The sequence below is a fragment of the Onychostruthus taczanowskii genome, unplaced genomic scaffold (genome assembly GCF_017590055.1).
Source record: "Onychostruthus taczanowskii isolate IOZ18803 unplaced genomic scaffold, ASM1759005v1 scaffold12, whole genome shotgun sequence".
NCBI lineage: Eukaryota > Metazoa > Chordata > Aves > Passeriformes > Passeridae > Onychostruthus > Onychostruthus taczanowskii.
Window position 1 is genome coordinate 3,993,987 of NW_024498351.1, and position 106,294 is coordinate 4,100,280.

Consider the following 106,294-nt stretch of genomic DNA (forward strand, 5'->3'; position numbering starts at 1 on the left):
TATCATAGTCCTCTGTTTCTGCCATCAACTATATATTTGAATAATTCCTTACTTTTCTTCTAATTACACTACTTTTTTTGTTGGCTACAATAAAAAGTTGTGTTTGGGTATTTGCTCTTTGTGTAATAAATATTCTTGCACATTTATGATTAAACCCACATGGTCCACAAGAACCCAGACCCTGATCACAAGAAACTCTGTGTAGGTTTCACCAGAGCCTCTGGTGTCGTGTTTTCTCCATTTCTCATATTACTCCTGGGAGCAAGTTCAGTGATGAACAGGCACAGTGACAACAGAGATGTATCAGCACAATTCTTCCACGTGAGTGAGCCTCACTGAAATACCTTAGAGCTTTGCAATAGTATTGAATTAGTTCTTCTGCACTTTAAATGTCTTCAACTGTGCTCTGCTCACTTTTTGCTCATGAAGATAGCTGGAGTGTTCTGCAATGGGAGAAGTCCTTTTTGGTGGTGGTATAAGGAATATAAAGGCTGTTTGTCCAAAGGCCTCTTGCAGAACATAGCAAACAAGTGCTGTTAGAGCCAGAATCTCAGCACCAGTCAGAAGTCAGTTCAGACTGCTGAGCAACCCAGAATCTGAGGAGTTCAAAGATAGTATAAAGGCAGTCTTGCTTATCCTTCCCTAAGGCTGTGAATTCAGTTCTTCTTCTTCTACATAGGCAGTGTAAAATTTCTCCTGTAGCCCTGTTGCATTGTTTACTTAATTTATCAGCTCCTTTCTACATCAGAATTGGGTTTCCTCTCTTAAAAAAACAGTACAAATAGGAATGCTTCTCCTGTATTGTAAACAGGCACAGAAGCCTGGCACAGGTATTTCTTTACATCTATTTTAATCTCTGTCAGCAGAAGAGGACACATATTCCAAAGAGTTACAATCAGTCTTTCTACAAACTTCAGCTGGTTTTGGGTCAGGCATGTAAATCCTCACATTATCCACAAAACATATACAATGTTGAAGTAACTCAATGGAAAACTACATATTTTCCAAACCTGCAGATTGATTTGATGTGATCACAGTTGTGGGGAAATAGGGCCATTCCATTTGAGTCCTTTGCCTCTCTTCTAGCAAACAACAGGGCTGCCAATTTCTGCCAGCTGTGGGAAATTCTGAGATATGAATATTTATCCAATGGGATAGGAAATGAGAATAATAAAGGATGATGTTTCAAAAAGCTGTATTTTGAAGGGAAAGAAAAGAACACCCGCATAATTTTGCAGCAATTTGTTACATATAAGACTGAAGAAAACTCAAGCCAGCTTCTTGAAGCTGGCACTGTGAAAGTGGCTAGCTTTTTGAGCCTTATATTTAATATACTGCTCACAGAATTTATCACATCCAATTCTTTTATGACAGTCAGTATAACTTCATGTTTGTGTGTGATTGAGAGCTATATCAAAATGTGTTCCTGAAGCGTTGCATTGTACTGAGCCATTTTTCTCTTTACACTTCAATAAATTTACTACTGTGTGTACAGTGTCCCCAAAATATCTTTTATAAGTAACAGTACTGGAGATTCACCACTGCCTGAAGGTTGTGCTAGATTCCATTCATATTCAGGATAAGACATTTTGCAGTCAAGCCAACAGGAAAAGAAATGGTAGCCTTATAGACAGAACATGAAAAGAAATAGTATAAACAGTACACATAATTAAACAAAGCAGGAGAATCAGGACAGAAGATTATTTCAATGAAAAACTTGATCTGAGGTGAGAGAGAGCAGAGCACTGGGCAGCTCAAGGGGATAGTACCTTCAGTATCTCTTAGGGTTGTGTTCTTGATTGGATTGGACCACGACTTCCACTGTTTTGCAAGGGTGGCAGCAGGTGTCCAGCACACTCATTTTAATCTGCTCATTCCCACAAAAACAGAGTATTAGTGAGGAGGAAGTGCTGTGAGGAGCTATGTCTAGTGAAATAAAGTGAGCTAGAGTAGTGTGATTTATTAGTGTGATTATACTGACACAAAGAGCTTCCAGTTCATATTGGACAGTTTAAATGCACTGTTCCTACACTGAATAGCTTATTATCCAAAAAAATAAGTAAAAAAGACCAACAAAAACCTAAGCAACAGCACCAAAAAGCAAAAAAGCAAACAAGTGACAAAAAAGACAAGAGGAAGGAAATATAATGGATGAGGAAACTGAAATACAGAAAAGTGAAACAGCATTTCAGGAGGAATGGGAGAAGCAGGTAATTAACTCAGCCTCTCTACCCCTTGCTAGTTCAATGATGCTACCCAACATCTTTACTGGCAAAGGTCAGGAAGACTGGGAAATGTAATTTTGAGTCCTCTAGGCATTTTCTGTGTTGCCACAACAGGACCTGGACACTATGATAAGATAAATACACTGAATGTGTTTAACTGACTAATTTCTAGCAAACAGAACAAGAGAAAAGAAATGTAAGATAAAAGCTGTTATTTATATTTTCATGTCTTGACAGTAACATTCATTTGATTATATAGGCCTTTTCTCCTTTTGATTAATTTAGATGCATGGAGAAGAAAAGGTCTCTTTCTAAGACATTTTTACATTTCCAAAATATTGAAGGCATATTATTTTGTTTTAAAAAAACATATCAGTTTGGGCCATCTACAGTCTCAGAAGCAGAGCCAAACCAGACAGGTGAAAAGTATGCAATTAAATACAAGTTTGTTATGTGATGCCATTGTAAAACCAAAGAAACAGTGGCATTCTGAGAACAGCCATGGCTCATATTTGGAATTCAGCAGAATAAATAATCTCCTATAGAGTCCTGTTGCAGCCCTATTGCAGCCATATCTGGAATACAGTGCACTGGCATTTCCAATCATTTAGGAATAATGCCGGAGAAAAATTATGGTAGATGGTGACAAAGTTTTCCAAAAGTTTCAGGGAAAAAAATACAACACTTTGTACAAAATGGACATTTTAGGAGCTCCATATACAGGAAATAGTTCAGTTTATTATAGCAGCTCAAAACCAGTGTTAACTGTTACAGTACCAGGTTTGGTTTGCAGTTCAATTCACCTTCATGAACCAACAGTTAAATTAGTTATTGCAAATGACAACTAACCTGGCTTTTGCTAGCTCTGTATCTCTGCACATGTATTTTTATGTGCATCTGCCTGACACAGTGCCACCCAACAGAGAACGTGTTGATATTTTTTCATTGTCTACCGCTCTAATTCTCACTCTTTAGCCTGGCTGGTAGATTTGAGCATTTCAGCTGCATGTGTTAGGTGTCAAAGACTGCAGCACTGCAGCACTTTGCAGATTTTTATGTGGCACCGATGGTAGCTGGGGACCTTGGTGCTTCTGCTGCAACAAATAAACTACAGAGAGAGATCTTGCGCTGCCTGCATCGTGCTTCAGGCAAACTCACTCTCTTCTGCATTCCAGCCTCAGGCTATTTGGTCAGCATCCCTGTTCTTTGAAAATGCTTTAATTATCTTTCAATATTGCCACTTGGAACTTCAGTATGGTTTTAAGTCACACCACTTATGTTGCTCTTGCGTGCACTGACTGCTGTAGAAATACTTTAGAAAATGAGGTAATCTTATATCTCCTTTTATACTGGTTTATTTCCTATACCCAAGATGTTTCTTGTCCAACTTCTTTCTGAGAACCTAATTTATATTTTTTTATCATTTCCACTTCTTTCTTAACCTCCTGTTCATAGTAAAATTTTCTTGTAATATTCCTAAATGGGGGGATATAACTGTAGCATTGAGAACCTCTTAATATATATATAACAGTTTGGATTATTAGGACATAGGCACTATTACCTTCTTGGCAGAACTAATTAGCACTTTTAACAGCTGGCTCTGTTTAGAAACCAAAGTTGCATTATGGCTGAAGATCCTGGAAAATACCATTCTAAGAAGATTTGTCCCTTCTTATAATATTAACCTACATTAACAAAATATATTAAAATGCTGAAGAGAGTGTCTGGAACAATGTTACTAACATGGCCAAAGGTCAGCACCTGTTTCAGTTTATTGAAACAGAATCAATGAAAACTGTACAATGGATTTTTATTTTACTAAGAGCAAGCTGTTTAATTTTTAATAATCCTTCTTTCTCTCTGCCTTCCAGCAAATCCAGGAGTGCATACAGGAGAACATTCAAAGCAAAACACCTATTAAAACTTCTGAGCTTCTTTTCCATCTGCTGGGCTTCTCCGGCCAATAAGACTTCTTTTATTCACTCGAATGAATGAATTTGCTTTGGACTCAGGTTTTCAGATCACTTTCATATGGTAGACATTATTTATACAGAAAATAGTATAATTTTGTAGCCCTTACAATATTTTAGGTAGTAACTGATGGTCAAGTCATAACCAGGGACTGTGTTCTTTAGAAGTTAACATCTCCAAGAAATTAGATCTCCATCAACCTTGGAGTTTTCCTCTTAACTTGGGTGTGCTAAAAATGAAGACAGGAACACATCTCAAGTTTGCTTTTGTTACACTTTCTGAATGGAAACATGCAAAATTGTCCAAGGGTGAGGAATAATAATACACACATATGGAGTGCCACTCCCACACTTTTGAACATGACTTTTGGCTATGAAAGGTCTTGACACTGGTAGAACTCAAGTAAAAGTGCTTACAGGCAGACAAATCTACAACTTCCTCACAGTACTCTACTCACAGGCAGATCTGCTAAATTTCAATCCTCTCCATTTTCAGATGCAGCTATGAAAACAGTGACATATAACAACTATGCAGCATATTCTAACCTTGTATAAGTGAAATTGTTGTTAAGAAAAGTTTAATACCCCTTTAACCCATTTATAAGCCACTGGTTTTTGGCTACATATAAACATCTACTCTTAAAACACTTGGTTCACTTCTATGACTTAATTATTGCACAGATTCAAAATCATTAAAACGTCATACTTATGAAGGATACCAGGCATGGTTCAGTCTAAGTGTTTAGTTGTTTTCCTGGCCAGAGTATTTTGAAGAGCATTATCCTTTTGCTTTCCTTTGAAAATCTAACACAAACTAGCATTATTTTAAACAGCCAGGACAAGCAGGGTCTATGTTAGGGCATGACAGGATGGACATTATTAATGATCAAAAATTCTCTGTAACGTATTTAAGATATCACTCTGGTAGATGCCTACACACCATATGATAGATTTTTTCCTTTGTCCTCTTTTAAAGTATTCATACTTGCGTTGTAGGACATGAAGCCCAGATGTTCTCTCATTCCCAGAAACTCCTCCAGTAAAACTTACTGCAGTGGAACTAAAGCTGTAGTTTATGTGCACGGCCATAGAGTGGCAGCCTAGTAACAAAAGAAAAAAAAAAACCACTTGCTGTTACAAGCAGTGGGTATTTCCTAAGGGTTTAACATTTCAGAGGAGTTTCTAAACACTAGAGGGAAAATTCAGGAGGCATGACTATTCCCTGGAGGGGGGAGTAGCGGGGAAGGGGAGGGGGAAATCTGGCCTTGATAAAAGCTCAATACTAAGGGGAGGGAGGGCAAAGAGGTTGAAAATTGGATGGCAAGGGGGTCAGATTATGTGCCCATATAAGCAAAGCTGATCAAAGAGTAAGAAACTAAGTACTCGATTTATGTCTTAAAAATCAAATGCTTCTTCTTCCCTTTGATACAGGCAGTTAAACACTTCCATCATCTGTGGAAACTAGTGGACAAGCTAACATTAAAGCAAGCTAATTTTTAGTTAAGCAGTTTCACAGACTTTTCATTGATAAAAATACAGCTCAAAAAGCCTCTGAATGTTCACCGAGCATTGCAAATCTAAAATGTCAAAGAACAGAATTTCATTGTTCTGTTGTTTGCCACAGAGTTTTGTGTGTGACATAAGAACAATTAGATTTCTCTGCATTAAGCTTTGTTTTTATGTGGAATTAAGTGGGTTTAGCAATTTCAAGCACCCTTGAAACATAATGTAAAAAAATCACTGAGGCTGAGCTTTCTTTGCATTTATGTAAATGAAAATTAGGATTAACTCCATTAATGCTGGTGGAGTTTCAACAGCATGAAATTAGTGTGAGAAAAGCATTAGCCACAGCAACTTTTAAAGAACTTAGTTCCAAGTGCTACTAAATTATACAGCTCATTATCCTTGAAACCAAAATTATTTTTATGAACCATTTATAATTTTACTTCAAATAGCTGCAATTATCAAATTTAGTTATTACACAATAAATATCTTCATGCTACAATTCTTGATATTTGTATTTGTGATGTCCACACATATTCCTATTACTGGAAACCAGAAGTAATAAAAAATTGAGAAAAGTGGAGAGATAAATGCCAACCAATTAGTAATCAAATATTGGCTGCACTATACTTTAAAGTTAACAACTTTGACTTAATCAAGACTGAAGATTATCTAGCAGACTGAAATACAAATTGGAAACTAAAGAGTACCCTCACACGAAGCTGAGGAAGCCTTTGCTGGCAAACTCATGTTCCTTCAAATTACTTCATATCCCTTTTACCCACACACATCCATCTGACTTACTTGGCTGAACATTCAATGATTAAATTTCAGAGAACTGGTAAATACAATACTTCCCAGAACTGTAACAGTTATTTGCAATAAATTGAGGTTTTCAAAGAATTAAAAAGATAGTGGGAACCTCCAACCTTCTCAATATTCTCCTGAATATCAAAACAAAGCCAACGTCTTCTTTTCTTCAACTTCTATATCACTACCTCTTAGCCTGTTGAAACCTACTTTCACATTTTTAATGTGAAAAGAGATGAAAGTCAAGTAAGCAATAATGGCTCACAAAGTGAATCCCAGATGGGTTTGTCCAGCCCAACATCCCATCTTCTGCAATAGCAAATAATCCATACTTCCAGGAAAAGTATGAAAATAGCTTGAGTAACGTCTCTCTTCAGCAGCAAGGAGTTCAGAAACTTTCTGAGCCAAGGAAGTGACAGAAGTACTTTTTTTCAATTATGATCAGTGAGCCTTGTCCTCCATCTTATTTACTCCCCTTTGATCCTGAGGCCTCCTCCTAGGCTTCAGTTACCATCCCTCACACTACCGCTACCTGCTGCTTACTCATGTGCTTTAAACCTGCAACTGGATCTCTTCTCTTGGCAGCACTCTGGTGCTTATGTTATGGTAATAATGGTGCCACAGACTCTACTGACTGAAATTAAGGGAAAAAACATCAAAAGGCCTCAGGAAACTATCTAGGATCAATGGTACAAAATCCAGCTAACTGTCACTTACTAGCAGAGCCTTCAGGTACAGTTGGATACTAGGGTCAATACTGCATAACCTCTTTAATAAAGACCCAGATGATGGGATGGATTGTATGTATAGCATGTTTCTAAGTGATACCAAACTGGAGGGCACGGCTAGAGAGCAGGGCTGCTGTTCAGAAGGACCTCTGTATCCTGAATGAATGGGCTGATGGTCACCTCATAAAGTTTAACTAAGGCAAATGCAAAGTCCTGTGTCAGGGATGGAATAACTTAATGCAATAGGACAGGCTAGAAGCCAGATGGGTAAAGAGCAGCTCCACATAAAAGGATTTGGAGATACTGGTGGAGTGTGTTTGAAATTGAGTTGAATGTGAGCTAGTAACATGTCCTTATCTTTTATTGAAGGGGCAGAGCAATAGGACAAGAGGCAATTGGTGTAAGTTAGAAAACAGGAATTCCCACGAGGTATCAGAAATAACTCTATTACTATGAGGGCAGTCCAATACTGGAAAAATGGCCCAGAGAGGCTGTGGAATCTCCATTCTTAGAAACTTTTGAAGCATGTGAATCTGGGCTGGAAAAAGTCCTGAGCAACCAGGATTAATTTGTCCTGCTCTGAGCAAGGTTTTAACCAAGGTAGCTTCCAGAGATCTCTTCCAAGAAGAATGAATCTGTTTCTATGAGTCCCTGGTTGTTACAATTGAAACAGAAAAAGGTGAGGAATGAGGTGGGGAACACAAGAAGGCTGTGGGTAGACCTGTTAGAGTGAGTCCAGAGGAGTGCTATGGAATGATCAGATGGCTGGAGTACTAGTCCTAGGAAGAAGGGCTGAGACAGTTTGGATTCTTTGACCTGGAGAAGAGAAGGCTCCATGGAGAGTTTATAGCAGCTTTCCCGTACCTAAGGAAGGCCTGCAAGAAAGCTGGAGAGGAACGTTTTATATGGGCATTTATAGGATAAGAGGAAAAGGTTTTAAACTGAGAGAAGGTAGATTGAGATTAGATTAGATTAGATTAGATATTAGGAAGAAATTCCTTACTGTGAGGGTGGTGAGGCACTGGAACAGGCTGCCGAGAGCAGCTGTGGCTGCCCCCTCCCTGGAAGGGTTCAAGACCATTGGATTGCACTTTGAGCAACCTGGTCTAGTGGAAGGTGATGCTGCCCATGGCAGAGAGGAACTGGATGACTTTTAACGTCCCTTTGAACACCAACCTTTCTATGTTCCATGATTCCCAGAAGAGAGGAATTTCTGTCAAAAGAAGCCAACTTGTGAGTTCCTGCTAGGAACAGATTAACTACAAGAAATTATTTCTGAAGTGCTTGAGATTCAGTACAGAACTAGTTTCAAAGAAATCCGGTTTTGCCATTTGAAATAACCATGCACTGTACAGCTATAGCCCTTCCGTAGCACAATCATCTTCAGAAGTCTACAAACTTAAATGCTGTTTTCATTTCTATTTATTATTTATTATTATCATGTATTCCTGGATACAGTTGCAAACCCAGCAAGCAACTTCAATTTGACTTTGCAGATTACAATCAAAAAGTGAAACATTCTAGTTCATTCTGCCATTTTTTTTCCTACAGCTGTATACAACTTTCCCATGTTAATGTCATGAAATTAGCAAGTTACATGTGTCCAGCTGATGAACAATTTATTTTGCATCTTTTTGAAAATTGTACCAGAGCTTTGATTAATTTATCATGTAGGAATACCAGCAAAGGAACACTTGCAGAGGGATACCCATTTTGTCTGCTCTCTCAGGTTTATTGAGATATTCATGGAACTGGAATTCTGAAGCATTATTAGGTTGCCTTTTCTTGCTTTCTGTGCATGATAACTATCCAGTGCACTCACACACAAAAAAAATTACGTGTATAGTCATATATATATATATATATATATATACATACACACACATACACACACATTTATACTCTTCTTACACATATATGGAGTAAGGTATCCTGGATCCAATAATAATGAATGAAAAGAAAAACCTTACAGGCTTAAGTTCTCAACTAAGCCACAGATTTACCTTTTAATGAGATACAGACTGAGACTCTGCTAGCACTTGGAGTATAATGGGATTTCTACTTGTATGAATAATGCAGAATAGATGCTAGAGGACTTCAAACTTTAACACTAGTTAGCATCATCATTTGGCAGGTGAGATATTTCCCCACAGGTCACACAATTCTACATATTTATTCCTACTGATTTCACTAATCTCTGCTCTGGAAAGCCAAGCTCCTCTACTAGAGCATCTCCTCCCATCTGATGCAGATAACTCCAGCAATAAGCCTCTAGTGACTGGAACAGATGTTTCTGTTTATTTAATTTATTTATTTTACTAATACACAGCTGTCAGGGCCAACAAATAAAAAACACTGAATTCCATCAGGATTGCCATTTCCAGTGACTACATCTTAAAGGACAGAGTCTAAAACTGTTATTTTATAAAAACAAGGGTGTCAAGCTTGAACTTAAATAATTATTTTGATAAAGAATCTCAAGACACTAGTATCTGGCAGCTTACATTCCAAATATATAAGTTCTTGGTTGTGCAAACTGATTTCTCAGAGACAAGTGTATATAACTCATGCTCTACATTTAGGGCACATTTCTTGAACTGTAATGACCCAAATTCAAAATTAATAACATCTTAATATGTCATCCAAATTATTTCAGATAGTAACCTATGTATTGTTAGCATTTGTATTGGTAAATGGCAACAATATGCAAGTTTCCCTTAATGCAAGTAAAGTACTACAGAATCTCATTTTGGGGAGAGAAATATAAGGAAGAACAGCAAAAGGAAAAAAAAGCCAACAGAAATACCCAAAAAGGCAGCTGAAAGACAAATTCCCTTGAATTCTGAGTATTTCTGGTTCTCTATTTTGCCTTTAGCAAAAGAGTTAATGGCCAGATTTCCACCAGCAGTGGCAGTGCCTAACTTTCAGGTGCTGGAGTGAGATTCACCCTGAGCTATGTGTCCCTCATGGAGTGTAGCCCCTACACAGGCCATCCAACAAGTGCAGTGAGCAGGGAGCTGCTCTGGGCCAGCTAAAGGGCTGTGTCATACAGAGCAGTGTAACTGCAGTTCTGTACTCTCTGGAGATTAAGGGTACAAATTAGGGCTGCAAATGAAGATTTTTTTATTTAGAAAGCACCCACAATCTAGAAACTGCTCTCAGAAAGAACAAAAGAGAGCTTCCTTCAGAACACATCTCTGAGGCTGCTGTTGGCTCTAGATAAAGTACATTAATAGATAATTTGCCTGCAATATAAAAGATCAGGACTTAATTTTAACTCAGCCAAAAAAATTAAAACTCACCTTCCCTTCCTTGCATCAATATTTCTTACCCATCAATTTATGCAAAGTGAGAAATTAGGGAGTCTTTTGGAGCTGGAGTACTGCAAAGAGCACAATCCTGGAAGAGCAAGCAAAAGGAGGATGATTGTATCAGCTGGCAGCTAGGAACTAACTCTCAAAGGGTGAGAAAGAGACTTGGAACTTGGTCTTTGTATTTTATCCAATGATTTTAAAATGCAAAGGGTTATGAGTGCTTCTCACCTGCTAGATGCTTTTGAAAAATATCCCAACAGGATTTTATTTCAAATAACTTAGGCACCTACCTACCAGTGCAGATATTTGACCCTCAAATCTCCAACAGCTAATGACCTCTAATTCAGCAAATTTAAGAGAATTTCAGTAATATTCCTACTGAATATCTTGCAGAACAAGGAGGAACCTTAAAACACGGGGTTTTACACATGTGATTTGGCTGCTAGTCATTCTGGAGGCTTTGTCTCTCTCCAGCTGTCTACTCTGAGAGTTTGAAGTGTTTAATTGTACACAAAGATGGGTGCTCAGCTTTTCTCTTGAACTAAGTATTTATTTGGCATAAATCAAATTATTGGCAAAAAAGTTAAAAACAATTTTTAAAATATTTTGCAAAAACTTTATACTTAAGATTCTTAACTCTTGTCACCCACAAACTCTGAAGAGAAAATAAGCTACGATGCAAGACATTAAAACCAACTCAGTTTCCAGGAAATAAACTTTTATTTTCTGTACCTCCTTGCATTTGCAAGAAATGCAAAGCAAAGCTTTCTTCCTTGGCAAGCCTTACTTCTGTCTCTTATTTTCTCTGTAGAAAGTAACAGCTACTGGCCATGCAAAGTATCTGAAAATGGAGAAGAATCACTTTACTCCAGACCAAAGCAAGGAACAAAAAAGTCCTTGCAGAGAAACAAAACATTACTAACAACTACTCTCTGATTTTTAGATTTTTTTGCCTTGCAGCTGAATGGTTCATCTCCTGTCTAGCATTAGCCTATTCACAGAGAAAATCAGCATTCATATACTCACACAAGAATGCTTCTTAATATTATTTCATTGTATTTCAAGTAACATAAGAGAGACATGCCAGCTTATATGAACTTCCATTGCCTCTTTGTCTCTGCATCTTCCCAGGCATGCAGCTGCACAGATGTTGTATTCAGAGATCAGGGGGCTTGTACAGTATGACAATTTATTTTTCCTTCCCTCAGTTTCCAGCAGATGAAAATTTATATTAGCTCAGGAAAAAAATTAAAAATTAAATACAATTTTTTAAAAATTACAAAATTCCAGTATGACTGATTTCCCATTTGGTAGATAGGCGTTGTGTAACTCAGACTGTGGAATTTGGGATTTTCCCATATCATGGTTAACCTATTCCCCATTGTCAGTAGCTCAGTGATTAGAGTCTACCGAAAGGTCTATCAGGAGGACAAAGCAGAAGGTTTTATGAAAGCAGAGAGAGGTGTGACTTTGGAAGGGCAATATAATGGTGAATACTAAGGGAGATGTTATGGAAACAGAGAACACTGTGTAGGTATTAATAAGCAAGGGCTTCTCTAGGGAATCTCCATAGATTGCATCATAATTAGCTAGGAAGAGGCCTTGTATTTGACCCAGTGTGCAGCACTGCTGTTGTGGCCTACTAAAATTTTCCCTGCTGGTGAACTGTCAACATTCTTTTTTTTTTTTTACAAATCTGAAACAAATTATTAAATTCAGGTTTTCAGACATGAATTTTGAGGGGGTAGTGCTAGAAAACATGGATGTTTTTCACTATTGATTATGATGTGACACAGACAGTTACAGAAAAATAGCTTTGGCTCTATTTGCTCAAATACCATGTTTGCTGTAATCACAGTTTTTATAACCAGAACAGCAGAGTAATGCTGACAAACTAATTTTCACTAAAAAATGTGTTATGTAAGTTCTTGGACAAATCTCCCCCTGGACCTGGGAGTACAACTTGTAATTAGAAAAGGAGGACTGAGCCTTTATATGTCTACTGCTACTCAGCCTCCAGGGATATATTTTTCTTAAATATCCTCCAGCTGTATTCTTAAGGTAAGGGATTTGCTATGGTCCAGACATAAATCTTCTCTGGCAAAGATGGTTTAGCAAATCTGAAAGAAATCTATAAGAGACAGACAAAATTTCTATCTTGCAAAACTAGCAGCCTGTGGAGAAGGAAGGAGGTCTTGTCTTGTTTCTGTCAGAAGGAAAGATTTTTTCCTAAATTGTCAGTTGCTTTCCTCCTCCTCAAAGACACAGATTGAAGGATTTACAGCACAAGTCCAGGGTTCAGCTCTGTGTCTTTAAAGCACAAAGAGAAAACGTAAGCACCTTAAGAGGACATAGGCAAGTTCTCAGACAATGTATCGTGTGTTTTGGGCACATAATCTCAAAAAAACCCCAAAAAGTCACCCTCACAAGCAACAGAATGGAGTACAATTGTTTCTATTCAATTTCTGTTAAAAGCCATTTTTTTGATCACACTTTCTGCTTTATATATTCTCTGTGCTAATTTATGGTGCCCCAGTTCATTCTTGCCCTCATGCTGCTCCCTCTCCCATGCCAGAGTAAGGATTTATGTGGTGGCAGGTGAAGCAGATCAAAAAACTGATCCATGTTAAATGTAAGCACAAAAAAGGGGGGGTTAATTTTAAGCTGGATCGTGGAACTGATCTCATTTATTAAACAGCTGTATAGATCAGGGAAGATGGAAATGTAGGGAGGAACAGAATGGGTGGAGGAAGACAAGATTACTTCTTTTGCTAGCAGTGCTGACCTGTGACATTTTACAGTGCATGAGAAATTACAGACTATGAGTGGACTGACTTTTGGAGCACAGTGAATTAACGTATTCTCAAAATTACTGTCAGGCCCTTACAATGGATCATAGATAACCAAATCTGCTTTTAAAGAGGAAAAATAATTTTATTAAAGGGGCAGTGAACTTATTTTGGTTTGTCTCATAAATCACTAACTTACAATAGTCATAGGTAAATCTCTTCAAATAAATCCTGTTATATAACTTTTAAAACAAATTTTCCTTTATTTAAAGCATTGTCTTGAAACACGTAAATCAAAACATACCAATTAAGATTGATTAAAAAAAGTTAAAGATTTAATAATCTAAGTACAAACACTTAAATGTAATGTAGTAATTTCCAATCTATTTGCATACTTGCATTAGTTACCAGTCCAGCCAAGTGTCTGGATTCTATCCATGTAAATGCAACATTTATCTATCCTGTGATGATTTCAGAATGGTACTACATTGAAAATTGTATGTTGTAGCAAAATATCTGCAAAACTGTATCTCAAAAACAGCTTGGGGACATCTTTTAACATTAAGGGATGAATGTGGCTTATTCCATTCAGATGACATATGACTTAGGTAGAAGTAACCACAGGTTTTTCATAGGCATTGAGCGTGCTTTCCTTTCTTAGTATGAAGGTTTTAAGGTATGTGTAGAGAAAATTCTGAAGTACCTTTCTGAAGATTTAAAGCAAACTTTCTTTTTTCCTGTTGCTCAGAGAAGATAAGGAATGATGGCTGCAGTAAGGCATATAACATGACTTGCAAATGCCTGTATTTATCTTCATTCTTAAATGGGAAATGTTTATCTTCTAACACCTTTCCTGGAAATCAGATCTCTTGCTAAGAAGCAAATGTGGTATAGGTTTGTTTTACTTAGTTGGTATCTAGATCAAATAGAAGAAAAATCTGTGTTAAATGGGGCAGTTCAGAGGTCACTTAATTTACATTGAGCATTCTGGTTTGTTAACATTAACTTGGGTTTCTTCAAATGAAACCATTTCTATCTTAGAGATTTTCTCTTTGTAGTACACCTGTGACTACTAATAATTGGAGAGTGTAATTCAATTCTTTGCATAAAGTACACTCCTTTATGGACAAATGGATAAAATACATAACATGAAAAATGGCATAGAAATCTACTGTAAGAGAGCTCTTCTAAAAGCTGTCTGGTTTACCTTTGTAGATACAGTTGGTAATTTTTTGTCTGCACCAGAAAATCTTTCTGATGCTGCAGGCATGGCCAGGGTCACAGAAAGCAGAAACTTTCTGGAACTTCATTAGAAAGCCCGATTTTTCTGTGGAGTAAAACTTGTGACCAAAAGTGTAAACATAAATGTTGTTGTGTTACCTAACTACTGGAAATACAAAGTTGTAATTATTAGTAACTTCACTAGAGGTGCTGCACAACTGTATCAATGACACAACATTCAAGACCAGCAAGTGCTGGCAGTGAAATCTCATGCTACCTTAACTACTTGCAATTATGCTGTCAGTCAGTTGTGTTTGGGTCCTTATGCTATGCCTCTTAACTCTTACACTTGGGTGAAGTATTTCTCAGTAGCTAAGAATGCCTCCAGAACAAAGAGGGTGAGTAGCAGGATTAGTGTGAGCTTGTGATAAGCCATCTTTACACTTCCATCTCTTCTAACTCTGTGTGATAGAACAGCTTATCAAATGATTAAGAGATAGGGATGTAAAAGGACAGCTATCTTGGATTCAACCTAATTATCACAGCAAAAATAATTATGGAGTACTTTTAAAATGCTTAGAGCAGCAACAGAAAGAAGCAAAATAGATTCTATCGGCATCTGCAAGAGGCAGCGCTTCAGAGGCTCACTCCTTAATGATCTGCTTATGAGGAGAGGTTTCACACAAAGGGCATTTTGCTCTGTGTGCTGGCTGATGCTTCCCATGCTTCTGAAACCAAACCATTTAAACAGAAGTATCCTCTCAATACTGAGAAATATTTCTCAATTTCTGAAGTCGTCTAGACAATTCTACCAAATTCCTAAGCTGGCTTCTGCTCTGCTGTCCTAGACAGCAGCCAAATGCCATCCATCTCCGCACCGAGGCTCAATGGCAGCACTTGGAAGCTGCTTCCTGACTTTATGCAAAGAAGTACCAGATCTAACATTGGAAAACAGCTCTCCAAAGAGAGACATGCATGCTCAGACATCTAGGCAGTAGATTCTGGATTCAGACTGTGAGGGGATAGTGTTACTAGCTCTGCTGAGCACCAAGCACCTCTGCCATAGCATTTTCAATAAAGAATTATATGGCCTCACTATTTCATCTTGCAGTTCCAAAAGCAATAAACAACAGCATGTGAGGGAGGAATTATAGTCCCTAGAAATGGCAGCACTCCCTGCTCCTTAAAGCTTAGATTTAGTTTCAATGTGTGCCAAGAACCAATGATTCTTCCAGTCTTCCTAAGTGGAGGAGTGGAGGAACCTCAGTTGTGTTACATCAGTTTTATTTCTTAGTGGATTTTTGGATGACAGTTTTATCCTGGGTTGGGAAACCTTAACTCTGGCATACCTAGGTGTGAGTTAGTTTGTGTGAGTCTAGTTAGTTAGAAATCTCAGTAAATTATCCTTTAATTACATAGAGCTTTGGAAAGAATGCTTCCTGAGCTCAGAGACAACACCGTTACACTTGGTAGATTATACTATACAGTTATTTAAACGAGCTGTTACTCTAATAGGCCAGCATCTATTCCTATTTCGAGTCTTTAGTGAAACCATAATAAGAACACTTACAGTCTAATTAATTTATCTGAAGCTTTAACAAAAAAAAAAAAAAAAAAAAAAAAATAGTGGCATATTGAACTATGCTTAACTATTCACCACAGCAGTCTATCCCAGTTACAGTGAGGTATTTAAAAACAAGAACTATATAGTATTACAGAATCACAGAAAGGTTTGGGTTGGAAGAGACCTTAAAGATTATCCAGTTCCAACCTCTTGCCATGGGTAGGGATGCCACCTACTAGACCAGGTTGATCAAAGCCACATACAACTCAGCCTTGAACACTTCCATGGAAGGAACATCCAGAGCTGAGAGGAACCTTTTGCAATGCCTTAACCACCCTCTGAATATGGGATTTTCCCTAACATCTCATCTAAAGCTCTCTTCTTTTAGTTTTAAAGCCTTACTACTTGTCCTATCATTATGCACCCATACAAAAGGTCCCTCTCGCTGTTTTTTATGAGCCTACTTCAAGTATCACAGAATTGACAGTGTTGGAAAGGGCCTCTGGAGATCATCTAGTCCAACTGTCCTGCCAAGGTAGGTTCACCTCCAGCAGACGACACAGGAACTCCTCCAGACGGGTTTTGACGATCTCCAGAGACAGACTCCATGACCTCTGTTCCAGTGCTCTGCTACTTTCAACCTGGAGAAGTTCTTCCTCATGCTGAGGTGAAACTTCTTGTGTTTTAGTTTATGCCCATTGCTCCTCGTCCTGTAGCTGTGCACCACTGAAAAGTCTGGTGCCATCTCCCCTTGGCACCTGCCTCTAACATATCAGTATGTATTAATGAGATTTTCTCCCAGTCTTTTCTTCTCTGGACTAAAAAGACCCAGCTCCGCAGTCTCTGCTCATGAGAGATGCTCCCTAGTACTGGAAGGCCACAGCAAGGTCTCCCCAGAGCCTTCTCCAGGCTGAACAACCTCAGCTCTCTCAGCTTCTCTTAAGAGAAGTGCTCCAGGCCACTGATCACCTTGCAGCTTGTATCATTAGGGAACTACCTCTAATTTTCATTTGTAAGATCGGGATAGATTTAAAATGGTACTTCTGCTTTGCGGGTTTTCCATGTAGGCAGGCAGAGATGGCAGGAAGCTTTCTTAATTGCAGGGTTATCGTTTCTTAAGTCGGGCTCCATCCCCCGAACTGTGTCTCGGCGGGCGCCCGCCCGGCAAGGGCCGCCTTGGGCCGGGCTTCCCCCGGCAGGTCGCGGCTCCTCCCCGCCGCTCTGAGTCACGGCCCGGCCCCACTTACACAAACTCGGCGGCGGGTGCCGAGCGGGGGCCGCCCGCTGTGAGGGAGCGGGAGCTGGGGGCGCGGGGTAAGATGCCCGCCTGAGAGATCGGAGCCTTCGGAGCGGGCGGGCGTGAGGGCGCTCCCGTCCGAGGCATTAACGACGGCCCCGCTGTCCCGTCGCGGACGGCGATTTACCTGGGTGGCCACCTCCCTCCTTCCCTCCCTCCCTCTTTCCTTTCTTCCTTCCTTCCTTCCCGGAGCCGGTGGTTTCGGCGAAGAGGGAGTGCAGCCCGCCTGGCCCCTCCCCGGAGAAACTTTCCGCCGCCACCCGCGCCAGGTAGGGGCCGGTCCCGCTGGGACGGGAGCCGTGAGGGGGAGGCGGCGGCTGGGACGGGCCCCGCACCGAGTTTCGGGGCTGTCGCGCCGCCTCTCGGCCTGTCGGCAGGCGGGGCGGGCTGTCAGGCCGGTGTCACCCCCGGCCGAGCAGCTGCCGTCTGCCGCAGGGCCGCCGCGGGCTGAGGGCAGTATATAGGTCAGTGGAAGTAATGCCCGCCTAATCCCCTTTATCTTTTTGGCTTGGCTTTTCCGCTGTTGGTTTGTAGGGCGACCCTTGGGCAGCGTTGGTCGCAAACTTCTGGGAGAGAGAGGACCCAGGCTTCGCGCAGGGCTGTGTGAGCGGACGAGTGCCGAGGTGAGAGCATGGGATACGCGCTTTTATTTTCCGGAAGGCTTTTCCTCCCGAGTGTGACGCCTGAGTGCCAGGTATTCCTGCGTGGGGCTGTCACCCGCGTGACCCTGTGTCTGTGTGCCGAGTTTGCGTTCGGACTTCTGTTTTAACAGGTTAATTAACATTGATTATTTCATTCTCCTTGCGTCACTCACCGAATCACCGAAGGCTGTGTTGGCGTTTGCTTTGGATGGCGAAGGAAGGTAGAGGTCTCGGCAACTTCGGGGCCCGGGTAAGGGGAGAAGGCAGTGTGCCCTGACAAAGTGATTACTGTGTTGCTTTCTCTGATCTTTGAGGAACTATTAGCAAGGTCATGTGAACCTTTCTGTTGCACAAGGGTGTTGGTAGCAACTCGACATGACTGAATCGCTCCATGTGGGCAAATACATAGGTGCTGGCAGGTGCCCACTGTCTGCTGGGGCGTCACATGTATGCCAGCCTGCCAGTATAGGAGTTTGCCAGGTTGGGATACGTGGTTTCTTGTAACTGAGAAAGGCTGAGGCATGCTTGATGGTATTTGGAGATTTTTATTTCAGTCTGACTTTTCTCTTCCCTGGACTGTTTGATTGGTTTTGTGATTAGCATTAACATGTCTCATACGATGACAGTAAGAAGAAAAAAATGCATAAAACTGGTTGTGTAATTTTGTATGCCACCCTATTACCTGTGGTTGAACTGAATGTGACTTCAGAATCTGCCAGTGCCCTCTCTGCCTAGGTATTTTCTGTTGATCAGTGTGAAACTGATGCTGTGCAAGAGTTTATAATTACATTTTCCTTTAGTACAGCAGTGTTTTTATTCTCCCGTATAGCAAGCAGTAAGAAAGATCTAGGGCCTCATCTTAGTGGGGAAGCATGAGGTCTTAGTTTGTTTTCATTTTCAGAGAGAAGAGGCAGTGGTAATAATTGTCCATTCCAGGAGATCTCTCATACACCAAGGTAGTACTGTTAGGTCATGCAGCGTAGACCCATGTCTCTGTCCTGTGCTGGTTTTATATCATAATTTCTAGAAGTAAACATTTTAGAAAAAGTGTTGATTGGAAGGATTTGTAATACCTGAAGGAGTGAAGTCAAATGGTGGTTTTCACATTATCTGTGGTACTTTACTTCTGCTGGAGTATGTGTGTACAAGAGTCCACCTGGTCTGAAACTAATCTAAGAATTAGGACCTAATGCTGTTATTTGTTTCTTTCTCTCTGGCTCTGCTTTAATGAACATGGAAGGTCAAAGGGAGAAAGGAAAGACATAAAAACTTACAATCCATAAGGTGAAGTAGAAATAACTGTAGAGGGCAAGATTATACCAGTGAGATATTGATGTGAGGATGGCACTGGTGAAACTCGTGGAACATCAGATGCTTTTTCCTCTTATCTGTCTCAATCAAAACAGTGTTTTAAATTGGCTTCCACTAACAGCTGTTTTAGTCTGTTTATTGACCCATGGTGATTGACGATATGTGCTTTGAAAAAGAAGAGAAGAATCTAACAATCCTAATAGATTGATGGAAAATGTGTGGACAAAGCCTGTGGAAGAAACTTAGCTTTATGTACATGGTTTCCTTTTTTTCTTCTTTAAACTTTGCTGTGTCTAAACTATATGGTGGTGCTGGTAAAAACTGGATTGTACGCTGTAAGGGTTTTGGCTTTGAGTTGTTTTTCTGGTTTTATTTTTGGGGTTTTATTCCCCTAAATGGGATACAAACCTTCACAGAAATTGAAGCCAAGAGAAGCAAAATTGGAGAAACTGCTGCTAATGTGGTTTTATTTGATCCTGGCATGAAACTGAGTTTTGGAAATCTATAGCTATGTTTTCTCTTCAAAAAGATTATAATGATGCATTGATGCCTGTCAAGTTTAAGTCTTCAGATTTGCAGGCTCTCAGTACCATCTAAGGCATCAGTTTCTCTGTTAAACTGTACATTGAAGGATTATTAAGATTGCTTTGATATACATAATTTTAAGGCTTCCTTTTAACAAAGAATTCATTCACAAGTGCTGCTGTTCCTCCCTTGCATATCTTTATTTATTAGATATAGATGCTGCTTTTTGATGCCTGCAGAGGGTTTCATAGCAAAAGATCTCCCGATTTTAATTAGCCTGATGGGAATCTTGTTTAGCTCTATAATGTTTGAGTAGCATACTTGACTTTTTAAAGATGCAGTTCTCCACATCCTGATCTGATATTACTTACTGTGAGCAGTAGTTTCCCTCAGACATGGGAGAGATGTGTTCTCTCTCTCTCTCCCTCCCTTTCTCCCATGGCATATTTGGTGTAGTTGATATGTTTGCAGTGTTTGTTATGTGCTGCTGAGAAAAAGTGTTTTTTGACCTCTTGTTCCAGTATCCTTTTTGGTAACAATTTTATAACTACATCTTTTTCAGTCCTTTTGGCAACACAATATAGTAGCCAAATAAAGACTTGTAAGTAGATGCTGGTATGAGTGCTCTGTAAGAATGTCTGCATCTTTAAAACCTCATGCAAACAGATTACAAGAAACAGTACCTTTTTCTGATCGTATTAATTTATTTGGAAAGTAGAGCTAGGACTTCATTGTGTTATGGATAGCAGGCCAGTTAGACCTGGATCAAGTTGCTGAGGTTGCACCTCAAGTCCTCGGTCCAGTTCTGGACCCCTCACAAGAAGGACATTGAGGTTCTGGAGCAAGAGAAGGACAGTGAAGCTGGTGAAGAGTTTAGAGACTGAGTCCTGTGAGGGGTGGCTGAGGGACCTGGGGGTGTGTAGCCTGGAGAGAAGGAGGCTCACCTTATCACTCTCTACAACTGCCTGAAAGGTGCTTGAAACCCAGTGGGTGTTGATCTCTTCTTCCAGGCAAGCAACAACAAAAGAGGCCTCAGGCTGTGCCAGGGGAGATTCAGGCTGGACATCAGGAAGAATTTCTTCACTGAAGAGGTGGTTAAGCATTGGCATGGGCTGCCCAGGGAAGGGGTGGAGTCACCATCCCTGGGAGTGTTCTGGCAATGACTGGATGTGGCACTTGGTGCTATGGTTTAGTTGACATGGTGGTGTTTAGTCACGGGTTGGATTTACTGATCTTGAAGGTCTTTTCCAGCCTTAATACTTCTGTGATTCTAGTGAATTAAAAGAACAGTGTTGAATGCACTTGTGAATGTGTATAATAAGTGCTTCTGTCTTAATATCACTCCATTGTAATACATGTGTACACACACCAGTACATTTTAAGAAGTCACCTTTAACTGTGGAAGTGCTGTGTTGGTAACGAAGCATTCACCAGCTGAAGTTAGCATTATGAACACTGAGGAGCTTTGGGAACCCATCTTCCCTTACTTTCTGTTGTAGGCATTGATCATAAGACTTCCTATTAGTATAAGGTAGGTGTCTCTCAGTCAAGGACTCAGTGATGGTATGATAACAATGCTTTGCATGTTAAACCATGTGGCCAGAAAATTCTTGTCTAAGGTGATTCTGAAGGGCATGTCCAGGTGAGGCAATTCCATGTGGAATTGAAACAGAGCAGGTAAGATAAGAGCTTGTGAGAGTGGTGATACAGGCTCAAGGCATGTGAAGACATAATCTAAGAAAGTGTTACCTATGATATCAAGTGAGACTACATTTAATTAGCAGAGGAAAGTTTGGAAGCAAGACACAATCATAGCTATCTGCATGCAGGAGGCCCAGCATGTAGTTGGGACTTTGACTCAGATTATCTCTGAACAAAATGTAGCACCTTTTCCTAGCAGTTGGAAAATTTGCCCTGAAATTTATTCTGTTTGAAACTCTGGTGGCTTGCCATAGGTGGTGAGTTTTTGGGAAATCAATGACTTCTTTATCTGTTGCCTTTCCTTAAAAAATGTCAAATTTTGATGCAATACTGAATTGCCTGTGCATACAGTAATGTTAGACCATGACAGTTAATTCTGATCTAAACATAATGAGCATGGTGTTATCTACTTTTTGTGTGAGAACATGCACAGCATCGCTAAATTAGTGTTGAAAGTATGAGGCAAATTCTTACGGAGTTTTTGCCATTTAGCTTTAGAATCACAGTCAAATGTTTTCTCCCCTTGTGCCTCTACTGTAGTCTCCAAGCATATGACAGACACGGTTTTGCTTATTTAAACATTTGCGTGCCTTAGAAGAGCTTGTCTTTTTTTTTTTTTTTTTAAATTTATTTTTTAAGACAGGAAAGCTGTGTGGTAATAAAAATGCGCTAGATTCTTTGTGTCAGTAACTATTACTGAAAGACAATTGTGCCCATTATCCTTCTGCTTCTAGCTCATTTTTGCAAGTTGCCTAGATTGTATATTGGTGAAGTGTAGGATTTCTTTCTGTGGAAGTTTTTATATGGAAAGACTATTCTGGCAATACATGTGGAGTTTGCCTGTGGAACTGAACAAATGATGCCCTTGAACAAGCTCAGAATTGGAAGGCTTTCCTAGAGCATATGAAACAAATAAAAGTTTTAAAGTATTGACAGTCTTTATATTCCAGCAAACCTTTAGATTGTAACTTAAGTTTAGCTGTTGGCTAACAGTTGAAGAGTTAAACTGCTGAAGACTCAATCTCACTTGCATTCACAAAATCTTTTGTAAAACCTCAGATACCCCTGAGCAGGAGAGAAGAGAATATTATATTTTTGAGTTAGTTTTATTAACAATTAACAGTTAATATAATTGTAATAACTGAATTATTTCCAGATGTTTAGGTTTTTTACACGCTAGTCAGAGAGCTGTGGTTAAAATGTTGCTGTGTCTTGTCAAGTCCAAGAAGTAGCATGGGTTGTTATTGAATTGTGTTAACTCATTTTGCTGTGGCAGGCTCCTGCCCTAACACAGCAAACCTGAGAGGGAGAGATAACTTGGCTTTCTCTTCATCACTGTACTGGCATGATCCTGAGTAGTGCTTCTGTAAGCATGTATACCTTGAACATACAAGGCAAGAAGGAAGCCTGAGCAGGGAGGTGTGCCTTTCATAATTACAAGTTGAAGGTGGAACATCTGTAAGTTTCTGCACTGGACCCACGGCTCTTAGTAAACAGAACTGTGCTACTTCCTCTTGGCACATTTGTGCATTTTTACACTTCACTCATGGCATAAATGTGTTTTAGTCCAGTGTTATAAATTCCATATTCCTGTAAGAAAACCTATGGAGGTCAAAAGTTTATCTCCCCTTTTGAGGAACTCAATGATTTCCAGTGCTGGACTTTGCAGGAGTGCATGCCCCCAACCACAGCATGATGTGGATCTGTTTTGGAAGTGAGGGCTCTGTTCCTCTGTGTGAGTGGACTTAGAATTGTGCTGGTTTCTCTGCCTTGTCTGCCTGACCAAGGTAAAGTGACAACAGGTGCTAAGCAGCGAAAAATTTTGCTGCAAACCATAAAGATCTTCAGAAAAGTGTGCATTGCTCCTTTTTATTTTTGGCTCCAATGTTGTTCTCAAATCACCCAATGTTCTTGGAATGCCTTTGGTATGGATTGTGATTTTTTTTTTCTTTTTTCCTTTTAATTGGCCATTTTGCCATTCAGTACACGGAAGCAGAGAACACATAGGAACACACAGTCAGCAATAGGTGTAACAGGATAATTTCCTTTCTGAATTGCTGACTTGCATTAAGATTAATTATGCTTGCCTGCTTGGAGTGGTTTCAGGTAAACAATTAGAAAGTTCTTTATCAGCTTCTTGAAACATATTCATAGGATGAGAAACCTGTGAAGTGAGAGTACATCTGAGTGGAGGAAAAGCAGAGAGAACAGAAACTGATTTGCCTTTGCAATGATTCTGTTCTTAATATTTTGGTCCCAGTAGTGTGGACAACACTAAAAGATTGAACTTTCTGCCAGGTAACACAGAGATTTTTATGGCTGTCAGTGGTTGCATCTGCTTTCAGCATATTTTGCTGGCATGATTTTTACAGAGGTGATGTTTGCCAGCAGCAGCCCAGTGCTTATGCGTTCCTGACTTGCTGGTGTTGATAAAGCAGAACACACAGTAGTAGTGAGATTCTTTTGAAAAATTTCCTTCAGCTAGTTAAGGCTAGGTTTGTTTTGCTTTGATGCCAGTGGAATCCTTGAACTTGGAAAACTTTTATTTTCTTCTCACAAGAACCTTTATTGTTAGAAAAAAATAAAATGTTCAGAAGCAACGACTAAGGCAGTTTAGCAAAGGCTGCATTTATAATGCATGGTTATTTGCAAATATTTGCACTACTTTTGATAGTAGTGTTTTTAGCAACCTATATTCAACAGCTGAAACATTACTGTTTGATTTTAAAGTAGCAGCAACTAAGGGGGATAAAATTTTATTGTATTGGCAGCAAGGTATATTCTCTTACTAGTGTGCATTTGTTTTGCAAACATTTAAAGTAACAACAGTTCAAATTTAAGAGAGGCATCAAGTCAACAGCAACATTGCAGGAGCACTTGGCATTGGGCCTGGTGAGGAGGAGACAGGAGACAATGTGGTCTAATCAGTTATAATTCAAAGTGCATTTAAATATTCTGAGATAAAAATATTATTTACTCAGAAGCAGGAATATTGGAGTCTGTGGCATATGCTAATGCAGAAATTGAAACTATTCTTCCACAGAGGAAAATATGAAAAGTAGTGAGAGGCTGGCTTGGCTACTGGTGAGCCCTTCAACATCAAATGCAAGGAGGGAAAGGAATTCCCTGCTGGATTGCCAAGGACAAGTGCAAAAATAACGCCCACACACATAGAATTAAAAGTTCAGAATGGCCAACTCAAAAAGAATAATGATAAATAATTACAGAAGTAGAAAGTTAGTAAAAAAGAAAGAGGAGGTTTGCTCCTGTTTGACTAGTGGAGCTGTGGACAGATAATGCAAAGCAGGCTGAGATCTCTTTTTGTTTGTTTCTTAACCTCAGGTCTAATAAAAGATATTGAGACTTGGAGGGGAACACGATGTCCAAGGCAAGTGCTAAAACCCTAAGCTGGTGTGAGGAAAGAGTGAGTTTTAGAGCAGTTAGGGAAGTTTAAGTTTGAAGTGTTTACAAAAACACTGTTGAAAGGCTGGCTGATGTAATCCTTGAGCTGCTGCAGTTACTTAACTCATGGAGGGTATGTGTAATACTGTGCCACTGAGAAGAGGGATTGTAGTGTCTGTCTGTACAGGTGTCAGGGGCAAGGGGCAAGTGGAAATGAGCAACTGTAGACTCAGCTGTTTATCTTTATTTGTTCTAGTATTTTTCTTGGGAATTAAACCATCCCAAAGCAGTAGAAAATGACAAAGAAATAAGCAGTAGCCCATATGATTTTATTTTTAAGATTAAACCATTAGACTAATAGAATTTCTTTTTCCAAAATGCTAACAGAAGAGGAGCAGTAGCTCTCTAGTAGCTTGACTATGTTATATAAACAGTCAAAATTTCATTCTTTTTAAAGAATGTCTGGAGGAATTGGCTGTGGGCAAGTGCTAAACTGCTTGAAAAATATTGTTTTCTCTAGAAATGCACTGAGATTTTTAGAGTGTTGTTGTTTAGGGGTGAGGGGTTTATTTTAAATATATACTTGAAGGATTTATATATTTTAGTAGACAACAAAAATAACAGGAGTCAACATTGCTATAGAATTGTAAAATTAGAGAATATCTTCAATCAAAATAATTGAATTCTGCTCGTAGAAGTTTTTGGGTTTTTTTTAAATAAAGCTGGTTCTTAGGTTGGCACTGAAGTTTGTCTTGCAAACCCCTGTAACACAGTTCCTTATTTCAAACACAGCAAGGCTTCTTTAAAGTAATTTCTGCCTCCTGGTTGATGGGAGCAATCGGAGAAGGCCAGAAGGACCAAATACTTCTTTCTGAGGCTTGTTTCAGTTAACCTTAAGGACCTTTCCAGTTCTTGTTGTGGGATTCTGTGTCTGCACCACATATGTGTAAATAGAAATATGTTCTACAAGTGAAATGAACTGATGTTTCCAGCCAATATTGATGTAGTGTCATGTTTTGAAGATGGAATTAATTAAAAAATAATTTAAAGGGAAAAAAAGAAGGTAATATGAACCCATTGGAGGGTGTCTGGAGAAGAGCAGTAAGGATACCTGGATGTCTGGGGGAATGACTGAATGAACTGGAAGCTGTTATTTTAGCTTCAAAGAAGTGAAGAAGACAGTGGAGAAATGAGAAGTGAGGGTTTGTCTGAGTGTATGAGATAAACGTGTTTCTCACAGTGATCTGTTTTCTTTCCTCGCTTGGTAAGACAGAATTGCATTGGAATATATTATCAGAAAAAGTTGTGTGTGATTTTAAGAACAGGTAATGAAAGCAGCTGTGAGTTGTGACAGAAACATGATGTGTGTTACCATGGCACAGGGGAAGGACTAGATGACTTTGAGGTGATTTTTTTTATCCTTTGAGTACAAAAAGGAGATGGTTACTGTGGTGCAGCATGATGTGTAAAATCCAGGGAGAGCACAGTACTGAGAATTCACTTCAGTACCTCTGCTCTTATATTTCAACTGACAAGGAGGATCCAGAAGATATCAAAACATGCCTCTTTTCTCTATTTATTTTTTTCTCTTTTCACCTGCATGAAGTATATGAGGGAGAGTTTGCAGTGCTGTGCCTGTTGAAAAGAAGCTAGAACTCCCTGTTAGAGATAACAACATGAAAAAATGACTGTGGGTATGGCTATACCCACACTGGCTCTGCAGGAGCAAATCCTAGAACAGGGAGTGCAAGGAAATGTGGTGTGAGGATGCCTGGATTAGCTTTGAAAACAATTTTGTCATATTTGTGTGGTGTTGCATCCAAGCCACTGGGGTTTTAGTGCTTCCAGACCCGTGCGAGTCTGATTCTGTGCCACACAGACTTAATCAGCTTGTGCTAGTGAAAATTTGGAAACCTGTTTCATGTAATCTGCTGTATGTTGTTAACAACCCTCTATTGTGCTGCCCTTGTAGCCTGTGTTTATTTGAATACACTAATTCTTTTTCTTTAATTATTTGCCCAGTAACAGTCCAAAACAGAAGGGGTTCTTCACTGCATATTTCTTGTCCAAATGATAGGGATAACAACAGTGACATTAAACAAAGGTTTTAATTTCAGCTGCATGTTATTGGGCAAAACTGCGGATAGCAGAAGGAAAACAAAGATTTGAGGAAGTCCTGCAGCGTCAACTGATCTTTAAATCAAAAGCAAATAGGCACATTTCTGTGTAAAATTAGCAGTTTAGAAGATTTCTGGTTTGTTACTCACAGAGGGAGGTTTTCCAGGAGGTATCACCTCTACGATGTGTTTGTTGTCTTAATTCATGCATGTGTGAAACCAGAACATACTTCCCTCTTAATATTTTGAAGTCCATCTGCTGTTTTGAATGGTATCTGTTGGTTCTGGGAGTATTTGTATTGATTCATATATCTGTGGACTGGTTTCTAGGATTATTTTCTTGGGCTTTCACATGAAGGGGAAAGATAAGGAAAGCAATTTGAATTTCCCAAACCACAAAGCTATGCATCTTTCATATTATCCAGCTTGGGTAGTGGTGTAGGTTAAAGATGCATGGGATGCGATACAGTCTCTAAGGACAACTTTCCTCTCAAATAAAATGCAATATAACCCAGAGCTCAAAATTAATTGTGTTTAGAAAAAAAAACAAAAACAGAGGGGAGACAGAGAATCCTTGAAAAGGATTTTGCCATTCTGAGAATGTCCTGGTAACCTGCCTGTTAAAACTAAGTTTGACAGTCTGCTCTGCTGTGGACTGAAAAAATATTGAAAACTGCTGTCTATTATGATTTGATGATCTCAGTATACAAAGTAGAGCATCCTAATTCATGAAGGGTACTACTAAGAATTGCTTATGTTCTAAAGCTTTTTAATATGCATGCCTCACCACTCTCATTTTAGGACAGAATTTCAGGCTATCCCAGCAATGTGATCTGAGATACATATTTTTTCTTATATTCCTGTAATTAGGAATCATATGATTTGTATAAATACTGTGATACAGAAAATATATAAAATGCATATAAATGATATGACATAGAAAATATTAGATAAAATATAACATTTTTGTGTCTGGTTCAAAGTTTTTGAGCGGTTCTTCTACCATTTTATGTTTTTCTCACCTGTCTCAGTTTTCAGAAATGAGAAGGCAGAATCTTTTTAATCTCCTCTCTCTCCCTCTGTTCCCCCTCCTTACCATCCAGGATACAGAATGCAGATGTATATTTTTTTTTTACCTGGTTGCCTGCTTTTAAAAAGCTGCATATTTGATGCAAAAGCAAAATATTTGCTCTTCCAAGAATGTTACATAAGGCAAGACTGTGCTTGGCAGTAATGGTTTGTCATTGCCTGCAAAGAGATCCCAGTGTCAGTGCTCCCTGGAGATAAGGATGTATTATTTCCTATCTGGCAATACTAAACTGGTGATACTGTGTGATTAATATGACTCTACTGGGCCACAACTACAGGAAGCTCTCCGTTCAATTATCATCACCATGCTTCTTTAATTTAATTACAGCTTTTAAAAATAATATTAAAAAGGATGATTCAAAATTGGAACTTGCTAAATTATTCAAATTTTTGTTCTTGCATATACTAGACTGAGTCTTATTTTGCACTCTGATCTAAGGGGTTTCTGTGTGGGTTTGGTTTTATGTGAGCTTTTGTTGGTTTTTTTAAAAATTATTTGGAAAGCTAAAGGTACTTAGGTTCTGGACATCTTCCATAGCTTGGTGCTAAGGTTTCAGATTCAGATTTTTTACAGATGTTGGTTCAGGGAATTGTTCCATATTCAGAATGCCTTGTCTCTAAAACCTGCACATTAACTGCATATCATAGAGAAATTTTTGTAGACTACAAAAGAACTTTTGTAGCCTGTAAAAGAACAGACCTTTGTGATTTTCTTTACTGCCTCAGTAGTAGTAACAAAGATTCATTGAGTCAGTCTTGCAGGACTTGGAAGCTGAAACACTGAATAAGTTTGGATAATATGGCACCACTGTGTAATTTTTTATTAAGCATGTATTTGAAAACATGCACTAGCCGTGACAGAAATGTCATTGTCCCTCATGTGTCTCTCTGGTTTCAGTCTCTTGTACCAATTTTCAATTTCAGGCTTGTGGTTCTAGATAAAAGATGATGTTTAGGTGGAAGCATGCTGGAATCTTTACAACAAGTATGCTGAGAGGTTTTGCCCTCCCCCAATGCCCTCTTAATTCTGTTCACTTGAAGCCCCTCCACTGATGCTTTTGGCATACTCCTTTCCCACATATGTTGGAAAGAGTTATTTCTGTAGAGGCTGTGAGTTACCTTTAGGATTTCAGTTTGGGCTCTGGGTAGGGGAAATTTCTCTTTTAATTTTGTTTCCCCTGTTCTTCTTTTCTGTTCCCTCTGATGGATTATTTCATGTGTAGTAAAAGGAAATAAAAATACCAAGCTGATCAACTTGAAAACCTCAAACATGAGGATGTCATTTAGACTATACCTATTTTGCTGTGTGTATGACAATAGTTCTTCAGCTATGCTGCAAATTAAAGAAGATAATCCAGGGGAAAAAGTAGTTGTTTAATCTAAAAGACAGTCTGGTCAAGAACGTAATTATAGACTCCACTTGGAAATTTACCCAGATAAATGATACAGCAAAACAAAAATAGGGAGAATGTGTTTAACAAATTAAACTTGGAACCTTATTTTTATGACCAGATGCGATGAATATATGAAGCAAACAAGAGACAAGTTAGTAGTAATTACAAATTATGGAGAAATCTCCTTTCTTTAGAGCCTTCACTTGTAATGATTTTGAGTAATAAGAAAATATATTAAAAATAGCAGAGTTAGCGAGGTAAAATTTTGTGAACAGTATTTTACTACAGGAAACATTTTAGAGATGATCTGGAGGATAGAGAGATTAACCCTGTTACCATTTCTCTTGGAAACTGGCTAATTTTTAGGACTACCTCTTTGTTGTAGTTGAGGGGGAAAATGATGCTAAAAGTCTCTTCATGAAATTTCTGGTTACATCTGTGGAGGAACCTGATATAATCATCCCTGAAATTCAGGAGCATGAAATGGCAAGGGGTCATCTAGTCTAGCATGTACTGAAACCGTGTCATATTTGCAATATAAAAACAGACTCTTCCCATAAAGCCTTAATTTTTGGCTGCTTTGTTCATGCTCCTCTGATGGGAAAGCTATTTGAGAACCTGTTTTGAACTATGAGTTCTTGGTTAAAAATTATATTTATAAAAAATATTTTTACCTTGATGTATATACTTTCCAAATTTTTGCAGGATTCCTTTCAGCATACTGAAAATTTTCAGAGATTTACTTCCCTGCTTATAAGACACAGAAAAATGACAGTCTCCTTATTTTGAATTAATTTGTGTAGTCTGGAGGAATTTCTGTCAGGCAGGTTAGCAGGATGTCTGTAAAATCAATTTTGAATGCTAAGCACTGTGTAAATGAATAGACACGCTTTTCATACTTGCATTTTTCTGTATGTGTGCAGCCTTGTTACGTGTCAAATATAAATTTAATATGAATTACTTCAGTGTTGACAGAAAGGTGTGGGTTTCTCCTTCTCCCTTGCATGTGTTTAGCTTGTTTAACAAGATGCTGTTATGATGCATTTCTTGTCTGAAAAGTGAGTTCTGTAATCAGTTTTTTGGCAGTGTAGCCAGCTTTACTATTCAGTGTAATACCACTTTTTTCTGCTTCTGTGTTTTGGTCTTTTTTCCCCCAGCGATTACTTTTTAGCCAGAACAGTTTCTTAATTGCTTCAGATTTATTCAGTGTGTTATGCATGATTGTTTTTGGGTTGCAGCATGGATGGAAATGTTTTTGACTTACAGTAGTGAACAGAAGGCAGCAAGGAAGGCAAATATGGATTGCTTCTGCAGTGGTGTGGGCTCTTTGCTGATGATGCCCTTGGTGTTTTCAAGGGCTTCTCACTAGGTATTGATGAAAGGCCTGGAAGCTCTGACCTTGTCTGTATGGACGTGTCTTGTGATGGGAAATATGCTCTGTTACTGCTACTCCAGTGTATTTGAGAGTTTATTATCTTGTTTTCTTTAAGATGGAGTTTTGGCAGTTTTTACACTGCCAGGTTTCTGTTAATAGAGAATGGTATTTTTTACTTTTCTACTTTCTCTGCCTTTCCTTGTGTGTAGTGGAGAGCTGAATGCTGCTGAAAGCTGAAGAACCTTTAAGTCTAGATTCCTGACCAAATGGAAAAGCTGCCAGAGCCAATTTTTCCTTGCTGACCTGTTGACATGCTTTAATTGCAGGTAAGATAAGTGTGTGTCTGTGTGTGTGTAATCGGTAGCTCAGAACAGAAGTCTGTTTGCTGAGCCATGAGCTTGCTTTTGGAGTGCTGAGTGTCACAATCAGTTTTTGTGGTACGGACACCCATCCTATGGAAAGTGAGCTTGAGACTTCAGTCTGATTTCAGGTGCCTGATAGAGTCTCCAGTAGCACTCAGCTGCATTTAGGCACCTGGGGCATCCTGTCAGTGATTTCAACTCTGTGTTCGCACCTGTACAGTGCAACTATTGTGCAATATTCCGGCACTCAGCTGCATTTAGGCACCTGGAGCATCCTGTCAGTGATTTCAACTCTGTTTGTGTTCACACCTGTACAGTGCAACTATTGTGCAATATTCCTGTGGCAATCACAGTAATTGCTTACATGTGAAATGAATATACAGCAATTATCAAAGGTGCTTTAGCTGTCTTTTAGTGCCCTGTAACTTCTGGAGAACAATAAATATATTGTGACCTACATACCCTGTAAGTCAGAGGTAGGTTACCTGTGGCACATTGATGAGAACCCAACAACCTGTACACTGGGATTTTCTTGAGTTGGCAAGACTCCTCTTATTTTTGTTTGTTTGTTTGAGAATATCTCCACATTATTTGGCTTACAGGATATGAAATAATTGAAATGCTTGTCATCTGAAGAATGTACGTTTTCTTTTTTTCTCCTGACTCTAATGGGTACAATGTAAGATACAAAAAGAGTTGAAGGAGGAAAGACTAGTATTCTCTAACTGAGCCTAAAAATTGAGCACAGAAACTTTAGAAAACCTTTTACAACAAAAGCTGAATAAATGACAGAGGTCCTAGACGTTGGCTTGTCATTGGATCATCTTACTTTATCTTACTCCGCAGTGAAACTAGTTAGCTGACAGATGAAAATTTAGATAAGTCTTTCCCTCAGCCTCATCTACAAGCATGAATATCATTTGGTTCTTGATGCAACATTGTACATGTGCTGTGTTCTATTAGATGAGCTGTTTTACAATGTGAAAAGGGCTGAACACTTATGAGTCACCTCCCCAAGAGATGCTTATTCTCAGTTTGCAAGAGGGCCAGATGAAAGAGCATGAAAGGGGGGTGTGGTTTTCATAGACTTAATGTTTCATAGAAGAGTTGGCATCATCTGGGGAGGAGATGTGGGTGTTGATTGCAAGATTGTCATGAGGAAGCTGTGTTCAGAAAAGAAGCCCAAGCTAGCTAGGGAGGGAGCCTGATGTGTGGGTGTGAAATGAGACTGGGATTAGTACTGACAAGCTTGAAATCACAGGAAACCTGACTGTGTGTTTGGTTTCCCAAGTTGTGTTTGTTGTATCAGGTGGAGCATTTATACCAGTCAAACAGCATTAGAAAGGGGAAGAAATATGAAATGATACTTTATGATAACCACTAGTTCCTGGTTTTTATATACCCAGGTTTTCTTTCATATTGATTAGAAAAAATACAAATAGCTGGTAGATTATAATTTAGTATTAACTTTCTGATAAACTCTTGTGCCTTGTTTGTTATTTCTGAACCACCAAACACTTGCTTTATGAAAAGGAACACCGTCTCTCAGCAGCCTTTCATGTTGCATGTGTCTGGTTTTATCTTCCCCTGTAGTGCTTCCACCTCTTTTTTGATGCAGTTTGTTGCAGTTCTTGGTGCTGATGGGAGACTGTTTTGTCAAATGGGAAGGAAGGATCTTGTTCGTCTCATCCTAACCTGTGCTGCTTTGTAAGGATTAAGGAGACATCTGGTTTCTCTGTAATAGCTTATAAAAGGTGCCAGAGTATGATATCAAAGTATCTTCAGGAAACTGGGGGGTTGTAGATAGTCTGATGCTTGCCAAATACTCAGAGTGTCACTGTTTCCACTCTCAGAATAAACTGACAGCTCTGACAGTGTTGCAAACCTGTTTTATTAAACCCAGATCATTAGAATGTTTTGAAGATCAAGCCTTGTCTGAAAGCTCATCTAGGAGGATGCTTGGAAGCACTACATATTCCCAAGACTAATGGTACCTTGCCCAAAATTTGAGTATAAGCTTTTACATGTGCTGACCTACAGCTAATCCATGATTCTGTGGCTGCGTGGAAGCAGCTTTGGTTGCCAGAGTGACTATTTGTCAATCAGTTGCTGTAGATAAGAGTTCTTCAGATGGTTTGTAGCATTAGAATATAATATCTTGCTCAGTAAAGACAAGTCTATTTCCTTCTCCAGAGAGAAAACTAAGTAACAATTGTTAATTTAAACTAGAGGCTGGTCTTACTCTATAACTTTATTTCTAGCAGTGTAAAGCTTTCAGTTGGCTGTTTCTTCTTTCCCTGACTTAAAATCTAGTTATGCTAATGGAAAGGCAATACAGTTGCTGATGGTAGGAAGTGACATGAGCCAGCACAATGATGTGGAATCTTTCTCTAGTTCTCATTTCTTCCTATTCTGTGTTTTTGTAACTCCTCAATTTTACTAGTATGTTTGGATTCCTGTTGCTTTAGCTTTAAATTGTTTTAAAGTATGCATTATTATTTCAAGTAATGAAAGAAACCCCTAATTCCTTAACACAGGAGATTTAGTAGCTAGTCTAAGATTGTTAAATATCTGTGATTACCAACTCTAGTCCCAGCTGTATTAAATACTTAGTGGTTTTTATTGGAAAATACTAATGTGTCTGGAACAAATATGTTCCCATGTATTTTTGTTTTCATTAAACTTTTCTAAGCAAGACTTATAGATTCAAGTTGGAATTTCAGAATGACAAAAGACACAAAGTGAAAAAATTCCATTAGTTTGTATGGATTACCTGAGGATCATGCTTCCTTTCAGTTGTATTCTTCCTGAGTTGTGGTGTGGAGGTTGTTTGTTTGTTTGTTTGTAGTTTTTTATTCCTTTTTTTTTCCTCCTGGTCTCAGTTTGTAGAGTTTTGAGTTTGGTTTCATTATAAAAACTGTGAAGACTCAGGCTTGTGGGAAAGAAAACATCTTTTTCATTCAGCAATGAGTTTAATCTTAGGAGCAAGCCAGAAAAACTTGGCTACTGACAGAAGTGGATATTATAGAGGAAAATCCTGTTTTACTCATGTAGGTAATTTTTAAACTGCCTTGAATTTCACAAAATGTTAATATTAGTAGAAAATAGCTATTACATGACTTTACTCTTTCATAGGATACCTTGGTCCAGTTGCAGTCTACTTCACATGGCCTTCTTGAGGAATCAGTGATGTTCTATAAATAATTTAAATGGTTCTGATTTCTAATCTTTCATCGCTATACACTAGCATACACATTTGCTTTCCCTTTGTTGCTGAGAGAGAGGTCTGTAAAGGACACATCCACCAGGCAATTCTCAGAATATAAAGATGTATACATGGCTTTCATAATGCATGAAGTGTTTTTTCTTTCTCAGCTCAAGATAAACAAGCAAAAAGCTTGTGTATGTATCACACAATGTGAGTAGAGTTCCTGGGTATGTCATAGAGAATGTTCTGTCCAACCATCTTGATTTACTCGTCGTTGCTTGTGTCTTGAGTTTCATTAGGTGAGTGTGTAATTTGCCCTGAAGAAGTAAGCACAGCGCAGGGAAGTTAGCAGTGTGTGATGGTGGATAGAGGCCACTGGTGTGAGGAAACGGGAAACTATGACTGGTTTTCTGATTGTAGTCTGACAACTCTTTTTCTTAAGTTTGGTCTCATGGAAGTAAACATGGTAAGTAGGTGTTGTTCCAAAATTGGCTACACCTTAGTACTAAATCGGGGTAAATTGTCCTTGGTAGTATCCCTATAAAACATAAAGGAATATGTAACCATTCTGAATAAAGTAGATTCGGTTAATGTCAGGTTAGAATTTCATAGATTTTATGATAGACATAAAGAAACCACAAAAAGCAAACCAGGAAAAAGTGATCACGTTTTTCATAGTAAAACGGATTATTATCAACATAGTGGTTTTACATTTAATTTGGAGGAAAAGCCCGCCATTGTGGTGACCGCTATCTTAGAAGGAAAAAGATTAATACAAAATAAGATTGTAGAACAAAGTCTTGAAGGATCAAATTCTCAGTTGACACTGTTTTCCTGTGCATCATTTTTCTTTCAATCCCAATATTTTTTAAGACAAAAATGGTTTTCAGGTAAAGCTAGTGGATTAGTTAAATTGTTTTAAAGTATGCATTATTATTTCAAAATATAAACTTTGAATAAATGAAAGAGAGGAAGAGTAAGATATACTGTTACTATATAGGCCTGCAATAATGGATTGAATTGAAAGGCTAAATGTTGATTAGATTTTGATTTGGTTTTGCAGTGCTAGAATCTGTTGGGTTGAACAGGAACATATCTTAGAAACCTCTCTGCAGCTGTTGTCAGACAAGCTGCTTGTTCATGAGCCAAGCACTGGAGGTGTTCAATGTATTTGTTGTATGTGGAGCAGTGGGGATCACCAAGGGTTTTGAGGATAGGCTGTCCTCAGAGTAGGAACTGATGGGAGAGAAGGGGGCGGGAGAACATGTGTACAGTCCAAGCATGTGGCAGTGTCCCTGGTCATGTGCAGTCCATGGTCTTATTTAGTAGTCTTTCCATTCTATAAATTCAGTGAGTTTTGTCTTTTTCTTTCAAAATTGTTTTAAAAATCATCGGTGCTTTTGGTAACTCTTATGGCCTCTAACAATGAGTTCCATATTTTGTCACAAATTATCGCTTGTGCAGGAACAGAGATGGCAAGAAGAGCTGTCCAGTGGGAGGAGAATGCAAGGTTCAAGTTCTGTGTGTCTAAATCGTGTATCATTTACTAATTTTAATTTTTTTAAGGACTCTGCGTATTGTATATTTCAGAGCTATGGAGGTATATTGTTTAACTTTCTGGATTCACAGGAAGTTTTTAAAACACTGGTTTGCTTCAAATAGAATTGAATTAATGAAAAACTAGTCTGTTACCTACTGCAAGTGTACTGTTGGGCTTTTTAAAGCAGTGTTTGTGGCCTTTGTTTCATATTAAGTTCAATGTTGTGAAATGCACATTGAGTATTTCTGTTGTAAGTATTTTAAAACAAAAATTTGTACACTGTAAGTATAACATTATTTAGAAAGAAATTTGGATAAACCTTTTTGCTATCCAGATTAGATTAATGAGATTTTCTTGCAGTGCTTGAGATTTAAAGTGAAGAAATTGGATAGGAGTAAAGTAATTAATTCCACTGCCATATGCATGCTCAAGTTTGCAAAATGCAACCTAAGCAGAATACTTGCTCCATCCTACTTTGTCCCTCTATAACTAAAATAAACTGTAGCTTATCTTAAGCAACAGAAGGTGGAAGCGAATTTTAAAATATAATGCATTCCTGAAGGACATTGCTTATTGAAACTAGCATGTAGTTTGCAATATGATTTATTGTAGTATTCTTTTTATGTCCAGTCAGTTTGAAAGTTTCCCCTTTCTTCCAGTGAAGTGCTACAGTGCATTTTATACACAAGCTGTTCTGTTGTAGGCTGTTTCATGTATTGCAAAGATGTGCTGCTGACTGCTAGTCTCATTTGAAGATTTTCTTTTTGCACAGAAACTGCTTTATGAAACACATGGGTTTTTTACCTCTCTCCTAGTAGGAACATAATATTCAAGAGGAAGGGAAAGTCTCTCACTGTGTTCTAGGTGTGGCGGAGTCAGGGTCTGACAATATGTGAATGTCTTTGCTTGAATCTTTTCTAAGGGGAAATCTTTGCTGACTACCACAGAAGGAGGCTAATCTGAAATTATATTGAAACTTTCACCAAAGGTGTTCTTCTAGATAAAATTCCTGTAACTTTTTGACTTGATTGGTACTACTCTGTGACTTACTTCACCAGCATCAATATTTTGTTTCACTGTGACTTACTTTACCAACATCAATATTTTGTTTTGCTGAAGAGCTTTTGGTGTTAGTTAGTTTAATCACTATATCAATTCAAATCTGATTGCTTTCCGAAGCAGTTTGTGATCCTTCAGATATAAAAAGGAATACTACCAACTAACTTGGTCTGAGTACCACTTAATATTGACTTTGTTCAGTGGTATTTTTTTTCACTTTATAGCTGTTGTTCACACTTAATGGCTACCCACTTATACTGAAAAGACATGTAACAACATAATTTAAAAAATCTCTACCCCTCAACCCTATCTCAGGATGTTGGTATTTAATCAGTTTTGCTGATAGTTTTTACATCCTAATTAGCTTTGCTTGAGTTGAGAGTTTGTTCTCTCTGTTTGTTGAAATTACATTGAATCATACATATTTCAAGTGGATTCTCAAGTGACTTTTGTAAAATACACTTTCTGCACACCAGCAGCTGAGTATTACTGATGTAGGAAGTGCTGGAGAGAGGAACCTTCATTTCAGCCTCATGATATAATTGTTCAGGTACACCCTTGAGCAACCAGTTGAAACTGAAAAGGAGGCTTTAAATAAACATTTAAGTTGCAGTACAGTCATTAAAGACCTAATTACTTACTTTTTAATTTAAAAAACACTCCTAAACCACTCTGGCTATAATCTCATCCTATGGGTGATTCTAGTGAGTAAGTAGGCTACAATGTGATAGTGGGCAAAAAGAGTGTGGACTAATAGGTCCCTGCTTTGGAAATGTCGTAGTGTCATTAGTGAATGCAAGAGAATATTAAAAATATGGAGCCTCATCAATTTATGAAGGATTATAAATTATGATAACAGATGAGGGGGGGCTTGATAACCAAGGAAATCTTTCAGTTCCAAGTCCTAAGGAAGGTCACAACACCGGGAAAATCTTTCAAAAGCCAAAGTAGTTGAAGTATTTCTCTTCTGAAAATACCTCAGAAACTTCAGCATAAATTTTTGCTATTTATGAATGGCAAGACAGAAACTTCATTTTGCTGGGATTAAGGAAGTAATTCCTTAATCATTCATCCAGGAGCAAGTCAGAAAAGTAATATGCCTAGAGGAACAACTTACTTTCCTGCTCCTCATTTTAAGGCTGCAACATTATCAGTCTGTTTTCCTTTTCAAAACTGTGTCAGCTATACATCAAAGAGCATTTTTAGGTAGGTGCCAGTCTATTTACTGGTGCCACAGTAGATGTGTTTTGGAATTGGCTCCCTCCATGCCAAGGACCTTTGAGGGTGGGATAGAATAGATAAGGAGTTGCTTTCTCCATTATTATTTTTCTTTTTGGCCAGGTAGGGAGAGGCACAGTCGTCCTTTTAGCTACTAGGGTGGATGAGATACAAGAAGATCTGCTGGCCTCCAAAGGTCATGTTTAGTTTGGAACTAGCTCAATGCAGAGTTGAAAGTTTAATTTTGGAGAAATAAAACAGGAGAGCAATCTTTGAGAAACCAGAACACTTTCAATTCCAGAGGAAAGGATGTGAAAAGTTTACTCTAGAAAAATCAGGATTTTTTAATTGATTTATTTGCAAAAAGAGAGTAATCTCTGGGAATGTTTTCCTTAGTGGTCATATTTAGTATATCTAATGAATTTTTGTGCAGTTCTGCAAGTGTTTCACATAATGTTTCCTTACATCTCTTTTATCAATTTGTGTCCCTTACCAGAGGTACACTGGCTACTAGGGCAGAGAATATTGCTCTTGCATTAGTCGGTTAAGAATTAGATGAAACCTGGAGTCTGGCGATTCTGGTGATTCTGGTGACATGTTGAACATGTTTGCTGCTAATAAGTTTGAATTATTCTAACATTATTGCAGAAGAACCAACACAGCATTAATTACTGTCTCTAAGTCTGCAGAATCTGGCTTGCTGACTCTAAATATGCAGTTATGGTAATAACTGCATGGTAATAAAAATCATGGAATAATTCTAGAAGCAGAAGAGCTGATGGAGTCTCTGTCCAGGATGGCAGCTGCACAGCTCCCAGCCTCTGTTCCCAGTTTGCAGTGACATGGCCTTACTCCCTTCTGTTTTACTTTTCCTGAAGCTGTTGCTGAACTGAATTGTTTGTGACCTGAGCAGGAACTACAGCGTGAGTGTGCCAGGGACATGGGACATGGGATAGGACCTCTTCCTTCTGTGGGCCATGAACTGTTCTGCTGCTTCACCACAGCTTTTGGAGCAATGCTTTTAGTAAAAAACCTGTCAGGGATCTCTAGATAACTGCTCTGTCCTAGAAGGATACAACTAAAACTAAGATGAATTGCTAATCTCTGAGTATTAAAATTCATAGCCTAGAAAGCTTTGTTAGCTCTTAAAATTTAAGACCATGCAACTACATTCTGTTTTTCTTTCATTGGTGTAAATCTACCTTCATTTCACTGAAAGCCTAGCATGCAACTGGAAGAAAAAATTCAGGCTATTTAATGAGATGCAGTTGAAGAAATCCAGTGAGACAAACTAAGATGAATGAACATGTGGGAAGCAACTACAGTCAAAGTGAGAAATATGCTGCATTTTGAGAAATACAAACAAGTAGGAAGGTAGGAATAAAGTGCTGGCACAGAGTAAGCCAATTGCCTAGAGCTGGGTATCCAACAATAGTTAATTTGGGAGATGAAGTTACTGTCCCGTTGCATTGCTTTCCTAAAAGAAATGAGGTAAAACTGGTCTGGCACTTTTGAAAGGCAAGTCAGCAGCTGAATCAGTATCATGAATGACCTTGTTCAGAACTTGTGGCTTTTCCAGAAACATTTCTGGGTGTGGAGAGAGGAACAAACCAAAAAAACCTCTACCAAACAGTAAAAAACCACCTCAAACAAACAAAAAGCAAAACCAAAACTAACAAATCCAGAGCAGAATTACTTATTCTCTTTTATGAATGCTTTGATTTTTGCTATTATTATGGAAATTTTTGTAGTGTTTGCATTATTATCTTACAAATACGTACTCCAGAAAAACATCTGAATTGGTATAGAGCAGTGTATCTTACATCTGTGTCTTCTAAAATGCAAAGTGGGGAGGTTGTGTAGGTGCAGTTTTTAAAGTATGTGTTGTTCTTCTTGTATTGCCAGCCATATTACTAATAATAGGACTATGTGCTCTCTCAGCATGTTTCATTTACCTTGTCACTATGAGCTTCTACAGAAGTCCTTAAGTGTTCTGAAAAAATATGGGATTTGAATCTAATTGAGACAAGCCTAGTACTGGATACTTCTGGAGGACATAGATCCCATTCCCCTTCTCTTGACAAGTTAGAGAATTTGTGTTGGGTGATATTTTTTTACGTCTTACTTTTTAATCCTGTATGGTCTATCATCTTTGTTGAGTCTCTCAATAAAAATTTTTGTAGTAGCATACAAAAGCAGTAAGTATTCTACATCTCATGATGTAGAATAATTGTCTTTAAATTGTCTGTAGGGGAGTGGTTGGAACAACTAATCCTTGCAAATGGGATTCCCACTTATGTCCGTGAGGTAAAAGCATGTCTGGTGTGGTTAAATATTTTAGTTGCCACAAGTTCACTCTGCATCCTTTTCAGACCCTGACTCCTGCACAGTAATTAGCATGAGGGTGTTCACAGAAAAGGAATCTGTCCACAGAGCTGTGCTGTGTTTGTCTGTAGAATATAGCTAATTATTTTCTTCCTCATACACTTATGTTTATACTCAAAGTACACTTTAAGCTGCTTGTACTCCTAAGTGTCACTGTTTTTCATCTATCACCATTCTGTTTCCAGTCATCTATCACCATTCTATTTCCATTCACTAGTCACCATTTATCTTCTTGATGCATGGCATGGATAGATGACACAAAGATTGAAAGTGTATCTTTGGTTTATAGAAAGAAGAAAATATTGTTTCATTTTGATAAAAATACCACTGACTTACTATGCTTATACTAGTATCTGTATATTTCAATTTTTATTTTGGTTTCTTGCTTATTAGGTTTGGTGAGAATCACTCATAGCTCATCCTATCTGTATCTGGTATTCAAGGACTTATGCACTTTTCATTAAACTGCATACATGATTTTGACTTGTGGATGATAGAAAATGAAAGGTGAAATGAAATGGCTACAGAGTTTTTAGAACTGAATAATTCCCCAACCAAGTTATGCAGTTACTTCAAGTGAAAAATTAACAACCTACTGTGCTTGGCATTTTAATAATGTATGGTAAGCTTACCCCATGTCTGGGGTTTTGTTTGTTTATTTGCTTTTTATTCTGTGGGGGATTAGTTGAATTTATTTTTTAATGTTTTGGCACATAAAGAATCAAGGACATATGTGGCATAAGGTGTATTTAGTGCATATGTAATTGTTCAATTTTTTTTTTTAATAGAAAGATGTTTGCATCTCAAACTGCAGTTTTTATGCTCAAGTTGTAAATATGGAGGACTTGATATGCTTTTTTGATATGGCACTTATGGGGTTTGAACATGAGATTAGAAATACCTGTTCAATAAATCTGCCTCCGTATTAAGTACGCAGCAGCTCAACTCCTGACAGCAGTGTGCATTGCTTTGGGTGCGTGTTGCTCTCTGTGTGCAGGGTGGTCTTGGGGGTTTTAACCCTCTGTACAGCACAGAAGAGGCTGATTAGTGTTCTAATCACTGTAAGTCATATAAATCTATCTTTTGGTTTCCATTTTTGTCTTTCTTCCCATCACCTTTTGCCTGGGAAAAAACCAAAAAAACGGTTGGTTTTGTTTTCTACATTAATCCTGTTTGCTGGGTCTGGGTAGGAGGTTTCTGTCAGAGGACACAGCAATGATACTTCTTCATTGTGGAGGCTGGAGGGAAGGGGAAAGGGACACAGTTCATTGCACTAGGGAGTTGTTTGAGTTGTTTTGGTATGCAAAATGGGAAAAGACTCTATTCCTTGTAAAGTCCTGAGCTTGAGGGAGAAATACTAAGCTTTGCTCTACCTCTTCAGTCTCCCGGCTGTGTATAAAAGCAGTTGCCAGGGTGAGAGAGGCCACTGGCTGAGCTAACCCTGACAAAGGTTTCCATTCCCATCCTGGCTGGGAAGGAGAGGAGAATTGGAAGCAGGTTTTTGGGTTTCTTGTAAAAATAAAAACAGGTCTCAGTCCCCAGCTATAGTTAGAGTCTTCGCTGTGGTTGTTTCCTGTGGATTTTGAGGATTCATTTGAGCACATGGGATATTCTTGCAAATTGTATGTACCCAGATGCTGCAACACCTCAAAAACAAACAAAACCTCGTTATCAGCTCTTAACTGATTTGTATGAAGTTACTTGGTTCTTTGACAAAGTGCTCTGTAGATCTAGGATTTTCGTAGTGTGCTGGTTTGGGCCCAGGTAGAGTTAGTTTTCTTCTCAATGTCATGTATGAGGCTGTGTTTTGGATTTGTGCTGAACACACTAATGGCCTTTTCTGCTTTTTGTACTGCCCTGCTGGTGAGGGGACATTATCTAGCAACATGCAGAAACGTAAACTTAGTTTGTGAATGGTACCACATCTGATACATGAAGGACTCCTGTGGAGCTGAGTGCTTTGTGTTGCTGCTACTTGTACTGCTCTGTAGAAAGCAATTTGGATTCTGTTGTAGCGGTGCTGAGCCAAACCTAATGAAATTCAGCCACTGTTTTTGTGTTCTGTTGCTTTTTAGGTTCATCTACTCACTGTTGGTTTGAAAATAAAACACAGGGTTTGTGTTCAGAATTAGTTGTGGTTTATGTAGCAGGACTGACTTTGCTAGTGCACTCAGTTAAAAGCTTCAAAGATACGAGTTGCAAGAGAAAATTCAGCCTAAGTGGATTTAAAGGTTAGTGTTTGGATACCTCTATTAATTGCTTAACGTTTCTTATCTAGAATTGTCAAGGCTTATCTCAGCCACTTTAGCTGAATGCTCAATTGTCATGGAATCATTTCAAGTATTAGTGCACATTTTAAATTATTCTAACAACAAAGCAGATATCCCCTCAGGCTCCATTACAAATGTGCTTTAAGGTGCTGAATACTTCAAGGTGACTTCCTATTTCCAGCTTGCACTTCATCAGCAAGGTGATTTGTAACATGTAAATGTAATTGATAGCTCTGCCTGGAATCTGGAGGCTTTGCATAATTCTATTCCTTACTGCTAATTAGTCCACTAGTCAGTTGCTTCTCATATGATCCTTTATATTTTGACAGTCGTAAGAGCAGTATTCATCCTTCACAGACATTTCTCTAAAACCAGCAGACATTCTGTTAAATTCACGATCTCAAATGGGATACTGAGTGAAGACTCCAAACAGAAGTTCACAACTTAAGAACTTTTGGAGACGACCTGACCTCTGTAAGCAGTAAACCTTTAGGTGTTCTTCATCACACCTGTGCTCTCCAGCACCAATATTTGAGGTACCTTCACTGGTCTGGCTGGCTGTTGGGTTCCATGAGGCTGCTTTCTAAAACTGCTTTTAGAACAGGGTCTCTGTACTTTCTGGACTTTCTGTGGAGGATCAAGTCAGTTCTTGAACAATTCTTAATTAAAGCAACTTGCTTAAGAGAAGCAGACTCTTGTTAGGTAAGCAGTATTCTCTCTGGAGAAGAGCATGTTCGAAACACTTAATTGTTTTGAAAATTCTGTCTCTGAAGATCAAATTCTACATGAATCTCTGTTACAGTAATCTGTTGGGTTGAGATTTGATTTGGTTATTACTAGTGCCATGAAAATGTCTTTAAGTTGGACTTTGTGGCATTTTAGTACAAATGAATAATAAGAGATGGGTGTATGCCAGACTTCCTTTCATAAAAATGTAGTAGAAGAAATTATTTAAAGCTTTCTCTTGTGTTGACATACTGTAAATTGAGCTTATGAAGAACTAAAAAAATCAGAGAGAATAGGAATTGATTGGAGCTGGGCTGGGTTAATTTTGTGCCTGGATCTTTTGTGCTATACTTCTTAGGGGGTTTCTTTGTTATTTTGAAATCAAAGAGAAATGTGAAAAAAACGTTATTTGCGTCCAACAAAAGAAGGGGCTATAGCTGATAAAATTAGGAAGAAATCCATCTGGTTGCAAGAGTTGACCTGAGCTGTCCTTTGTTTTCTCCACTTGTCGTTGATTCTGCCATTGCATGTGATGAGGGGAAAGTGGTTGAGGTTTCCAAAAGCTTTAACTCAGGATGAGGATAGTGGCTTAACACAAACCACTCAGATCCCTGCCATCATCTACTACTTGAAAAAGTGGCAGACCATCATCCAAAGTATTGCACCTCTCTCCTCACCATAAATCTGTTGACTGTTGAGGAATAACCATGTTCTGAGGGTGTGTTGTAGTTATTTCTATTTTCTGTGCACTGGCTTTTGCAATTCCACAACGTAGAATAATATTTTGGCAATAAAAAATGCAAATTAAGCAAGTTTGACGGCTACTCCAAAAATGTGGTTTGGAACCTTACTCAGTTCCCAATTTGTTCTGGTCACAGTGGGTCAGCCTTATGTCCCATAAATGAGATTATTATTTGTGTTGCTTTGGACAGGAATGCAGATGTGAACATGTTTTTCAGATGAAGATTTTAAAGGTGTGTTGTTCTGCTTCAGGTTGGAGCCTTCCTCTGTACTCTCTGTTTTTGTTTTTTTTTTTTGTTTTTTTTTTTTTTCTGAACACTGGCGCTGTTGTTTTTTTCCTAGTAATAAATATGGCTGTCTAACACTCAGTTTTTCAGCACATACTCTGCTCTTAATGAATGTGATCATTTACACAGTGTCACTGTAGTATTGGCATGCTAAATAATTTAGAGAGCTGTGGCAGGTAGATAGCTCTGTGGTGTCTATGTTACTATGGCAATACATTTGCTTAATGTAAATATTAGTCATTCTGACCGTATGAATCTCAGAGCTTCTGACATTATTAGCTGTGTCTGGAAGGTGGGAGTCTGCATATCTGAAAGAAAAGTTGTTCTGGCAATATTAATGGTTTAAAGATTACTTTCTTTTTCATAATTCCTTCTGCTTTGTGACTGAGCTCCATAATCTATTGATTGTAACGAACAGAGCAGAACATTTCTCCCATTTCTTTATCATGGTTGTAATGCAGCTCTGTTATAAAGAAATATATAACTCTATTCTGATCCTCCAAAAATTCAGCTGTCTGAAATGATAGGAAATAAGATCTTGAGGTACATGAACTTTGCTGCTGATCACACAGTCAAGGCAGTTTAGGAGCACAAGAAATAAAATCAAACTTGGAAGAAAAGTTTCAAGGGCGTTAGACTGAGTTCCCTGACTTGACGAGGAAGCTAAGCCTGAGGCTTTTCCATTCCCTCTGTGGGTACCAGCAGGTCTGGAATTAGTTAAGAAACACCTAGTTTGTTTGAAAATTATTGCAGAAATGATATGTTAGTGAAGTTTGTTTCTTAAATAGTTTTTTAGATTTTTTTAGTCCATTTTTATGAATCATTTCCAGGGAAAATGAACTGCCTTCTGCAAAATTTTTTCTTTATTGCCAACTTATTCCTGATTCTGTGAACTATTCTTTGTTATGATCTGCTAGCACCTTTGAGGCATCAAATAGAAGTGGAAAAAGAATTAGATCACAGTTGATAGTTTATGCAAAAGCTCAGTCACTTCATGCCATGAATACTGAATATACACTGGTAGCATTTGTAACATTTTATGAACTTTCTGAAACCTCGATGTGTTAAACTGCTAAGCTTAGAATCAGTTTTAAAAAGATTTGTCAGGAATGTGCTGCCCTTCCCCTGTATTTAGAATAGTCCCCACCCTTCCTGCCAAACATCTGTAACGCACTAAAAGAAAGCATAGTAAGCAGTGAACGATGTCTTTAATTATTTGTAGGGTGGATTATACTGGAGGTTTCTGTGTGCTGCAGTCTGACACCAGTGCTCAGCATCTATCTGTGTTTGGCCCATTGTCTGTCAAAGAAGGAAATAATTTAAAAAACAGTAGTAGCCAAGCAAAGACTTCTGGTTCCTTTGAATTTTGCAGAAGAGATTTTACTGGACTTGTATAAGTGTTCTTTACTTTTTCTGTCCCTGAGATGATAAAACTTTCACTGTCAGTGCTTGCACATAAGACAAAACTCCTTACTGGACAAGAATACAAACTAGAGTTATTAGTTGCCTTTCCGTGGCACTGATGCTGACAAATGCTAGTCTGGAACTGAAGTTAACCTAGGAAAATTAATTATTTACCACATATCTTTTCCTGACAAGCCTGCCTGTGGGAATACTATGCTGTCTCTTCTTTAAAAATATAGTGTGCTTTAGGTGTATCTCTTGATTGTAGATGCAGAGAAGTATTGAAACATTTAGATTCAGAATGCCTACCAAGTATTAACGCAGTTGAAATAGTAATTGGAGGAGCTTCTCTGATTATGCTTTTAGTAAACAAACCATACTCATAAAATGGCTTGGGAAAAGCCACATCTAGTACAGTGTACTGGAAGAAAAAGACTTCAGAGGCACTTTCTGCTCTGTGGGAAGAACGTGTGTAGAGAGTTGCTCCTGTGGCACCGGGCTGGCTGGGTTTTCCCTTAGGGAAAGAGACTTGATGGTGCTGCATTTAAAAGTCACAAGTATCCATTTTTCAGGACACATTTCTGTGAGGGATATTTTGAGCCCTCAACCAACAATCTTTTCTGGATTTGGCTTCAGGACCTGGTGTGTGCCGTAGGACCCACGAGAAGAGCATGGCAGAACGGGAGGTAGGGGACAGGGTGTGTGTTCCCTTGGCATAACTCATACTAATGGGCTCTGGTGGAGGCTCAGCTGGCTTGGTGAGCTTGTGGCATCTTGAATCTACCACTGAAGTAGACTGCTCTCTTTTTTTTTTTCCTTTTTCTTTTTTTTCCCCAGCTGCAGCACAGCTTGGGGATGCAGGGCGGTACCCACAGCTTCCTGCAAGCAGGGATGCAGTGGAATGCTGCACCGAATCTTTTCTTTCTGACCTCCACAGCATTTCTTTGCTTCTACTGCTGAAATATGGCATGCCTCTATTTTAAAGCTGGGCTGAGGAAAGTGGAATGGATTGTGTTACAAGCTAAATGTTTAAATTGGGTGATAAATTGAAAGGAACAAAAGTGTGTTCAAAAAAGCAGTTGTAGTTAATGTTTCACACATGATTTGCTCAGCTAGTTTCTTTTACTGTCACAGTGCAAGTGCCTTTTCACTTTTCCCCACAGAAGAAAAAAATCTAATTGTTCTGCAGTGCCTTTTTTACGTATGTAATGAATGTCTGCTTTTGAGTATTACCTTACAAATAAAAAAGTGGAGATTTTATCTGTAGTGCTTTTATGCTTTTTGTTGTCATTCTTTATAGTCTACTTTGAAAATGTAGTGATGGCTGTTGTGCAGTCCTGTATATGACTCTCCTGGAGGAAGGAGAGCTGGTACCTCTCTTGTGTTGGGATGGGGAGGTCCCAGAGGAACTGTGTATCTCACACTTGTGCTGACTGCAAATTGTTTTTGGACTGGCACGTGTGAGTCCTCACACTGGATAGTGTTGATAGCTGGCACTTAATTATCCCATCTCATCTTCTTTCCATTGCTGTCCCAGGACAAATACATTGTGGAGATTAAAAGGGAAAGAATATTATGGCCCTTGTCTTCTTATGTTATCCTTAAAAATAATTGTTGTCCATTTAAGTGCGTAAGTAGTTGCAGCAGAGAAATACATAGACTAGTGTAAGGTCTAAAGTGTATTTCCAGTATCTTTTCCAATAAATTGAGGTGTTTTTATAGTTATATTTGTAGTTTCAATGGAATATAGTTCAAAAGGATGAGAAAAAACGGAGGTATGGTTTCCAGGGTTTTGTTGTTAATTTTGTTAGTATCTCAGTGCTTTATTTTTCTTTTAAGAATTACAGAGCATATGTCAAGTGTAATTTAATATATTGTAGGTTAAAAATATTTGTCACTTAATCTTTGTTGTTACTGCAGTAAGACAGACAGACACTGTTGAAATCATAGTAATGAGTGACATTTATGTTGATGTTGCTTCGTCTAACATCTATTGTTAGAAGAACAGGGCTTTGGGTTCTCAGAAGGATCAGGAAAAAGGCACAGAAGGCTTGTGCTTTCTCACAGCATGACCTCAACAGGTGTTTATTTCCAGGTGCAGAACACTTACTTCAGGGCTAAGTAATACTAAAGGATGTGATTCTAACATCCTGCTTGGTTATTATAGTTTAATGCCACTCAGCATTATAATTAGCTTTACTAGACATTAATAAGTGGGTTTAATATTCAAACCATGGTGTTGGAGTTAAGTGTGCCAATGAACCTTATCAGTGGAGCAAAATGTAAATTTTAACTCATTTATCTCATTAGCCTTTAATAAGGCTGTGCTTCGCAAATCAGGGCTGCATCATCTGCCGATTATACCCTCTGATCTGCTAAGCAAAATAGCAATCTAATAATAGCCATGCATTGCATGAAATTCTCCCACTGGTGTTCTGAAACACTTCATGTATTTTTTTTTTTTCTTCAGGGGGCCTTGATTGTGTCTTTTCTGCACGATGCCAAAATATGGAAATGAATGTAAGATGAGAATTCATTACTTGTAGGCTCTGGCTTTAGAAGTGTTTTGCCAAATAGGAGTTTGTGATGGGCTGTAAGTCTAAGTGTGTAGTCTGTAAGTCTAAGAGTGTGGTGCATAGGGATTCTGAGAGTTTTTGGGACAAGTAAATGGCCAGACAGTCAACTGAATAATATTGACTTGCTGCTTTAATAATAATCCGAGCTTTCCAAAAGTCTGTGGCCCTTGTATTAAGGGAGAAACTGAGCTGAGTAATTTACCTCAGGCCCATCTAAAGGGAAGAGAATTGCAGGAGAAAAGTGAAGGAGTAAAGTCTTGTGGCTTGAGCTCTTGTATGGAAGCAGTTACCATTGCAGCTCGTGATGATCGTTTTGTGCCCTGCATATTATTGAGAGCAAGTAAACAAAAATTGAACACATTTGAAGTAATTATTCTAGCAAGACCAGTTTTGATGCTTTTCCCCAGCAAGTTGCTCATATAGCATTGCCTAAGTCTAAAGAAACTTGTTAAGTTATTCTAGAAACTTTCCAGCTTTGAAGGTTTCTCAATAAATGTTGGTAAGATTCACTGACTGGGAGTGAGCAGGGGTGATTCTGATGTCCAAGGCTGCAAAACTCAGTCATTCCACTTGTAAGCTGATTTACTTTGAAAAATTTATGCGAGCATTTTCAGGTTGAATTTTTTAATGTTTGCATCTCTTTCTAGAGCAGCATTAAAGCAGTACTTCAGATACATAGAGCCTATCGTGACAGAATCTCTTTAAATGGTTGCTAGAGTGCAAGGGGAATCTCCTTTCTTACCATAGTGTGTTAAACTGATATTTAAACCTCCTTGTAGTCTGCTGAGGGCTGCTAGCAGTGTATTTTAATAGCAACACCTGCTGCCCTCTCAGGGGCACAGAGCCTGTTGGCTACTTTTGGGCGTAGATGGACTGTACTAGTAGTCATCCTTCACAGTACCATGTTGTATTTTCTGTGTTGATCTTCGTGATGGTCAGGTGATAGGTAGATACATTGTCACAGAGAAAACTCAGTTTTTTCCCCTATTTAGAGAAAACCACAGGTTTGTCTCCCAGTCCCACTGAGTTAGAGGATTGAGGGGCATTGCCACAACTCCACCTGTACACATGGAATCCAGTGGTTTTAATTTTAGTGTTTGTCGCCCTGATTTTGTAAGACTTTGTTAAGCGTTCTGATGTTTGCATTCTTTCAACAAACTTTCTCACACACAGTTCTGTAAATAACCTATGTTTTGCATTCTTTCATGGAGGTGGAGAGAATTGATGGACCCTTGGTCTGTCCAGTGGCATTGGAGAGGTGGCACTGTCACCCTCCAATCCACTGTCACCTTTGGAAAACTATAAATGTTGGAGTCAGAAAATAAAGTTCCTCTTCTTCTTCTTCTTTTGTTCCCCTCGAGAGCAGCAGTGTCTGTGTCATCATTTCGTGTCTTATCGCAACAAGTGTTGGCAACTTTGAGGACTGATTCTTTCCAATTAGGCTGATGGTTGTGGTGTCCATGATTGCAGCTGTATGTGGCTTTGGTTCTGGCACTCCTGACGAGAGGAGTTCATAGGACCATAGAATGGCGTAGGTTGGAAGGAACATTAAAGATTATCCAGTTTCAGTCCTGCCACCATGGGCAGGGACACTTTTCACTAGACAAGGTTTCTCAGGGCCCCGTCTAACTTGGCCTTGAGTACTTCAGGGATTGGGCATACACAACTTCTCTGGGCAGCCTGTTCCACTGTCTCACTACCCTCTGAGTAAAGAGCTACTTCCTGTCGCCTAATCTAAACACCTCTTGTAGTTCAAACACATCTCTCCTTGTCTCATCACTGTCTGTCCATGTAAAAAATTGCTCTCCCTTCTTTTTGTAAACCCCCTTAAAGTACTGGAAAGCTTTAGCGAGGTCTTCCTGGAGCCTTCTCTTTGCTGAACAGTCCCAGCTCTCTCAGACTGTCTTTGTCAAGAGGTGCTCCAGCCTTCAGGTCATCTTTATGGCTCTCCTCTGGACTTGCCCTAGCAGGTCCACATCTTTCTTGTGCTGAGGTCGGCAGACCTGGTGCAGTATTCCAGGTGTGGTCTCACAAGGGCAGGGTTTTCTTCTATCCTTCATTAATTTGTCATTAGTCATATATATTTGGTTTTGTGCCGACTTCCTAGGAACACCATTTATTTTCAGTTAGTTTTTTCAGCACAGACACTTGGTTGTGTGCAGATACTTCATAAAGTCACCGGAGGGCTTCATGGGCCACTCTGTGACTCTCAGGACTGAGGGTCATGTCTTTCAGAGAGAAAGTCTGCTTGAGAACAGTAGGGATGTCTGAACTACCTGACAGTTCTGAAACAGTAGGGTAGGGCTTTATTATTGCAGTGCCTGTGGCATGAATTACTGTGCAAGTATAATGTTACCTGTGGGGCAAGGTGAAGATAAAACAGAATGGAGATGGCGGTGTACGTGGTGACAGTAGAAATACTGTGAGTTTTGTTTTAGCAGAGGGATAGCTGGTGAATGATGTAACAGTTTTGCATATTCTAAAGTGCTTTCTTAACTGATGCATCAAAACAAAAAATTGGTTTGATGTATGCTTTCTACAATTCAGAGGTTGGAAAAATAGTAATAAATGTTTAAATTCAGTGTCAAGATCAGTGTCCTCAGAAGTAAAGGTGGAGGTCTCACTTCCAAGTGTGTCGTGATTACAGCTGTCAGCTGTTCAAGGTCTGTGCGTACAAACAGACTTTCTCCTGCCTCTTTGAACTGCTTCTGTCTTCAGCTTGGGAGCCCTCTGAGGACTGGTGTGTCAGATCTGACAGGATACTGTAGCTTCTACAGTTCTGTCAGCCTTACACAGAAGGACAGAAGTGGAGGTGAGAAGCTGCAGGGTTCCCCAAGACATACACAGACACTCCCCACTTTCAGAATTGCGCAGGCTGGAATGAGCAACCTGGTGATGGGTGGAACCTGTTCTTTCCCACGCCAGTGGAAGCCTCCATAGGTGTTACAAAATTAGATGGGAGAGGCTGTGGTTTGACTTTTGGTTATCTATGCTGAGAAGCATTCCTGCCACGGCTGACATCCAACCCTCCTATTTACTAGGCTTTCAATACTGGTCATTCCAAGTGTTAAAAAGTTTAAATAGTAATTAGATTGTATTTTTACTTGAATCTGATACTTGCTTCACCTTTTAGTAGATACATTTGTGAGGTTCTGTGTTTCTCAGAGCACTCCTTTTATCAGATGAATAGTTTTCATTTGCAATTTGTTAGGTTATTTGCCTTCTTTTACTCTTCAGGGTGTGACAGTTGCTAGTTTATCTGCATTCCTTCCTGGGCTAGAAAGACACCTGTATTTCTGTTTGTGTTTCTCAAAGGTTCAAAGGCAAGGGTGAAAACAAATTATAAGGAATTGGTATCAAAGTGTCAGATTACCTCAATATTTTTTTTCAATTGCTCCTCTGATTCTTTATCACTTATTTTGCATGCTGGCCACATGTCTGAGACAGGTGTTGTATAGACTGTATATATTTCATTTTTGGCCAGTGCATTCGTATATTCCATTATCCAGGGAAAGGCATTCACAGGAATGGGACATGCTGTAATGATATTCAGTTTTCAGCTGCAGAAGACTAGGTGGTGTAAGAGTGTAAAATATTTTCATAGTAGAGTAGCCTTGTGTTTGGAGATCAGAGATGCAGAATTAATTTGCATTCTGCGTAATGAAAAACTTAACACTGTTTACATGACACAAATAATTTTGTTCCTAGGAAAGCTGGAGAAGCTTCAAGGGAAAAACATCTACCACCTGTATAAAATGCAATGTAGCTAAATGGAAATGGAAATATAAATAACATGTAGATTTTTCTTTGATCTAGCTTTTTATGCACTAAACATCATAAAAATGCCAACACTCAATTTTGGATTTTCTTGTTTACTACCCTGTGTGTTAAAAGCAAAAAATTTAACCTACATATAGAAATCTGTAGTCTGCCAAAGTCCACCCACCATGCAAATCTGTACTAATGCTTTTAAATAAGAGTGTCACTGCAGGGGGTGAGGCTGCTTTTCCATGGAACTGTGCTCACAGATGTTTTATTTTATTGAGGTTCTTGACTTTGTTATAGGCATTAATATAACATGAATCTTCAACTTCTGCTTGTCTTCTCTGAGTTGGAATGGAAAGGGAGAGGGAGAGCAGTGTTTCTGTGCAGTTTCCTGTGACATGAATATCTGGGGTTTTGTGCATTGGGAACGGGGAGCTGGAGAGATAGGATAGGATTTTGTAAGGAAGTGTTCATTTTGCAATTTCCCCCCCCCCCCCCCTTCCACCCCTTTGTTCTTCAGTGTGCAGTGAGATATCCTTTATTCTTCCACCCCTTTGTTCTTCAGTGTGCAGTGAGATATAATGATTTGTGTGTCTCATCTTAAACAGTGGTTTTCCAAGTTTGACAATTGCAAATCATAAAAAGAATTTTGGAAGGGGCTTTCTCCTTGTTGAACATGAACATAATTTAGAACAAAGGAAGTTCACTAGCTTCTGGAGCTTTCTCCAAGCTAAATTGGAAATGTCTGATGCAAACAATACTGGTTCGCAGAGTTCTGTTGTTTCTGTCTTTCTATTAAAGAAGGAAAGAAAGCTGACAAAAATACATTTATGTTTAAAAGTATCAATCCACTGAATGTAACATTTTGCCACAAGGCCTTCCTAGTATGAAGTGATAGATGTACATAGGGGGAGACAAGAAAATAACCTTCCAGATTTTAGTAGCTCATTAAGTTGACTAAGTTTGAGGGGCAATTTGTGATGGGCTTCTGCCATCCTGCAATGCACTGAAGCAGTTGTCCTGAAGCTCTGTAACAAGGTGCTTTTGCTCTTTGTTCATTAGTTCATCATGTCACTAACATGTTATCATTTCAGAGTGTAGGAAATAATGTTGACTTGGTGGATAAGTAGCTTGGGGTGCTAATTATCTCTAAAATGAGTAGTTTTTATCTTCTGTGTACAGAAGATAAATGACAGATTCAAGTTATCTAGTCAATTATTATAGTCCATGTACACTATAATGAACATATTGAGAGGTATAGAAGGGTCTTACTGTGTTATAGCTACTTAAATTTAGATAGAGTTATAAACTGATTTTTTCCAGGAAAAATAGAACTTTGTATTGTGAATGAAGTTTTGGGAGGAGAAATAAATATGCTTATAGATGGAGTATTATGTTAACAACTATGCAATAACGATTCTATACATAACAGTTTTGATTTTATGGAATATTCTGTCCTTTTCTGGTACTTTTAGTTTGAAAGAGGAACATAAAGAGAAGTATCATGTGCGTGTGAGCAAGAGAGCAGTTCTATCTGCAGAGTGGAAGTTATTTTCTCAGTGCATACTTGGCAACAATCCTCCTGCAAAGCTTGTTGTTTGGTTTCTTTATTTATTGGTCATATAATCAGGGTAGTCTTAATGGTGTTTTACTGCTGATTCTTGTGTTTGGACTATATTTAGAACCTGCAGAATCAACTCAGAGTGTGGAAATTAAAAAAAAAGATTGTGGCTTCTCTATCGTGAAACAAAGAACGTTTGCAATATATGTGTATTTGCATTTCATTGTGATTAGTGCTGAAAGCACACACGTCTTCTTTAATGCCACTTTGTACACTTGAGAACATTATTCTTGGACTTCTTATGCTTATTATAATGAGTAATTTGACATGCTGTACAAATCACTTGAAAAAGTGTCTTACATATTATTGCTGTAGTCATAAAATATATAGCTTAATCTTGTTTTCTGTAATCTACATATGATAATTACAGATGTACTGATAACATTTTTCTAGACCATCATTCTCTTGGGAAGGTAGTATTTCCTGTTGTGTATGCTAGTGTTCTGAAAATAGTGTTAAATCTTCACAGTACAGAGCCTTCTACTGCTTTGCTGGTCTCATTCATCTTTCTGTCAGGAAGGCTTTCTAGAAAGGCAACTTAATAATTTCCTATGAATTTATTTTATACTTTTAGCTACAGAAACTGTTTCACCTTTCTCAAAAACAATCTAAACAACAAAAAATGTTTCATCACTCCAGCATCACAACTTCAGGAAGCATGTGGTTTCTCTAAATTACAAGCATGTTGGAGCTGGGTTTGTGTCACACAGGTGTCAGAATTATCTTGGAAAGCAAAATTGATGCACAGAGTGAATGGGTCACTTTGATTTCTTTCTTCCACCAGCATAATCAGAACATAAAGTAGGTTTTGTCAAATGTCTGTTTTCTGATGTGTTACTCCCTCCCATTCCTGGATAGTGACGAATTTTGAAATAAACCCTGTACAGATTCTCAGTAAAGATGAAGACTTTGACAACAACTTTTTAGCAATATTTCATTTCAATTAAGGCAAAAATGACTAGTCTTGACGTAGCATGGGATATTTGTAATTCATTGTACGTGAAATAATGGAAAGTAGATTCTTTCACTCAGTGAAGTGTGCTGTTCTCTCTAGAGTCGTTTTGTTTCTCTTTGAAACCCAGTATGGAAACATTTGCAGTACAAAGTTTTAAACTGAGGTTTGTTTTGCTTGTAGTGTCTGTCTCACACAGTACAACAACAAATGCTTTCATCTGTGGGCCTTGGACGTTTTTATGACTTGGTTTTGTGTGGAAGCAGTCTTTTCTGGGACCATCAATTTTGTTGGTGATGTGGGAATGAACCAGCAAAGCTAAAGCCTTTCAACTGATTTCATTTCAGTGACATCTGCATGTGTGTAGGTAGAAAAGAGCTTTTCTGAACTGCTATTTTGAAGGCCTTTTTTTAAAGTTCAGTTTTGATATCCTTTCGTCTAGTAGCAGACTAGACATCTCAGTCATATTGTGCCACAGTGCTGTTGGGAATAGAAAGGTATCTGTCTTGGATTTTAAGAACCTTAGCTGCTATTTTATTATTATGTTTTTAACCAATGCGATTTGTGTTTTGAACTACTAATTGTTACTGAGTTGTTGCCTTTCTGTAGTAGGCTAAATGTGAGGACATAAAATACAATGGCGAAACAGATTTATTATATCCTTTATCTCTCATAAAAAGGATCAAGTCATACCATTAGAATAACAACCTTTTTTTTTTCTTTCTCTAGCTTCAGAATTATGACCTAGGGATATGAATGTGTAGTTCATTCCTCCTGGGACTTTGCAAACATAGCTTCAGTAATTGTATGCTCTCAAGTTCCAGTGAAATTGCCTATGTGCAAATGAGTGTGGTAGATGAACATACCCTGTGGTGTAACAGGTAAATCAGGCGTTTCCTGAGCAGGTCAAGGTCTCTGTCAAGTATTCTATGTTGCTTAATTCGTGTTTTCTTGAGCAGTCAGTGCCATTTCTCTATTTTGGTAATCAACCTTTGATGAACCATCTTTGCTGGGTACACTGTGTGTAATTTCAGCCTAACCCATCAATGCATTTTGGAACCTACTGCCTAACTGGCATCTCTGTTCTTTCATTTTGGCTGTCCCATGCAGCAGGAGTCTCTGAGGCTTGGGATATGGCTTAGCCCGTGTACCAGTGCATAGGCTGCAGTCCAGTGGGAGTTTTTCCTGTTGCTTGCCCTTGAAGCAAGCCTGTTTATGCCAGTGTAGCACTGCTGGGCTGGGGCTGTCAGCTGGGCCTTGGACTGTCACTGCTGTTTGCTTGCTTGCTGTGGGGGAATTGCCTCTTGATATGTCTGGAGAACCATGGAGTTATTTAATGCTGGAACCGGGACCTCCTAACGTATAATACTGTAGGAGTCTACAGATCACATGAAGAGCTTAGTGCTAGTCCGATTGAGCTAATGGGAATCTACAATAAATATGTGAGTAGTGTAGCTCCCAAGACATCTGATAAAAGATGAATTGTGGTTTTTAACTGAAGCAGGCTGACTGTAGATGGGACAGGAAGATTTTTTGTCTCATTATAAAACATACTGTGTGTAGTTTCTCTCATGAGAGAGATCGTTAGGCAGTCTCCGTGGGGACAAGGCACAAGACATTCTTACTTTCATGTTAGCCGGTTGGATTAAATTGTGCTTGATGAGAACAGATTGATACTTTGATTAACTACATTCCTTTAAAATTTGTGGTGTCTCATTCTCTGTTAGGCTTTTAAGCATATAGCTTTATCAGTGTAAAACATCTTGCCCCACCTACACATGGAAGGCTTAGCATGTTTGCAAATACTGGGTAGAAAAGCTGGATTGAGGAAAGCTGCCTAAAGGTGAAATGTTTGCTTGAGGTAGACAAAGGACTGGATAAATTGGGACTGCACCACTGAAATATGAAAGGACAAGTGTAGAAGGCAGATAATTTTTCACATAGTTTACATTATTCCTCTAGTAATCTGCTTCAGCTTTCTTGCTAGTAGAGCTTCTGAAGATGAGTAGGACTTAATGAAAATGAGGATTCCTTGATGCAGTGACTTTAACCTCTGACAGTGTTGTTGTAGCAGTTGCCTACAACTGACCTACTGCTCTCCAGTGAACAACCTGTAATCCTTCTGCACTGTTGTGGTGATTGTATAGGATCATTAGGGGTGGGGATGTGACTGTTCTTCACGGGCTTTGCTTTTGCAGCAAAACTTTGCCTCAAGCACTATGAATCCTTTTCTTTGAAAGGATTGATGTCTTCCTTTGAAGCACAATTGTTAATAAGATTTAAACCCTCTCCCTGATCATAGTCCCTAAAGAAAATCTGACTAATTCATGCATAAGGCTTTCTTTTCAATCAAAAGTAAACAAATCCTGAACGAGTCCTTTTTAAGTTGAAACTGAGTTGAGGCATGCTAAAATTTGACACTCATTTTTCTCCTACCTTCTCTCATCCACTTAGCAGAGACTGCAGAAGTGTGATTGCATAGCTAAAAGCAAGAGGATATAATTTCCCTCTGCTTTTTTGAAGTGGTCTAATTTCAAGCCCCTTTATGCTATACTGATCCATGAAAAAGTTTTGATATATGCTATTTCTTTCACTGCCTTTGAGGCTTTTCAGTTGCCGGTTGTGTACCTGGACTGACAGGGTGGAAATGTTGGCCTGTAGAGAGCAAAAGTGCAGTATCTGATAACAGAGGTTTGCTTGTGTTTGTGAGTTGTTGAGCATGGCATCTTAATGTCTCAACAGAAGACAACCATGATAAATTGCACAGCCTTGCAGCATATTTTATGCCTTCTTTACTGTACTAGGCTGTGTATCTTTTGGCTTTGTTATGCATTGCCTGGGAACCCCCAATCCTGAAAACTTCTGTGCTGGTTTTTTTTTTTTGTTTGTTTGTTTGTTTTTTTTTTTTTAATGCAAAAGTGAAGTTTTTGAGAAGAAACACTTCACTGTGAGAAGACTTCACAAGGGATTCTCTACTAGGCTGTTTTTCCTAGTGTACTTTGCAGTAAAATAAGTACTTGTTTTGATTAAGGTGTTCAGCCCTGTAATCAGCTGTATGAAAAGAGCTGATGGCTTCAGGTTTCTGAAGGAAAACTGAACTTAGATATCCTCCCTTGAGTCCAATGACTGAGTTTTGTGGACTGCTGTTATTTTGTCAACTGGAAATAGGCTGAGTTGTACCAAAGCTTTTTGAAATAGCTCTAGAAGGCATATGTAAGTGGTCTTGACCTTGTGATAGGGTTAAACAACTGCTAGATAAGATATGAAAGATCTACCTGTGAAGAAGGTTCTCTTACTGTATGGCAGAGTCCAAGTATTAAACTGAGCAGAGGCTTTTGGAAGTAGAATTTCAAATGGACTGCATGAGAGATATATTCACACTTGTCAGGGTTATCAAATGGTGGAGTAATAACTTGATCAGGATTTGGCAGAGACAAAAGGCTAAATTATTGTAAAATTTTAATAATGAACTGAATAAAATAAATGGTTACTTTTGTTCTTCGTGGCCCCTGAGTTCACATCTACTTTTTCCTCCATGAATTGGTATTTTATAAATTAATTTACTTCCTCACCTTTGGACTCATTCTGGTCAGGTTATTTGTCTTCTTTAATTGAAGTGAGATTTAATTCACAGGGAATGATATGATGTTACATTTAGTGTTGCACATTTGGTCTTGCAGTACAATAAAGAAAACCTAATAGAGTAACAAAATCTGCTTACAATGAATGTAGTCTGTCTGCTACTGCTATAACTACAGCATGTTGTTAGATTGAAGTGTATCTTACAAGATATTTTCTCATCCAATTCAATTACCTTTTTAAAATAGGGATGCTGTTTTTAGGACCTATTCTGTGACCACTTAAGTTGTCAAAAGCTTTTTGAAACACTATTACAGAGTTTGAAGTCTTTAAAGCCTACACAATATATTAGTGTTTTGTATTACTAAGGAAATCCCAGCATCCCAAGACGCTTTTGAAACTGGAAATATTTTATTCCTTATGGGAATTGAATTGAACATAGAAATGTAATTGCACATTTCAGTCTGCAGTGCTGTCTTGTTACTTTTAGATTTGTGGTTTTCTGAACCCTAGCCCTAGGCCTAACCCTAACCCCAGCCCTAGGTGCAGCAGTAACACCAGCCTTGGGTGGAGGCTGGTGGCAAGCAGAAAGATGTGGAGGGAGCCGTGTTGTGGCAGTCCTGTGTTCCCCTTGGCATGTGTTTTTGTCTGCTGCGTGCTTGAACTGTCTACATCTGGAGAGTCTTACAGCACTGATTTTTATCAGAATTTGTGAAGATAGCCATAGTCTCCTTTGTTGTTTTTATCACAAGTACTGGAGACTGATGTGAGGTTTCTGATTCTGTGCTGCTAATGGCGTTTGTCATGTGATAGGTAGATGTGTAATATTAGTTTCAGTTAAATTCTTAAATAAATGCAATGGCTACATTGAAACAACCTCTAAGTTGTCCAATGAAGGAACTCATAAATTGCCTCTGCTTTGTTAATTAACTTCTCTTACTTCACCTTCCGATACCATCTTTAATTACATTGTCATATTAGTTTTTCCAAAGCTGCTTGTTTCATGCATGGTAGAGATCTGCTAAAAGGGTGAATTAGGGTTGTAAAGTGAAGGACGCTTTTGCCTGGAGGAGTCTGCTGGACTTCTGCCGACATGGAAAGATTTCTGTTTGCAGGAGATGCTGGCAAAGAGGAACCGGCAGGAAGTGAAGTATATGTCAGTTAAAGATTCCTTGGATTATCAGCTGTGGTATTAGGCAAAGTGCTTAGAGCAGGCCTTTTCTAAATGGTGTGTAGGCATGCATCATGTTTTTCCAGTGTTTTTTGGTAGAAATGTTGAGCTCTCAGAGTTGCAAACACATTGCCAGAAGGTGTGCGTTTAAGGTATAGTGGTATCACTGCTTAAGGAAGTCATGATAAAAGCACCCAGATCCTGGGTCTTGGGTGCTCAAATCCACTTGCTACTTTGATCTCTGGTTATTTTTGGTGTGGGTTATAGTTTTTAATTTTGCCTTGTTTTGTCTTGTTTATTCTCTGCAGGAACATCAGTAATGTAGAAATAGTACATACATTTCATTTTCACAGGACTGTTTAACAAGTAGCAGTGTACTGGCAGGTGCCTTAAAGTAAATGAGTACATGAGCTGGTTCTTACTGGTTGTGCACAATCCTCTCCACTGCATCTGAATCCAGAGGGTTTATAATCTGGAGAGTAGCTTGTATGGAATGCCAGCTTCATTCTGGAAGTGGTGTCACCCAAACAGATAAAGTGTGCAGGATTTATGCTGGTTGTGCTGGCTTCTCCACACGTGGAATATGTTGTCTGCAAAAATGATGGGCTAGATTGTGTTACTTGTATTGTGTGAGCGTGCTTAGCAGATGCATAGGAAATACATTGCAATGCCGAGAGAAGCAGGGTTAGGATGGAGATAGAATCTTGAATATATGAAAATATGTGTGTATATGGATACACAGGGAAGTGCATAACCTCCTTGCTTGCCTCAGAAATCTTAACTGTTGTACCCTGTATATTTTTGAACCCTTTTAAAATGGCAAAAGTCACTGCTACTTTTGAGACAGGCTGGATGTTTTCCTGTGCTAGCAGTTTCAAGAATGTAAACAGAGCACACATACCGGGAGCAGAGATGTCCACTACAGAGAAAAGATTTTCATCTTTTAAGATGTGCACAGAGAAATCCCTTCTATACTGGCAAAGAATTGCTGTGTGGGATTTGGCAGCTTATGCTACAAAAAAGTTCTGTTTGTTGTTGGGCGCTTCTGCTTGGGCTTTTTTTTGCTGTGGTCCCAAAGTGAAATAAATTATATGCCTAGTTGGTTTGCTAAAAGTAGAATAAAAATGTAAACTTTATAAAAAAAAAGGGTAGGGGGGAGCTGTGTGACTTAGATACTGGTGTGTGAGGGAGTACTAAGTTCTCTTAAGCCTCCCAAATATCTGCAAGATAGCAATTTTTGTTTCATTTTAAGTTTCCCCTGCAGGTGTGCAACTACTTTGATACTCATATATCTAGGATATTAAATAATGGATGAATGGAATGTTTCAATGTTTTATCCTGTTCTCATAGTCCTTTAATATGACATCTCAATTTATTTGGATTTGGATACATGAAGGTTTTATCTTTCATGTTATTTGGTTTTGTTTACTTTGGTATTGATAGAGATGCACCCTTCTATGTGAATAGAGTGCTCTACAGATGTTTTCAACATCTGTTTAAGATATGGTTTCTGGCAGAACACTTCTAAGAGTTTGTAATTATATCTATTACTGGAAGATATTTAAAAAAAATAGAGAAATAACCTCTACTTTTTTTTTATCTGTGCAGTCTATGCAACATTAGTTACTAAGTGACTGAACAGACATGGTCAGATGGCAAAAGCGTCATAATGAGAAACTAAAAATGCTGTGATATGCATAAAATGTTTATTGCATAAACTTCTGTTGGGCTTGTTTATTTCAGCAGCACCTTATTACAGTCACTGATCTCAAAAGTTTGAGCATTATAAGCTATTATCATACGCAAAAGTCTAAGATGATCCCATATAACATGCTTTAAAAAATTCTATCCTCAAACTGACTTAAAAGAAGAAAAGTTTGTGTTCTCTTTAAGAATGTTCTTTTCTGTTAGATGCTATAACGTGATGTGCGCTGGTACATGTGTGGTACATTTCTTTTTGGTTTTGTTTTCTTTTTAACAGATTTCTGTGGGTACCAAAGCTCAGGACACAGTATCAATCTCACCATGATGCTTGAACATCTGTAGCTCACTGGAGGATTTTAAAAAGAAATTCAGCATGACCTAGTTGGCTTGACCTGTGGAAATTTTATAATGTCCTCTGGAACAAGTATCAGCAGAAATAGGCAGGCTCCCAGCCTGAAGGGTGTTGATCCAGAAACATGCATGATAGTGTTTAGAACACACTGGGCACAGGTAATGTTAATTAGTTTTATTGATTGAAGTAAGCTGCATTAATACAAATTTGCTTCATTCTCTCTTTTGGGATAATCCTGAATTGCTCAGGAACAAATGTCGTTTCATGCAGGATGTAGTAGATGACACTGAACTGTTTTTAAAATGCAAAGATATTTGACCTTTCAAGGTATGGTTAGCCTTTACTAATCACACTTGCAACTCTGGATTTGCATCTAAATGGGAAGTGGTAGGACATGGTAATATCTTATTGAAGGCCTAGATCTTCTTACTGGCTTTCCTATTGATTTATTGTGACTTGCACCCTGTTGCAGACTTCTGTGCTTCTTTTCCTAGTGCTGGGTAAGTCTTGCCTATCCTTTGTAAAGTAAATTAAATGCACAGTGCAAAGCTGTATGCACTCTTGTTTATTATGGATAGATGTAGATTATACACTTCAGCATATTCTGAAAATTGTTTGCATGTCATCAGGATTGTAATTGCTTTTAAGCAAATATGTTTTGCTGTGAGCATCATAATATAAGGTCTTGTTTGCTGCAGTAATATTAATAACCTAACAATTTAGATTAAATTGATTTCTCTGCTGCTGTTCTTGTTCTCTTGTTCTTCTCCCTGCATGTATTGTTCTTTGGCTCTCCCAAGAAACCAGCCAGACAAATGGTGGTGTTTCCAAGGTGTTTCCAGAGTCAGAGCAGCTGTCGTTCAAGAATCACCTTTTCCCACCTAACTAACTAGTGATGTGTCATATTAGGGGAGCCACTGTTCCTTTAGGGTTTTGTGGCAAAAAGGATAAAGACAATGGGTTTTTTTCAGACAATGAGCTTTACTGTTTGCATGCACAGCAGAATGGAATTCAGTGTTAGAAGTACTGGTATGACTATTCTTACTATACTGAAAGTTGCAAGAGTATATGGGCATCAGTGGCCACTTGGTATCATATAAAAAGTGTCAAGCAAAGAACAGCACTGTGGGCTGCTACTGCTCTTACAAATCATCCCATGATTTTGATATTCCTGAGCACAGTTACTCTGGCTGGAGAACAGGCCCCTTGATTTCAGTCCTCTGTGACAAACTTGTTTCAAACATCATGAAAGCTCAGTTTCTGAACACTAAGTAAAACTTATTTATCCCTATTTAAGAGAACCCCTGGTTTTCAGGAATAGGGTAAATGACAAATTCAGGTGCTTATTTAAAAAGGTGAACAGCAGCAGTATATTTTTACCTTGTACATGCCAAATGTTAAACTTTTGGGTCTTGTCTGTCAAACTTCCTAAATTTGAAAACATAAAAAGACTTAATGCTTTTTGTGTTAAAGAATTTTGATTTTTCTCTCCTTGTGCATGCTTTTTATGATGCATTCAAGTGCATTAAAACTGATCTGTCTTTGTTTGTCTTTAGGTTCTGAAAATCTTAGAGAAGCATGATCCTTTGAAAAATAGTCAGGCAAAATATGGGGCAATCTCGCCTGATGAGGCCAGCACTGTCCAGAATTACGTGGAGCACATGCTTTTCTTATTAATTGAGGAGCAAGCAAAGGATGCCTCGATGGGGCCTATCCTGGAGTTTGTGGTCTCGGAAAACATCATGGAGAAGCTTTTCCTTTGGAGCCTACGGCGAGAGTTCACCGATGAGACAAAAATTGAGCAACTTAAAATGTATGAAATGCTTGTAACCCAGTCTCATCAGCCTTTGCTGCATCACAAGCCCATTTTGAAGCCTTTGATGATGTTGCTGAGCTCCTGCTCAGGAACAACCACTCCAACCGTGGAAACAGAGTTGGTTGTCCTCTTGAACCAGCTCTGCTCTATAATAGCCAAAGATCCCTCCATTTTAGAACTGTTTTTCCACACTAGTGAGGACCAAGGAGCTGCCAATTTCCTCATTTTTTCCCTGCTGATCCCCTTCATCCATCGAGAAGGAACAGTAGGCCAACAGGCCCGGGATGCGCTGCTTTTTATTATGTCTCTGTCTGCAGAAAACAACCTTGTTGCAAACCACATAGCAGAAAACACCTATTTTTGCCCAGTAAGTTGTTCTTATTTTACATGGTCTTCAGGGCTAAACTAACTGTCGTTCGTCCTTTTCTGTCATTTTTGGTAAGAAGTGTTGTAACACATTTGTTTCTGCTAACACCTATTTATTTCATAAATGGTAATGCCGATTAAACCATCCCCAATGCCAAACATACGTTTGCTTCTTGTTTCCATACTTATGTGCTTTTGGGCCAGCACAAGTGTTTTGGCAGTCACACAATGAATTGAACTGGAAAACTGATGGAAGTTATTGCAGAACATAGTGAGAGGGAAATCTGTTCTCTCTTACTGTGAGGTACCTTTGAGATTCTGGGGCTGAAGGGAGTGAGAGAGGAGTGAGGTGTCCTGAGGGTGGTTGTTTCAGGTCGCAGCGCAAGCGTAAGCTGGCTGTGCTTCCCACACTGACAACAGTTCAACAGTTCAAAAAATAAGTGTGAGAATAGTGAGAGTGTTACAGAACTATTATAATTTTTTCAAGATAAAGGGGTTATTTGCTTGTTGTCACAAAATTGGATGTTTCTATGGCTGTCTCAGCTAACCACCATCTTGTTATGTTGTTCTCAGTTAAAAAACTTGGTAGCACTGTTGCATTGTTACACCTGGAAAATTGCTCTTAGTACATGAATAGAAAACCTTTACTTACCTTGCTGTTAAGTAATCAATCTGATTTAACTAACAAAGCTGTGCTATTGCAGTTCTAAAGCTAAAGCAGACTGGAATAACAACACCTGCTTCTTCATGCCTTATCACAGTCTGAGATTTGCAGTGGGTGTGTTCAAACGCAAGTATCATTCTGTACAGAAGTTGCTCTTGTGGGTCAGTTTTTGGATGGATTCTTTTATGTTCTTCATGGCTTGCATTTTAATTTAAAATCCTGGAGAAATGAAGTGGAGGAGAGTCTTACATGGCTACTAAAGCAGAGAGCTGTAGAAGAGAGAGCACTAGAATCCCTGCCACTGCTTGACAGCTGCTCCAGCCTTAGGTTTTCATGTATTCTGAGATTACTTTGAGCAGTAGGGCTGAGCCACATTTGTAGGGTAGGTGAAACCTAAAAATTCCACAAATAAACTTCTAAATGGTTTATTTTGTCAGTTGTAAATATTGCATCAATTTGAGACTCCAGTTGCCTTCATTTAATAGATGCTGCCAAAGAATATGGTGTTGATTCTCAAACTGTCCCCAAGACAGATACCATTATTGGATCCATGCTATAACTTCCATAATTACATTTTCCAGTTAGTTAAAAAAAAAAAATAACCAGCCTTATTACACTGAAGATAAAAGCCAGCTTTCAACAGCAGGGAGCCATGACTGACAATCATTCCAATTAGGAAGGCTTCTTGTCAAAATGTGCTAAAATCAGACTTCTCTGAACAGTAATGAGGTTGGCCTAAGCCTATAATAAGACTTTAATGTAATGCCATATATTTAGCTTACGAGCACAATATCTTTTTTGAATTTGAGTTGTGATGAGCTGAAAAACAGATTTTGTTCTGATGGAGGATTTTGTAGGTGTCAGTGACATTCCTGTGTATCACTGAAATCAGTGCAAATGTTGCCTCAGGTGCTCTGCAAAACAGTTAATGCAGTCCTGTGCTGATACCGGAGACATTTTGGGTGGCACTGTGTTGATGTTATCTCTGTTTCTGGGGATGGGTTGGCATGTAGGATTTTCTTTACCATGCCTTATTGCATAATGTAGGTATCCTCTGGGGTGGGGTCTGGCCATAAATCTCTGCTGCCTCATGTACCCAGATCAATGTTAGATCTGTGCCAATGTGAACCTTACTGTTTTTTAACATAAATTTGGTTAACAGCTTTTTAAAAACTGTGCTGTCCATAGATTCACAGTATTCAAAACTGTAGCTGAAAAAGGTATAAGGAGGGAAAGAGACAGTTTGCAGTGGGTTACATCACTAACAAATGTTTTTAACACGGAATGTGTGGGCAAACTATTCGGAAAAGTTTTCTGATTTTACACCATATAGCTTTTATCCTGTTTTGATGTGAAAGTTTTCTGGATATGATTTAAGATACTGTCTGTTCAGCATTAATTAATAATAGTAATGTTTCTCAAGAATTTTGAGCAGGGTCACATGACAAATTCCCTCACAAAACTTTGAAAATACCTTGCAGCTTAGCAAAGCAACTATTATAGCAGGAGGAAGGATGGCTCTGCAGTGTCCTTGAAAAGCTGCGGCTGCACAGGGAGAGAAAGACTGTGGATGTGGGACGAGAGAGAATTATTAAAAGGAAATAATTGTCCAGATAGCAATTGTTTATGCATTAGCAACACATTAATATATCACATTAATATCATGTGGTATTATGCCTGGGATTGCAAATCATGTCGTCAGTGTCTTCTCTGAGTCAAGAGAAAGTAAATAAATCAAAGAAATTGGTTTGTAGAGGGACTCATGACTCAATGGTGAGAAAGAAAATGCTGAGGATGCTTGTAAAAGTAGATGAGCATGTAGGGCTGACATGATAAATGATAGAAGAAGTTTAAAAGGACACTGCTTTGCGTAAAACAAAAAATAAAACCAAATCTTGCTTTTTCAGGACGTGAATGCATTCATTTCCTTCCCTTTCAGATTATTTCTTTCATTAATGTTTCATTATCAATTTAAAACTCTGTTTTCTTGGCAATTTCAGATGGTAACCCTATTTATACCATACACTTCGTGAACATTTTAAAATATTTTTAATCTGAAGAGATGAAATTGCTTCCTGTGGCTACTCTGTCTCAGTGCTTAAGAAACATAATTCCAAAGAGCCATTTGTGTTGTACTTCATAGCAAAAATAAGAGCTTCTAAAACTTTACAGATTTTAGTAGCTGCATCTGTCACTTGTTATTTCAGTAAGTCTGACAGACTAAAGACTTTGACTGATTGTGAGTTCACTGCTCCTTTTAGTGGAGAGTAGGATGTTTTTGTTCAAGGTCAGCTTCTTGTGCTTAAGGGCTAATACCCACATGAAGGAGAAACGTGGATGGGACACAGCTCTGAGGATCAGGTTGCATACTGAGAGGGTGCGTTTGCGTTTATGAATAGCAATTAAACTTTAAGCAGGCAACGGAAAATCAAGTGTGCATTAATTAAAAGTTCACAAGACAAACAAATGTCAAATTCTCTCATCGTCAGCAGCCTGGGTTTTGTGAGAGTGTTTGTGTGGGTTATGTGTAGGTAGTTCTGTAAGAGCTTTTCTCTGAGTGCTTCTACTGTGAGAAAGAAAAAACCCTAAATAAATTTTGGTTGTAGAAGAATGGGATTGTACAAATAAAACTTTGCTCTATAGCTTTAGCTTCTCAATTTTTGAGCATATGGTCGGGCTTTGTCCTTTGTTTATCTGTGTATATAAGACTGTGTATGTCACTGTGCTAAAGCAGTCGCTTTCCACAGTATTCACAGTATTGTCCTCTCCCCTTTAATATTTGGCTCACTTACCTATGCCAGAATAAATCCATCATCAAAATTATGTCCATTAGGAATGAAAAGTATTCAGAAAGACAGACTTTGTCTTTCTGAATACTTTAATGGATTAACAGTTAAAATTGCTTGTGCTTGTGTATGACCAAAACCTGATCACTGTCTGTGAACCCTTGGTCTTTGATCTGGACATTGTCAACTGTTTGCTTTCCAGTGTTTTAGTAGATAAGATCTGTGTTTCCTCTGAGCTTTGACAGTCTAGCCCTGTAGATGCCAAGTAGCCATTTGTAAGAGGAAATATTCTTAGAAGAGTCTGTTGAATGAAAATTAAAAAGATTTCCATTGGGCCGAGTTATAATGTTCCCATTAAAATGAAAGCCATCTTCAAAAATTATCGTGAAGTTCTATCGTGAGTGTCATCTCAGAAGGATAAGAGTCCTGAGTAATATTTAGAAAGTTTCTGGCTTCAAATAACTTTAATAATTAAATACTGCCTTTGAAAATACCATACTGTAGATACATTCAGCAAAATTTTAAAAACTTTTTGGAAATATGCTTTCTAAATTGTAACTAAAAATGCTCTCTTGTTCTTCAGTGATACATTCTACATAAATCACCTGTAAGGCTTAATATTACTGAAAACATTGTTTAAATAATAACTGATTTCAGACTCTTTATTTTTAAGCTTCCCTCCTTCAAATAAATAAGGGAAAAGGGAAATTATGAGCAGTTAAATTTACTTCTTTAAAAGTGGATTCAGCTGAGTCTAAGTGCCCGGCAGTCAAAGTCAATACATATCTGTGATCTGAGTGGGGCTGAACTTCATTTTTGTTGACGGGGCACTTTCCCCCTCCATTTCTGATGTTTTGTGTTTCTGAGTGAAATTACTTCCTACATGTTTGAGCTGTGACATTTGAATCACCAACAAAAGGCAAGCTGTAGATAATGGCACTGATGGCTGTTTCTAAAAGGGACTAAAGGAAAGCACAAAATAAGTTTAGAAAAAAATTATAAAGAAATTAAAACTTTGGATTAATAAAAAAAAGACAAGATAACCTGATTTTCTCCATCACTTTCTTCTAAATACTCGATCTTGAAAGAACCATATTATATGGAAGGCTCTTTAAAATATTTATGTATTTCTGCCACAGGACTTTTTTGAAAGGAAATTAATTTAATCTTAACACTTTCTTATGTTACTAAAACTAATAGGAGAAACCATTTGTGGTACTGCCATTCAAGCAGATGGAAAGTTAACTTATTTCCTCTTCTGTTTCTGAAATACAGGTGCTAGCAACAGGACTAAGTGGCCTCTATTCATCTTTGCCTACAAAGCTGGATGAAAAAGGAGAAGAATGGCACTGTCTGATGAAAGATGACTGGCTTTTGTCACCAGCCCTTGTACAATTCATGAATTCCCTTGAATTTTGCAATGCTGTGATACAGGTAACTGAACGGAGTTAGCCTGTTCTGTAGAAGTAGCAGTAAGTTACAGCTCCTGCAGGAGTTTGTAAGTCATAGAGTTTATTTATTTTTGTTAATGGCATGAATTATTAAAGTTAGACTAAAACAAGCTGTGTATAAAACGAATGCCTTGTGCTGTCTGTTCTGGTTATAAGGATGAACTAATATATTTGTGGTTTTCAGGTGCCAAATATTTCAAATGAAAGCTTGATATTACATTATGTAATTGGGAGCAGTTTCTGTTAAAAGAAAAAACAAATGTCTGTTGCATTTTAATACCACTGTTCCTCCTAGAAGTAAATTGAATGCCTTTACATGTGGGAAAATGTAGGGTTTATGTGTGTATTTGTTTAAGCTCTCATAATGGTGTGCAAAAGAAAATAGTGAAAATGGTCTGTTTTGCCTGTTGGGGGTATAACAAAAAGAAAGCCTTCCAAGCAGAATTATTTAGGTCTCCTCCTAGAAGTCTAAATTCATTTTATATTGGCCTGTTTTCTATTCTGTTCTTACAGGGTTCTTTTTCAGTGCTTTTCTCCCTTAGTATTTTTTTCTGATTTGAATGTAAAATGAAATTCTTGTCTTTATATATTGTTTTTAAGGCTTGAATATTGATAGAACCCAAATCCAGTATTTCATTAAAACAGAAAAAAAAAATTCTGCAGAAACTGTGGATTTGTGTTATTTGAAGAAATGTGCTGGATAGGATTGAAAATTTAGTCACATTTACTGTTAAATAAAAGATATGTTTCGGTGCAATGCGTGCAAAGTGCAGTAAAGGAACTGATTGACTATTAAAGCCTTGAACAAGCAAAAATAATAGTAGCTGTCAATGTTCAAATGCACTATACAAGATTTTTAGCATGCATGTTTAAACATGAAGAGGAGACAATATTAATTTTGGTGTGTAACCAGAGTTATTCTACAGATCTGCTTTTGCAGGAGATCATAATTGATACCTTTATCGTAAAAAATTACATAAAGGGCACTGCATAAAAGGTAAAGAATGAATTATTTTTAAAAATACTGTTCAAATAGATGTAAAATGGTTAAGGATATATGCTGACATGCAGAAAGAGCATGACTGCTGCTCGATTGTGTCTGTATAGTCTTCAGCTGACTTGAAAGCTCAGTTACTGTAGGAATTTTTGCTTTGCACATGGACTGCTCTGTGTTCACCCAAAAACTTTGGCCAGAGATTAAAAAGGAATAGGGTAGCCAAGACCTCTTGCCATTTAGTACTCTTTCCCTGGACCACAGCATAGAAAGGGCCACTCTTTTTCTTCCTCTTACCAAATTAAGAGTTACAAGTTATAGGAAGTCTGGTAAGAATTGCAGGTTGGAGAATCTATTTGGAGGCCACGTGTAGGCTGTGACACTCCAGTCTCTGTGAACTTCAAACATAATATATTGGTTTTGAAAGCTTCTGAATGGAATTTCATTTTGCTTTTATATACATGAATTGATGTGTTTTCAATGCAAAGACAAAAGAAATGTTTAATTATAAAAGTATAAAAGTAAATTTTCATTTACTTTTTTAATTATAAAAGTAGATTTTTGGCCTCTAATAATATTTTGGGGGTTTTTGTTTGTTTTGTTTGTCTTAAAGCTCTTAACCATCCCATTGAATGAACTATGCAGGTTTATTTTGTAATTTCTTTTTGTTTTACAGTGGCTGGGAGAAGGGCATGTGAACAGTGTATTCTTACCCCATAGCTAGAGAGTGCTTTGATTTACCTACTTTTGAATTGTAAGAAAGCAGCTGGTCTGCTTTCCTTTATTGTAGAAGGACAAGTTAACAATGGCAAATTCACCTTCAAGTGACCCCAACAAGGTTGCAGGAGCTGAATTTAGAATTTCAGATCTTGCTTTGATGCATGACTACATACACTTCTCTGCCCATCCATTCATCTTTGTCAGCATGCAGGAAGATTGAAAAGCCATGTCTCTGAGTATAGCAGACTTACTGTAATTAAAGATGGTGTGTGTATTTCTTTGTAGAAGGAACAGTTGTTAAGAACCAGAATCATATCAAATGCTGGTGAGAAGGACTAACGAATGTCTTATTAAATGGGAAAGGGTTTTGGTAGTGAATAATAGCATTCTGTGCCCTGTCTTTTTAGTCTCACTGAAGCTGTTCTGTGTTTTTCTCTCCCCCTCCCTCTTAGGTGGCACATCCCTTGATACGCAACCAGCTTGTGAATTACATTTACAATGGATTTTTGGTGCCGGTAATGGCTCCTGCGCTCCATAAGGTCAGTGATGTCTGCAAGCATGGCACAAAAGAATAACGGGAATAAGCATGATGGAAGATCTCTGTGTGAAGATACTATCAGATATAATAATAATAGCATCAGATAATAATAATAATAATATCAGCTGTACTGTCAGTAGTGACTTCCATGCAATTCAATATGTTCCTAGACTAACCTTCCATCTTTTCATTCTATATACTTTTGTAAGCAACATATAGGTATTTCTGAAAATGTTTAAAATTCTTAAGTGTAATGAAAAAACAAAATGTTTGTGTTGTTCTAGACTCACATATCATCAAAAAACCAGTGACATTTTAGACATTTCATCATGGCAGACACGTTTCTGTGAGCATTTTTTTTTCTAAATGAATGTTTTTCTAAAGGAAGATGCTCATAAGGAAGATGTTTAGTCAATAAATATTATGCTAGTCTTAGCAAAGTTGCTATTGTTTTGTAGTTCCTTATCATATTGGGTAGAGTTATTTTCCTAAAGTAGAGCTTGGTATTAGTTTTCTAATGCATTAGAGTGCAGTTTGTGTAACTTTGAAGAAAAATAATTCATTTTTTCTTAGAATTTTAGGGCTTATCCTTCATAAAATGTGTCACCAATGTTAGTAAATTATGTATTTACTTTTTTTTTGTTAGGTTGCAAAAAGCTATATTTCTGGCTATGTTGCAGGCTATGTCAGTTCCCTGTCCCTGAAGGGGTTCCAGGCCAGGTTGGATGGGACATTGAGCAACGTGGTGTAGTGGAATGTGTCCCTGCCATTGGCAGGGGAGTTGGAACTAGATGATCTTTAAGGTCCCTTCCAACCCAGGTCATCATATGGTTCTGTGATTTTATGAATTAACAGTCTTCATTGCGCTGTAAAAGAACACCTCTTCTGAGGAGAAAATGTAGGAACAGCTGAGAGTAAAAATCCACAAAAAACTTCCAGAAGCAAACTAAAAAATTACTTTTATAAGGTCTCCTTATTCTCACAAAGCCTACCAAGCACAAAACATTGCAGCTGTTCCATTTTCTGGAGGACAGTGAAGCACTGTACCCTGCTTTCTTGTTCACAACTTGTTTCGGTAGCGCACACAATTCTTCGTGGTGAAGAGTCACCAAGAAAGTCATTAGCAATGCAGAGTCTTTTCCAATGATTTGGCAGATCTCAAACACTTGGGAATTGGGTGAGGGTTGAAGTAAAATTTGGCTGTGATCCAGATCAAGGCTTTAGTCTGTCCTGAGGTAGTTCACCTCCTTACCTGGCAGTTATTTTTTCTATTCCTGTATCTGGACTTAATCCCTCACCAAGACTGGGAATTAGAAGTGAAAAGCCTAACCAGTTTTAGGTCAAGGTTATAGATAATGAGGGAGATATCAGAATGGATTCTAGTCTTAGTGAGTACTATTCTGATGTATTCGAGACTAAGATTGTTTTGAAGACTACCATTCCTCTGAAAGCCATTCTTATCAGTCAGTAAATCTTCTGATTTCATATTGGGTTGATTACTTCCCTGTTGATGTTAAATAATTTAAAGATGGCTGTTGTGATTCCTTTTTTGCTTTGATGAAAATTTTGTTTATATACTCTGGAAGTGGCTGAAATCGTATTTCTCTTGAAAAGGGGGATGTTGGCTGCTAACATTGGTGACTTTCATAGCCTAGATCTTTCTCAAACCCTGATACTCTGTGTGGTGCCTTGTTCTTCCAATAATAAACCTTTCCTTGATTAGCATTAAAATTGACTTCTTCCTCATTAAAAATTAACTTCTTCTGTGTAAACTTCAAATGATTTTAATGGAGAAGATGGATTGCACCATCTAGTGGATCTGATACAAGGCTCTCACATCTGTGAGACCAAAACTCTGTAGCAAAAGGAATTAAGCAAGTTGAGGCACTTTGACCCCTTCAGTCTTTCTGTCCTGTGCTCCATGTTAATAACAGAAAATAAATATTTTGCTTTCTTGCTTTTGGGACATAACGTTTATATACTATGATAATTATGCTGCAAAAGCTCTTTCATACATTAAAATTATTTCTAGTTGCTATTGAAAACATTAATGCTAAGGGGAAGAGTGGACTTTGAAAACTGTATCTCCCATTTCAGGACTTAATGTTGTAATTAACCTTGAGGTTAATAAAAAATTGGAAGGGGCTAAAATGAGAGGCCAGATGTTTCATGACAGTTTTTAAAACAGAAGTTCTTTCATTTAGCACAATACTAAATGTATCTTGACTTTTTTCTTTTGAACTCACTGAAGCTGGTTTGGTGTCATAAAGTCTAGTTGTGGGTGAAGATTTTAGTTTTAATTCAGTCATTCAGTTTGGATTGTTCTGATTCATTCTGGCTTGAGTTCAAATACAGTGTGTAATGGAGCATGGTATAAATACCTGATTAGGAAGACACATCAGTGCAAGGTTAAAGGGTGGTAAGAAGGGATGATGACAATTACTGGTACATCTTCCTAAGGTGTTTCTATAAATCTTATTTCTAGAATTTAACTGGTGTGGAACAGCTGCTTCTGATAATTCTTGGTGATAGGATGGAAGGAAGTCAGTCAGTCAGTCTGTCTAGACCTCATGTGGTCTTAGCATCCTGCATCCAATCTGGCACTCATGGTTCAATCTTAATGTAAAAATTGGAAGGGAGATGAGCTTCTGCCTCTGCTTTTGAATGGCTTGGGCAGGCAGACTACTACAAACCTGGTATTTCTAATTTTCTAATTTTTCTACAAGTATGTTCTAAGGAAAAAAATTGCTCTGCAGCAAGACACAGACTAGCATTAATTGTTTATGCAAGACAGTTCCAGTCAAGAATGGGATTGGACTAGGTAGCTCCAAAGGTTCCTTCCAACCCTAGTTATTCTGTGCTTCTGTGATTGAATACTGTGATGTCTTTAATGTATTTTGTCACCAGGTCCCCATCCCCTTTCAGCAGTGAGCATGCACTTTCCATGATATTTCTTTTGCTGTTGAAGCTGTTCTTCAGCTCCAAATGGGCTTTGGCTTTCCTCATGCTTTCTCTGCATACTAAGGCACTTTTTCCATATTCCTCTTGGGTCACCTTTCCATGCTTCTGTCTCTTCATGTTTCAGACTTTTTAGGAGCTCTTAATTCATTCACACAGGCCTCTTATCTCCTTTCCTCGATTTCCTTCTCTTCTCCCAACTTAAAACATCTGACTATCAAACAAGACTTTTGGTAAAAGCATAAAATTTTCAGTAAGTAGAATTTCATTAAAAATTGTTTAAAGTTTCACTATGTGGTTCAAAACTTTAAGATATGCTTATGTGTGATCTTGAAATGTTTGTGACATTGACAGAACCATTTAGTGAACTCTGCCTTTTCAAAATCTTTGCAGATTGTCTCCCTATAAATACTTACTATGTACACAGTTCACTGTGTGAATGAAACGGTACAAGACCGTTGAGGATGGAGATGCTTCTATGGAAAAGTCTGGGGGTGGGGAGACCAATATATTTTTTCTGGTGTGATTTTTCTGGTTTTATCTTGGGAAGCTAGTATGGAGTTGAAAAAAGGAGTTCTCTAGTTCAGCTTTTTTCCAGTTAAGGAAGTTTAAAATTGATCAGGCAAGCTAGCTAGCTTGAAATAACCTGTTTTTCACAGTGAGCTCTGTGAAGGTTATTTTTGTAGCAGATTAACTGCGATGTGCTTAAATAACCCAAACATTCTCAAGCTTATGACTCCCTAACTTCATTTCTCAGAGATAAGTATCCTAAATATAGCATGTTCTTGTAGCCTAATTTATACCTTGTCTGTCCTAGTCTTGTCACTTTGTGTGGGTTATCTCACCTACATGTGTAATGAGCGATTGACAAGTACATTCCTATCCCAAAGCTGCACATTGCTGAATGGGTAGTCAGAGCCCAGATTTGTATTATGTAGCTGGGCATGTGCATTAACTGGCTGTGCTGGAGAGCCCTGCCTTGTCCTTTGGTTATCTGGATGTTGTCCCTTTTACAGAAGCATTACCTCCCTTACTTCTGACACAGGAGTTGCTTGAGACATCAAAAAAGTGATTCAATGAAACTGTTTGTGGAGCAGCGGGGAAGGCATGTCTTTGTGCAAGGTCACAAATTCATTTGAAAACAGAGGAATAAAATGGTTTGTCTGTAAAGATACAGAGCTAAAGAAAATGTTAATTTGGTAGTTTTTTCCATTATTTCATTTTTTGCAAAAACCATCTTTTATTCTTTCTGGTGTAAGTGTCTGGAATTTAGAAGAAATTAAGACTATTTTACAGAAATTGTTCTTAAATTAAGACTGGTAACTTCTGATGGCATGTCGGTTACAACTTGAAATTATCAGCTCTGTATGTTCTTCCCTATATTTTGATACATAGGGGAAAAAAACTTGGGAGAAGGTATGGTTCTGTTCAGAGAATGGTACAGAGCCCTACCGTTGGATTCTGGTGACATATTTCATTGGCTATTTCCAGTTGCACTTTCAAAACTAACATTGAGCTCTGTCAATAAAATACACAGTCTCCCGAGACCAGATTATGCAAGGGTCTAAGTAATCAGATAAGACTAATTTTCTCCTCAGTTGAAACCTCATTGAAATTGAGAGTGAATCCAGAATAACTGTATTGAAGTTGTTTTTACTGGTTCTGTTAGAGTCTGTATTGCCTTATTTTGGTCTCTATACAGTTGTTAGTAGACTGTGTTTATTTACCTTATTCTTTTAGGTACTTGCAGCGCTTCTGTAGAAATATAAGTGAAATCCTGTTCAGAAATCTTGAATATGTATATATTTTGCAGTCAAAACCATGTGCTAGATAATTAGGAGCCACACTTTGGTATTTATAAATATTTTGTTTCCTTTGATACACTTCATATTGGTTATATACATCCTTCCACTGTAAATGCTTGTGATTTCATTTTAGTTTGGCATTCAAAGAATTTGGTTGACACAGGCAGCTATTCAGACCATCTTGAATGTTTATCTAATTTGTAGTACTTCAATTTATTGAAGAAAGCAGTAAAATCTGACAAATTATATGATAAAAGCAAATTTTGAATGTCAGCATTTACTCCTCCACTACATGGCATTTAATTGCTAACTATGATCTAATTATTTTTATACTTGGAAGGCATGTTTTAATCTGAATATGCTTGGTTTAGTCTGAATAATGGAAAATTGTACCAGTTTTTTGACGTAAAACATTGGTGTTGTCCAAGTGAACAGAACTGCTCTACAGAGGTGCTGGCACAGTCCTGTCAAATAAGCTCTGTCAAACGGACCTCAAGTCTACTGCACACTAACCCTTCAAAAAAAAAAGCCTCTGACATGGTGTGCTACTGTGATAATTCAATAATACTTGCTTGATGATTACATAGCTCAGCTAGTGGGAAATGACCTGTAAATTGTACTCTACAGATTAGAAGGAGCATCTTTATAAATATCCTACAAGACTGTCAGTTCCCATTTAGGAATAATACCATCCTTCCCCTTACTGAAAAGCGTTTGGACAGCTGCTGTAAAAACATGTAAACCAAGTGTCACTGGAAAACTTTGAATAGCCTTGTGCTTTGCAGAAGCCCATTAATAGCTGCAAAACTTAATTTTACCAGCTATGGTGTGGATATACGTAAATATGCCTCTCACTGCTTGCTTCAGACATGCAGTTCAATTGAATTTTAACCTGGTATAGACTGAAGCATTTTATAATTGTAAGCTGAAGGAGGCTGAAACAGTTTGGGTTTTCTAGTCCCCCCAGAGGGCGAATGTCCTCTGTCCCTGACCCTGCTTGTCCCTTTCTTTTGCCAGGACAGCTGTTCGTACTTGAAACTTATTGGGGTTAAAATTCACCTTTATTTCTGAATATTTTTGATCTGAATCAATTTCCTGACCCAATCCATTGTGCAGCATGAACCCTTCTGCCTGTATAAATAAGGGGCAAGAAGTTGAAAATTAATAGAAGAGACTGGAAATGGTTGGATTTTTTTTATCAGTGAGGTGAACTTACTCAAGTTAAAACTGCTTGTGGATGGATCTAGAGGATAAGTTCAAATAAGAACAGTTGTGGTCTTTTCATGGGCAATATGAAGTCCTTGTAAGAAGGGATATGTGATGGAAAGGAGGAATCATGTAGGCATATTCATGTAAGTGGGCATGAAGCTGTAAATTAGAAAATGTATGTGTGATTCCCAAGGGAAAATGGCCAGTAGTAAAGAATCCATGTGATTGGCCTAACACAGTGAGTGTAATATATTAAACTGAACTTGCAGTGACAGTAATTTCTAGCTCTTTGCTATTACTTGGCAGAGTAACTTGTAAAAGCTGGATCCCTTTACAGTGCTCTGCCTCACCATCTAATCAGTCATCAGAAGAGGCGAGGAAAGATTTGCCGAAAATTATTACATAATTATAGAAGGGTATTACATGGCTAAAAGTGGCCTTGTCTTTTCAATAATCTCCAGTCAAGTGTCTCTCTGGCCATGAAGACTCTCAGCTAGTCTTTTTTGTTGCAGTTTACGTCTTAAAAAAAAAGATCTGTAACAGCTGGTTTTGTGTAGAAAAACATGGATGAGGCTTTTTAAATGGTATTTTTAGATAGACACTTTATATTGAAAAAAAAATCGAGCAACTTTTAGCTGTTATGTTTGTGGGTAATCAGAATAAAAATGGTAGAGTAGTGGTCTGATTAATGCAATGGAAATTATTTTTTTTGTTGGTTTTTTAATTTATTTTCAGAGCAGAGGTATCCCTGGTTTCTGCCATTAATAGAAAGAATCTAATGCAAGGGAGACTACTGGTGGGTTTCTGTTTTTGCTGTTGAGGAAGTGGTGGATTTTATTATTGCTGAAATACCTTTATGAAAAAAGTAGTATCATAACATAGCTTGAAATTTAATTAAAAAGTTTATCAAAAACAAACTTGAAACTTAATTACTTAACAAAGCGTTTTTCTAGAAACCCATGTCTTGATTTTATTATTCTTCCTTTGTTACAGTATTTTTCTTGACATTTGAATTACCAATGGTGAAGAATTTTCAAATTAAATATAAAGTTTTTGTAAGTTTTGGCTTGCTATTTATCATCTTTTCAGAGATTTTCATTTCCAAGGGCTAGTAACTAAAAGCTTACTTGGGGAAATGATACTGTAATCAATGTTTGAAATAACAATTTTTGTAGAACTGCCTCAGGATTTGACTGTACTGGACATACTTGACATGGGTAGTGCCTGTTTAGTTCTCTGGGAAGGTTTGTTCTTTTGTTGTTTATCTGAGTACTGATTTGAATTTATTAGAAATGATTTCCCTCTTCCCCCAAATCTGTCTCACGAGACGTTTGTTTAAGGAGAGACAGCCAGCAGGTAGACTGAATGAAGCTTAATAGCATGGCTTTGGTTTTGTAGCAAACAGAGATCTTCAATAATAACTGCACAAATTGAACCAGTCTCACTTTCAACACTCCATGTTTAATGTATGATGCACTCTGTAGAGAAGGTGTGCAGAGTTAAAAGGATTTTTGCCAGGGCTGGGTTTAGTCTCATCTAACTGATTTCTCCAGCGTCCTTCTCTAGTTAATTGCAAAAAGAGTCAGCTCTCCAGAGGCTCAATCAGAGCAGACTAATGTATTCCATAGAGTGAAAGGAAAATTAGCCTCGTGGAGTTAAAATTGGCTTTCTTGAATACTTCTCTAGGTGCTTTGAATCTTCAGAAGTTGCACTCACCATCAGATGTGCTAAAAGGGAGAAGCAAACACAGAATGCAAGATGACAAAATAAGATACAGTACTTGTAAAAGTGCAGACATCTGCTTGCCAGGTTAATCGATCTTTTTTCTATGCTGCATACCTGGCTTGCATTTAAGTGCCCAACAGCAATGTTTTTGTTTGATTTGCCCTGGCAAGGAAGCAGAAGGTTGGTCTCCTTGCTGGTTTGTAGGGACTAGTTGCACACAAAGGCACACTGAGAGAACACTAGAACTTCTAGGATGCAATAGCATAAAAATTGCTTGTGCAACTTCAATGTGCCTGCTTTGAGTGTGGCACAGTGACCCTGCAAAACAGACTGTAGCTTCATTTATTAAGGAAATTTGGAGGAATGTGGTAGATACGGCAGCGTGTTTTCACTAAAACTTGAAAAAAATTCCGACAAATCCATTTAAATATTGACAAAACTTAGTCATCTTTTCTCTTCCTTGGAAAATGGTTAATCAGATTCACCAACTTTTTTCCCAAGAAAAAATAAAAATTAAGTGCAATGTGGTACCCTTCACAAAACCCTCTCCTTAAAAAAAAATTAGGATTTAACAAGATCACAGGTAACTCCTTTATGAACTATTCCCTAATAGTCATTTGTTGGTTCTTCTAGTTCTGCTTAGTGGTATCAGTGAAGTTTTGGCTATTAAACATGATTTCATTTTTTGTCTAGTGCCCAAGCTGTTAGGAGCACTGAACATGCTCTCAGAATGTAACATTTCTTTTCTAAGCTGCTCTCCAGCTGGCTTTCTTCTGCTGCTGCTCTTTGTTTCATTCATGATACACACTTTGAAAAGCATGTGGGTTTTTCTCACCGATAGAAGTTGTGGGATGAGTTGTCCAAAGAGTGTGGGTTTTAGAAAAAGGTCACTGCCCTTGTGAATCTGCTGGCTTTTCTTGCTTTCATGTACAGCTGCAGTATTTGATACATATACATTCTGTCAGCAAACATTGGTGAAACTGACAGCCAAGAACGTGCTTCCTTTTCCCCATAAAGGATGAAGAAGTGACATGGAGACGCAAGGATGCATTACTTCTGTCTGGCCTTACCTTGGCAGAGAGTTTAAACTTGTCCATGAGCTGTATGGTGTCATAGTGATGTCACATGATGGATTTCTTGTGCTTTGCTTTTTACCACTCACTGCTATAAAAAAAGCAAAAGAAAAAAGCAAGAAAAAACAACAGACACTAACTTTGACCAGAAGGCTATTCCTTTTCACACAACAACTCCCCAAACCTCTTCCAATAAAAAAAAGGTTTTGATTTGAGCTGGGCTGCTTCTGTTTCCTGATGAAAAATTTGACTGTTGCTGCTTCACTGGTGCTTTGTTTCTAATGCCAAAATGAGCTAGTATCCCACTGTATTAATGATGGTGTAGCTGAGTATTAGAGTAAAGCTTCAGACTGAGAGTGATTCAATGACCTTAGCTTTAGAGCTTCTCTCTCCATAAGGTCTGCAGGCTGTGTACTCCATTCCTATGTTCTGTGTAACCACCCAGAAGCAGCTTGTGATCCTAAATGCTTTAAAGAGAATGTTTGCATCATGACATTACTGTGTACATGGCTAACATGCAGCATAATGGAACAGGGATTTTAATATTTACAGCATGTTACGTAAATGTTGCCCTTCTGAGTATTTTCTAAATCCTCTTAGGTCTTAAGTGACAGCTTTTATTTTTTTTTTTTTTAATAAAATCAGTCTTTTCATTTATCCAGCTAAGTTTGGTAAACAAAAGATGTTTAATACTTCCTTTCATATAGACAGATTCTTGTATTTAAAGGTTTCTCTTTGTGCACTTAAGCTTATTAGATTCCTGGGTAACTATTTAAAAAATGCTGACTTTGCAAGAGCAGTACATGGTGCAGAGGTGGGCTTTGGAATTTTCTGTGCTTTGCCAGTGTGTTCTGTGAATAGATAATCTCCAAGGGATTGCAATAAGCAGAGCAGCTTGGGTTATGGTATGCAAATGTCACATGGATCATGAATTCTATTTTGATCTACTAATAGTCAGTAGTGATTACTGATTTTGGGTTGGGCTTTTTGTGTAAATATATTTCTGAATACATACTCCTTTTAAAAATTGAGTGAAATGAGAAATTGTGCTGTGGTAAAATAAAAAGAAGGAAAATCATGACAAAATTCTGGATATCTATGGGAATTTTCTCTTTAAAGCTGCACAACCATGACTTTGTGCTGTGCTTTGATTCTGCTCTGACATTTATTTTTAATTAAGTGGTAGATGCAGGCATTCACAACATCTGAAAATGCTTCTGAGGGACAACACCTATGATGCAAAGGAGATGACATGGGCAGAAAGGTGCTGGGTATCTTCTAGCATGATTTGGTCCTTTGATTTTCACGATGTGTGAGATCTGGGCTGTCAGTATGAGGGAGGATGTTTTTCCTGGGGATGCAAGACAGGTAGGAAATGTGTTCAGAATGCTTGTGAGGCCAGTTTAAGAGTGAAGATTCTGTGTTTTTATGGCAGTGTAATGGATGCAGAGCTTTGCTGGATGTACCATTGCAGAGGATGGATGGGTGGATATTTTGTGTGTGCAGTATTTGCATTACTTGTGCTTACAGGTGACTGTGGAGGAAGTGATGACTACGACTGCATACCTGGACCTCTTCTTGCGCAGCGTTTCGGAGCCAGCCCTCCTCAAGATTTTCCTGCGCTTTATTTTGCTGCACCGACATGAGAATGTTCATATCCTGGATACACTTACCAGCAGAATCAACACACCATTCCGGGTAAGACAAGCAGAAAGGAAGTTCAGGAACTCAGCATGGGTGTAGGTTCAGTGTTTAAGTGGGAGATTTCATATATTACAGATGAGTACTTGTATAGCTAGGAATTATCTCCCCTCCACCCAATGGTATGATATCTCCACCCTCTGAGTTTTGTGTGTGTGTGTGTTGTGACATTTAGCAACCACTATACAAAGCTAATAAACCTGTGAGGTGGTTTCACGTATGTAAGAAATGGCATAGAGGTAATGAGAGTTTCTGAAAGTCTGAAGCCTTTTGGAAGATAAAAGGTAAATTTGGAAACATTTTTCTTCTGACCAGTGCTGGATTAGTGCTATCATTGATAGCTCTCCCTGGGACTTATAAATATACTTGTGGTAAGGAGCATTTCTGATCTTTGGAGCTTTGCCAAGCAACAAGCATTTTCAAATAGTCTGTCTGGGGAAACAATGGGAGCCCTCTAAGGAAGTCTCCAAATGGATCCCTGTTGTTAACTGCGATCTCGCTGATGTATTTCTCAGGAATCTATAGTCTGTATGTCTGTAGCATGTTTACTTAACTATAATGTTGCCTGCTTTATTAGATTAAAAGATCATGATTTCTTGCTCACGTGATGAGGCTGCTGCTCCTTCTGTTTGCCTTCATTCCCTTGTACAGTAGGGTTTATCTCAGGTTTGTGCTGAGCCCCTTCTCAGCCTAGGCACAGTGCAGCACAGTGGCTGGAGGCTGCCTGCTGGAGAGAGAGTAGTTACCTTTGCCAGCAGTTGGATGAGAGAATGACTACTTATTGCACTGGACTACTTGAGTGAGCCTAGCTTGACTGGCAGCCTTGGCTGACTCTTGGGTGATGCAGAGCTTCATGGATGAAATTGAGAATACTGTTTTAGTGCAAGTGAATGCTTAGAATGAGCAGTAATGTTTTAGAGAAGCCAGAACACCAGCATATGCATTAAATTTGTGTATTAGGGACAGTAGCTTCATCTGAAAATTGTTTTGAAATGTAAGTGCATGCAAATATCGATATATATGCTGCTGTTAGTGCATCTCTATGATGGATTAACTCTGAAAACTGAAACAGTTCTGTCAACAAAAATGCAAATGCTGTTGTCTCTGCTGATCATTAATTACTATTCCATAGGCAAATGAGATGGGAATTGTAAAGAATTCTGCAGCCCTGAGCAGCTCAGGATCTCAGCCAAAGTGGTTCTGTGATGCTAAAGGAGCTTTCTGCAGTATAGCTCAGCCAAATGCAAACATAGCATAAAAGCTGTGTACATTACTATTGATGAAAATACTAATTAATAATTCACAGAGTTAAACTTATTTAGAGACAGGTGCCTGAAAGGACTTGTAGAAATACTATCCTCTTTGTTTCTTGAGTGTATTTTAAATCTTATATTTTTACACAGTGCAAAAATAGACTTGGATTTAGTTATTCAGAAGATTCCACATTTGCAAAGACTAATGATTACTATTTCCCTGTAAACTTAAATTTCTTAAATACAGGATAATTTGAGGCAGCAGCAGCAGGTGTTTCTGAAGTTTCATGTCATGAAGAAAAGTTATACTTAACTCCTTGTAAATTTCATAGGAGAAAAACAGGAAATCTGCTTTCCTCTTACATCCCTCTCAGTTAAAACACACCTTTCATGCAAGAATCTGACCTTTTCCAAAGGCTTGTTGTGAAGCTCTTCAACCATTCAGCTTCTTAATGTGCAGAACACTAATAATTCCTTATACTAAAGCAACAGAAACCTGAAGTGATTTATAACTTTTCTTTCAGAAAAGACCTTTAATTGGTTCAACTTCTATGTCAGAGGTAAAAACTAAAACACTATATTGGAAGTTACAGGGTTCAGTTCATGATAAGTCAACTTAAATTAATACATTTGAATAATATTTAAGACGGATTTTTTAGTAGCTTATTTGAAGGAAAATTCTGTTTAGGAGTGTATTTTGTTAAAATGTAACATATTACATGCATAGCCCTAGACACCTTGAAAAAAAAAATCTCATGGGGTGCTGACTAAATGAAATATCATTCTGAGAGTGTCTTATAAATCATGTTCTGGCAGAGCCATATTGTAATGTAGTATGCAAGGAAGATTGGAAAGATACAATTTCCAGATCAAAAGCTGACAATGTTTATAATTTTCCAGCTCTGTGTGGTCTCCTTGGCGTTGTTCAGAACGCTCATTGGCTTGCATTGTGAAGATGTGATGTTACAGCTGGTTTTAAGGTAAATCCCAAACTCTTTTGCCATTCTTCATGCTAACTCTGGGACGTATGGTCTCTCTCTGTGGATGCAGAGCTGGGTGGGAGTTCTCCAAGAGAGCAGAAATCCAAGTAACTACAGAGATAACAATATTTATAGTCCCAGCAAAAGTCTACCAGACCTGATGAGGTTTGATTTACGTCCTGAGATCTCCAGAGCAAGAGATTTTTCTTGTGATTTATTTCTATAAAAGTGAGAGAAGCTAAGAATATATTTATCACCTCCAAAGTCCTTATTCCCTGCTTCTAAATGCATAATTCTTCCCTCCTGCATGTTTTCTCTAGTGTATTATGCACTGTGATACAGACCTATGTACTGTTTGCAGCTCCTACCTTTCTTGTTGTTTTCCAACTCTTTGATTCCTCACTCAATGAGAATACTTCATGTTCCTGCACTATTCTAGGTATATTAAGTGATGTACTAAACACAGTGATAAATTTTGGTTTTCTTTTGTGATTCTGTACATTGCTTCAAAATACTTACAATTTGGGTATGTTTATTAGATGAGATCTGGTTATTTATTTGGAAATATTGGTGTAACTGACTTGGGCTTTTAGCATTGCAAATCACATGAATGTTCCAGATACTGTCTGTCCCTTCACACATAGGCATTAAGGTGAAATTCCTTATAGATCTGGCAGTGGTGCCTGGAAATACTGCTAGGACCTCTGTAAACACAAGTACATCACCAGTCTAGCATTAGAGTGCTGTGGTTGATCTTTTTGTTTATTTAGGAAATCCTTTAGAATTTATTTGCATTTTAAATGGCAGATCATTGGTGCAGTTATCACTGAGGCTCTTATAAAAGTGCTTTTAAAAAGTAAAACCAAAGTGCTCTAAAGAAGTTCAACATGAGACTGCTTTCTCTGTTCCTTAGCTTCCTCTAGTTTCTTCTTCCTCTGCCTAAGAGCTCAGTCTTGATCTATTGCAGTAAAATGCTTGGATGACCCTTCCCTCCTTTTCTTTCTGGCTGCTCATCTGGCAAACTGCCTCTCTGGATTTCCCAGGAGACAAATAAATTGAGGATTCTGAGACAGAATGCGTTCATAGCCAGACCAAACCATTCTGCTGGCCTTTGACATCTGCCCATCCCACACTTCCTCCATACTTTCTTACAACAGGTTTACTCTGACCTGCAAAGGATTCCCTGTTCTGATGCAACTGTCTCCTATCTCTGCTCATCTTGACAGCTCCTTATCAAACCAAGCATCACAATATAAAGAGTCATGGTTTCATGCTCTTGAGAGGTTTAGAAAATTGATCACTGTAAATATTATTATTGCTGGTTTTTGGGAAGGCAAGAAGATGGGAAAGGAATTCCGTGTTGTTGCTTTCTCTAACATGAAAGGATAAGTGATACTGGGCACTGCTGTTTCAGGTATCTGATCCCATGCAACCACATGATGCTGAGCCAGCGGAGGGCTGTGAAAGAGAGAGACTGCTACTCTGTATCTGCTGCAAAACTGCTGGCCCTGACACCTCTCTGCTGCTCCACTGGAATCACTTTGACACTTGAAAGCCAAGGAAAAGACTATATTCTCTGGACAAAACCAGCACTAACTAAAGGTAATTGGTGCTCAGGGGAAGACAAAATCATTAATTGTGTTTGATCTGGTAGCACCTTATGGGAGGAATTGTGAAGGAGTAGAAGGGGAAGGAAATGCGGTGGGCAACAATAAACTGAACAAGCCTGGAGTAGAAAGTGTGTTTAATTCCTTCCTTATGTCCAGGTCTCTCGAAACCTTGTTTTAACAGCTATCCAGCTTGAATGTGTATTCATGACAATAGTGAACTGACACATGAAAGCAACTCTGGCTGCTTCAGAGTGGTTACTGCATTAAGGTTTGAATGCAGGCTCATTGAAATCTTGAGTTACATCTCTATCTTTGTGATAGGAAAAAGTTGTGTGTTTATGAGCAAATCTCAATTGTTATGCTTTGGTCTTCCTGCCTTATTGGATTGTTAGGGTTAAAGACTCTCCCTGCAACGTCTTAGTGGATGTCTTGCTGGAGAAAATTGGATGCACTACTCTTGATACGTCTTCTTTACTTCCAGATCCTGGTAGACACTCTTCTGAATCTGCTTGCATTGTGGAATATGGAAGGGCTGTGGACATCAGCTACTTGCAGTACCTGGGGGAAGCTCAAGAAGCCATTATCCAGTGCATGAAAGATTGTAAGGTTTGGTCTGCCTTGTATGATGGAGTAAATCCTGATCCAGACACCTTTATCCAGATGCTTGCAGAGGAGAGCAGTACGGATGTGGAGCACCCCATGTTTCGGCTCCAGCAAAGGACCCCTAGCACATGTAGCTCTGCTCGAGCAACTCCATTCAGTGAGAAGATGCAGCTGGAGCTAGAATGGGATGATAGCTATGACACAGGGATTTCTCCTGGTTCTAATGTGAGCTCGCCACAACCGTATGATGATCTGGGAAGCACAGAAATGCAGCCACCTGCAGAGCCACCAAAACACATTCAGGAAATGAAAAAAAATGCCATTATGCTCGTCAAAGGCTCTTACATAGAGGAGTCAGACTTTCAGGATGATATTATGGTTTACAGGTTATGTGCCCAGAAGGATACTCAAGACGATGACAGCTCCAAGGAGAAAGCTTTAAATGTAGCCAGAGAACACAAGGTGCAGAGCCAGACCGTAGTCAATGGGTCTCTTGCAAAGACCCAGCTGGAAATGGACTTGGATGAGCACAGTAAGAGAAATTCAAGCTCAACTAAAGGTGTAATGAGAGAACAAATAAACCAGAAAATGACTGAGATTGATCCACAGCCAGACTTAGAGTTAAAGATTTCTTCTCAGGAGGCAGATTGTAACTTAAGTGTAAAACTGCTGAGCACAGATGGTGAGGATTTCATTGCACAGTATGACAGAATTATTAAGGAACTGGTTCCAAACAGTGCAAGCATGGAGGAGCAGAAGTTGGATGCTCCTGATCCTGTCTCTCCAGCAGAAGAAGAGGAGGACTTTGAGAATTTCTCAGCAGATACCCCTTCTGCAGAGAGCATATCACCTCCCTTTGGACCAAAGGAGGATGTCTCGCCCAAGCACTCTCCAAGGAGCCAGAATGCTCCATTTACAGGTGGAATATCCTGTTAATTACATGCATAACAAATATAACAAGGCATGGTGATTAAAGGGGGCCCTATGAGATCACACTGTGGCACACAATGCAAGCATAGAGAAGGAAGAGTCCTGGCACTAAACAGGTTATAGCCTAAATAGCTGAAATCACTTCAATGAGAGTGAGAGATCCAATGTGAAAATACAACAGAGTCATCTGAGAGTGTGGTGAAAGCAAATAGTAGTGTTTCAGGGTTTTTTTCTTTGTTATTGTTTAGAGCACTGAGCAGGGGTTATGGTGTTTGTATGTGAGAGCTGTCACACCAGAGGAGGCTTTTTCAGTTGAAAGGTGTTGAGAGTAGCTGTTTTAATTTACAGAGCCCAAGTAAGTAATTTTTCTGCCAACTTTCATCTCTAATGGGATGGATGCAACATCACAGTGCCATTTTTCCTCTCTCTGCTATTCCACATTGTAGCAGAAGGTGTCAGCACTGGTGCCATGTCTGTACGTGCCTGTCTCCCTGCTCTGCCCTGACATCCTGTTCTCCAGTGTCAGGTCTGCCCTCGCTGTTGGCATGCTTTTCTGTCTAGTGCCAGGCAGCAATTTAAGATTGCTCTCTGCTGACTGTCCAAGCTATTCAGGAATGGCATTGCTACTGGAGGTCAAAGTGGGCTTTTGATCTGTATTTTTGCAGCTCCTTGCACTGCAGGCTCCTGGTCTTTAATTAGGTCTCCTAGATACCAAAGTAACGCAAATAATAAAAAATAATCATGTACTAGGTTTCCTCAGCCAACAAAAACCTCTATAAGATGGCTTCTCATTCATTTGGAGGGGGAAGGTGTATGTTCGTTGAAAAGCAGCCCTTTCTAGTCAGCTGTGGCCAGAATGCTTGTCACTGTTTCTTAATAGAAAAATCCAGTCTGTTTTTCAACTAATTTGATATTTTTGCTGTGGTGGCAATTTCTTTGTACCAGAAGCTAATTGTATCCAGGTATTTGTTTCATGTTATCTGCTGTCAAATGTAGCTCAAAAATGTTCTGTCTCTCATTCTTCATCTAGTCCCTCTCTTCATTTGTTCATTTTCAAAAGCCCAGCCCTCACCCAAACCCACGAAAACCTCAGAACTGAGGAAAATGAAGATATAAAGCTAAGCACAATAAGCTTAGATGTTTGCTACCCATCTACAGTGTATTTTACTCTTAGACTCCTTACCTGGCTTTAGTGAAGATCTTAGTGGTTACATGTAAGGAGGTACTCACAACAACACCTTGGAAATGTTAAAATTGCAGGACCTTTCAAAGATAGCAGCCTGGTCTAATGGAAGGTGTTCCTGCCCAGGACAGGGAGCTTGGAACTAGATAGTCTTTGAGGTCCCTTCCAACCCAAACCATTCTGTGATTCTGTATCTAATTTGGGATCCTATATTATGTTTGTAGAAGTGTTTGATACAGTTTTAAGGTTGCTTTACTGTTTTGGGATGGCATTAAGGGATGAGGCCTCTCTCTGACAGAAGTTTCCCATAGCCCGTAAGTGTCAGCAATACAAAAATTCTCTCTTCAGGCCTATGGGTCTGTGAAGAAAATGCCCTCTCACCCCTGAGCACTTGTGGTGCTCAGGAACAGGAATCTGTATTTTGTTTCTTCCCTCTCCATATATCAGTGCTTGACTTCATGGCCATGAAAGGAGTAATTTTTTGACTTCTCATCTAGTTACCCTGTTTCTTACAAGGCTTCTAAACTCTGCTTACATCCTCTGATTGTCATTTCAATAAATTCTTGGGAGTGAAAGTCATGCTGTCACCTTTAAAAATTTTTTTATGTATTTGGTAACCTCCCTTGCAGCTTCAGCTTTACCTACTCAGCTTTGAAGTGTTACCTAGCGAAGAGAAACAGTGACACATCTCAGCTCCTTCTGCCATCCCTTTTGATACAGTAGAGCTCCCCTCAGGAGCTCTGTGAAAATGTCACCGTGAACTGGATAGGTTATGTTGGGACAGAAGAAACTATCTCAGCAAAAGTGTTTTGGGCTGCTTCACTGGGTGCCCGGGCTCTGATGGCTGTGGTGGTGGCTGAAAGGCAGCAGCCACATGAAGCCTTGTCAACATTGGCCCTCCCACCTTTCCTCTTGCGGGTGGAGCTGTGCCAGCATTAGCCCCGAGAGATGAGTCTGGAAGGAGTGCTGGCTTTGTGCTCACAGTTGCTGTGAGGCACGACAGATTCCAGCCTTTAGTGGAGTTCTGTTAAGGAATGGCAGCAGAGGCACTCCTCATTTGAGCCTTCCTGTTGCTGTGGGCCAGAAGTGCCTTAGCCTCTGCTGCAGTTTCCAGCAGGCACGTTGAACTGGGCTGTGCCTGTGCCCAGCCAGCTCGAATGGCAGCTAGGTGCACGCTGAGGGGAGCTGGAATGGTGTTGGATTATGGCCACCTGCTTCACCCTAGAAATGCCCATGGCATATATCTTTTGCCAGGTTTGAGGGTGGGGTATTCAAAGATAACAGTGCTAATCATCCAGGGATTCTTCTGCATGGTTTTCCTAGCTCTTATGCAACTGGAATAGTGTGGTGTGGCTGTGGGTGGGACAAGGGACATTACTTGTGAGTAGGTCCCTTGTACTGGGTGCCTCAAGCATCTCCCCAGATGTGTGGTCCAACAGGATGGTATTTGGGTGAAGTTATTCTCAGCCTTGCAAAGGTCTCTTAAGCTTGAGCAGGAAGGGTTTATGTACTTCATGGTAAATGCTTCTGTAGTTCAGTGGCTATCCTTCAGCATGAATACACAAACTAAAGCTATTATTTATGGGTGACATTTATATGATAACGCCTATGTCTACCAGCAATTATGCTTATAAATCTATTTTAATGTCTTCCCTGCTTTGTGTGACTGTTTGGTGTACTGAAGATGCCTTTTCTTGTGATGGGAACTATCACAGCTTGATTTTTATGTTTAGAATAGCATTTTTATATTTTCTTTAGAAAACCAGTCTTTTGATAGAACAAGAAATAGCAATAATTCACTTTGCCGAGTCCTTACATAGAAATAAGGCACAGGAAGAGTCAAAAGAGCAGATTCTATTTGCATTAAAACTAGTAGTGCTCTTCCAGTTTATTCAAGGGGAATAGAATGGTAGACTGTAATGTCCTAGGCTAAATCCTTATTGGCACATGCAAGTGGAATACTCATGCATGTTAAATATGCCATTAGTGTAAACTGGTTGGCTAGGTAGCAAATGTGCTACTAACCACAAAAGCTTTCATCACCTCTGATAAGTCTGCATTCTCTGTTCAGCTACAGTTTGGGTTTTCTCCCTGCTGTCTTTAATTACTGTGTGGGAGGGCTAATTTGGTTGGTTTTAATGGTCAAAATTCCCTTTAAATGCCTTTTTTCTGGATCTTAGGGATTTTCTTCTGTGGAAACAAAACATTGATTCCTTCTTGTTTTCTTGCAGGACCATTCATCAGCGTAGTGTTGTCGAAGCTGGAGAACATGCTGGAGAATTCCTTGCATGTAAATTTGCTGCTTATTGGGATTATTACTCAGCTGGCAAGTTATCCACAGCCGCTTCTTCGCTCCTTTCTGCTCAACACCAACATGGTGTTTCAGCCCAGCGTGCGCTCACTCTATCAGGTATTTACCACAGGTGTTAGCCATGCCTGCTGGAGCAGCGTCTTTAGTGTCTCCTTAAACCTTACATTAGCTCCTTTCACTTTCACATGTAGCTTTCCTACCAGTCTGAGAGCTTCTTATTTCATTTCCATGTTTTAATTACATTTGTGCAAAGAACTGGAAACTCTGTATGACCATAGCTTTTGTCAGAACTCTATTTTAGTGCAGGGAGAGAAAGCCTGAATATTCAGTCTGTGGCTGCACTGGGAGCAAAGGAGAAAGACGTAATTGTTGCTGTTGTTTTGGCAGGTGCTGGCATCTGTGAAAAATAAGATTGAACATTTTGCTTCCATTGAAAAAGACTTCCCAGGTCTTCTCCTGGAGGCCCAACAGTACCTGCTTTTTCGTGTGGACATGTCTGATGCTGCAGAAGAATTGCTCACCAAAGGTAAATGATAAGCACGCTCAGAGGAGGGCTGGTGGAATGACTTACCAGTTACCCCTGTCCTTTTCCCTAGATGATTAAAAGGTGTGGTGTGTTGTGAATGTCATTAGCCAGCTGTATCCTTCTAACTTTAAAGTGATGATGCTCAGTAGACCACAGTGTATGGGTCTATTTGGATATTCTTTGCTGTTTACAGGTTTTATTTGGCATATAAAATGTCTGTTTAAAGAAGTAACAGAATCAGTTCTTGGCTTGCTGTCAGTAAACAAACTCACTTTCAAAGCATGAGGTGAGGTGGCATATGTGCATTTTATTTTTAGCCTGACCTTCAGCTAGGTCATTGGTTTTCTTTTTGATAAATGTTAGAGAGGACAGAAGTCCAGGATGAACTGGTTTCTGCAGCAGTTGAATAATGCTTGGTGTCATGGTTTGGGCTACCACTGAAGGAGATAAGGCACTGAAAGTTTTCTGGCTAGTATCTATCTTGTATGACAAGCAAAGCAAAACAAACAGAAAAAAACCCAAAAGGTGTGTGTCTATCAGCAGTGGAGAGTTAGACAGGTATCACCCCACCAAGCCAGCTGTGCAGGGGACTCTGTAACATCTGCTGCCTCTCAAGCAAAGTGCACACTGCACCTGTCTTTACCTGTACTTATTTTTACCACTGTGGGGCAAGCTAGTAAAAATAAACAAAATGAAGTCTTAGCTGCCAAATAAGAACTTTCCAGACACAGGCAGGCAATGGGTAGAGCCGAAGCCCTGCCCTGAGGGCATGCTTGTTCTCAGCTTGCTGCTGAGTGGGCAACGTTGGATGCAGGCTTCTCTTAAAAGCCAACTTGCCACACGATGGGAGTGTGTCAAATTTGGTGAGTCATGAAGAGCTGACTGCAAGAGGGTTCAAGAGAGGCTGCATTTACAGGTTTGTGCTTACTCATCTTAGGGAGTCATTAATAATCACCCACTCTGTCCACACTTCTGTGAAGATGCTGGGGCTTTTCTTGGATTTCCAGAGGTGTGGAAATTAGCATTCTTTATGTGCCATTTTAATTGTGTTTTCTTTTTTCAAGACTCTGAAGAATAATCTGCCTAGTTTGTAGTCAGCATAGTATGTGTTTCTGATGTTTGCAGTACATCTAGTCTGTAAAATTATGATCTTGCTAAGGCAGCTTCCCAAAGAGTTGGTCTGTTGGTCTGCTGTAAAAAAGCTATGTACTGCATATGTCAGTAGCATTTTAGGCTCTGCATTTTGGTGCCATAGAAAGCCTAACAGTTAGATGGCCTTGTAGCTAAGCTAGCATGTGGGAGATGAGATTAGGAGGCAATATTCAGAGTCCTTTTTTTCCTCAGGTGCTGGCAATAAAAACTTTCACATAATGCATTCTCAATGACATTTATTTATACTTCCTGTTTTACGTCAGTTTTCTTCTGTGAGCTTCAGAATTTGCCAGGTTGACTCATACTGGTCATTATTTAGGGATTTGAAGCAAGGCTGCTTAGTCACCCTGTTAGTACACTTTCTTCTGTATAGTGGCAACTCCTGCAAAGAGCAAATAAGTGGAGTAAGTAAATGTCTGGATAACTGCAGACTTGGTTCCCTATAGGACTAGTGATGCAAGTCGTCAAACTGTAGTCTTGGGGGAGAGTTGGTTCAGTAGCCCATCAACCAGTAGTTCATTATATTGATTAAAAAGTGCAAGGTAGGAACTGCTGCAATAATGGTAAATGAAAAACAAAAAACCAAACAAAAACCAAACAACAAATTGGGAACTCCCCATGGACTTTGCATTAGCTTGAACACCGCCTCTGACTGTCAGACATACTGGTTGCTCTCTGAGGGATTTTTCCTCTGAAAAGAAGTGGGGAATAAACCCCGTGTTCTCTGTAGGTCTGAGCATAGCCAGCCTCCTACAGAATTCACATATGAAAACCTGAAACCAGAGTTAGTGAGGAAGACAAATGTAAAACCAAAACATTACAGAGAATTTTCTCTCACTTCACAGCGTTGGTCTCTGAAGGTTTTTGAACAGAAATGGTACAATTTGTTCTTTTTTGCTTGCAGTAGTGTGTAGTTTCTTCCACAGCAGCTTGGGCTCTGGTTACACATCTAGAGCTGTCACGATGTAGTTCCATGTGCAAGCTGCTCCTCTTTCAGAGTGTTGGTGACAATCTTCAGAGTACTCATTTGCTCAGTTTTCAATTGTATGACTCAGATTGCATCCTGACCCTAGAGAGAAGTGAAAAATCCTTATCAAAGAAAAAAAACCCCAAATCTCTAGCTCCTAGATCAGCTTTCTGTGCCTTTCTGTTTTTTCAGGGTTTTTTCTAAACAAGCAGTTGAATCTAAACAAAAAAATATTTTTAGAGACGTATCATTTTTAATTCTTTTTAAAAGGAAGAGTATAAAGAAAAGCAAAGCTTTGACAGTGTACTAGCATTCTGGTTATATTGCCTAAACTATTTTAAAAAACTTAAAATATTAATTATGAAATGTTTTGACATTAGAAAATCTGAGAAAAAATCTTCAGGGGAAGCTTAAAACTTTATCTTTTCATTGTAATCTATAATTTAAGTTGTTTTTCCTCCCACAGTCAGATTTTCCCACAGAATAGAAATTCCTCTACTCTGTCTCTAGTAGGTAGAAATTTGTAGAATAACAACATGAATGATTGATAAGTCTGGAGTTGGAAAGGTGTTTTAAACTCAAGAAAAGTACGAGTCTGTTAAATGATTGAGATGAAATTTTTTTTTTCAAGTGTTTGGAAGAGAAGAGTAATTCCACAGTGCCTTGGGTGAAGTACAGGCAAGGAGCAAAAGTGCAGAGCTGTTGAACAGAGGATTGCTGTGCAGCATCAAGTGAGGCCTTCATCTGCAGCTCCCCCTGTTCATTGCTTGAAGGGGTTTCAGAGCAAGGCTGGCGTCACTTGAGACTTACTTTAACATAAACTGTGTGCAATGTAAGGGAAACCCCTTCTGAGGGCAGCAATGCAGTTTGGGGCTTGTCTGCAGTATGTGAATTAACATAACAGCCCTTTTATTTCTTTTTAATGATTTACTCATACATCTCAGGAGAATATCCCACTTGTAAGTTAGACAGGACTTCATCTGTCTCAGCTGTTGGCCTCAATGATACCTTGTAGCAGCGAGTTCTATCTTGTAGCAGTGAGTTCTACAAGTTAATTTTTATTTGTAGAGTATTTATTTCCATCAGCATTAGATTTTGTCACCTTTTTAGTTTCACTAAATTAATTACCATCTAATTAAAGGGCAGTTCTGCTTCAGGTTGAAACAAGGAGCAATTGATTGAAATTTAAGTGCTGCTGTCACTGTAATTCCATGCATTCTGATACTTGAGCTCTGATCCTCTGAACTCTGGCAGCAGAGATCATATAGCAGAACACACAGTGGCTTTCACTTGCTCTCTTTTTAATGGTTAGTTGCTTTACAGGGAAGTAAGTGTAATTAGTGGGGCCTACAGCTGCAGAAAAATGCAATTCTAAATTTTTTTTCCCTTAGTTTCTAACTTCAAACTCATGTGGTGATGTGATAGCTCAGCCTTGAACCCATTGACATGGTGATTCACAGGGAGAGGACAGAGAAAGAGAAGTAAAATCAAAACAACAGTTTCATCTGGGGGAGGGATAGAGCATAGTATTGTTGAAATGGAGACAACCATGGTGGCTCTAGACAGGTGGATATTATCTACTGTTTCAGAAGGTAAATCCATATTACTCTTTCCCTTGACTTCTCTTCTGGGCCCACATATTTCTCTCATCAGAGCTGTAACTGAATGATATATAACCTGGAGAAAGATAGGTAATAAAAAATGCAGCAGAACTAGGCCACATAGAACTTTAAAATGCTGGATTAGTGGAGTATCTCCCTGCACGATGTGGGTACTGCAAATTACAGCTCTGGACACAATCCTTATAAACTGGGTTTGGACACTGTACAAGTACTCTGTGTGCTTAATATACTGAGTCTTTTTTCTTTCCTCTGCCTCTCCTCCTGTCTTTAGGTGATGTCCATCACAGCAGCAACCCAGGGAAAGGAAGGAATGTTCCTGAAGCTTACCCAGCTGTACTGCAGCCTTTCCTGGGACAGAAAGGAAAGAAAGGCCTGGCTCATCCCAGCCTTCCTGCGCACGTGAGGAACGCCGTACTTGCAGCTGCCCTTTTCCCAGAGTTCCTGAAGGAGCTGGCAGCTCTAGCCCAGGAACATTCCATTTTATGTTAAAAAACACTGGGGGATTTTGAAGATTATTATTATTAGTCGGTTTTTAAAATGTGTTTTGGAAAAGCTTTTGGAGTTTAAACAGATTTTTAATGCAAAGCTGCTTTCAAAAGAAATATTTTCAATATTTCCTGAAAATACTTGATTTGGAGGGAAAAGAAGGAGGCAAAATATTATTGCAGTTAGGCCTTATAATTTCCCTCTGTGCTACATAACTTATTTGAGATTTCTGATACTGTTCTTACTGCAGCTTCCTTCTTCATCCCTTCCTCGTTACACAGCCACCCTTCTTCAGTGTCACTAATTCTTGCTGAATTTCTGCAATAGACACTTGTTGGTTGGCTAAGAGACACAAACATGTTAGCTTTTTCTGTTCCAGAAATACTCTTCTGGATAACTTGTTAGGAGACAAATTTGCTTGAAAAAACATTGCCCCGTGGGAAAAGTTCACAGTACAAAAAGACATGCAAAATGTGCACAAAACCCTGAAGGGGTTATGTGAAGGGCTGTTTCTTGATGTCATTGTCCTCTTTGCCTCTTCCCTTGCTTCACCCTGAAGCCAGGTTCTTACCTATCCACATCCAAAACCCCCATTTTAACTGCTGGCTCAGGTTTTCTGAATTCAAGTGATCTTATGCGTGGTAAACCCACAAGTAGCTGAAAGCAGGTGCTGGGCCCTACACATACCATATTGCCTTATGTCGCAGACAGATCTGCAGCTATCAGCTGTTGGGCTTTGAAGTCCAGTGAACTGTGTAAGTGGATGTGGATTGCAGACTGCCTGGAATTTTCCTTGTGGTTCCTCAGCATTCCTTGATAACTCTTGCATTGCTACCTAAGCCCGCGAGCATGCCTTATTTAGTAAGATTTGCACAAAGTACAAAACAAAATGTTTCTATGCAAGCTGTTGTTAGTGTCTAGTTTATTTGTATGCTTGTTTTAATAAGCTAAAGAAAGATACTCAGTATCTTTCTATAGTGTTAAATGGACAGCAGGCTGTTTTTGTCTTTTTTGTCTTTTTTTATTAAATGAAAAAGGTTTGCTTGCTCATGAAAGGTGTACTGTTTTATTGTTAATTTCTTTTGGTTAAGGGAAAGTTAAATACTGTTTGTTTACTTTTAATTTAGGTGTTGACTTTTCCTAATACTGCATTTCTGGAATGGTGAGGGGGGGACCAGGCTATTCACCAGCTGCAGAAAAGGAAGGAGTAATGGGGAAAGCTGTCTGCTGGTGACTAACTGCTTGAGAAAATTCTCTTCTGTGAGTAATGGGCTTCATTAGAAGAACCCAAACGTGATGAATTGGTGCATCACCACTGCATTTTGTCTTAGCTGCATAATTGTGCTTCCAGTGTTATAGTTGGCTACATAAAGAGGGGCTTAGTTGAAGAAAGCCATAAACCCTTTTGCCCAGGATACAAACTAACAGTGACTCCAAAAAATGTAGAGAAACAGAAATAACACTTGGATACATTAGTTCTCCTGCTCATTGTAATTCCATAATGTGGAATTGCAGTTAATCACATTCTGATTTTGAAACACACTTTCTCAGAGATTTCAAGGAAAAAACCAGTTTAAAAACAAAAACCAAAGACATTCCAGAACAGTCTAATTAATTGCACATCAAATTCCTCTGGAATGTGCAGTGTAGTTTGAGCTCCTAAATATTTTAGATAGCTCTGAAAAGTTCTTCCTTTAATCTACAAGGTATAGATTAAAGTGTCTGCATTCATGGTGCCAGCCCACTGCAGGCTATTCCAAGAAAAAAAACAAACAAACCAAGGGCTACCTTCAACAAAATCACCTCCAGAACTTCTCTGGGTCCATCTTTTCTTGTTTGCTGCACAGACTTCACTTCCATGATGGCTGGGGATCCTCTTGCTTCCTAGCTGACTCTCTCTGGTTTGGTTTCATTTATGATTTGTTTAGTTTTTCAGATGCCACTGCATCACCATTCTGTAAATCACCTACTGACCTCCTCATGCCCCTCTTTCACCTCACCAGCTTTCTTGGAAGCTGAAGCCAAAGCTGTGGGATTTTTCCTTAGGTATTAGTTATCCAGGTTGAAGAGAGCTCTTTCTTTTTCAGTTACCCCCACCCCTGCATTGTAATGTAAATGGATAATGAGATAGATTGATTTCTTTTTTTAAAATTTTTCTTTAAATTTGTCCTAGGGCACTGTGGGTTCTTTCCCCATTCCCTCATTTCTGCTGCCTTCCATGCTGTGCTCACAGGCCTGGCCTGAGGGGGTTCAGTGTGCGTGTTGGAAGTGTTGTAGCGTTATATAAGGTTGTAGGGTCAGTGCTTGCTCTGCTTCTCACCTTTTCTGCAAAAACTGCATGTGAGCAAAAGGAAAGTTTGATCAGCTGACTTTTAGTGGTTCATAAACAATTGCTAAAATGCAAAAGCAATCTAATCCCTTTTTTTTTTTTTTTGAGGACTTTTTTAAAAAAGGAATTGGAAAGATTATTTTGCTTTTTTAAAAATAAAGAACTCTGCAGGCCATTGCTTAAGGCAGTAAATTACTACCTGAACACTCCCTTCCATTGTTTATATTCTAAACTAGGAATCCTTATTTTTTGGGTAGAAGGGATTTCTTTTGAGATTGTTAATTTTAACTGGTATTTTCAGCAAATGTACAAAATCACTGCAGTTTCATCACAGCAGGTCTGTTAAGCTACATGAGGATTTTAAAATGTGGACTGCTCATAAAAGCATCTGTAAATTAGAGGAGAGGATTTTCCACATAAGTTTTAGTAGAGCTTATGTTCTACATACAGTAGAATAAAGTCAGCCTTGGAAATCTGGAGTTGTGGGAAGGCTTCTTGCTAAAAGGTCAGAGCTGTGTTTGTGCACAGTGTCCCCTCACCAACGGGAAATGTCTGTCAGCTCCCCAAAAGGAAGAGATGGATGAGTGCAGTGACTCTGGCTTAGAAAGTAAAAATGCAGATCATACATGTACCTTTGCATTGCTTTGTTTCTGAGTGGGATCAGACTTGCAGCTGTGTCTCAGATATAATAGCAGTATAATGTCTGGCAGCCAGCACAAAAAACTGTTGGTGGGAATTGCCTCTTCCTGCCTTCAAAATGCAGAACCTGTGATTTAGCTTGAAAATGTTGATCTTTTGAGATGAATCACATCTGTGTGCATAAGCTCTTCAGCCAAATGCTTCTCTAATAAGCTTCTTCCCTCCAGTTAGATAATGTGTTATCCTGTCTCTCACCAATGATACATCCTTTCCCAAAAAAACCTGTGCTTGTGGTCCAAGCTGTAGCCCTGCCTGTAGGTCCCTGGAGGACAGCAGCATTATACTGCTCTTTCCAAGAACAAGGAAGTGCTTTATGTTGTGGTTTTCCCCACATTTAGGTGGGTGTGTGACTAGAGCAGTCCTTCTTTGGTACATTGGCTCAGCATCTGTTCCAAATGAAGTGCCTTGGCAGATCTATTCCAAAGACTGCAGGTGGTGGCTCAGTGATAGCGAAGTGATTTTCCAGTCTCCTACTAGATGCTTCAAACTGTGAATGCCACATTTCCAATTTTGTAGCCTTGGAGTGTGTTTTTCTGCTATTGCAAGGGATCTTTCCAGCATTTTCAACCTGCTTTTTTGTGTGTGTGTTTTTGGTTTGGTTTAATTTTTGTTTATTTTGTTTTTACAACCTACCTATAAAGTGAGCACTTTGTCTTCAAAAATTTGTAGTCATTTTCTTTTACCTTTGGCCATTTTTGGATGCTTTCTGGGTTAGTCTCAGTAAACATACACATGGTTTCTATTAATTGAACTAAAGCACTCAGCAGTTTTATTCATGCTTGTGCTGATCTTTGGACATGTATAGTCAGGTGCAGTTCACGTGTTGCTGGCTGTGCTTACTACCTTTATTATTGTATTCTAGGCATTTTTTCTTAAATTTGATCTTTATCATGTGTGCTCTAAAGACTATTATGATATTTTGAATGGGATCAAGTTGTTGTTGTTGCAGTTCGGGGTGTGAAAAGTGCATTGTCTTTTTTTTTGTCCTGGTAACTTCTGACTTTGGTTTTGAAGAACAGAAATGAGAACTTCTGTTTTCAGCTGTATTCTGTGGAGATGAGAAAACTCCAGTATCAGGCATGGACTGTCTCTCCCACCAGCAGGCCCAGGTACATGCTTCCAAGCATCCAGCTCATAAATTACTTGTTTCTTCTTTCTTTGGGGTTTTGTCACTTTGCAAAAAGTCTGAATTCAGTGGTGTCATGCTGTGATACAAAAGCATTTGCATTTCAGTTGTGATTTGGTAATTTTTAGTAAGATTGGTAAATTTCCTAGGAAGGGAGAAAACAAAAGTGTGATGGAGGTGGACTTTGGACATCAGCAGGGGCTGTGCTTTGGAATGGGAGCAGGACTGGATGGACAGGAAGCCTGAGCAGCATTCCTACCACCAATGCCGCTCTTTGGCCCGTGCATAAAACCCAAGTGGTCTGTTCAGTCCTTCAGAGAAAAACATTTGCAAACAAACTTGCAGCATCCAGCAGGCTCCAAGGGTTTAAGTTCAAGAGGTTAAGTTCTATTTACCAACCGAAGTTCACCATCCAGCACAGCGTGTACACACTCAGTACCCTTTTGTGCACTCTGCTTAAGCCTCTCAGAAGGTTTCATGCTTCAGGAAGATTTTTTAGCTCCCCTAAGATGCTCTAAAATCTCAGTGTTGAAAAGAAAGGGACAGGAGCAGTGTGATTTGTTGCAGTTAAATTATGCCATTGTATCATTTGAATTTGTAGCCACAGCTCCTGTTCGAGGATGGCTTGATTTAATAAGCAATTTACTCTGCTGTATTAACTGAAATTGCTATGTCATGCCTGCAGTTCTTATGACAGCTCCCATTACGTTTGTAACATTTAAATTGCATCTGTGTTTATGAGTAGAATACTGGGATTTTCCTCTTTCTTTTCTTTTAACTCAGATAGCTCTGGCACTGTACAGTAACAATACTACTGTGTCCAGATCTGATTTAGATAATTGGAGTATGTTCCTCCTTGCACTCTTTGAGCATTATCAGCAGAAATGGAGGATACATGGCACTTGGGCTGCTTACATTAATGAGCAAACCAAAGGTAAAATGCCACAGAGTAGCAGGGAGCACTTCCCTCTGTGTGAAATTTATGTTTGTGTTGCTCTGATTTATCAGGGACCAGAAAGAAAAAGCTCAAATTTGAAAATTTAATATGACCATGTACTACAGTAGCTGTTCAAGTGGACAGCAGTGCTGTGTGATGTTTTGGGACAGAAATGTGCAAAGAAGGGTAAAACTTGCTCCTTGTGAAGGTGGTGTCAGACTTGCATAAATAGATACTTGGGTAAGATGGTGGTGGTGCCAGCTGTCTGACCACAGACAGCCACAGAATGCAGCACTATTTCTGTGACTTTGTTGGTGGTTAAAGCCCTGCTCTGACTAAATGCACTTTATTTTTTAGTGGCCCCCAGCTTTTCTAAACATGTTGTGGCCCAGCATCAATGTACCTCATTTGTTACATGCTCAGTTGGAAGCCTCTTATTTATGAAAAGGAGCATTACTTGGAGTCTCAAATATGTAGGTGCTTAAAGTGGTGTTTTGTTGCTGACTGTGCAAATCTTCTTTTTGTTCATTGATTATAATGGTTCTTGTGGCAGCTGGATTAAATTAAGACTGAAGTCTCTGGGCTAAAAGCCCTGATGGAACTTTTGTGCAAAGGCTGCATTTCTCAACTTTGGCACTTCAGCAGACTGCCCGCATACAATTACGTACTGTGGACTAAATACCTGCAAACCTACATCTCTGATGAAGCCAATTCCACAGCAGCTGTGTTTTATTGCAGCCTACTTTAAAAATAACTAGCTTGGATTTAGACCAAAAAATAACATGGACGAGTCAAATCTGAGACAACTAAACTGTGTCCAGCTCAGTGCTGCTGTGTCAGTTTGGCCAGAGCTCAGACAAAATGCCAGCTCGGACTCAAAGGAGAGGGAGTGGCTCTGGGTCTCAGTATCCCTTGCTGCAGCTTGAGCCAACAACTCGTGTCTCTTGGTGTCTAAGCCCAGCTTGGAGTTTAGGAACACTGATCAGTGTCTTTTGCAAATCTCTGAGGTCATAACATTGGTTTCTGAGCTTCAGTGTGGAAAAAATCTAGCAGCCTCTAAGACCAGCCTGAAACTGTGGCCTCTTGAGCAGCTAAAATACAACTTAATGATGATTACGCCTGCTTAGTGGGTTAGACAATTACAGCTGTGGCTGATGCAGCTAGCTGGGAGAACTTCTGCTTTGTGCTTACACAAAAGGCTGTGCATGGAGGGAGCACTCCCTGCAGTGAAGTTGGTGGCTCTTGTGAGGATCATGACAGTGCAGCTCTGCAGCTCCAAGTACTGGACTTGGAGGTCTTTCTCCAGTGGCTGCAATGACAAGGCAGGGAATGTTGCATGGGTTAGTTTGCTGCCTGTGTGTGAGATGGGTTAACATGGGATCTGGCACAGCTGTCACCAGTCTTTTTCTTGGACAAAGCCAGCAGGCAAGATGGGAATAATTCACAGGGTCATGAATTGGATTCCCCCACACAGATAAAGGGGAGAAACCAAAGGTCAGCATCTCTCCCACTTATTTCTGCAGCTGGTCAGCAAATGCTGTAGACAGTTCTGAAATGCCTACAGGAGATCTTAAGGATCTGGGACTAGGATGGTACTAGAGGGGAGGTTCAGTTCCACTGGGAGCATGCACAGCTATGTTGCTCACTGAACTACCTTCTTTCTGCAGATTTGTTCCCTCATGGGGGCACCTGAGCATTTCTGCAGTTTGCTTTATTGCAGTTAAAATTCATCCTTATGTGGGATGTGGGCTGGAGTACAGTCAGGAGAGAGGTGATTCCCAGTGGCTTTGTGTTTCCACTGCAGTCATCCCTAGTTACTGATTGTGCTTGGCCCAGCAGCTCTTGAAGATGGAGTCTAAATTTGCCATCACATTGGGCAGAAAAATGCACAGCAAATTACAGGTCATGACAACTAGGGATTTTGTATTTTACTGCATTCCTCACACTGTTTATCCATAGAGTCCTCTCTGTCTGTGTATTACCTGCACATTTGCAGCTTCTGAGGGGACAGGGGACAACTTGCACTTGAAACCAACGCAATGCAGGGAAGCTTCTGAATATTTGGGCTGATAAATGGAGACCTGTCTGCTGTAACTTGGTTTTAAGTGGCCACTGCCTGATTCAAAATCCAGAGTGTGTGTGAGTATGTGTAAATAGCATTTTAAGAAAATGCCGGCAACAAGGGCAAACTAATCAGGAGTGTGCTATTACTTCTCCCTTACTCAGCTGGAGAACAGAGAGTTGACTGAAAACCTAATTTGTTTTTCTTTATGTGTGAAAAAACAAACACTCTCCAGGTTGAGCATGCACACAAGGCCATAAATAGCTGGGAAGGTGCTGCTGAGGTCAATGGTTGTGTAAGTGTAGGTAGAGGGTGCTCAGAAGAGACACGAGAGCATCCCAGAACCCCAACACCACACCACAAAGCAGGGTGGAAAGGGGCTGCACTAAAACCACAGCTGAATGCTCTGCTATAATTTTTTAGTTAAGGTTCCTATCATGTGCTTCTATTTTTAACATGGTTAAAATTAAACTCTGCAGCCAAGGCTGAGCGCTAGAAATTCTTTCTTCACTACTTAGAGCATTGCCAGCATCTTTTTAGACAACTTTCTTCTCCTCTTCTGCAGCTCAGATACAGGATACTTCAGCTATATGGGGTAGTATCAGCTCTCCACCCTCAGGCCTGACCTCCTAAAAGACTTCCAGCAATGAGTAGATGAGATGGTCATGACAGTGTCTGGTGTCAGCTTTTAATTTGTGAGCATTTTCCTTGGTCCTCTGTTCATGGATAGTAACTGCTGAAAATCTGCATGAAACTGTCCTTAATTCACCCTGCCTGATGCTGTTGCACAGATGGCATCTGCAATCATTAGATCAGAGAGCACTGGAGTAGCTAAATGAGACTTCCAAGTTGGGGTCAAAGCCTCAATCTTCATTCCAGAGTTCCAGCGTCGATACAGCCACACTTGGGACAGCTTTCTGGTCTGCAGGATGTTCTACATCCAACACTTCAGAGTCAGGCTCTGCCTCCTATTCTGCAGACCCACTTGTCTGTAGGGTTGTTTTATTTGTCCTTAAATAGAAACTAAATTCTTTGAGGCTGCTGCTTCTGCTTTTTTTATGTGCTCATCAACTACTGCTAAGCAGGTATAAACCAAAGCTGTTTGTTTTGCTCAGTACAGCGCCCCACTTGTTGAGTATTTAGAATTGGCTGTGATCGCCATTTAGGGGAATGGGAAGGTGGTGGTTGTATTTAGGCTGCTGTATAAGAGCCTTGGCAGGCAAAAAGGATCCCATGTTTTGGATGTATTGGTTCAGTCAAAGGGGTGTGAGGTGACTGATGAGCCCCTTAATGCAAGCTTGGATAGTGGGAGCAATGTGAGCTGGCCCAACTGCGCCTTCCCATCGCTAGGTCTGAGCACTGCCAGCTACTGGTGCTTTGAAGTTGGTAGCTGATATTTCCACAAATGTTAAAAAGCTTCACTATCTTGATCTCAATTGACTCAAACCACTTTTTTTTTTTCCTATCAAAAAGAAATTTACATTTTGTGTGTGTCTGCAAAAGAGTTCTTTAAAATTTTCAGAAATGACTGTTTCATAATATAGTGCAAAATTTATAGACTATGGCTGCACTTTACCTTCCCTGGAAGGGAAGAATATTACAATTATGCCTTTTTAATCTTTCTTGTTATCCATTGTGTCTGGCAGGTGGAGGTGAAAACAGGTTGAAACTTGACAGTAAATCACAGAATGGTTGGAAGGGACATGAATATAATTCTAACTCCTCCCACCATGGGCAAGGACACCTTCCACTAGAACAGGTTGCCCAAAGCCCCATCCAACCTGGCCTTGAACACTTCTAGTGACGAGGCATCTACAGCTTTCATGGGCGGCCTGTTGCAGTGCTTCACAGTAGAGATGTTTTTCCTAATACCCAATCTAAATCTGCCCTCTCTCATCTTAAAGCCATTCCCCCTGTATGTACATCCCCATGTATGACTACATACCCTTGTCCTTTTCCAGCTCTTGTTGGCCCCCTTGAGGTACTGCAAGGTGCTATAAGGTCTCTCCAGAGCCTTCTCTTCTCCAGGCTGAACAGCCCCAACTGTCTCAGCCTGTCCTCACAGGTGAGATGTTCCAGCCCTCTGATCATCTTCATGGTCTTCTCTGGACTTGTTCCAACAGATTCCTTTTCTTCCTGGGCTGGGACCCCAGAGCTGGATGCAGCACTGCAGGTGTGGTCTCATCAGGGCAGAGCACAGGGACAGACCCCCCACCCTCGCCCTGCTGCCCACAGGGCTTTGGATGCAGCCCAGGACATATTTGGCCTTCTGGGCTGTGAGTGCACATTACCAGGCCATGTCAAGTTTTTCATGCCCCAGCACCCTGAAGTCCACTTCTTTTCACAGCCCCACTTCTCAAGCCTGCCCAGATCCCTCTGGGTGGTATCCCTGTCCTGCAGTGTGTCAACCATGCCATACAGCTTGTTGTCATCAGAGAACTTGCTGATGGATGAGGGAGCACTCAATCACACCTTGCTGGTCCTTGTCACCAGCAAAGATGTGATGTAGCCATGATATTTTATGAAAAATCGTTTGCTATGATTTTTTTCCTATTCTAGTTGAGAAGCCTCAGAAAAGAAATGTAAACAATTAACTATCTGATGGCTGTGGAATGTGGTCTGGACATTGTTTACCAACAGGTGCACCTGTGGTTGGTGCATGTTAGTTGTTTCTAATTAATGGCCAGTCACAGTCAGCTGGCTCGGACTCTGAGAGTCACAAGTCTTTGTTATTGCATTCCATTCCTGTTCTTTCTAGCCTTCTGATGAATCCTCGTTTTAATATAGTATTTTAATATAATATATGTCATAATATAATAAACCAGCCTTCCGAAACATGGAATCAAGATTCACGTCTCTTCACTCATCCCGGGAGCACCCCACAATGCTGAACAGGGCAAGGCCCAGTGACAAGCCCTGGACAACCCCACTCATCACTGGCCTCCACCTGGACATCAAGATACTGACTGCAGCTCTTTGAGTGCAACCAGCCAGCCAATTCCTTATCCCCTGGGAAGTCCACCCATCAAATCCATGTCTCTCCAGTTTAGAGATAAGGATGCCATGCAGGACAGTGTCCAGTGCTTTTACACAGGCCCAGGTGCATGACGTACTGATACAGACTCTACTCAGAGAGAACCTGGCTGATGATTTTTAACAGGTTTTGCACATATTAGTAAAGTATAATTCTATAGTAAGAGTGGCTAAGAAGAACCATAGAGAGAATTATCAGCAGTAGCCTTGCTACATTAATTGAGATGCTTCCTTCATCACCTTATTTCTCTTTCAAATACATTGTTGGTTTGATTTCTCTTTTTAAAAGGCGCCCACTGCAGCAGTGGGGAACGCAGCAGAGCAGCATCCAGGTGTGCCACAACAAACACTAACCTTTGGAGGACCACCTCTGGGAAACAACTGTGTTTTTCTAAACTGAGATCTCTAAGAGTCAAGATTTCATGGATAAACCCTTGTGCCTTCTTGTTTCTTGCTGCCACGGCAAGAGTTGAACAGAATTCCAATAGTTTGTTGTATAAACTAAACCTTTATTCACTGAACACTTACAGAAAACTCACACCAGTCTAGTTAAAAATGGTAGGTTTTGCTCATGATGTGAAAAGTGATAGTGAAAGTCTTAGTGTGAAGGTCAAATTACATGAAAATCCTGGGCGTGGTGTGATTTGGGGAGTTTTTGGAGGTTTAGGCTTTTTGTTTGGTGGATTGGTCTTTGAAGGGTCACAGTTTTTGACTGCAGTTGTGTTACTGCTTTTTGTAAGCTGTAGGATGATGTTTGAATTGTAAAGGTACTTTTTTGTGGAT

General features: G+C 39.0%; 1 protein-coding gene across 4 annotated transcripts; it reads left to right on the forward strand.

Moving 5' to 3' along the window:
* Positions 1 to 17,244: 17,244 nt before the first annotated feature.
* On the forward strand, positions 17,245 to 96,358 carry FHIP1A (FHF complex subunit HOOK interacting protein 1A). 4 transcript variants are annotated; one of them, XM_041395848.1, is made up of 15 exons: positions 17,245 to 17,690; positions 17,956 to 18,044; positions 31,186 to 31,302; positions 46,749 to 46,862; positions 61,822 to 62,054; positions 63,453 to 64,079; positions 68,804 to 68,962; positions 71,146 to 71,232; positions 81,532 to 81,699; positions 83,856 to 83,935; positions 85,350 to 85,537; positions 86,027 to 87,067; positions 90,493 to 90,671; positions 90,960 to 91,098; positions 95,111 to 96,358. In XM_041395848.1, exons 5-15 carry the CDS (start codon positions 61,953 to 61,955, stop codon positions 95,326 to 95,328), a joined length of 2,988 nt encoding a protein of 995 aa, XP_041251782.1. In that variant the 5' UTR covers positions 17,245 to 17,690; positions 17,956 to 18,044; positions 31,186 to 31,302; positions 46,749 to 46,862; positions 61,822 to 61,952; the 3' UTR covers positions 95,329 to 96,358. The 4 variants fall into 4 exon arrangements, with proteins under 4 accessions (XP_041251782.1, XP_041251781.1, XP_041251780.1 ...); XM_041395847.1 differs by lacking the exon at positions 46,749 to 46,862 and having other exon boundaries at positions 17,956 to 18,115; XM_041395846.1 differs by lacking the exon at positions 46,749 to 46,862.
* Positions 96,359 to 106,294: the final 9,936 nt, after the last annotated feature.

Coding starts and splice junctions, on each gene's coding strand:
- FHIP1A (XM_041395847.1), top strand. CDS start 61,953: ATGTCCTCTGGAACAAGTATCAGCAGAAATAGGCAGGCTCCCAGCCTG. Junction 62,055..63,452: donor TTAGAACACACTGGGCACAG/GTAATGTTAATT, acceptor GTTTGTCTTTAG/GTTCTGAAAATCTTAGAGAA. Junction 91,099..95,110: donor AGAAGAATTGCTCACCAAAG/GTAAATGATAAG, acceptor TCCTGTCTTTAG/GTGATGTCCATCACAGCAGC.